The following is a 144179-nucleotide window of genomic DNA, read 5'->3' as shown; positions in this document are numbered from 1 at the left end:
ATTTCATTGATCTTTCTCAGATTCCATGCAATGGGAAAGCAGCTGATCGCATCCATCAAGATGGTATACATATCCTTGTAAATATGAATGGTTATACCAGGGGTGCTCGAAATGAACTCTTTGCTCTCAGGCCAGCTCCTATTCAGGCAATGTGGCTGGGCTACCCTGGGACCAGTGGCGTGTTTTTCATGGATTATATCATCACTGATCAGGAAACTTCACCTGCTGAAGTTGCTGAGCAGTATTCTGAGAAACTGGCTTATATGCCCCATACTTTCTTTATTGGCGATCATGCTAATATGTTCCCTCACCTGAAGAAGAAGGCAGTCATCGATTTTCAGTCCAATGGGCACATTTATGACAATCGGATTGTGCTGAACGGCATCGACCTCAAAGCATTTCTTGATAGTCTCCCAGATGTGCAGATTGTCAAGATGAAATGTCCTGATGGAGGAGACAACGCAGACAGCAGTAATACGGCTCTTAATATGCCTGTCATTCCTATGAATACTATTGCAGAGGCAGTTATTGAAATGATTAACAGAGGACAAATTCAGATAACAATTAATGGATTCAGTCTTAGCAATGGACTGGCAACTACCCAGATCAACATTAAGGCTGCCACTGGAGAGGAGGTTCCCCGTACCATTATTGTAACCACACGTTCTCAGTACGGGTTACCGGAAGATGCCATTGTGTACTGTAACTTCAATCAGTTATATAAAATTGACCCATCTACTTTGCAGATGTGGGCAAATATTCTGAAGCGTGTTCCCAATAGTGTACTGTGGCTGTTGCGTTTTCCAGCAGTAGGAGAACCTAATATTCAACAGTATGCACAAAATATGGGCCTTCCCCAGAACCGTATCATTTTTTCACCTGTTGCTCCTAAAGAGGAACATGTTCGGAGAGGCCAGCTGGCTGATGTCTGCTTGGACACTCCACTCTGTAATGGACACACCACAGGGATGGATGTCCTTTGGTCAGGGACACCCGTGGTGACTATGCCAGGAGAGACTCTTGCTTCCCGAGTTGCAGCTTCCCAGCTCACTTGTTTAGGCTGTCTTGAGCTTATTGCTCAAAATAGACAAGAATATGAAGACATAGCTGTGAAACTGGGAACTGATCTAGAATACCTGAAGAAAATTCGTGGCAAAGTCTGGAAGCAGAGAACATCTAGCCCTCTGTTCAACACCAAGCAATACACAATGGACCTAGAGCGGCTCTATCTACAGATGTGGGAGCATTACGCAGCTGGCAACAAACCTGATCACATGATTAAGCCTGTTGAAGTCACTGAGTCGGCCTAAATAATGACTGTGTGCACAGGAGAATTACCCTGTACCTGAGCCTCAACCTTCTGGGGGAAAGGGAACTACTTTTTCCTTATCTGTACAATACCATGCTGCAGATGGGTGACAGACAATGATAAGAAATAGCACAGCCAGACTTGCTTCCTGCATGATCATGATCATGATAGGGAGAGACACAAGAGATGGGAAACTGCTGTTCCACAAGGAGTCTCCATAGAATTTTGCAGCAGCCAGGTGTCTGGAAGGTCTGGAAGGTAAGTCTGGAAGGTCTGATCTCCCTTGGTCTTCCATGGGATGGATGGTTAGTGTGGAAGGGAGATAGAGATTGCCCAGCCGTTTTGTGATTATCATGGATTGATTGAGTCTTCTGAATTAATATTTTTCTTTATATTTTGGGTATTGGAGCTTTTAAAAATGTTTGGTTTCAGGTATTTTTATTCATGTGAAGTGTGTATGATTCTCTTGAGATAAGCTTTTAAGCTAAAATATTCCTTGTTTTAGTTTCTGAACTCTACAGATAAATGGGGACTTTGCTGGTGTAGTCTTTTTATAGGTTTTGTAAACCACTTGAGCTTATATCAGTCATTTTAGTGTCTGACATAATGTTCGGAACTATCAGTGCTTTGTTGGTTTATAGATGATGGCTTAAATTCTTTTCCTGGTCCGTTTCCTTCTTCCCTTCCCCCCACTTTAAAAATTCTCCTGTAACTTGGCTAACAAAAAAACAAGTCTGATTCAAAACCTCCCAGAGTGTTTCTCTTAACCGCATCATCTGGTGCCAAATGAAGATTCTTAGGAGTGATTATTAATTCTGAAGGGCACAGTTGTGGTACTGTCACTGATGATAATAATAATGGATTTTTGGCCTAGAGTGTTGACCTATTTCACCAGTGTTTTACCGTTGACTGCCCCTCTATGCTGCTTCCAAAAGTGATAGTGTGTGTTAAGATTTTTACTTTCATTTCTAATGTTTGTTTGTTTGTTTTAGTGAGTCCTGTTCTTCCTTTTTCTTTCAGCAGAAATGAAATCCCAGGTAAGTATAAGTATTCAAATATTTGATCAGTAAGTCACAGTTATCTCCAGTACATTAAATAACTTTCATCAAAAAACATGTTATAGGTAAAAAGCTCTGAAGGACCAGCTATGTATATGATAATTATGTTTCAGACCTTCTAGGGTATTATATATAATAACTTGTCTTCTGGACGTGGTCTTGAAGTCTTTATGGATTCAGTCTCAGTAGTAGCGAACTGCACTGCTACTTGGTTTGGAGTACAAATTAGACTTTAGCCCTCCTGGAGGTTGAGTTTTTGGTATTGAAAACCATAGGAATGAAATTATTGTATTTCAACAAAGGATCGAGGGCTTGAGGCTTAAACAAGGCAACATACGTGTGGGAAGCAGTCAGCCTTGAGGGCAGGTAAGGACATGCCAGGCATGCGGCCGCTGCTCGAAGGGACTGTCCCTACTTGTTCCCCTCCTTGTTCCATTCCATGGGAGATAAATCACCAGGGCCCAGAGATCAGAAAGAATGTAAAATGAGACAAGCAAGCTGTCTCCCCCCTGCACATGCAGGTTATTTTTGATGCTTCTGGGTTTATGGGTTTCCTCCCAGGGAAGTTTATCTTGAGCCGAGACAGTCTGTAGATAATGTAAACCACCATCTGGCAACCTTCCGATTTCTAGTCTAGATAATCTGCAACTGTAGCATAATACAATTTGCCTTGCAACCATCAGTTGTCTTGATCCTTCTGATCCCACCCGTCGGTGCTACTTCAGTTCCTTACCCCTTCCCTTCTGACCCTGGGCGGTGAGATCCTCTTTCTCCGGCTGGTCCGCGGCAAGTGGCACTCGAACAGGGACCTGAAGCGTGAAGGCAATTAAAAGAAAAAGAAAGTGCAGGTAAGAGAACGCTTATGCAAAATATGTGTGGCCACCAGTAAAAGTGAAACGAATAGCGGCATAAGGCAATAGTCAGAAGTAAAATAAGATGGGGCAAAAGGGCTCAAAGATGTATGAATTATTTGCTCAGGTTTTACTTTTGATGCTTAAAGCTCGGGGTAATAAAGTTTCTGAACTTTATTGTTGACTGAATTTTTACAGCATATCCATGGTGCATCTCCCTGGTTTCCTGATGGTGGCTCTGGTGACATAGAAATCTGGCAGAAAGTTGGAGAAGATTTAAAAAATTATTACGAGTCTCGAGGGCCTACTCATACTCCTGTTGTTACATATAGTTTGTGGAGTCTGATAAAAATATGTTTAGATTCTTCTCATGATAGTGTTGATTTGAATGTAAAGTCAGAAAAACATAAGCCTCTGACAGAAGGAGAGACTGTATTAACTACTGTGTCGCCACTTCCTAAACCGAAAGAGCTAATTAATTTCAATAGTTTAGATGAAGAGGAACATTTTGACTTAACAGATGAGGCTTGTAAACATAAAAGAGAGAACTGTCCTGAGGATGGTTTTCTAATGGCTGTGATAGATAAGTCAGTGAAAAAGCTGCAGGTTAATAAGGACTGTCTTCCTCAAAAATCTACATCTGTAAAAATGCTGAGTCCCTTGCAGCGCGCTGTACAAGGAGCAATAAAACGAGGAGAAGATCCTATTTTCTGTTGTCCCGTCATAGAAAGACCTGGTCCTAATAATCCTCAACAAGCTACTAGGGAGCATCAGGCTCTCCCTTTGAAAGTTTTGAAAGATTGAAAATCTGCCTGTGCTCAATATGGGCCCACTGCTCCTTTTACTGCTGCTATGGTTGACAGGAGAAGCTCTTCCCCCCGCTGATTGGAAGTCTATTGCACGAGCTTGTTTAAATGGTGGAGATTATTTAATATGGAAGTTTGATTTTTATGAACGGGCTGCTGAACAAGCAGAAAAGAATGCTGCCCATAATATTCCAGTTGATTATCATATGCTGATTGGGGAAGGACAATATCTTTCTTTACAAGATCAATTAACTTATCCCTTTGTTGCTTATCCTCAAATAAATCATTTGGCATTACAAGCCTGGAGGAAATGTCCTTCTACACACAAAACTGAAGATCTTTCAAAACTTAGACAGGGACCTGATGAACCATACGCTGATTTTGTAGATAGGTTGTCACAGGCGGTGGGGAGACTCATTGTGGACGGACTCACTGGTACAATTGTAGTTAAGCAACTTGCTTTTGAAAATGCTAATAATGAGTGTCAGGCTGCGATTCGACCTTGGAGAAAACGGGGAACATTGGAGGATTATATTCGCCTTTGTGCAGACATTGGGCCTACTTATATACAGGGTGCTGCTGTGGCTGCAGCATTAACTAACGTGGGGTTTAAAAACAATCAAAAGAAAACAAAGACTTGTTTTAAATGCGGAAAGGGCAGGTCCTTTTGCTAGAGAATGTAGATCTTTTAATTCTAACCCTAGTCCTTCCTTCCCTACTCAGAAACCTCCAGATGGTCAGAAAATCCCTGGTTTATGCCCTACATGCAATAGGGGAAAACATTGGGCACAAGATTGTTGCTCAGTGGCCCACAAGGATGGGCCACCACTGTCGGGGAACTCCTCCCGGGGCCTTCCCCGGCCCCAACAAATAATAAGGGCAATGTCTGTGTATCCTCCTCAAATTATCAATCAGACATTAACCAAAAACAAAAACATACAATATCCTCGCTCTCCAGAGCAACACCAGGAAGCGCAGGACTGGAGCTCAGTACCTCCGCCCGATATGTATTAACTCCTGAAATGGGTCCTCAGGCCCTCTCTACGGGCATCTGTGGACCTTTACCCAAGGGTTTGATGGGACTATTATTGGGAAGAAGTAGCGTCGCCATGAAAGGTTTAACTGTTATGCCAGGAGTCATAGATTCTGACTACGAAGGAGAAATAAAAGTCATGGCACAAACTATTAAAAATATAATAACTATTTCTCCTGGTGATAAAATTGCACAATTGCTACTTTTGCCCTTTGTACCTCATGGACAAATTTTACAACATCAAAAGAGAGAAACAAAGGCTTTTGGATCGTCTAAAGCTGCCTACTGGATTCAGAAGATAGGGAAAGAACGTCCAGAAATGAAATGAACCATTAATGGAAAGGTTTTTTCAGGTTTGTTAGACACTGGAGCTGATGTCTCTGTTATGACGCAGGTACACTGGCCTAAACGTTGGCGCATTAGTCCTACTATTACAGAACTTCACGGAATAGGACAAAGTTCTTCTCCTATGCAAAGTAGTCAGTTTTTTTTTATGGCAAGATAGTGAGGGCCATTCAGGATATTTCCAGCCTCATGTTTTGCCTGGGCTGCCTTTAAACCTCTGGGGCCGAGATATATTAAAAGAAATGGGAGTATTACTTTATAGTCCAAACTCTCAAGTCTCTAATATGATGTTGGATCAAGGATTTCTTCCCACAAAAGGGCTGGGAACAAATCAACAAGGAACTGTCAGTCCTATTGATGTGAAAATAAAAAATGATAGACAAGGTTTGGGTTTTTCTTAGGCGCCTTGGATTCTCCACTCACTGCTGATCCAATTACTTGGCTGACTGATGACCCTGTATGGGTGGACCAATGGCCCCTCACAAAGGAGAAATGAGAAGCTGCAGAACAATTAGTACTGGAACAATTAGGGCATTTAGAAATTTCCAGTAGTCCTTGGAATACTCCTATTTTTATTATCAAGAAAAAATCTGGAAAATGTAGGTTATTACAGGATCTAAGAGCTGTTAATAAAACTATGCTAATAATGGGAGCTCTTCAACCAGGCCTACCCTCTCCAACAGCCATACCACACAATTATCATCTTTTAGTTATAGATTTAAAAGATTGTTTTTTCACTATTCCTTTGTTTCCTGAAGATAGAAAACATTTTGCTTTTAGCTTGCCTTCCTTAAATTTTAAGGAAGCCATGAGGAGATTTCAATGGAAAGTATTGCCTCAGGGCATGGCAAATAGTCCTACATTATGCCAAAAATATGTGGCTCAGGCCTTGACTCCTGTGAGAAAAAGGTTTCCATCGTTATATCTCATACATTATATGGATGATATGCTTTTAGCCACTGATAATATTTCTTTATTAGAGACTGCTTTTCCATTTTTACAACAGTCCTTACAATCATTTGGCTTGGTCACTGCCTCAAAAAAATTCAAAGACAATCTCCATTTTTATATTTGGGAAAATATATTGATAACACTACTATTAGGCCTCAAAAACTGCAAATTCGAGTTGATAATTTAAAAACATGAAATGCTTTTCAAAAATTACTTGGAGATATTAATTGGCTAAGGCCTTCCTTAAACCTTACTACTGCTCAATTACAGCCTTTGTTTGATATTCTTAAAGGTGACTCAGATCCTTCTTCTTCACGCTCTATGACTCCAGAAGGATTTCAAGCTTTACAAATAGTCAGTAGATCTATCAGTTCTACACAATTAACTAGAATTCATACTCACCTTCCAATTTTCTTAATAATTTGTCCAACTCCTCACGTGACTACTGCCGTCTTATGGCAAACTGTTGGAATTATTGAATAGATTCATATGAAAACTACACCCTCTAAAGTTATTAACCCTTATTATGAACTTATTAGTAATTTAATAATGCAAGGTAGAACTAGATGCTTACAACCTATAAGTATAGAACCTTCTCAAATTATTATCCCTTATTCAGTTAGTCAACAAAATTGGCTTTTTCAACATAGTAATGAATGGGGTCTTGCTCTTGCAGGATTTTCAGGTACCTTGGAACGCCATTACCCTGCTGATAAATTGATCCAATTCAGCAAACTTAACTCGTATCTTTCCTTCTATAATTAGGCAACAGCCTGTTCCTCATGTACCTTTGGTTTTTACGGACGGTTCTTCTTCAGGAGTGGCTACTGTAATCATTGACCACAGAACAAACCTCGTTAAAGAAACTTCCTTGACTTCAGCTCAACGTGTTGAACTGTATGCTGTCATTATGTCTTTTAAACATTTGCCTTCTATATCTTTTAATTTGTTTTCTGATAGTAAATATCTTATTAGCTTGTGATTTCTTCTGGAGACTGCGAGCATAGGACATACTAATGACCCTGAATTATCATCCTCTTTTTGTTTGCTTCAACAGCTTATTCGTTCCCATGATGGTCCTGTTGCAGGTCTGTATATCCGTGCTCATTCTAACTTGCCTGGTCCATTGACTAAACTTAATGCGACTGCAGATGTTTTAACTCGATCTAAACGTGATCTTTATCCTGTACATTTTCCTCCCAAGAATAGAGTTGAAGTTACTCCTCCTCCTCAATCTCTTTTCCCTAAAGCAGGACAGGTCCCAATTTACCGTACTCCTCCTTTCCGTTCATCATGCTGTCAAGAATGGCTAATGTACTGCATTCATTATCTTCATACTCTTGATACTCATGGTCCATGTCCTGGACACCCTCATATTATGGTAAGTTATGATCAAACTGCTTCACAAGCAGCACAGCCGTTGCACGCTTTACACCGTCAGTCGGCGGCTACATTGCACGCACAATTTTCCCTTACTGGTGAAGCCGCCCCACAAATTGTTAAGCAATGCCCACAATGCTTACCTCACCTTCCTGTTCCACATTATGTTGTTAATCCTCGTGGATTATTACCTAGACATTTATGGCAAATGGATGTTACTCGTATTCCGTCTTTTGGGAAATTACAGTTTGTTCATGTCACTATCGATACTTATTCTGGTTTCCTCTGTGCTACAGCACAGACCGGAGAAGCTACTAAACACGTTATCACTCATTTATTACACTGTTTTGCTTTCATGAACCTTCCCAAAATTATTAAAACAGATAATGGGCCCGCTGCTTTTGCAACATTTTGTAATTCATTACAAAATTACCCATATTACAGGCATTCCATATAACCCTCAAGGACAACGTATTATAGAACGTGCAAATAGATCTTTAAAGCTAACTATTGAAAAAATAAAAAGGGGGGAATTGTATAGAACAACGCCACATAACCTTATAAATCATGCTCTGTTTATTTTAAATGTTCTCACTGTTGACAAATTTGGCTGCTCTGCAGGGGGAAGGTTGGTGGCTGAGCCAAGATTGGCCTCTCAATCTCCGGAGGTCCTCTGGAAAGATCCGTTAACCAGCACTTGGCGTGGTCCTGATCCTGTGTTGATTTGGGGACGTGGTCACGTGTGTATCCTTCCCAGATCAGTGCCTGGACCTTGCTGGCTTCCTGAGCGCTTAGTCAAGCAAATAGATGGCTCGCCACAGCTCACCTAGTTCAGAAGATGAAGAAGCTCTGCACCTCTCCTGAAAATTTGACAGTGTTGATTCAGAAAAAGAAGAAGAAGAGGAGAGCACTTGCCAGGACGACTCAAAGGAGTGATGTTCCAACTTGGGGACAAATTAAACAACTGGTTTCATGAGCTCAAGAGTCAGTGAAACAACAGAATAATCCTGTTACACCTGTAACTTTATTTTTGGTTATGTTGGCAACCATTTCATGTGTTCCCTTTGTTAATGCAGCAACTTACTGGGCCTATGTACCTGATCCTCCACTATTACAACCCATATCTTGGTCTGAAGCAGAGTTTCCTGTATTTTACAATGATAAGTGTTTATGGGCCTCTTATTGGGAATATAAAACAAATCAATATGTCTGTAAATTATACTAACTGGTTTAGTACCCATCCTGTCTGTCTTAGCCCATTGAATCTGGAAACTGGATGTGTAAAGGCTATTAGTTATGAGCATACAGATGTTTATGAGGGAACGGATCAATCAATTAGTTTGTCAGGCTCTCCAGGCATCCTTCGTTTTACAGGAACCAACATTACTCTTACATGCCCGGCTACCAGCCGACGAGAGGATCTTAAGGATACCATCATTTGGTATAAAATGGGCAACCTATTAATATTAGAGGTCGAATCTCATACGCCTCACCACTTAGGGATTCCGCTATTACTATAGCCAAGGTTACAGGTGAAGATTCAGGAAATTATTTCTGTATGAAGCGTTTACTTGGAGGACAAGGGATACTTATAGCTGGACGTAAGGTTACTATGCTTAACAGAAAATCAAAAAATCAATTGCCTCCCCTTACGACCGTTAACTTTCCTGGATCCAATTTTGAACATTGCAATGCATCTTGGAATAATAACCAAATATGGTGTACTATAGATTATACCAAGGTGTCAATTCTTATCTCTTCTTTTCCCATCATAGATAGGTTTATCACATTTCAAAAGAACTGGGATATATGGAAACTAGCTCTAACTTATTCCAATACACCTGTTAGAACTTGTGTTGCTTCTCCATATACACGTTTGTGTGGTTCTATTAACATTGGTAATTCTTCCAAAGGAGGATATAATATTAGCTGTGTTAATTGTATTTTTAGCAGTTGTATGTTCCCTTCTGCAGGAACGCAATCTGTGCTTATACTAAAGCAACCCATGTATGTTATGGTGCCTGTACATCTGAGAGAACCTTGGTATGAAGATACTGGAGTACAGGCATGGGTGGAAGTCTCTAAAGCCTTGCAGAGGAGACGCTTTCTTGGGTGGCTAATAGTAAGTTTACTTGCGTCGGCTGCTCTGTCTGCTACTGTGGCTACTGCCGGTCTTGCTCTTTCACAGAGTATTAATCATGCTCACTTTGCTAATCAGTTATCTCAACATACCAGTCTTGCTTTATCTTTACAAAGTCACATATATTTACGGATTAATAACAAGTTAGATGAATTTAAAAACGCAATTTTGGGGATTGGAGATCAGATGGCAGCATTAAAATTGAGGATGCGTTTAGCTTGTCATGCAAAGTATACATGGATGTGTGTTACTCCTTAAAAGTACAGTGACTGTATTTGGGAATGGGAAAAAGTAAAAATGCATCTGCTGAGTGTTTGGTCAGATAATAATATTAGTCTTGATCTTAAGAAATTAAATGCTGAAATTCAGGATATACAAAATACACATCTTGATGATGTTTCGCCAGAAGATGTAATTCAAACTTTACTGGATCATTTAAAGTGGTTAAACCCTCAGTCTTGGATTACTGGAAGGTTGTCAGGATTTATTACCCTGGCCATAATTTGCCTATTATTGATAATAATCTCATGTCTGTTTCGTATCCTCATGCAACAGTACACTACTCTCGGCACTAAACTTCATGGAATTATTTTGCAGCAAAAGTTAAAAAATAAAAAAGACCTGTGGGAAGCAGTCAGCCTTGAGAGCAGGTAAGGACATGCCAGGCATGCCGCCGCTGCTCGAAGGGACTGTCCCTACTTGTTCCCCTCCTTGTTCCATTCCATGGGAGATAAATCACCAGGGCCCAGAGATCAGAAAGAATGTAAAATGAGACAAGCAAAGCTGTCTCCCCCCTGCACATGCAGGTTATTTTTGATGCTTCTGGGTTTATGGGTTTCCTCCCAGGGAAGTTAACCTTGAGCCGAGACAGTCTGTAGGTAATGTAAACCACCATCTGGCAACCTTCCTTTTTCTAGTCTAGATAATCTGCAACTGTAGCGCAATAAAATTTGCCTTGCAACCATCAGTTGTCTTGGTCCTTCTGACCCCATTCGTCGGTGCTACTTCAGTTCCTTACCCCTTCCCTTCTGACCCTGGGCGGTGAAATCCTCTTTCTCCGGCTGGTCCGCGGCACACATGAATATATGTCTTTGTCTTGCTGTACTGCACCTGTGCTGTCTAGTAACAGATATTTTGTCTGCTAGTAGTGTTCTAGATTATGTCTTTCCAAAGCGCTGAGGCAGTGCACCTATTCTGTAGTTGCAGCTGATGCCTGAATGTAGCCTAGCTGACAAATTATTGATTAATAAGAACTTGAATTTCTCAAAGATTTGTACTGTTAACCAAAATCTGAGCAAGGAGTCTCAAATGTAATTCTTAGCCAGAATTACATGTTAATGAACCATTTAACAGTGTGAATCAAGGAACATCAGTGTAAGGATTTCTTTTAATTTATTTTTTACCTGCTTGAAATATCAGTTAAAGTTTGCCAGCTTGGTTGCAGATGAACGGACGTTGGAAGTTCACCAAACTACTTAATGTGGGATAGGATAATAGACTTCCAGCGCCCTCAAGGCTGTGACCTTGCAGCCATTTTACATAGCACATCCTCCTCCTATAGGGATGAACCTTTCCCTGGCCCGAAAAGTAGCAGCTCTGTTGAAGCTTTGCTTATTGTAACAGGATTTTGTTTCCAGGTTACATGTCTGTGGAAGACTTAATTCTGAATAGAGATATAGATATTACTGGAAACGAATTGTTTTTTCTATTATACTCTGATTTATCAAAAAAGTAAAACATTTAAACTGCGCTACAGAAATTCAGAAGTTGTCTTGCAATCTTTAAACAATAAATGAATGAGTTGCCCTTAAAAAAAAAAAAAAAGGATTAAGCAGTTAAGCTGTTGGTCCCACATCAGACAAATTTTCCTATACCTTCTGTCAATATTGTTAACAGAGACTGTTATTTTATTAATCCTTATGATCCCGTGATTCTTTCTTTCATGTTTCAGGGCACAGCAGGTGAGAGAGTGGATTTGTTAAGCTGGGTGGGTTTATCCTTCTTTTATGCGTTCATTCAATTTTATGTTCATTTACTTATTGTACACACATGGCAATAGAAGCTGCTAAAGCAATCATTGCTATTCTGCAAAACAACAAGGCACAGAAGCAGATGTCTTATTTCTGAGATTTCTCCCCCCAGGATTATTATGATTAAAGATCCTTTCCCCCCACTCCCTGGAGAGGACAAGGGGCTGCTCGCTGGAGGTTTTTTAATGACTTGGGGAAAGGCTCAAATATCCCCCCGTTATGGTAATCCACCCCAGGGGCAAACCTCACAAGAATATTATGAATTTATTTTATTGTTCTATCCTTGCAAAGGTAATACTCAGCTCATTAGAATATGAAAACTATACTGTCAAATTTCAGAATTACATGGATGAAGAAAATCACCAGTGGCATCATATCACGTGTGTTATAGTTGTATTTACTATATTGACTCTATTAACTATGTTGTGTTAACAATATATTGTATAACTATATATTGAAAAGGCAAAATGCTGTAACTTATTTCAGAAAAAATAATTATGTTGGCAAACCCCAAATTGTACACTGTAGACAGGTCCTAGGAAAAGAAGATTTAATTCATAGTGGACAAGAGGTTACCTTCTGTTTTCAGCCATGTGCTATTTCAAGAATTAAACGTCATGAATAATACAGGATATAAGAGGAATAGTCTAAAGACGGAAAAGCACATTTTGATTAGGAAAGAGAATTTAAGGCTTAAGTCTTTTTTTTTTAAGGAAAACTGCCTTATTACTATGAGATAAGAAAATTGTTTCCTTCTTTTCTTCCTTGCTTTCTTCTTTTTCTTTTTTTTAACCTTTTTAATTTTGGATATTTGACCTCTAAGCTGAGATGACTGAAAATGCCTCCTCTGGGCATCAACATTTTTGAAAGACTTTTTCCCCCTCCCTAAGGGCTATTTGTCTCTTGGAGGCATTGCCTACATTACTCACCAAGAGGCAAGCATTTGTCCTTGCACTAAATGCTGACATCTCCTGATAAGAGGGAAGCTGCAAAGTAGAAGAATTGAAGGTCAATATGTTGATAGTGGTCTCAAGAGCATTGACGTACATTTGTGTATTGGGGAAGGGGAGAGAAGCTTGAGAGTGGGCCAGTGGGGAGGGGTAAATATTTTGTGATGCTGTCTACCTATGGGCTTATAAAGTTTACAGCTGCATTAGGAGGACAAGCATTACCATTAGCATGAAAAGTAGGGCAGACCTCAGTTGCAAAAGCTTCTAGCCATACACATAGGGCAATACGTAAATGATACACCTTATTGCATTCACCCATTCACCCTCCCCTGTTCATGCTAATTGGAAATTTCAGTCCATTTCAGAGAAGTAACACAACTATCGATCATTTCCCCTGGCACGAATCTTCCTAGAGCTCACGCACTAGCCCATGTGTCTTAGATTTAATATCTGATCACTAGCTGGATTGAAGCCAAGAGGTGGTTCCCAAAGTTGCTGCACATTAGAATCACCTGGGGAACTCTGAGACCTCCCTGTGCCCAGGCTCCTCCCTAGACCTACTGAATCAAAATCTCTGGGGCTGGGACCCAGACACCAATGTTTTTCTTAAAAGCTCTTTAGGTAATTCAAATGAGCAGCAAAGCTTGAGAAGCAGCCCAATAACGGGAACAAACTTATTTCACACAGATAAAGTGGGGCAATTCATGTGTTAAAAGAACATGAATATATGTCCATGCCTCTCTCACGCTTTGTCACAGTTTACCCTTCCCCCTCCCCATATCCTCAAGTCCGTTCTCTAGTAAGTCTGTGTCTTTATTCCTGTTTTATCCCTAGGTTCTTCATGACATTTTTTTTTCTTAAATCCATATATATGTGTTAGCATACGGTATTTGTCTCTCTCTTTCTGACTTACTTCTACACTGTTGGTGGGGATGTAAATTGGTGCAACCACTATGGAAAACACTATGACAGTTCCTCAAAAAGCTAAAAATAGAGCTACCATATGATCCAGCAATCTTACTCCTGGGCAAATATCTGGACAAAACTATAATTCGAAAACATACATGCACCCCTATGTTCACAGCAGCACTATTTATAATAGCCAAGACATGCAAACAACCTAAATGTCCACTCACAGATGAATGGATAAAGAAGATGTGATATATATAAAATGGAATACTACTCAGCTATAAAAAAGAATGAAATAATGCCATTTGCAGCAACATGGCTGGACCTAGAGACTATTATACTAAATGAAGTAAGTGAGAAGGAGAAAGACAAATACCATAAGGTACCACTTATATGTGGAATCTAGAATATGATACAAATGAACTTATCCATGAAACAGAAACAGACTCACAGACATAGCACACAAACTTGTGGTTCCCGAGGGGAAGGGGGAGGTGGGGGAGTGATGGATTGGGAGTTTGGGATTAGCAGAGGTAACCTATTATATATATGGTGGATAAACAACAAGGTCCTACTGTATAGTACAGGGAACTATAGTCAATGTCCTGTAATTAACCATAATGGAAAAGAATATGAAAAATTATATATATGTATAACTGAATCACTTTGTTGTACAGCATAAACTAACACAACATTGTATATCAACTATACTTCAGTAAAATAAATTTTTTAAAAAAGAAAAAAAACATGAATATATATATATATATACTTATAGATATATATATATATATATATATATTTCTTTTTTTCCTCTTTATTCTGTTTGTGTTTCAAATAGGCTTTTTTTTTCCTTCTGCAAAAAGCGTTATTGTTTCCATTTGGTCCAAGGCTTGGGAGAGGGCTCCAGGGCGGTTACAAAGCTGCCTAGTAGCTGCAGAGCAGGGCTTCAGGCAGAAGCTCTGATGCCAGAGGGGCTCCTCAGAGGCGGCTGGACTTCAGAGACTCCTGTTTGTGCTCGAGGGTGAGCCTTTCAAAGAGATACTCGCCCAGCACAGCCTGCGGACCAGCCAGCCTGCGGAGGTTGGTCAGGTGGTCGCCCATCTTCTTGATGAGTTTCACCTGCTCCTCCAGGAAGCGGCTCTCCAGGAAGTCACAGAGGTGGGAGTCTGCGCGGGCGGAAGCCAGGGCGCGCAGATGTGATAGTGCCTGGTGCAGGCTCTTCTCCCTAAGAATGGCGGCTTCCACAGCGTCCTGGGTTTTACCCCACTCATCTTGAGAAGGCTTCCGCGCATCCTGGAAGAGGGCGCGGCCACAGCACTGGTTTTGCATTTTCAAGAGACGCTGGGCGCCCTCACACTTCTCCTCAGCCAGTTGGCGAAAAATGTGGCCCACACTGTCCAGAGTCCCATTGTTGCTGTCGAAATAGAAGCTCAGAGAGAGGTAAGTGTCCCCAGATGCATGTTGAACAGGCGGTGGACGGCGGCCTCCACCTCGATGGAATAATTCTGACGAACCTGGGAACTCGTGGTTGATCAGTGATAAGGAGCTAAGCTCAAAAAACGGTGTTGGCCTGTCCTGGAGGCTGAGGATAGCTGAGTGGCTGATTCCAAAGGTTGCGACAGGAAGAAAGGTTGGAGGGTGGTCGGGGGCTGGAGCAAGGAGCGTCCCTGGGTCTGTTCATTCCAAACACTGTTGAAGCAAAAGACAGAACTGCAGGACTGCCGAGCGCACTGCCTCAAATAGGCTTTGATATAAATGAACAAGAAGTCCAAGCAAGGACAAAACTTACCCTTCCCCCCACCAAAATAGCTGGCGATACTAGAATCTAGACCTGGGAAGGGATTCTTCCATTACTTTCTGAACATTCCAAGCCACTAGAGCAGTGGTTCTCAAAGTATGGTCACCTTGTAACCAAGCAGTACCCTATGGGGCCTTCCTAGGACAGACCCATCCCCCATATCCTCTGCTGTAGTTCCTCTCTGAAGTACTCAGATAATAGTATCTCAGGCATATTTCTTGAGTTTTCAGATGCTAAAAACCACCACCCAATGGAAGAAATTAACTCCTTGATGATCATGAGCACGTAGCCCCCAGACCTTCTGGCACCTAAGGATGGATAATGTTACCTGCCCTGTGGCCTCAACATCAACCAATCAGAGGATTGTGCACGAGCTGATCACATTCCCTGGGACGTCCCTCCCTCACCTGGCCTTTAAAAATGCTTTGCTGAAATCCTTTGGAGATTTCAGGGTGTTTTGGAACTCGGGCCACCCCTCTCCTTGCTCGATCCTGCAATAAACCTTTCTCTGCTCCAGACTCCAGCCTTTAGGTTTGTTTGGCCTCACTGTGCTTCAGACAGACGAACCTGCATTCGGTAACAACCTGACCAGTTTTACCAGCGTCCCCTGATAATGTGTCAGATATTCAAGTTTTAGGGCCCTGTCCCAGCCCTATGGGATCAGCAACTCTGGTGGGGCTCAGTGATCTCTGTTACAACAGGCCCTCCAGATGATTTTTATTCACCTTAAAGTTTGAAAATATCTGCATTGTCAGCTGGCCAAAGCGTCCACCAGCAGGTGAAGGGGATTGGTGCCTGGAAAAGATAGGGACCAGCCAAGGCAAGTACAGCAGCATTTGCCGTGGTAGTAATGGAGAATGCCTTTTCTCCACTGGTTGGCACAGACTAGGATCTGGGAGCAGTGGCAGGGTTATTTAGGATGCTTTACATTTCAATGTAGAGGGACCGCTGTCCTGGTTTGCCAGGGACTTCCCCTGTGTGAGCACTTAAAATCTCATCCTGGCAAACCCCTTAGCCCTGGGTTTGAAAAACGTAGGGAATAACATGAAATTTAGGGGAAACATGATCTAGGTTTTGGGCAAGTCACAAGTGCTAATTAAAGCTAAGCAAGTATGGACAACACTAGCGTTCTTTAGCCCTTTGCGGGGAGGTAAATCTGATTGGGTGAAAGGACTTATTGTTAAGAGATCTTTGTAGAAACATCCCCTTCTGCTTAGTCCGCTGGTTCTCAGTTCTGGCTAGACATTGGCATCGTCTGAGGAGATTTAAAATGATTTTATTGGTCTACGATGACCAACCGTCAGTGTGAGGGTTTTTAAAAAGTGCTTCAGATGATTCTAATGCACAACCAAATTTAGGTGCCACTGCTTAAGCTTTTGAACCGCTGCTGCATATTTGCACCTCATCTTCCTATGAGAATATCCAACTGTAGTTGAGGTTTGTTTTTTTTTCTTTTTCTAACTGTCTTATTATAAGATTTACTGGCTTAAATAAGGTTGAATGTACAGAAAATCTTGCTAGTCCATCTGGTATAGCTGGATACTTAGAATAATATAGTTAAGATATATACCATTTAAGTATTGTGACTGGCCTTTTTTTGAAATTAACATATGCATTGAATTAGTATGTTCTCTTTTGAAGTTGTTATGTTGGGGAGCTATACCTCTAATCTGCCATTACTAAATATCTGGACACCTCTTATTAGGAATTGCTTTTAGAAATCTTTAGGGATTAAAACCAAGATTGCTGTATTATTTGTGCTGGAACCACAAAAACCTCACAGAGTTCCCCCGCTGTACCTTCTACCCCCATCTCTAACCCTTGGCAACTTCTAATCTGTTCTCCATCTCCACGGTTTTGTTATTTTAAGAATAATATGTAAACATAATCATGAATTACTTAATCTTCGGAGATCGGCTTTTCAAAATTTTTCCCTCGGCATCATTCCCTTGAAGTTCATTTCAATTTTTGCATATATTAATAATTTGTTCCAGAAACTTCCGGGAAGATGGCAGAAGAGTAAGACGCGGAGATCACCTTCCTCCCCACAGATACACCAGAAATACATCTACGCGTGGAACAACTCCTACGGAGCACCTACTGAACGCTGGCAGAAGACCTCAGACCTCCCAAAAGGCAAGGAACCCCGCACGTACCTGGTTAGGGCAAAAGAAAAAACTAAACAGAGACAAAAGGATAGGGACGGGTCCTGCACCAGCGGGAGAGAGCTGTGAAGGAGGAAAAGTGTCCACACCCTAGGAGCCCCTTCGCGGGCGGAGACTTCGGGTGGCGGAGTGGGGGAGCTTGGGAGCCACGGAGGAGAGCACAGCAACAGGGGTGCGGAGGGCAAAGCGGAGAGATTCCAGCGCAGAGGATCGGGCCGAACGGCACTCACCAGCCGAGAGGCTTGTCTGCTCACCCGCCGGGGCGGGCGGGGCTGGGAGCTGAGGCTCCGGCTTCTGTCGGAGCGCCGGGAGAGGACTGGGGTTGGTGGCGTGAGCACAGCCTGCAGGGCGTTGGTGCGGCCGCGGCTAGCCGGGAGGGAGTCCGAGGAGGGGTCTGGACCTGCCGAATAGGCAAGAGACTTTTTCTTCCCTCTTTGTTTCCTGGTGCGCGAGGAGAGGGGATTAAGAACGCTGCTTGGGAGAGCTCCAGGGACGGGCGCGAGCCGCGGCTAAAAGTGCGGAGCCCAGAGACGGACATGGGACGCTAAGGCCGCTGCTGCCGCCGCCAGGAGGCCTGTGTGCGAACACAGGTCACTAGCCACACGCCCTTCCGGGGAGCCTGTGCAGCCTGCCACTGCCAGGGTCCCGGGATCCAGGGACGGCTCCCCCGGGAGAACGCACGGCGCGCCTCAGGCTGCAACGTCACGCCGGCCTCTGCCGCTGCAGGCCCGCCCTGCACTCCGTGACCCTCCCTACCCCCCCCCCCCCCAGCCTGGGTGAGCCAGAGCCTCCGAATCAGCGGCTCCTTTAGCCCCGTCCTGTCTGAGCAAAGAACAGACGCCCTCCAGCGACCTACAGGCACAGGCGGGGCCAAATCCAAAGCTGAGCCCCTGGGAACTGTGAGAACAAAGAAGAGAAAGGGAAATCTCTCCCAGCAGCCTCAGAAGCAGCGGATTAAAGCTCCACAATCAACTTGATATACCCTGCATCTGTGGAATACATGAATAGACAACGAATCATCCCAAATTAAGGAGCCCTGTGGATGAAAGGCTCTTGGTGCTGCAGCCAGGAGTCAGTGCTGTGCCTCTGAGGTGGGAGAGCCAACTTCAGGACACTGGTCCACAAGAGGCCTCCCAGCTGCACATAATATCAAACAGCGAAAATCTCCCAGAGATCTCCATCTCAACGCCAGCACCCAGCTTCACTCAACGACCAGCAAGCTACAGTGCTGGACATCCTATGCCAAACAACTAGCAAGACAGGAACACAACCCCACCCATTAGCAGAGAGGCTGCCCAAAATCATAATAAGTCTACAGACACCCCAAAACACACCACCAGACGTGGACCTGCCCACCAGAAAGACAAGATCCAGCCTCATCCACCAGAACACAGGCACTAGTACCATCCACCAGGAAGCCTACACAACCCACTGAACCAAACTTAGCCACCGGGGACAGACACAAAAAACAACAGGAACTACGAACCTTCAGCCTGCAAAAAAGGAGACCCCAAACACAGTAAGATAAGCAAAATGAAAAGACAGAAAAACACACAGCAGATGAAGGAGCAAGATAAAAACCCACCAGACCTAACAAATGAAGAGGAAATAGGCAGTCTACCTGAAAAAGAATTCAGAATAATGATAGTAAGGTTGATCCGAAATCTTGGAGATAGAATGGACAATAGAATGGACAAATTGCAAGAATCAGTTAACAAGGACCTAGAAGAACTAAAGATGAAACAAGCAACGATGAACAACACAATAAATGAAATTAAAAGTACTCTAGATGGGATCAATAGCAGAATAACTGAGGCAGAAGAACGGATAAGTGACCTGGAAGATAAAATAGTGGAAATAACTACTGCAGAGCAGAATAAAGAAAAAAGAATGAAAAGAACTGAGGACAGTCTCAGAGACCTCTGGGACAACATTAAACGCACCAACATTCGAATTATAGGGGTTCCAGAAGAAGAAGAGAAAAAGAAAGGGACTGAGAAAATATTTGAAGAGATTATAGTTGAAAACTTCCCTAATATGGGAAAGGAAATAGTTAATCAAGTCCAGGAAGCACAGAGAGTCCCATACAGGATAAATCCAAGGAGAAATACGCCAAGACACATATTAATCAAACTGTCAAAAATTAAATACAAAGAAAACATATTAAAAGCAGCAAGGGAAAAACAACAAATAACACACAAGGGAATCCCCATAAGGTTAACAGCTGATCTTTCAGCAGAAACTCTGCAAGCCAGAAGGGAGTGGCAGGACATATTGAAAGTGTTGAAGGAGAAAAACCTGCAACCAAGATTACTCTACCCAGCAAGGATCTCATTCAGATTTGTTGGAGAAATTAAAACCTTTACAGACAAGCAAAAGCTGAGAGAGTTCAGCACCACCAAACCAGCTCTACAACAACTGCTACAGGAACTTCTCTAGGCAAGAAACACAAAAGAAGGAAGGGACCTACAATAACGAACCCAAAACAATTAAGAAAATGGGAATGGGAACACACATATCGGTAATTACCTTAAATGTAAATGGACTAAATGCTCCCACCAAAAGACACAGATTGGCTGAATGGATACAAAAACAAGACGCATATATTTGCTGTCTACAAGAGACCCACTTCAGACCTAGAGACACATACAGACTGAAAGTAAGGGGATGGAAAAAGGTATTTCATGCAAATAGAAACCAAAAGAAAGCTGGAGTAGCAATTCTCATATCAGACAAAATAGACTTTAAAACAAAGACTATTAGAAGAGACAAAGAAGGACACTACATAACGATCAAGGTATCGATCCAAGAAGAAGATATAACAATTGTAAATATTTATGCACCCAACATAGGAGCACCTCAATACATAAGGCAAATACTGACAGCCATAAAAGGGGAAATCGACAGTAACACATTCATAGTAGGGGACTTTAACACCCCACTTTCACCCATGGACAGATCATCCAAAATGAAAATAAATAAGGAAACACAAGCTTTAAATGATACATTAAACGAGATGGACTTAATTGATATTTATAGGGCATTCCATCCAAAAACAACAGAATACACATTTTTCTCAAGTGCTCGTGGAACATTCTCCAGGATAGATCATATCTTGGGTCACAAATCAAGCCTTGGTAAATTTAAGAAAATTGAAATTGTATCAAGTATCTTTTCCGACCACAATGCTATGAGACTCGATATCAATTACAGGAAACGATCTGTAAAAAAATACAAACACATGGAGGCTAAACAATACACTACTTAATAACGAAGTGATCACTGAAGAAATCAAAGAGGAAATCAAAAAATACCTAGAAACAAATGACAATGGAGACACGATGACTCCAAATCTATGGGATGCAGCAAAAGCAGTTCTAAGAGGGAAGTTTACAGCAATACAATCCTACCTTAAGAAACAGGAAACATCTCGAATAAACAACCTAACCTTGCACCTAAAGCAATTAGAGAAAGAAGAACAAAAAACCCCCAAAGTTAGCAGAAGGAAAGAAATCATAAAAATCAGATCAGAAATAAATGAAAAAGAAATGAAGGAAACGATAGCAAAGATCAATAAAACTAAAAGCCGGTTCTTTGAAAGGATAAACAAAATTGATAAGCCATTAGCCAGACTCACCAAGAAAAAAAGGGAGAAGACTCAAATCAATAGAATTAGAAATGAAAAAGGAGAAGTAACAACTGACACTGCAGAAATACAAAAGATCATGAGAGATTACTACAAGCAACTCTATGCCAATAAAATGGACAACCTGGAAGAAATGGACAAATTCTTAGAAAGGCACAACCTGCCAAGACTGAATCAGGAAGAAATAGAAAATATGAACAGACCAATCACAAGCACTGAAATTGAAACTGTGATTAAAAATCTTCCAACAAGCAAAAGCCCAGGACCAGATGGCTTCACAGGCGAATTCTATCAAACATTTAGAGAAGAGCTAACACCTATCCTTCTCAGACTCTTCCAAAATATAGCAGAGGGAGGAACACTCCCCAACTCATTCTACGAGGCCACCATCACCCTGATACCAAAACCAGACAAGGGTGTCACAAAGAAAGAAAACTACAGGCCAATATCACTGATGAACATAGATGCAAAGATCCTCAACAAAATACTAGCAGACAGAATCCAACAGCACATTAAACGAATCATACACCATGATCAAGTGGGGTTTATTCCAGGTATGCAAGGATTCTTCAATATATGCAAATCAATCAACGTGATACACCATATTAACAAATTGAAGGAGAAAAACCATATGATCATCTCAATAGATGTAGAGAAAGCTTTTGACAAAATTCAACACCCATTTATGATAAAAACCCTGCAGAAAGTAGGCATAGAGGGAACTTTCCTCAACATAATAAAGGCCATATATGACAAACCCACAGCCAACATCGTCCTCAATGGTGAAAAACTGAAAGCATTTCCACTAAGATCAGGAACAAGACAAGGTTGCCCACTCTCACCACTCTTATTCAACATAGTTTTGGAAGTTTTAGCCACAGCAATCAGAGAGAAAAGGAAATAAAAGGAATCCAAATTGGAAAAGAAGAAGTAAAGCTGTCACTGTTTACAGATGACATGATCCTATACATAGAGAACCCTAAAGATGCTACCAGAAAACTACTAGAGCTAATCAATGAATTTGGTAAAGTGACAGGATACAAAATTAATGCACAGAAATCTCTGGTATTCCTATATACTAATGATGAAAAATCTGAAAGTGAAATCAAGAAAACACTCCCATTTAGCATTGCAACAAAAAGAATAAAATATCTAGGAATAAACCTACCTAAGGAGACAAAAGACCTGTATGCAGAAAATTATAAGACACTGATGAAAGAAATTAAAGATGATACAAATAGATGGAGAGATATACCATGTTCTTGGATTGGAAGAATCAACATTGTGAAAATGACTCTACTACCCAAAGCAATCTATAGATTCAATGCAATCCCTATCAAACTACCACTGGCATTTTTCACAGAACTAGAACAAAAAATTTTGCAATTTGTATGGAAACACAAAAGACCCCGAATAGCCAAAGCAATCTTGAGAACGAAAGAAGGAACTGGAGGAATCAGGCTCCCTGACTTCAGACTATACTACAAAGCTACAGTTATCAAGACGGTATGGTACTGGCACAAAACCAGAAAGATAGATCAATGGAACAGGATAGAAAGCCCAGAGAGAAACCCATGCACATATGGACACCTTATCTTTGATAAAGGTGGCAGTAATGTACAGTGGAGAAAGGACAGCCTCTTCAATAAGTGGTGCTGGGAAAACTGAACAGGTACATGTAAAGTATGAGATTAGATCACTCCCTAACACCATACACAAAAATAAGCTCAAAATGGATTAAAGACCTAAATGTAAGGCCAGAAACTATCAAACTCTTAGAGGAAAACATAGGCAGGACAGTCTATGACATAAATCACAGCAAGGTCCTTTTTGACCCACCTCCTAGAGTAATGGAAATAAAAACAAAAGTAAACAAATGGGACCTAATGAAACTTCAAAGCTGTTGCGCAGCAAAGGAAACCATAAAGAAGACCAAAAGACAACCCTCAGAATGGGAGAAAATATTTGCAAATGAAGCAACTGACAAAGGATTAATCTCCAAAATTTATAAGCAGCTCATGCAGCTTAATAACAAGAAAACAAACAACCCAATCCAAAAATGGGCAGAAGACCTAAATAGACATTTCTCCAAAGAAGATACACAGACTGCCAACAAACACATGAAAGAATGCTCAACATCACTAATCATTAGAGAAATGCAAATCAAAACTACAATGAGATATCATCTCACACCAGTCAGAATGGCCATCATCAAAAAATCTACAAACAATAAATGCTGGAGAGGGTGTGGAGAAAAGGGAACCCTCTTACACTGTTGGTGGGAATGTAAATTGATACAGCCACTGTGGAGAACAGTATGGAGGTTCCTTAAAAAGCTACAAATAGAACTACCATATGACCCAGCAATCCCACTACTGGGCATATACCCTGAGAAAACCATAATTCAAAAAGAGTCATGTACCAAAATGTTCATTGCAGCTCTATTTACAATAGCCCGGAGATGGAAACAACCTAAGTGCCCACCATCGGATGAATGGATAAAGAAGATGTGGCACATATATACAATGGAATATTACTCAGCCATAAAAAGAAACGAAATTGAGCTATTTGTAATGAGGTGGATAGACCTAGAGTTTGTCATACAGAGTGAAGTAAGTCAGAAAGAGAGAGACAAATACCGTATGCTAACACATATATATGGAATTTAAGAAAAAAAAATGTCATGAAAAACCTAGGGGTGAAACAGGAATAAAGACACAGACTTACTAGAGAATGGACTTGAGGCTATGGGGAGGGGGAAGGGTAAACGGTGACAAAGCGAGAAAGAGGCATGGACATATATACACTACCAAACGCAAGGTAGATAGCTAGTGGGAAGCAGCCACATAGCACAGGGAGATCAGCTCGGTGCTTTGTGACCGCCTGGAGGGGTGGGATAGGGAGGGTGGGAGGGAGGGAGACGCAAGCGGGAAGAGATATGGGAACATATGTGTATATATAACTGATTCATTTTGTTGTGAAGCTGAAACTAACATACCATTGTAAAGCAATTATACTCCAATAAAGATGTTAAAAAAATAATTTGTTCCTTTTTGTTGCTCGGTAGTATTCTATCATCAGATTTTATCACAATTTGTTTCAACATTCATCCACTGAAAGACATTTGAGTAGTTGCCAGTTTTTGGCTATTATAAATAAAACTGCTATGAACATTTATGTGTAAGTTTCTGTGGGAACTTAATTAAGTTTTTGTTTCTTTTGGATAAATGCTCAAGAGTACAATTACTGCGTTGTAGGGTGAATCTACTTTTAGGATTAAAAGAGACTGTCAAGCTGTTGATCAGAGTGGCTAAACCATTTTATTTTCCCACCAGTGTTGTGATATAATTTTTCTATGTACTCGCCAGCATTTGATGTTGTCACTATACTTTAATTTTAGTTACTCTCTGACATCTCATTATGGTCTTAATTTGCATTTCCCTAATGGCTAATGATGCTGAGCATCTTTTCATGTGCTCCTTTGCCGTGTGTATATTCTCTTCCATGAAATGTCTGTTCCTGTCTTCTGCCTATTTTCTAGTTGGATTTTTTTAAGTTGTTTGGAGAGTTTTTTGTATATTATAGATACAAGTCATTTGTCTCATATGGGATTTTCAAATATGTTTTCCTACTGTGTAATTTGAGTTTTCATCCACTTAAAAGGATCTTCTATGAAGCATTTTTAACTCATTTTGATGAGATCCAATTTATCAGTTTTTGCCTTTATTGATCATACTTTTGGTGTCAAGTCTAAGAATTATTCCCCTTGTTCTAGATGCCAAACATTTTCTCCTATTTTTTTTCTAAAAATGCCCTGCTTTTACATTTAAGATTATGATCCACTTTGATTTAATTTTTGCGTAAGGTGTGGAGGTTAAGGTTCATTTTTTGTTTGTTTTTGTCGAGGGATGTCCAACTGTTTCAGTACCATTTTTTGAAAAGTCTATTCTTCCTTGATAGCTTTTGCACTGCTGTCAAAAACAAGTTATGTGTATTTATGTCAGTCTATTTCTGGGTTCTCTATTCCATTCCATTGATCTATGTATCTACCCTCCATCATTACTGCAAAATCTTGAAATTGGGTAGATTAATTCCTCCCATTTTCATCTTCCTTTACAAGTTGTTTTAGCTATTCTTCAGCCTCTTCTTACCATATAAATCTTAGAATAAGCTTGTCTATATCCACAGAAACCTTGAGGGCATTTTAAGAGTAATTGTGTTAAGCCTCTTAACTTGGGGAGAATTGACATCTTTACCATGTTGTGTTTTCTAATCCATGAACAAGGTATGTCTCCCTATTTGTTTGGGACTTAAAAATTTTTCTTCATCAGCATTTTGTAATTTTCAGTCTAGAGGTCCTATAAATGTCTTATTGGGCTTATATTTAGGTATTTATTTAGGTCAGTTGTAGATGGCATCACATATTTTTATTTAAGCTTCTACACATTTGTTATTAATATATAATTTGATAAAATTGTGGTGATCTTGTACTCTAAATCATTTACAAACTAATATTATTTCTCAAGCTTTTTGTGGATTCCTTGGTATTTTCTCCATTTAGATTATCATCTCATCTTCAGATACAGACAGTTTTACTTTTCCTTATTCAGTATAATAGGATATATTACTATTCAACATTCAGTAGGATATGTTCCTTCCTATGCAACGTAGTAGGAATAGTCCTTTTATCTTTTAAATAAACTTTTTAAAAATTTAACTTTTAAATTTATGTATTTATTTATTTTTGCTTTATTTTCTTACTAGACCCTCCAGTGATATATTTAATAAAAGTGGTGAGAGCAGATATCGGTGCCTTGTTTCTGATCTTACAGAGAAAGCATCCAGTCTTCCACAGTTAAATATCATGTCGGTATAGGTTGTTTGTAGATCATCTTTATGAGTTTCAGTATGCTCCTTTTCTATTCCTAGTTTGCTTGGAGTTTTTTTCTTCTTTTTTTAAAATCATGAATGGGATTGGATTTTGTCAAATGCTTTCTCTGCATTAATGGATAGGATCACATGACTTTTCCCCCTTAATCTATTGGATATGGTGGATTACACTGTTTAATTTTCAAATATTTAACCAACTTTGCATAACTGGAATAAATCCCACTTGGTCATGGTATATTATTCTTTTCATATATTTCTGGATTTAATTTGCTAATATTTGCCTGAGGGTTTTTCAGCCAATTTCATAAAAAATATTGGTCTGTAGGTTTCTTCTTTCTATACTATCCCTGTCTGGTTTTGGTATCAAGGTAATACTGCCTTCATAAAATTAATTAGAAACTGTTCCCTCTACTTCTATTTCTTATCAAATCATGTAAAATTGGTGTTAATTCTTTAAGTCTTGGGTAAAAGTGAAACATCTAAGCCTGAACATTTCTTTTGGGAGTTTTTAAATGAAAAACCAGTGTTTCTAATGGTTACAGGAAAATTGAGATTATCTATTTCATCTTGGCTGAGTTTTGGTAGTTTTGGGTGTAGAAACATTGGCCCATTTCATCTACATTTTTGAATTTGTAGTGTAGACTTGTTCATAGTAACTTGTCCCTCATTAACCTGCAGGATATGTCATGGTATCCCTGGTTGCATTTCTGATATCTGTGATTTGTGCCATCTCTCTGTTTATCTTTATCAGTCTTGCTAGATCTTTATTGGTTAGATTGCTTATTTCAAAGAACCAGCCTTTTGTTTCATTGATTTCCCCCCCTATTTTCCTGTTTTCAGTTTCATGGATTTCTGTTTCATCTTTATTATTTCCTTCTTTCTGCTTGTTTAGTGTTTTTTCCTCTTCCTTTTTTACTATTTTAATATAGAAAATTAGATTATTGCTTTGAAATATTTTCTTTCCCAATTTAGTGCTATAAACTTCCCTTTCAGCATTGCTTTCGCTTCATTCCGCAAACTTTGATCTGTTATATCTCCATTTTCTTTTATTCTATGCATTTAAAAATTTTTTTCTTGATGCTCTCTTTTTTACCCATGAGTTATTTGGAAGTGTGATGTTTAGTTTTCATGTGATTGAAGGTTTTCCTGTTGTCTTTCTCTTATTGATTTCTAGTCTGATTCCATTATGGCTAGAGAACATACTCTCTATGATTTTAATTCTTTTAAATCTGCTAATGTTTTTTTATCGCCCAGTATATGGTATATGAGTGAATGTTCCATGGACACTTGAATATGTATTCTGCTCTTACTGAGTGTGTTCTTTAAATGTCAGTTATATCCTGTTGATTGATGATGTTTTCAGTTCTTCCATATCCTTGCTGATTTTTCTCTCTGGTAGTTGTATAAATTGCTGTGTTGAAGTCTCAAATAATAATTGTGGATTTAAAACTTTCTCCTTTTACCTTTTTCAGTGTTTGCTTCATGCATTTTGAAGTTCTGTTGTTTGGTGCACACACATTTAGTATCACTAGGTCATCTAGGTGGATTATTCCTGTTATCTTTATGTAATGACCCTCTTTGCCCCTAATAATTTCCTTTGCTCTGAAGTCTACTTTGTCTGATATTAATATAGCCATTCCTGCTTTTTCTGATTAATGTTCACATGATATATCATTTTCATCCTTTTACTTTGAACTACCTATATCATGATGTTTAAAGTAAGCTTCTTATAGACAGTATATAGTTGGATCATGCTTGCGATTTTTTAATCTACTCTTCCAATCTCTGTCTTTGACTTGGTTATTTAGATCATTTACTGTTAATGTAATTATTGCCATGTCAAAGATTTGGTCTACCATGTTATTTTTTGTTTTGTCTTTTACCTTAGTTTCTCAATCCTGTGTTTCCCTTATTTTTCCTTCTTGTGGGTTACTTAAACATTTTTTAATAAGTCCATTTTAATTTAATTCATTTATAATCATTTGTGTATACTGTTTGTATAGTTTTCTTAGTGGTTGCTTTTGGCATTACAGTATACATATGTAACTTATCATAGCCTACTGGAATCAGCGTTTCATTACTTCAAGTGAAGTTTCAAAATTTTACTTCCATTTAGGTCTCTTAATATTCCCCAGTTTTAAAGTATGATTTTCTGTAGTATTTCCTTTCTCTACATTGAGAACCCCATCAGATGGTGTCATCATTTTTGCTTTGACCATCATATAGAATTTAAGAAACTCATGAGGCTAATGATAGTCTCTTATATTTACCCCATTTGTTTTCACCCATTCCATTGTTCCCCTTTTCTTTCTGAAGTTCCCAGTCTTCTGTTATTGTTTATGTTTTCATAACAGTAGGTGATATCTTGGATTTCCAGTGCAACTGGATATGAGTTTCAGGAAACACTGAGCCTGGCTCACTTAATGCTACTGAGTTGGAGGGTTTGTATACGTTGGGCCTGTTGGCACAGCAGATGCTAGCAGATTAGACTAATGTTGATGGGACTAGTGCCACAGGAGGATGGGTTCCCATTCAGGCTATGCTGCTGCTACAGTAGATCAAGTCCCCCTCTACCCCAAGTGTGGGGCAGTGACCTGCTGCTGTCACTGCTTTGTATTAGGCTCCTTTTGCCTCAGGTGTGTGGTGGGATCCCTTGGAAGCTGCTGCTGCTGCTGCTGTCAATCACAAGGTTAAATTCATTTCAGAAATACTTAAGTATAAATATATAGCCTGGCTCTTGTAGGACCTCTGTTTTTTTTTTTTATTGCTTTCATACAAATTATCCCAAATTTAGTGACTCAAAACAACGTAAATTTATTACCTTACAAGTCTGACATTGGTCTCAATTAAGTAAAAGTGTTGGCAGGATCAACAGATGAATGGATAAAGATGTGGCACATATATACAATGGAATATTACTGAGCCATAAAAAGAAATGAAATTGACTTATTTGTAGTGAGGTGGATTGACCTAGAGACTGTCATACAGAGTGAAGTAAGTCAGAAAGAGAAAAACAAATACCATATGCTAACACATATATATGGAATCTAAAAAAACAAGAAAAAATGGTTATGAAGAACCTAGGGGCAGGGCAGGAATAAAGACGCAGCCATAGAGAGTGGACTTGAGGACACAGGGACGGGGAAGGGTAATCTGGGATGAAGTGAGAGAGTGGCATGGACATATATACACTACCAAATGTAAAATAGCTAGCTAGTGGGAAGCAGCCACAAAGCACAGGGAGATCAGCTCTGTGCTTTGTGTCCACCTAGATGTGTGGGATAGGGAAGGGAGGGTGGGAGGGAGATGCAAGAGGGAGGAGATATGGGGATATATGTATATGTATAGCTGATTCACTTTGTTATGAAGCAGAAACTAACACGCCATTGTAAAGCAATTATACGCCAATAAAGATGGTTAAAAAAGAAAAAAAAGTGTTGGCAGAGCTACATTCTTTTCTGGAGGCTCTTAGGGGTGTTTCTGTTCCCTGGACTTTATCCGCTTCCAGCGGTCACTTGTAGTCCTTGACTCAGAGTCCCCTTTCTCCACCTACAAACCCCAAAATGTTGCATCTCTCTGATTCTGCTTCTATTAGGACATCTCTCTCTTTCTCTTTCTACAGTTGGGAATGGTTTTCTGCTTTTAAGGACTCATGCAATTAGATTTGTTCCATGAGGTAGTCCAGGATAATCTTTCTATCTCAAGGCCTATAACTTCAGTCATATCTGCAAAGTCCTCTTTACCATGTAAAGTAACATATTATTGGGTTCTAGGGATTAGGGTGAGGGCATTTTTAGGAGCCATTATGCTGCCTACCACACCCTTAACAAGTGACCTTGAGAAAATTACTGAGACTTTAAAGCCTTACTTTCCTCAAACATAAAATGGAAAGAAAGATAACTAGTTAATATCATGAAAGTGAAACAGTATATATGAAATCAACTAATTCAAAAAATAAGATTTCTTCTTTTTCTTTATGATTGGCATGATTCTCAGAGTTCAGTTACTTGAAGAGTTACTTTTTTTTAAACAGAACTAAGGAATTTCAGGGTTCAGGTGCTGTAAGATTGTCTGAATTATCTGAGTAACAATTAGCTAAGCACAGGTGTAAAGCATTTGATTTACTCCCTGGTGTCCTTTATCTTCTCATCCCACTAAATCCATATCCCTTGTCTAGCTCCAGCCAGTAGAGTCAGAGTTTGTTTTACTGTTTAACTAAAGTTCAATTTAAATTTGCTCTACCTCTCCAGATTCTCAGCCCTGGTTGCATATTATATTCACCTGGGGAGATTTCAAGACCTACTTGATGCCAAAGTTTTACCTATCGTGGATATTTGAGGAGGGACCTGGAATGAAATGCTCTAGCTTATGGTTTGGGGAGCCAAATCATAGTCTACACTGAGCCAAATCATTTGCGAGATCAGCTCTAAAAAGCAATTTATCTGTGGTGACTGATGCTCTTCCTTTGTCAGTATGCTTGTCCCTCTTTGGGGGAAAAGAAGAAGGGGAAAAAAACCCCAGCGGTTGGGCTCCCTGAATTATAACCTGATGCTGTGGAATTAGTGTTGGCTCAGAGCGCACATCTTCGGATACCCATTCTCTCTCCTGCTTCCTTGCATGAGCTTATATCTTTGGGCAGTTTTTCATCCACCACCCTCTTTTGCTTCTAATCTTAGCAAGTAAAGTCTCTCCTTAATGAAACAGCATTTCATGAGACTTACTGGGAGCATAGGTCTGTTCCAGACCTATCCTATGTTAGCTAAAGCAGATATAAGTGATGTATTTTTGGCATTCATCCTTGTGGGTTGGAGAGAGAAGACAGAATTTTATCCTTTAGGTGTCATATGACTGGGCAAATGGGCTCATTCCCTCTACTGCCTACCATGTAAAATACTGAGGGTATTACCTCTAGAAGGTATCTTCTAGGTATCAAAATAGCTCAGATAAGTCATATTTCTCAGTAAAAGGTGACAAAACTATGGCTTAGGTGGTGAATTTTCCATGTCAATTTGTCTGGGCCACCATGCCCAGTTATTTGGTCAAATATTATTCTGGATATTTCTGTGATGGTGTTTTTGTGTTTTTAAAAATTTTTATGTTTTATTTATTTATATTTTTGGCTGCATTGGGTCTTCGTTGCTGCACATGGGCTTTCTCTATTTGCAGCAAGCGAGGGCTACTCTTTGTTGTGGTGTGCGGGCTTCTCATTGCGGTGGCTTCTCTTGTTGCAGAGCATGGGCGCTAGGTGCACGGGCTCAGTAGCTGTGGTGCATGGGCTTAGTTGCTCTATGGCATGTGAGATCTTCCCAGACCAGGGCTCAAACCCGTGTCCCCTGCATTGGCAGGCGGATTCTTAACCACTATGCCACCAGGGTGTTTTTGGATGAAATTCATAATTAAATTTGTGGTGGACTTTGAGTAAAGCAGATTATCCTCCATAATATGCATGGGCCTCATCCAATCAGGTGAAGCTCTTAATAAAGACTGACCTCCCTGTCACAAAAAGGAATTCTGCCAGAAGACTTACAGAAATTGAACTGCAACTCTTCCGAGTCTCTAGACAGCCTAACCTGCAGATTTTGAATTTACCAAGCCTCTATTATTGTGTGAACCAATTGTTTAAAATCTCTCTCTCTTTCTCTATCTTTATATAGATATGGATATAGATCTAGGTATCAATATCGATATCTAGATCTATATCTGTCAGTATATATGGGCACATTGTATACACATGCTGTTGGTTCTGTTTTTCTGGAGAACCTTGACTAATACAGTGGCCCATATAAATAAAAGGATGAACCCAAGTTCACCCAGGTAGAAAGTAGTACAATGAGAACTGGAACTTAAGGCCTCATGACTCATTCAGCTGTGAACACTGACCCAGAACTGGCGTCCGCACACTCTGGCCCACTGATCAGATCTCGCTTGACTCCTGGTTTTGTACATAACGTTTTGCTTGAACCCAGCCGCACTCATTCATTAACGTATCGTGCATGGCTGTTTCTGTGCTACAGCAGCAGATGGGCAGTTGCAATGGAGACGTATGGTACAGAAAATCCAAAATATTTACTATCTGACCCTTTACAAAGAAGATCTGCTGACCCCTGCTCTAGGATGCCATCTGATTTCTGATAGCACCGAGGAGAATAATTCATGCACATTGGGATAGATTGTTAATCTCATGTCCTCCTTAGGTCAAAGATCTCTTAAATGCTCACCCTTGCAATAGCCAGCTTGGGGAGCATTGTCTGAGGATGCAGAAATTTTTCTTGCCAGGTCTTTCCAATCCACACTGCTCCCTGACTATGGTTCTTAAAACCTTTTTTTTTTTAAAATTTTTATTGGAGTATAGTTGATTTACAGTGTTGTGTTAGTTTCAGGTGTACAGCAAAGTTAATCAGTTATACATGTACATATATCCACTTTTTTTTTTTTCTTTTTTCAGTACGCGGGCCTCTCACTGTTGTGGCCTTTCCCGTTGTGGAGCACAGGCTCCAGACGCGCAGGCTCAGCAGCCATGGCTCACGGGCCCAGCCGCTCCGCGGCATGTGGGATCTTCGCGGACCGGGGCACGAACCCGTGTCCCCTGCATCGGCAGGCGGACTCTCAACCACTGTGCCACCAGGGAAGCCCCACTTTTATTTTTTTTTTGGAGTCTTTTCCAAATAGCCCATTACAGAGTACTGAATGGAGTTCCCTGGGCTAATAAGAAGAGCAGGTTCTTACTAGTTATCTATTTTATGTATAGTAGTGTGTATATTTCAGTCCCAATCTCCCAATTTAGCCTCCCCGCCACAATCCCCTGGTAACCCTAAGTTTGTTTTCTACATCCGTGCCTCTACTTCTAAAACCTGTCTATTTTAACCAACTACCACTCATTGCTTACTGTCTCTGGCTTCATGTACTTGATAATAAATCTACTTCTTGTTCTATCCTGGATGACATGTTCCAAGGACTGAGATAATATCTTATTCTACATAATTTGTCCTTGATATTGTCTATCTTGGGGTCTTCATCTATGTCCCAAAGAAGACAGTCACTCTGTCTTCTAGTACTACTATTAATACCACATTTTATGGCATGAATTTGACCCAATGCACTGAACTATCCCTTTAGAAGCTGTATGCAACCTGTCACTGGGTTTTAGCACAGGGGTAGAACTCAGATTAGTGATCATATATAAACAAATCTACTTGACCAGAAACTTTTTGTCTCACCATTTATTACACAAGTAACTTCTGTCTTTGCATCTATGATGTAAATATTTTTAATCTCCTAAATTATCTGAAAAATTATTTAGAGCTTCCATTTCAGTAGGCATTGGAATTGCTGTGTTATGACTATTTCATTAGTTTATTTCCAAGTGTTAAATTAGGCTTCAAGCTTTGGCCAAGAGTAGACAGGAAAGGGTTTCAAAGAAATGAAGAGTGGGAAAAACTTCTGATGCAAGGGAGACTTAATAAAGATTTGATTTTGAATCAATAATTTATAATAAAAGTTTGAGTTTGAATCAATAATTTATGTCATTGCAAAATAGCTCCCTGGTAAAATTCCATTCTTTGGTAATCATTAAGTACAGAAATTAACAATCAAAATATGCAGTGACCGTCTTCATTTTCTAAAAACAAACCTATATCTAGATGAGAGGAGAATTCATCTCGTAACTCAGGCTCTGGACTTACGACTCCAAGTTCTGTCTTCTTTCAACCATACCTGCTAAGTTTGTCTAACTTCTTGAGCATGAGGTAATGGTGTCAGCTTTCATCCCCTTCCTCAGTATATAGCTTGGTGAGTATGAGTAAGGGATCTAAAACTTGAGAACCTGGGTTCAAATCTTGACTCTAAAATTTACTTGTTGAGTACTCTTGAGCATGTTATCTGTTTTTGCCTCAGTTTTCTCATCTATAAAATAGAGATACCATTACTTCTCTCAGGGAGTTGCTATGAGGGTGAAAGAGAAAATTCATACAATGCAAGAATTTATCAGTTCTTGGAACACAATAAATACCGAAAAATAATGTTAGCCATTATCAAGGCCCCCTCATTTTATGGATAATATAGATTAGTTTATATAGGTCTAATATTTACATATGCATAAACATTTTGTACCTATGTGTGTGTATACGTTCTTCTTAGAAAGTGAGCAGTCAACATTCACATCTAAAAATCTGTGCTCTGTGAAATGTAGATCTCCTGTGTACAGACACAGTGCTATAGTTATCTATTGCTACATAATAAAGAAGTCCAAACTTAGTGGTGAAATAAACAAAAATTTTAATATGTGCCCAGATTCTGTGGGTCAGCAATTCAAACAGTACACAGAGGAGATGGCTTGTCTCTACGCCATGACTGATATCTGAAACCTCAGCTCATGAGGATTCGGATGGCTGGAGCTGGAATCATCTAGATAATTTTAATTCACATGTCTGGCCCTTGAAGACTGGGCCCAACAAGGACTGTTGACTGGAGTGCCTATAGATGGCTGCCCAGGTGGCTTGGACTTCTCATAACGTGGTAGTTAGGATTCAAGATAGAGTATCCCAAGAGAATGAGTGTCCAGGGTTGAAGCATTCCACGAGAATCATGCAAAAGCTGCATGACCTTTTATGACCTAGTCTTAGATGTTACATAGCATCACTTTCATTATATACTATTGCAGGCGTTGGAGACCTTTTTCCATAAAGTGTCAGACAGTCAATATTTTAGGCTTTACAAGCCATACAGTCTCTTTTGCAACTACTTAGCTCTGCTGCTGTGATGTGAAAACAGACACAAACAATACATATACTAAGGAACATGGCTGTGTTCCAATAAAGCTTCATTTATAAAAGCTGGTAGAGGCCTAGACTTGGCCCACCAGCCATAATTTACTGACCCCTGCTCTATTGTTTGAAGCCATGGAAAGCCTGCCCAAATTCAAGGGAAAACGCCCACAATCTGGATGCGAAGAATGGCAGTGAATCTGAGACCCTGTATTAAAACCACGACATATGGGATATTTATAAGAGGATCTGTCTGCATACCTTGTTTCTCCCATGTATGGTGGGTATGAGGTATTGGGACATCTTACATCTCTGTAAGCCTGGGTCAGGGTCAAAGTTGGAATCTGAACTCAATGACCTTGATTTCTGGAATAATCGGTAACTCTAATTATGATTTGCTTACACTCCTTACCCCAATAAATATACCACAAAAGATAGATTTCAAGTAAACAATTGCTTTATGGCAAATTTTTATCAAGTCTCCATTGACTGAATTATTCCATTTTGGTTGGAAAGCATGAGCTTTTTTCTTTCCTAAAGAGATCTGCAACTTTTCAGATGTGGCATTTCATTCTACTGAGAGGATGATGTAGGTTTTTATAAACGGAAAAAGCAGGGCAGGCTGAGTTCACTCAGATCGTACTAGTGCTTAAAGGAATAACCGAAACTGGAACACAGGCTTCCAGGTTTTCCTGTCCTGTGCTCTTTCCGGTAGGTGCCATTGTCTGCTGGGTCTGGCGGTAATAATTTCTGACCTTTACCTCTCTACGCTCTTGTGAAGTGGTTTGGGGCTTTGTTAGCTTTCTTATGAGTTTGTACTAAATTGTGTCCATAAAGTAGGCTGAATTCCTCAGGGAAGGATGATAGCTGTTACTGTGTTATTACTGCAAATGTTGTGTTGGTTACCTTTTTTTCTTTTCTTTTGTCCAGTTGTATCCTGAACTTAAAAGTTATATTATCCGAAATGAAAGATGTGCATCTGGTAGAAAAGACTAATTTAAGGGATGAAAATTCCTGATGATTGCTTCAGTCAACCCTTAATACACACTGAGCTTCATTAGTAAATAGACAACTCTCAGACCATTCCCTTGGAAGAGGTCGCATAATCAGGCTTTGTGTTGATTTCGCATTCTGTTGGGTAGAGACAGAACAAATTAGAATAATTAGCTGGTACAGGAAAGCACAATGAACTTTCTTCTGTTTTTGTGATGCATCCCATAATAAGGGTTGAAAATGAGACTGGAGGTAAGAACGTGAAACTCAGAAGAGCAAAGGAGAGAGGATATTGTTTCTTTGAAAATATTCTTTCAGTGTTGGCCCAGAAGAAATATGAAGCTGAGGAAATTTTTTTTTAATGATGATTTTTGTGTTGATGATGTGAGTGTGGAATTAGTAAGAATCAGGAAGCAAGCATCCTTTTCCACCAAGGACTTGGGAGCAAATGAAGCCATAAATACTCCCTGCTCTTGGAAACCCTTTTGGAGCAGTAATCAGAGAAGGGTAAAGGCAAAGCCTCAGGGCAGAGGTGTTCAGAGCAAAGGGATAGGAGGAGAACAAAAGGAGAGTGGATATGTTTAGAGCTGTCATTTTGAAATTTACCTGCTTCTGATTCAGTGCTGCTTTGCTGCTCTGTTGGTCCAGTGGAAATCCTCAAAGCAGGAGCAGCCAGCCGTATTTTAAAATAATAAGGTTAGAACAAATGACTTTAATCCAGGTCTCTTTAGCTCAAAAGCACACAGGAGAGTGTGAGGAAAGAGTGAGGCCATGAGGAATTGTTCACTGGGTACCTTTTCCCCAAACCTCACTAACTGGGAGAAACTGACCACTGGGTTATGTGCCTTGAAGGAAAGCAAATATGTTGAAAGCAAACAGTGTGGAGCTTGTTTAGAAAGCAAGCTGTATCATTTGGTCACCTGCTGATGATAATAGCATTGGCTGAGACCTGACCATTTACAATGAAGGCACTTCTGTAGGTAATAAGTTCCAGGAGGACCCGAACTGAGTGTCTGTTTCAGCATTTAGCATGGTTTAGCATCTGAGAGGCCGGTACATTATTGGCATATAGTAGACTTAAAAATGAATATTTGTGGATTGTCTGAATGAGTAGATGTGTGTGATTCACCTCCTATTTGCAGGTCCTATGCCCTGCAATGGATTTTCAGTGTCAGGTTGTGAAAGTATTTATGACGGGGATTGGCATTGTTCCCTATCTAATGGATAAAGATTACACATGAAAGGACTTTACACTGACATCCCAACAGCCTCATAGGAATTACTTAACAAAAAAATAAAATTGGATTCTGTATAATTTCTAATTTGTAAGCTGGCCAGAACACTGGTATTTCAGCCAGTCCTCTGGTAGTTCCGATGACGTCCCCATGATCACCCAGGCATAATCAGAATGGCTTTAGGATTTGGGAGCCAAAATGTTCCTCAGTATTTACGGCTTTGCTAGTCCATTTAAGAAAATGGAGTATTGAAAAAATAGCTTCAGACACAATATGGCATTTTATGATTTAGCATGAAATCTGAGAAATATAGAGGTTATCGGAAGCCTGCAATGGTAAAGTTCCCTCTGCTATTGAAGTTATTGTCTTTAAACAAAGATTCTACATCAGTAATGCTATATATATATATATTTTTTATGATATTCAGGTTAATTTCCTATTCTCTCTAAGGAAGTAATTGGTTGGTTGGTATGGGAGATGGTGTGGCTTCCAAAGGTGAAAAGTATTATTTTGTTGTAATTTCCAGCTACCTAAGGATGGGAGAGGCCCAGGACACTGCAGTCAGTATATTATGTGGAGCAGGTTATATTGTGGTTTATTTATGAACTTTTACATGTTTATTTTCTATGCAAGTTTGTGTGCTCCTTTTTGAGTTTTGGTAGATAAGTGTTTTGTAACTTTGGAATACTTGGAGTTTATATATATATATATATATATATATATATATATAAAACATATATATATATACATACATACATATATATATATATAAATGTAGTAGTTAAAGCCGTGGAGAGTGTACTAGTCTACCTAGGTTCAAATTCTGGCTTTACCCTATGACTTCCCTGTGGATTCCTCTGCTCACCTATTAAAAAGGAGGATAATAAGACTGCTGTGGTGAGTTACATACTAAGTGCTATTTAAGCATTTGCTATAATGATCGTGTATACTCGAAGGCAAGGAACTTGCCCCTTGATCGTCTCTGTATTCCTAGTGCTTAAGAATTCCTAGTGCTTTCCTAGTGCATTGTCTTAGGCTAGAGATAGCTCAGTACAGTTCTTCTCACTATAAAGTACTGTTACATTGAAAGTCTTTGCTTGTGTACTAATAATCTATGACATATCTGCTGAGGACAAAGAAAGGAATAGTTTTAAAACTGCAATGGATAACAAAAGATTGTATGATGTAATGCCTTTATTATGTAATTATAAAACTAACAAATGATCATGGTAGAAAATATGAAAAACTCCTAGACAAAAGAGAGGTCAACAACATTTGGAGTAACTTTCAGAGTGTAGAGCTGTCCATGAATATTAGTGCTTTCATATTTTCCAGGACTTTCAGTAGACTCTGCTTCTTAAGAGTCTATTCATGATATTTTACTTTAATGATGTTTTCATCATGGGGACACACACACACACAGAAATCTGTTAAAAAAAAAAGACAGACATGTAAATCACTGATGTTTCAGATAGCCACATGAAATAAAGTGAGAAAGGTCAACAAGCTGAAAGAATGTGGAGTAGCATCTCCTTAATTGCTTACATAACTCTGATAATTACCTCTTTGTGGATAAAGTAATTAATGGGGAATCTAATTTAAGAAAAAGATATGAACTGCTTGGCTTCTCGAAGCCAAGTATTTCTTTCCACAAAAGGTTACTTTCCACGGCCATTCTTCCTTATTACCCGACAGGGAAAGAGTATTGTATGGCAAAGGATCTTCCTGAAGGAGGGTGCTTCCCACACTGATTGTCATAAGTGACTTCGCGATTACTGTTGCTGTATTACCAAAATCTTAAACTAGGATATTTTTGACAAATTTGGCCCTTAGTTAATTTTTAGAGCTACAAACTGTCAGATGGCTCTGAAATAACAATTGTCTGGCTATTCTTCAGGGTGATCACAATATGGAAATGACCTTGAGGTATCACTAAAAAGCAGGAAGGTGTGAGTCTTCCTTTGGTTCCAGAGTGAAATGGGAGTTGGAGTTGGAGTTGGAAAAGAGGCCCACAACCAAGTGATAGAGAAGGAAATGTGAGGTCATTGGTGAAAAACCAGGTTGAAGTTAAGGTGAAGAGGCATGAGGAAATGGGCAACTGTTCCAGTATTACAAAGATCATCAAGAAGCATATCCATGAATGTGGTTTGTATTGCAATCTGCTGAAAAAGAGACAAATATCCTGGCCTGGCCTTCATGGAGATTATATTTTATTGATTCTGATAATAGATTATTGTTGAAAAGGGCCTCCTATAAATTATAACCATGCAAAGGCAGCAAGATAATTTTTTTTCTTTATGTATGTGTTTCTCATTCCTACTCACTTCTATCTTAGGGGAAGAGAAAATCACAAAAAGCAAAAATGTCAATTCTCAGCTATTCATTTTCAATATAATTTTTTTTCCAAATTCCAGTGGAGGCAATAGGTTAACTGTTAAGATTTGTAAGCCTCAAAAAGCTAGATTTTTACAAAGTGTAGCCAAATTTTATTCTATAAATAATAGCTTTGCAAATAATATATGGTGATGCAAAGTTGGAAAAAGCTGGTTTTTCTTCCGTGAATGGCTTCACTGTGCTGGGAGAAGAGGCACAGAAGAAATCAACGTAATTAAACATGGGGTGAGTTTTCCTGATAGGGGACTCTAGTGCTTTAAAATAGACTAGATAATCCTAAGGATAATCTGAGGGTAGAACAGACCAATGCCTCATTTCCAATCTGGTACCCTGGAAGAAAACAGTGTATTTTCTTTAAGGTCTTGAGAGGTTTTTCTTCTGCTTTGTTTTGGTTTTGGTTCATTTTGTAATCAACCTTATTAAGGTATCATTTACATACAATAAAATGCAGACATTTTTAGTCAACGGCTCAGTGACTTTTAATTAATATATACATTTGTATAACTAGCACCCCCATAAAGATAGATAACAATTCTAAAACCCTAGAAAGTTTCCTCCTAGGCTTTTGCAAAAGTATCCCCATCTCCCACCCCAAGGCCACCACGGATCTGTTTTTTATCTTTAGAGATGACTTTTGCCCAGTTTACAATTTCATGTAAGTTGAATAATACAGTAGGTGCCCTTCTGATCTGGCTTCACTTGCTCAGCATATGGCTTTTGAGATTCATTCATGTTGGGATGTTTTAAACCAGGACTTTAGCCTGGGTGGCTGATGTTGTCTGAAGGCACCTATAGGTACATCTGAGTCTCTGGCATTGTCACTGTCTGTTCTTGGCTCAGTATTTTCAACTTTATAAGAAGCACAAGGTTGAAGTAAGGAAGATCATTGTCAGTATAATGGAGGTGAAGTGGGTTCTGTTATATAATATTCTCAGCAAAAATTGACCTGCTTGGAATCATTGTGTTGATAATGGACAAGGATACTCCTCCTCCAAAACCCTTGATAGTATAAAACTTCTAAAGGACGCTGTCCTAGGACTCTTTTAATTTTCATATTTTGGGAAACATTTCTGGAGAATTCAAATGCTCGCAACCTGAAAGAAACAATTATTCACCTGAAAGCTGACTCTGCTAAAGTTGAGTTGTCTGACCTTTACATGCTGATAGAACCCAAACAGTCTTGCAAAACAATGCTCTCTTGTTGGATATAAGCATATAGATTGTTTAAGATGGACGTGTATATGCAGTAAAGTGAAAAAGCAAAGAATCTTTGAGTTTCCCTTGCTGGATTTTTTTATTTTTTCATTTAAGTTTCTATAGCATATGCTAATAATTCAGGGAAACCTCAGGTTAGTTTTACATATAATATCCTGACAGGTATGTAGAACTCGTATCAATTGCCCTAAAGAGCTTACCTAGCGTAGATGCATATGAATGCATTTAATAATTGCTTTATTGGCAGCAGTGCCAACCTACACAGTCTGTTTGGTTTTATATCATTCTCATTACCTGCTGTTTACCACTGTATACATTGCTAATGGCGTGGTTTCTATGGCTTGTGAATTTCACGGCCAAATAATATGTAATTTATTGCACACTTCAGTGTAGAAGATGGAGACTCCATAACTTTTCGTGTGCTCTTTGCCCCTTTAGAATGTATTACACTGAGATCAGGCAAAGTAATAAATGTATTTCAAATGTGCGTGATAGGTAGACATCAATTAGGACTGCTGGGCAATATTTCTGCTTCCAGCAACGTAACAGTTTTTAAAGACTAAGCCATTGAACGTGGAGTCACTGAACATGGGACTCAGTTCACTGGGATCCTTCTTAGAAAACTAAAGGAAAACTTGGATTGGATTTGTGTGGTTTATTCAAGTAGTAACTAATCACCTACATCTTGTTGAACTTAATTTGTCACAATTGTTTGGTATTTTATTAACTCTCTTCCCCTTCTTCCCCGACTCTCACGAGAACGGATCATGAGTATCTTAAAACATACTAAGTCGTCTTCCATCCCTGTTAATCTAACTACAAAAGCACACTTTCCTTATCCAATGTAACTTACTGTCTTTTAGAGTGGCTGGGGTTTTAATTCTCTACAAAATTAAAACCAGCAAAGAGAAACATTTTCAAGGAGCCACCACATTGTAGCGCTTTAGAAAGAAGACTTTAGAATTAAGGGCAACTATATCATTTTATAGCTAAAGCACCTGAGGCCTAAAGTAGGAAGGTAACCATCGAGGTCAGGGAAAGGGGTTGAAGATCAGGTTTCCAGAAAGAGTCTAGAGGGACTCAATCTGAGCAGGTCAAAAACTGAAAGGAGGCCACGAATGTTCTGGGAAGGCTGGCATCTGGCCTCCAGTGTGGGATTCAGATGGGGAGTGGGTCCTGGGGGAACTGAGCTTCTGCAGTAGGCAGAGAAGTCCACCTCCTCTCCGGAAAGTACCACTGACATCAGGGAGTTGAGAGGAAAGAGCAGAATTCCAGTCCACCTGAGAAAGCAGGCCAGTCTGATTAACTCTGAATTTAGGCTTATTTCAGATACTTCTTGAGAAAGAACATGGACAAGAGCAAGTCCCACGCAGCCTCTTTTAAATCCATGCCCAGTATTTTCTGGTGGAGCTGCTTGAACCCTCCAAGTGACTCCAGTATTTTAATTTCACTCTGTATTTAATTCCGACAGTTCTATGATTGATTATTTAATGGGCAAATAAGTAGGGTCACAAAAGAGTGTGAATGTATTTTACAGGATGAGGATGGGCGGAGTGGAGCAGTCTGGAACAGGACACCAATAAAAAGGGATCTTGGTAAAGAAGAACGTCTATTAGAAATGGAGAGGAATTCGCAAGGAAATTAGTGCCTGACACCACGCCCTTCTCTCTGCATGTTTAGAAGCTAGTTTCTAATTTTATTTTCGTAGGAGCTGTCCCTGTGATGAATTCTCTTTTACCTCCACACCATTTACCACATGGACATATTGTGAAGTTTGTGTGAGAGAAAGCAAGTATTAGAATTTGTCTTGCAAGGAGCTATAAACACTTCCTGGAACAATCTAGGGTAGAAGGAAAAGGAAAGGAAGGTGGAAACAAAGGAGAAAGACAGCTAATGATGCTGGAGTCTCTCGCTGGGATTTGTGGTATCTCTTTTTGAAACTAAGTACAGAAAGTCAGAACTTGACTGATTGTTTCCTGATCACGGTTTGTTTTCAGTTTTGCTTTTTTCTTGCTCTCTCATCAGTTATTCCAGCCATTGCTATGTCATTTTCAGTTTCAGTAAGCATGCCTGTCTTGTTTCCATTTGCATTATTCATGCAAACGTTGATTGAACTGATGACCCCGAGTTATCAAGGAAACATTAGATACACCAGTAGATACATTTCTTAATTTTAGAAAAACATTACCGAGTGAAGGTTAAAATAACTCCTCTTCAATTTGTCATTTTAAAAAAACTTCTCCTAACATACAATACCTCATTGCCTAACAATGCCAGATAAATGAAGAATTCCTATGTATTCATGAATGCAGGCTAGTCTGTATATTTTTTGGCAGGTATGACCGTTACCGAGGGTAACGGCCTGGTTTGCCGGCCATGTCCTGTCTCCTAGATAGTTGTAGTTTCTGTTTTCTTTCAGTTGGTCCATTGGATATCAGAGGTGAATTTATAAAACTATACTTCCCTTTACACTTAGTTTTTTGTTTTGTTTTGTTTTACTTGAAGTATAGTTGATTGACAATGTTGTGTTTCAGGTGTACAGCCAAGTGATTCCGATATATGTATTTCTTCTTCAGATCCTTTTCCATTATAGGTTATTACAAGGTATTGAATATAGTTGCCTGTGCTATACAGCAGGACCTCGTAGTTATCTACTTTATACATAGTATACACTTACTTTGTGTGATCCACGCTGGTCAGACCACATGATTATTTTCACTTCTGATATAATTTTTTCAGGTCCAACCTCAGATCTTTGATAAGAAGATATTTTTTAGCATGTGTGTGCTCTAAATCCAACAGTAGTTATTAGAGATATGGTTTTGCATTAGGTATTCTTCACTTTTTTGTTCTCGGCCAACCAACTGAAAACTAGCATTTATTTTCTGGTTGGTTTGCTAGATGTTTATGACTATAATAAAAGTCTTACATTTTGTCTCATATCTTAAAACACAATCTGAATTAGCAGTGGATATTGTGCTATACATAGGGCCTGTGATATAAATATTGTATCTAATTTCAAAAACATATAGCCTAGAAGGGAACACGGACACCTAAGCAGCAATTATGGCAACTGCATTTGTTTACTAAGTGAAATAGCACTGAGATGGATAAAGTGCTAGCAAGCCTTGAAGAGGCAAATCAGCTTCAAAAATAGATGCGCAGTTCTTTAAAAATCTTTTTAACATTTTTCATCTACATGTAGACTATAACTTAGCATAAAAACGGTACGGGTTTTATTTTAAGTAATGTAGCATTTTGACATCCTCATAATGAAATTAAATCCAGAAGGAGGTTTCTCTCCATGATCTCTTGAAATGGTCCTTGATCATCCACAATATTTCCCATCAACACAAAGGTGTTACCAAGGGCAGGAAACTCCAGCATTATTAAAGTTTCATAAAGCAAAGTCAATTTTAAGAATATAATGTCCCCAAACTGATAAAGGTCTTGACAGAAAATTTCAAGGGAAGCATAAATTATTTTTTGTTTGTCAGAGGGCAAAAATATTTAGGTTGAGTTAATGAATGGTAGAGTTTTTGAGTGGAGAGTGTCCTTAAAATATTATGTAGATCTGTACTGTCAACAGATGCTAGCCACATGGCATTATTTATATTTAAACAAATTTAAAAATAAGATTAAAAATTCAGTTCCTCAGTTGCATTTGCCATATTTCAAAGATGTTTATTAGCTCCATGTAGCTATTGAATACTGCATTGCATGGTACAGATATAGAATATTTTCATTATCACCAAAAATTCTATTGAGCAATACTAAAATTATACCCAGATATGCACAGAGAAGGCAACCAAGTCTCAAGGAAATAATATAACTTCCCCAAGATCACACAGCTGTGTTTTTAAAGAAAAAGAAAACGACACAAAGGAAATAGTAACAGAGGCATTAACGAAACCCAGTAAGTTTCTGGAGCAGTCAAAGTAGGGTTTAAAAGTGCATACTTAGCTGTTAGCAGGGTTGAAGCTCTTGATGGTTGGTAAGAGCTACCTGCCTGAATTTGGACATTAGCATTTTATGCAATGAATTAAAAGCAAAAAATCCTTTCAGCGAATGGCTGCCAGCTCCATAGTTTTAGCCACTGCCGTGCTTCCAGGTTATGTTTATCATTTTCATGTACAGGGCACCACTGTGAAATGTGACAGTTTATCTGACCCCAGAGAAATCAAGAAATCTTGTGGGGGTTATGGCTATATTTGAAAAGGTTGATTTTTAAATGCATCATGCAGACTGGCCCTGTTGTAAAAGCGATTCCTGCCATCAAATAATCAAAATGTAAACTCTCTTCTTACCTTGCAAAAGTCAAAGATAGTCCCTGCATCTTTATTATTTCGTTGAAATCCAAATATTGTTTTTCCATTCTCTAACTTGTTTTCCTCACAGTGTTATCAACTATTGCCAAGGAAGGAAAGGTTAGATTTATCAGTCAAAGTTTGCTAAAGGCCCCCTAGGTAACTGAACCCTCAGGAGAAACAATCATCATGTATTCTTTTTCTGTTGTTTCAGTATCTTCGTAAAGAGTCATTTCAATATGTTTGGTTCTGTAGCAGAGGTTCTGTGAAGTGCTTATCTTCCTCTGAGGTCCAGAAAGCCTGCGAGTCTGTGGGTAAAGATGGGTAAGGAGAGAGAGGGAAGGAGGCTAGATAGAGGCTCAGTGCTGAGATAAGGACAGTGTTCTAAAGCCTCCTGGGGGTGAGGCTGGGGTGCACAAACACCCACGACTAATCTAGACAGAAACTGAATAATCAAGGGGACGACCAGTGTGAAGTCATGTGGTCACCTCTCCCTCTAGAAATAAACATTGCCCTCAGTAAGTCTCCTCCCGCCCCAGAAGAGCATTAGGAAGGTCTGGAGAGGGGGATTATTGGCAGAAATGGGAAAAGCAGGTTGAAGGGATTAGCCTGGAGCAGAGAGCCCAAGAAACCCAAGCCAGTAGATGGAAGGCAGACTTTTCCTGGAAGTCTCCAAGCCCACGTCAAGTTCTGGGACCACCAAGTACAAGTCAAAGAGTGCTCATTAAACCCCTTTGGGCCCCCACGGGAGTGGAGGAAGACTGGACAGAGAGGGAGAAGGGGCCATTGAAGGTACAGTATTTACTATGGGATTTAACTCCTCAAAGGCCTCCCAGTAGCTTCAGATCTGCTCAAGAATCCTTCATGTCCTGCTGGTTTGCAGCGAGTGGCTCACAGCTTCAAGGCCTCCTCTGCCAGATGGAGAACTATTTCAAACATCCTGCCTCTATTTTGTACTCTAGCAATGCAGACCGGAAACCTGACCCCATTTTCAGGTTCTAAAGAGAAATTCTAAGTACCTGAAAGACTGAGGAACATGGTGGCTTTTATTTAAGATGTGGAGAGACAGAGCACATACCTGGACTTGGGCATGCAGCAGCACCGAATTGCACCAAGAGTTCCCTTTATTTTCTCTCGCATCTCTGTTCCTCCTTTTTTCTCTGCTGGATTAGCCATGGGGACTCCAAGTTCTTCATTGTGTGGTCCTGGTACCAAGATTCTCCTGGGAATTATAAAGCTATTCACCTGCTACATCGAGCACTTCTTATTTTTTCCCCAGCAACGTAAGTCATCCTTAAGAAGGGTCAGGGTGCTAGCTCTTAAATATATTTTAGTCATCCCTTTGTACATTAAATTCTCTTTCTTGGAGACTGCTCCTGACATGGTGTTCACCGTGCTCTCAGCTGGCCTCCTGAAGTTCTGCCCTGCCTTCCCCACCAGGTACAGTTCAGGAGCTGCCTACCTCAGGGTGATAGGTTATCTTCTAGTTGCTTTATTCCTTTCCCTTTTACATTTAGAGAGTATAATTGGAATACATAAACTTCTCTATGACCACAGCTTTATTTGCAACCCACAGGTTTTGTTATGGCATGTTTTCATTATCATTCAATTAATAAAATTCTAATTCCCATTGCAACTTTATCTTTGACCTACATAATGATCAGACGTATGTCTTTAATATCCAACTATTTGCTAAAATATTGGTTATATAGTTTTAAATTTCTTGCTTATTCAGAGTCTTGTTTTATAACCAGAATATAGTCAATTTTATAAATGTGCCATGTGCACCTAAAAATTTCTGCGGGATATATATATTCCATCATGGTTGGTGCAGTGTTTTATATAAATTTAGGCCAAAGTTTTAATGATGGTATTCAGATCTTGTATAATCTGCTGATTTATTGTTGTGGTTCTATGTTACTGATCTAGGTAATTCAGATTTTTCTATTTCTACTTAGATTTTTGGAATTTCCCTTCATATATTGCATTGAAGTTTAGATTTATAATATATTGCTTGTAAAGTAACAGTGGGTTTTATTATCCTGCATTATCGCCAGTGATACTTTTTGCTTTCAAATCTATGTTAACATTAAAAAATCTTCTTCAATTTTACTTATTGTTGTTATGACATAATTGTTGAATCCTTTCATTTTCAATCTGACTCTTGTCTCTTGTAGGTGGCATAGAATTAGGTTTTTTGTTTGTTTCAATAATTCTTGTCATTTGAGTATTTACAGTTAATGTATTTTCTTACAGATCGTTTACTCCTTGTTTACTATTTGTCCCACCTTGTTATGTTCCTTTTGCTCTTCTTTCTTCCTTTGAGATTTCTTCAAATTCCGTTTTGCCTTGTATTAGCTTGTTATTTTTATATAAGTAGCAGTTACACATGTACCATGACTTATTAGCTGTTTTACTGCTTCTCAGGCAATGCTGAAATCTTACATTTCTTTTACTATATTTTCCTCTTCCATTTGTTTTAATGCATTCTAATTTTTGATATATTTTATTATTACCCTTTTGTGTTGTTAGATTTTATTTAGGTTTATCCACTTATTTATCCTTTCTGTTATACATAATTCTTTATAAAGTCCTTATTTTCATCTGTGATAATCTTCCTTCTGCCTGCAGGTCTCCCTTTATAATTTAATTCAGTCAGTTCTGATGAGAAAATATTTTCTAAATTTTGTTTGTCTGCAAATTTCCTTATTGCATCTCTCCTTCCAAACAACAATTTCTCTGCCTCTAGAATTCCCAATGGGCAGCTCTTTTCTTTAGCACTTAAAAATGTTATTCCATTATTTTCTAGTATCCATTCAGTTTCGCTGAGAAGTAAACTGTAATCTTAATCCTATTGTTCCTTTGAAAGTAATCTCTCTCTTTTTCGTTGGGCTGCTTTTAAGATGTCATGTTTTTCTTTGCTGTTCATGAATTGTACTGTGGTGATCTTAGGTGTGGTTTTCTTTGTATTTGTTCTTGTTGCTTTTTTTTTAGTGCTTGTTGAATTTAAGGCTCCATATATTCCTTTTAGTTTTAGAGAACTCTCAGCTGTTAATATTTCTGAAATATTGTTTTCATCCCAATCTCTCTCTCCTTTTTTCTTTGGACTCCAGTTTACACATATGATAAAAATGTTTACTGTGGCCCATATGTCTCAAATGCGCTTATGTGTACTTTTTATTCTTTTCGTTTCCCGTGCTTTAGTCTTTATATTGTTACTACTCTATCTTCCAGTTCACTTACCTCTCTTTACCTGTGTCCAATCCACTACCGAGTTTTAAATTTCGTATAATTTTTAACTCTATCAGTTCAACTTCAATCAGTTTCTAGTTTCTAGTTGTCAAGTTAAATTCTTCACCTTGTCATCTATTTTCTTGACCTTGATAATATTTACCAAAATATGTATGAAATTTAATGTTTAGGTCATCTATGATTCTGATTCTGTTTTGTTTTTTATTCTAATTCTCCTTTTCTTGGTAGTCTTGGTGGTTCTTCAGTGAATACCAGACTTGGGATATGACAAGTTGTAGAGAATCTGAATGACATTACAGTTGCCCTTTGGACAACCTGGGTTTGAACTGCACAGATCCACTTATACATGGATTTTTTTTTCAATAAGTAATACAGTACTACATGAGCTGTGGTTGGTTGAATCCTCAGATTCAGAACCACAGATAAGAAGGGCCGACCATAAAGTTGTATGTGGATATTTGACTGCACAGGGAATCAGCGGCTCTAAATACTACATTGTTCCAGGGTCAACTGTATTTTCTTGAGGAGAGAATTTCCTATTCTTAGGTAGGGGAAGATCACCTCAGTCACCTGGACCAACTTCATACTCATTTTCCTTCTTTATAAGGTTCAATGTAGATGTTGCATCAACCTTCCTAACACACAGACACACACACACACACACACACACACACACACACACACACACACACACACACACATGTAGAGACTTCCAGTGTCCTAATTCGTATCATTAGTTTTCCATTGGGCCACAAATCTTTCATAGGTTCTGAACCCCAATTTTGTCTCTTCAGCATTATGAGCCAACTAAGTCTTTGCTTTGACTTCAGTTAGCTTTTGTTTGACTTCTTAGCATCTTGTCTTGTCTACCTTTTATACATGGAAAATACTGCAAGGGAACACTGTTGCTGAATGCAGCTCCGTTCTCTGAATCTTTACTCTCTCTGTGATTTTGGTCCTTAAAATTCTAGCTGCCTTGTTATTTCTCAATTCCAACTCTGGTTTCCTTAGTCCTATGACATTGTCCTACGTTCTACTGGCTTTTCTACCTCTTAGGAGCCACGTTTGCTTTCTCAGACTTTTGCTCTTCATCAGTAGTTTCTAAATGACTGGGCTAGAAACGCATGTGCAGAATATTGTTCTCACTTCAGTGAGTTTCTTTCTCTATTTTACTTTTCTAGGTCATGGCTACCTCAGTAGCTTTCTAACGCTCACAGTCAAATGTTGCTTATGATTTATCTGGCCTTTCTAGTGTGTTTTCCTAAGGTAAACTGATATAGTTGGAAACAGAAGTTCGTACCCACCATTTAAAAAATTCTGTTTTGTCTTTCTATGAATTCTCTTTGTCCCATCTTCTGTCACTTTTTCCTACCCAAAATTCCCATTCTCACAGATTATTTTAAGATTAAAAATTATTAAGCTAATACGTTAATTTTGAAAGGAATTAATTTTGCTTTGAACAAGAACACAGATTGGTGAATGGAATATGGAAGATTCCTTAAGACCTTTTTCATCTCTAAGAGTAGTATCCAACCATCGGTACCATCATAAGTTTGTCAACTATGGAAGAAAGCAGTCTTTATAAAATCAGCATTTTTTTTCTTTTTTTATTTTTTTGGGTGTCACCAGGACTTGCCTTAGACCACAACTCCTGGCAACACCAAATATAAATGAACCCTGTTACCCATGGGCGTTTACTTGGCTCTGCCACCCTAAGATTGGCCTCCTGGCTCCTTAACCCCAGGGGACTCTAAGCCCTGGGCCACATTCTTGAACCCAAGCCCTGCTCCTCTGTCAGTGGGCAGAATAGTCCTGATACCCCCTGGGACCAGGGACTGGGCACATGGCCCACATCTGCCACCACACGGGTCAGGGCGAGAGGGAAGAGGGACCTTGACATTCTCTTCTGGTTTCCCTCTGGGGCTTGGAGTCAGATCCAGGCAAAGACCCCACCCTTCCGTGTGGAGCTCCTGGCCCCTCATTTGCAGCGCCCAAAACCTGCCTCTGGGGAACCCCTCATTTTGCTCCTTTCTTTGGCTGAGGGTGCTCAGGAAGGAAGCACTGCTGAGACCCAGAATCCCAGGCCAGAAGATGCCCAACAAAGTAGGCTAGGCCAGCCCCAGGACATGATACCGCAACTCCCTCCTAAACAAGACTGAACTCATCACACAGATGGGGAAACTGAGGTCGAAGAGGGCAACGGCTTACTGGCGGAGCCTGGAGCAGAGTCTCTAATGGATACATTCCATGTTACCACCAAAACATGGGATTTCTAGAGTGCAGCTCAGCCCGTGCTGACCCCCCCTCTTAGCCTGGCCACCAAGGTCTCGCCTCCATAATCCCATCCCACGACACCCCCTTCCTGTGTCCCGCACAACAGCCGGATTAGACCCCTTGCCCTCAGGCTGTCGTTCACAGGGCTCCTTCTCCCCGAAGCTCCTTCTCCCACCTCTGCCTGCCCAAGTTCAACCAGCCTCTTTAGGGTCCGGCTCAATGCCAGCTCCTTCGTGAGCCACCCAGAGCCCTCATGCTCCTCTAACCTTCCGAGGTGCTTTGCCTCCACCCGCACACCCCGCACTCTGTTGTCCATGTGAGCTGTGGTTACGGTGTGTGAGCTTCCTGAAGCCGCAGACCACCTCCCCTCTGGGCCCCAGCACCTGGCGCAGTACCCAGCACTCAGTAGGTGCTCAGTAAAATCTCCTCCTCATCTGATGCCCTGCCATGTCCTACCAATAACTGACAATAATGGCTATTGTTTATCGAGCATATACCATAAGCCCGGCTCTGGTACTGTCTCCCATCCTCATGTGATGGACCCAGGTCACAGAGGTTGTGTGACTTTCCTGAGGTCACAGCTCTGGAACTGGAACCCCACTGGTTCTTGTGCCTAAATGAGTCTCCTTTCCTTCCCACTCACCTCTTCTAGGTCAGACCACCATCATTTCCTCACCCTGTCCTGTCACTAAAGACTTCTCATGACTCCTTGTGGCCCATTAGACAAAATCTAAACCCCTGAGCATGGCATCTAAACTCTGTGACATCTGGCTTCTTCCCTCTTTGCAGCTTCTCCTCTAGTCTCTGAGCATCACCTCAGTTTCCAGCCTACTGTACCTTGATTTACTTGTAGGCTCTGCACATGCTTTGCCCTCTGCCTAGAACACCCTTCCCCTACTTTTCCTCCTGTGAACTCCTACACAACTCTCAACATCCAAGATCAAGGGTTACCTTCCATTCTAGTCAGATGAGACAAGCAGCAAACGAACTGGACACAAAATTGAGAGCTCTACGAGGGAAGGACCTGTGTCATCATAGTATCCCCAATGCTTAACACATAATCAGTGCTCAGTCAACATTTGTTGAATGAATAAATGAATACTCTCTATATTCTTGTTGACTAAACAGAGAAATGGCAAAAGAATACAAGGCCACAGTATGCAGGGCTGGAGGTGGAAGGGAAGAGACTGAGGCCAGGAAGGCCAAGGACGTGGTGGAGTACAGTGACAAGTACTTCAGGGGCTGCTCTGCAGCAGAGCCACGCTCTTGGCAGAGGGAGTGTTTGTGAGAGACAGAGGAAGGAAAGTGATGGTGTGAGGGAGGCTCTGAAAGTGTGTGTGTGCACGCACACGTGCATGTGAGAAGGCGGTGGGGATGTATGCGGGGGAGTGTGCGTGTGTGAGTGTGCTGCATTTGTGAATCAGTCTGTGAGAGCGGTGCTGAGGAAGTATGTGAAGGAGCGCGTGTACGTGGCTTGTGGGTCTGTGGCGGAGAGCCCGTGCGTTCTATTTGTGCATGGGGGTCTGCGTGAGAAGGCGAGGGTGTGGGCCACGAAGGCTGTGCTGGAGGTTGTGCATGTCTGCGGGGCGAGGGGGTGGGGACAGTGATTGAGAAAGACAACGAGGGGACACCTGAGGGGGGTGTGAGGGAGAAACCATAAGTGTGCGGGCGTGGAGGGTGTCGTGAGCACGTGCAGGAGGAGACGGTGTGACCGTGAGTGTGCACGACACGGAGGGTAAGGTAGGATGTCAGGGCGCTGCTGAGGGTGTGGCTGCATGGCCTCGGCCACGGGCCGGGAGCCAGAGGTGGGGGCTGGCCCTGGGCCCAGGGTGGGGGGCTCTGACCAAGCAGAAGGTTCCTCAGAGTTCTCCCTGGAGCCACGGGCGCCAGATCACCACGTCCCCAGGTAGAGAGGTCGAGCAGGAGGCCCAGATGTGTGTGTGCGCCTCACATTTTGTCCACAGCAAAACCTCTGGGCATTTATTTGTCTTTGTCTGTGTCCGGGTGTGCACGCCTGTGCTTGTGTGCGTGCTGCCGGCTGTGTGTCTGTGCCTGTCTGTCTCTGTATGTATCTGGGCCTTTGTCTCAGTGTGTGTGGCGGTTGGTCTAGGCTTGCCCACAAGACTGTGTCTGGGGTTGTGTGTGTCTATGTGTATCTGTGCCTGTGGGGCACCGGGCGTCCTTGATCTGTGCATGTCTAGGTAGGGCTGCGAGCAGCCCCCTGGACCGCCTGTTTGTATCTCTGTCTGTGTGGCCTTAGTGTGAGTGGGAGAACGTTGTGCTTTGGAGACTGTGGATCTAGATCTCGGTGTATCTTTACACACTGTATCTCGGTGTGTGCTTGTGCATCTGCATGTGAGAGTCTGCCATGCGTTGTAGCATGGAAATGCTTATGTGTGTCTGTGGAAGGTGCCTTTGTGAGACCAAGGATCTCCGTGTGTCTCTGCCTGTGTGTATGTGTGTGTTGGGTGTGAGGGGTTTGGCACAGACTGGTGAGCAAGTTAATCTCAGACTCCGTGACACGTGGAATAAAATCACGCTCCCATAATGGAAGAGAACCAACTCTTCACCCTCTGCCCTGGGGGAGCCAGTGGGGGCCAGGGCCAGGCTTAGGCCCCTATGCAGGGCCCCCTGTGGCCTCAGCACCCTACCCCCGCCTCTCCTCTGGCACACCAGGCTCATTCTGCCTCCAGAGTGCCCCGGTGCCCACTGCTGGCTGGGCTAGGCTCCAGGACATGTGACGGAGCCTTAGAGGCCTGTCCTGGGCCCCCCAGCCCCACCCACTGCTGAGGAGGGCCCTGCCCCAGATGGGAGGGTGGGTGCAGGAAGGAATCTTTGGGCCCCTCCTCCTCCCGGAGGGGAGAGATGAGCTGCAGGCCCGACCTGGATCTTCCATCTCTCAGCAGCAAGATTCCCGGTGAGCAGGCTGCGAGGCTTGGCAGGGCGCCTGCCGGAGACCCGCCCTCACCCGCCAGGACGCCTGGGTCCCCAGGGCCGGGCAGCAGCGGGTTCCCTGGGGAGCTAGGAGGGCCCCAGAACTTCAGGCTACAGCTGCCCGGGACTATGGGAAAGCCAGACCCTTCCAGGCTCCCACCCCCAACCACAGACGGCTCCTCAGGCCCCCAGGCAAACCTCCACCCTTCTTCTGGCCTCTCCCCAGCCTCGGCCTTTGCTTCAGAAAACAGACCAGCCACCCAGCAACACCCACTCCCTACCTGAGCCTCAGCGCACACCCAGCCTGAGTTCAAGACCTCACCTCTGGGTTTGAGGGCTCTCAAGGCCAGGACTGTGCTGCTTATCTCAGAATGGGGCTTCTGAGGACAGGGCCATGTGTCCCGCAGCTGTGAAATCCCTCTTGGTCTTAGCACTCCTTCCTGACTGAGCAGTCAGGCACCAGGAGAGGATTTCAAACCCAAGGCTGGGGACACTGAGGCAGTGAAGCTCTCTGCCCTGCCTACCGTTATGAATCAGAGGCCAAATCCAGTAGTCTAGACACACAAGTTCTTAATTCTGTCCAGCGGCAGTGGCTGCAACTTGTTCTTCCCCATAGGGGGTGCAATTTCGGGGGGGGGGGGAGGCATCAGTTGGAGGGAGAGGGGAATGGGCAGGTGGACCCCCCTCAACCCTCAGACTTGGATGAGCAGCCGGAGAGCAGGTTTGGTAAGAGATTAAGGTCGAGGAGAAGAGAACCCAGACGCTCCAAGATTTATGACCCTAATTCTTCTCCCTTAAATTCCCCTCCAAGCCCCCCAGCCCTAGCCTGGTCCCTCCAGGGTCATGCTGTGGCCCCAGGCCAATGTCAAGGCCTTAACCCATCCATCAGCTGTTGCCAGGGAGTTTCCACCCCAATGGGTCCCAAAGGGAGGAGATCAAGTGACACTACGGGCCCAGACTGACGGGGAAGGGGCATGGCCCTAAAGAGGTGGCCAACAGCCCCCTGCCCCCTCCCAGGATGTAGGGGCTCACAACCTCCAGGGCAGAAGCTAGGCTGGTGGGTGGGGTCCAGGAGGAGGTGACCTCCCAGCTCTGGCACCACTCCCAGCCCTGCCCTTCCAACAGGCCAGGAGACCTGGGATCCCACGGGGCCCTACAGCTTACAGGGTGTGTGGCCTTGGGCCCTTGCTGCTCCTCTCCAGGCCTCAGCCTCCCCACCACACAATGCAGGAAGTGGTCTGGATACCCCAGGCATCCCCCCTTCAGCTCCGCTCCCTCAGTGCTAAGCCCTGCCCTCTCTCCAGTCCAGGGGTGTCACCTAGAATCTGGGCCAGATGGGGTGAGGCTTTGGCAGTTAACTGGAGGAGCCCCTGAAGCCACCCAAGTCAGAGCTGAAGAACGTATGGTGCTCACTCCTCCACCGCACATCCATTTTCCAGAAGAGTGAAACTGAGGCCCTGAGAGAAGGTCGGGGTCTGCGCCAAGACCTGAGTGTTACTGGTGGGATGGTTAAGAGCACGGGCTCTGGGGACAGAAAGACTTAAGATTAAAATGTCAGCTGCAACAGAAACTTGTTACGTGAAGTCCCTTGCCTTCTCAGCCTCAGATTCCTCATCCATAAAATGGGCAATAGTGCCTCCCTCCTACGACTGCTGAGTTGAAATAAGAAAACGCATGTAAAGGGCTCGGCCAGTGTAGCAAACGCTTGGACAATGGTAACTATCATGACTGTGGGTAGTATTAACACAAAGCCAAGTGGCCGGGGGGAAGGGTAGGTGGGGCCCCGACCTGGCTCATCCTCCAGACCAGGAGGGCCAGCCAAATTCCTCAAAGCCCCCCAGCTGTCTCCCCTCTTCGTTAAAGGCCTCTCATTAGTGAGCCTGGGCACCTGCCCCCCCCACACGTAATAAGCCTCATTAGTATCTTAGCCCCAAGCTCTGAGCCCAGAGTCTGTGCATGTGCACACGCGTGAGGGTGGGGGGCTGCGACAGGCCACCAGCCAGGAGACAGCATCCCCGCCAACCACACCCCCTGCCTGTCATCAGCAGGGCCCGTCACCACCCAGCTTGTCACCTGCCTGCCTCGCACCCGCACCACCTGTCACCCACCCAGCTTGTCACCCACCCAGCCCATCACCTGCACCACCTGTCACCCACCCAGCTCGTCACCCACCCAGCCCATCACCTGCACCACCTGTCACCCACCCAGCCTGTCACCGGAGCTGCCTGACAGGCCTCTGGGTGAGGGACAGGAGATGGGGAGGAGAAGACCACAGGGGTGTGGAGCTGGGGGCCCCAGAGACCCTGTAAGACCCCCACTTCAGCTCGGCATCCTGCAACATCGCCATGGCAACGTCTCAGCCGCAACCACTTTCCCAAACATCCCCCCCGCCCCCCAGGCCCTGCTCTTAGCTGAGCTGAGGCTGAGAAGAGCCTTGACTGACAGCAGAATGGGACAGGAAGGAGCTGCTCATCAGCTGGCTGGCCTTGGCCATCCCTGCCCTCTCTGGACTTGGTTACTCCATCTGCAAAATGGAGGGGCTGGAACTGGGGAGGCCCCTGTACAGCGGGTCATCCCTTCCCAGCCTGGATTTGCTGAGCCAGTGGCCAGTTAACCTATGAAGGCTGGTGGGGGCGGGGTACAAAAGGACAGGGGGTTCTGGGTTCTTCCACACTCCTTTGCTCTGGCCCAGCTCACACAGGCTGGGCCTCTGGCCCAAACTCACATAGCAAAAGAGGAGGAGCAGGCTGGAAGGCAGAGGGGCTCTGCCACAGGACTGCCAGCTGGAGATGATGCCACAGTGGGTGACCCAAGGCTGAGTGGGCCCCCACCTCCAAGCTGCATTATTTATAAAACCCAGAGCTCCTAGCCGAGCAACAGCTGCGGTGCCGCCCCTCCAGGGGGCACAGGCAGCGGTGGAAGGGTGGTGCCTCCCCGGGGGAGCCCCCTGGGGTCCCGGGCTCCCTCCACAGCTGGCTGGGGCAGGGGCTGAGGTGGGAAAGGGGCGGCTGCGCCATCCTTCCCCTCCCAGCCCCCTCTCCTCTCCTCTCCTCCAGGCAGGCAGCCATAGGATTACTTCTGCATGACTGCCCGCTCCACAAGGTTCCAGAGACCCTCCTGCCTGCAGCAATCTTTAAAATTCCTGTAGCCGGCCTCTCTCCCTTTCTCCCCACAGTGAATGCTCCAGCTTCTACCGCAGCGTGCCCGCGGCCGCCACCACCACCAGCGAGCTGGCCGGGGCCCCAGGTCCCCGGAGCCACAGGCAAAGGTAGACCCATCCTCGGGGTGTCCCTCGGAACCCTCTGAGGCCCAGGCCCTGGCCCATCCCCTCCGGCCCCTGGTGCCCGTCCAGCCCCACAGGGCAAGGCTCAAGCTGGGGTCGGGCCTGCCAGCTGCGCCAAGGAGGACCGGCACATACGTGCAAACACACCTGGTGGGTCCTGGCGTGCCTGGCCACATCCTCTGCTGCCAAAACCTGGATGTCCCCACCTCTGCTCTAACCGCCCCCTCCCTAACCTCACTAATCCTTGCTACCCCTGGGGTGGGCAGACACCTGGGCCAGGCCAGCGCCTGTGGCTCCCCAGGGCACAAGAAGCAGGCAAGAGATCGATCCACTGAATTTTTTAAGGCTCTAATGGAGCCTGCCTCCCCAGACTTGGGGCCTGGGACACAGGCGATCTCTCAGGGACCCCTCCCTCAGCATTGCAGTTGCTTCCTCTTTCAGCTCTAGGGGGTCGGGGCACCTTTCTAGGAGCCTTTCCCCCAACAAGAGAAGAGGCACGAGGGGCCCCTGGGAAAGAGATGGGATTGGGGGGCTGTGAGCAATACCCAGAGGCCCCCCCCAGTCTCCCCAGCCCTAATGCAGGCAGAAGCAGCTCAGCCTCTAAATCACTCCCCTCATGCTGCCCTCTGAGGCGGATTCTGTGCATCTGTAATTAGGGGGTGGAACAGATGGTGCAGATTCCATTTAAAATCATGCATCTAGTAAAGTAACCTTCACTGTTGGAACTGACTCCCAGGGAGACCAAGCCCCAAGCCCGGGTCTGGGGGTGGGGTGGGGTGGGAGGGGAAGCATGTCAAGCCAGCACCTTCTCCATCTTTTTTTCCTGAAGCTCCAGACCCAATGTCCCCCTCAGGTGAGCCCAAGAAGAGGGGGATTTGGCAAGCACCTGAGAAACTGCAGGCTGGGGGTAAATCCCTCTGCCCAGACCCCCGCACCCCCACCCATACACGACAGAGTCAGGGCATGGCTGGGTACTCAGAGTTCTTGGCTGACACACCAGGATGACCAGGTGCCAAGAGCCCCCAAAGAGGCCCCAAACCCCCAAAGCCCAGGCCAGGGTGCCCAGAGCACAGGGTCTTGGGTGGGGCAGCTTTGAACCAGATGTACAGCCTCACTGTCCAGGAATGAAAGGCCTGGGGCAATGAGGGGGGGTGGAGATGCCTCCCCAGGCAGAGGAGGCTCTGGGAAGTGGGGGAGGACCAGGCAGCCGAGAATGAGAGAGAGCACGGAAGAGTGGGCCAGTGTGTCTGCAAGGCTGAGGCTATCTGGGGGGAGTTTGGGGGAGGGAGGCTGGGGAGGACAAGGTGGGGTGGGGGAGCGGTGATGGAGAGCACTGAGGAGGGAGGCTGTGCTGGAACGTGTGATGGTGGGAGTGTGGCTGCAGGGTGAGGTGTGGGCGCAGGGCGGAGCTGCTCTGAGGGGTGACTGGGCTGGGGCCCTGTGTGTCTGTGTATGAGTGCGGGACTGGTGTTTGGAGAGGGGTGGGGGCTGTCCCTGGGCCCTTGGATGGCTGAGGAAAGTACTGGAGCTGCAGCTTGCTGGGGAACACACAGAGGACTGCTTGTTTGCGGAGGTGCTGGGATCTGGGGGGGGTGTGTGCGTGTGCGGGATGCACATGCACGTGCACGGCCTGGAAGGTACGAGAAGCTGAGGGGACATTACTGTTCAAAGATGCACCGTGTCAGTGTGTTTGAGGTAAATGGTGTGGCTACAGGGGTGTCCTCCTCTGCGTGGGTGTCGAGGCGGTGTGTGTACGTGTATGTCGCAGGGAGAGTTTGGAAAGGTGTAGGGGGCTGTATCGGTGTGTCTGGGGACGTGATGAGCTGCAGCGGAGGGAAACGCTGGGGCCGTCGGGAGAGTCTGTGGGTGTCTGGTTAGGTGCTGGGACTCTGAGAACCTGGGTGTGTGGAAGGTATTAGGGCTACAGTAGGGTCCTGGGTGTATCTGGGGAGGTGCTGGGATTGGAGGAAGAGTTGATCTGTTTCAGGATGTGGTAGAAGCCTTGTGTGTGTGTTGGGGTGTCTGGGGGTATATTGGGGGTCATAAACATCTGGGTTTTGGTTAAGTACTAGGGCTGTAATATGTGTTTGGGTGGGTAGGCATGTGGTGGTTGTGTGTTTGGGGGCGTGCTGGGGCTGTGTGTTTAGGGGTGCTGGAGCTGTGAGTGGGGAAGTGGTTGTGTAGTTAGGAGGTACAAGGGGCTGGAGTTGGGCCCCTGTGCCCAGACAGGTGATGGGGCTGCGGGGTGAGGGCGGGTGCCCCTCTGAGGAGGTGAAGGGCAGAGTCCTGGCCTTTGCTCGGGCCCACCTGGGGGCTGCCCGCTAGAGCCCCTCTGCCGGTGGTGCCCGCCCACCCCCAGACCCCACGTCCGGGTGTCGAGACAGGCAGTCCATCTGTCTCTTCCTGTGCCCAGGCCGAAGGAGCAGTGCCGCCTCCTCGCTCCCTGGGGGGGCGGCAGCAGATCCCAGCCCACCCATCTGCCTTCAGATGGTCGAGGCAGGAGCCTCCACAAAGCTGCCTGGGGGGCATCCCTGTGTTTGAAGAGGCACGGGCTGGGGGGTGGGGGGAACTGCACAGCAAACAGTCCTCGTGGAGGCTCCTTTGAAAACCACTGACGCCAGGAGAGACCAAGAGGGAGGACAGGGGCGGGTTTGTCTGTCCTCGTACGTCGTGTGGGTCAGCGCCCAACTGTGTGCCTTGGAGCCCCTTCGCATGTGTTCATGCCGGTGGCCTCTGTTCACGCAGCATCCTTGCCTTGGAAAACAGCCCTCCAACCCAGGCTACGAGCTCACAGCCTCACACAGCTACCCCCTCATCCATGCACCCTGCCTACACTACACTCACACGCAAACATCTCCCACACCTTCACATCTGCAGAACACTGCACCCTGGTACACATGCCCCTCAGCCCCAGAGTCCCAGTCCTTCACATGTGTACGCCCATGACACACACCCGCACACTGCAAAGCCAGGTACAGCCACATGCACCTGTCACATATGCATGCCTCCACACAGACATACCCGACAAGTAGCTGTCACACCCACACCCACACACTCCACACACCTTGGGGAGTGGATCTTCCTGTCACACCCATATCCCACCTCATATGCACTCAGTCTCTCTCATACACATTGTAACAGACACTCACCATCCCTTATACCTGTACATACGCGCACATGTTTGTACACGTGCATACACACTCTCACCAGCTCTCAGCTCTTTCACACCAGCCAGTTTCTCTGTGTCCAGGCCAGGCCCTGCAGGAAGGCTGCCACCCGCTGAAAGTGTCTCCTGCCTCCCTGCCCTGCCAGCTAGGTCAGAGTCGGGGGCATAACCCCCCACCATGGCTCCCTGGGAACCCTGATCTTCCCCTCCAGAGAGAAAGAGTCCTCTCTCTGCTCTGGGGTGTCTGCCACTGTTGTGTGAGAGTGTGACTGTGTATGTGTGTGTATCAACATGTTCTGAGAAGCCACGATGAGGCCTGTGTGTCACTGCCTGTATGGGTAAGAAAGCATAGGGACAGGTTCACCGGTTATGTTTGTGAGATTCAAGATGAGTGTGAGAGCAGAGACATGTATGCCACAAAATGTGTATTTGTGAGTGTGTGTGAGGCCAGGCCCCTGTGGACAGGCGTGAGTATGGGGGGTGCACTTACACAAGGAGACACACAGTGAGTGTGAGTGGGAAGTATTCTGGGATATTTTCTGAGACAAGGGGTATGTACATTTGTGAGTAGGGGTCAGGGCTAGGAGAGGCACCCTCCGCAACTCCCTCCCCCTACAAAGAGATCAGGGGAAAGGGGTCTCTGGGATCTGGGGGGAGTGTGTGTGTGTGTGTGTGTGTGTGTGTGTGTGTGTGTGTGTGTCTTCCTCTCTCTTTCTCCCTGACCTCTTTAGCAGCTGGAAACTGAGCCAGGGGTGGAAGGAATGGAGACTTGGCTGGCCTGGGGGTTTGGGGAGGGAAGCAGGAGAAAACACCTTCCAGATTCTCATCAAATCCTTGTTTGTGGTTTGTAGCCTTCAGTCTCTCCTCTCTCTTTCTCTCAGTCTGGGTTTCCCCCTTTCTTTGTCTCTTCCTGCCCCTCCCTCTCTCCCCTGTATCTCTCCTTCTCCCATCTCAGTCACCTTGTCTCCCCCCCTTGGATCTCCCTGTCTCCAAGTCTCTGTCTCTGCCTGTCTGTTACTCTCTCCCCAGGCCCTTCCATTTTTCTGACTCCTGTCTCTGCCAGCACCTCTGTATGTCCGTCTCTCCCAGTCCTGGTCCATCTGTCTGTCTCTCTCCGTCTGCCTGTGCGTGGGTGTCTCTGTCCATCTGCTCCGCCACCCATCTGTCTGGTTGTCTGTGCTAGTCCTTCTAAGGGTGCCCACTCGCTCACCAAGACACCCTCCCCCAGGTCAGCAAAGGCCTCTCCTGGCTCAGGGGGCGGGGAGGGGGTGCAGAGCTGCAGCTTCTGGAAGCTTCAGTAGCAGCTGGCTGAGCTGGGAGTTCGGGGCCAGCCAGCTGCAGAAGCGGCCCCTCCCCTGGGCTCCCAAGCCAAGGACCCCAGAGCAGAGAGAGGAGAAAGCAGGGCCTCACTGCAGCTGAGTCTGTGTGTGCGCACGTAGGGGGAGGCAGGGGGCCTCACTATGCCTTCACTTCACCGTTCCCCCCAAAGCCAGGCCCTGTAGGAGAGGAAGCTTCAGTGCCCACCTCCCTCATCCCCTCACCAATGGAAGAGATGCTGGGGATCCAGGAGGGAAGGACTGGGGGATGCCAGGCCTTGGACGAAGCCATAGCTTCCTGTCAGATGGGTGGGAGGGGGGCTCCTTCCCTCCTCCCTCCCAGGCAGTCCCTGGGGATCCCTCCAGTGCTGGTCCCAGCTCCGGACATGAGGGGCCCCATAGGCAGTTCTCACCAGCTCCCACAGGGACCATTCCTACCTCCCAGCTGCCCCAGAGCCTCTGACCCACAGGGATAAGGCGGAGGGGGGTGGATCACAAGGGTGTCTCCTCCCTCCCCAAATGGAGGTTGGCTCTGGACATCTGGAGTTCGTGGCCCTGTCTACGCCCTGGCCATCCTGAGAGGCCCCAGGCAGTCCACCTACCATTGCCAGCCCGGCACCACACACGCACACACACACACACTGCACCCCAGCACTCGTGGCCCACCACCGCCACTCCCTGGCCCAGCAACTCTGAGGGCTCGAGAGGAGCCCTACCGCGGAGACCTGCACCCTACACTGACTGGTGGCAGCCTCCAGCAGGGCCCCCGGCACAAAGCCAGCAGCTGGAGAAAGTACCCCCCAACACTTCCCAGGAGGCTCTGTTCCTCCCTAAGAAGAGCTCACAGTCCAAATCCCACAATAGATGGGGAAACTGAGGAAGGGATGGGATGACACAGTCAGTCATTCTTCCTGAGACCCTGGGGTGGGATCATAAATGAGGAATAGGGAATGAAAAGGACGCCGCAGGGGCAGAATCTGGCTCCTTCCTGACCTGCCACGGGCAAAGTCCATGTTGGCTGCACAGCCCTGCACAGCCCTACCGCTGGGCCAGGGCCAGGGGCTGGCTCCCTCCCTCTAGAGCTCTCCTTGCCCCTGGCTGGGCCCCCTCCCTCTCCTCACTTCTGAGCAGCCCTCCCTGCCCTCTCCCTCCCAGCTCTGGCTCTCTCATCCTCAGCTCTTGGAAGCCTGACTCACTGTTTCCCCTCCTCTCTCCCCTCCCTCCCTCTCTCCTGGCAGCGGCGCCTCCCCCTCCCCTGGGGGGGCTCTGGCCACAAGGGTGCCCGCCTGCTCCTCTCCTCAGGCTCTGGCCCCCTCTGCACCCAGGAGGCCCCCTGCAGCTGTTCCAGCTCTCTAACTACAGAGAGGTGGACGGAAAGAGCCTAGGTCCCAGGCAAGCAAGGGGAGGGGGCCCCTCTAGACTGGATTTCCTCCTGTCAAACAAGGTGGGGGGCATCCAACCGGATGACACCCCTGGTGTCTCTAACAGTCCTAATGTTCCCCGCTTTTAAAAGCCCAGTGCCTCCTGACAGAGCGCCCACAACCTGTGGGGTGCTGTACCTGCCTCAGGCTCCGCCCCCAGGTCCAAAGAAGAGGTCGGCTCTGTTCCCAGACATTTGGGGAGTGGGGAGACGCTGCCCTGGGGCAGGAGCATTAGTCAAGTGACCCCTGGAATCCCCCTGTCTCCCCGTTCTCCCTCCTCCTGTGGGAGAGCTTCCTTCTCTCTCTCTCCCACCTGTCCTCCTCCCTTTTCCCAGAGACGTTTGCTTGTCTCTCCTTCAGATACTATCCTAGCAGCAATTGATCTTGGGTGAGAGGCTCTCAGTGCCCGCTCATTTTGGGCTGTGGGGTGGGGAGTGGCACATGCCTAGGCCTTCTTGGTCCCCTGGATGCCATCTCCAGGGGCTGTGATCCTGGCTCTTCTCCTTGACCGTTTTCTCTCTCACCCCCTCATCACTGGCTTCTGTCACCATCTTTTCCTCTTTCCACCTCAAGTTGGGCTCTCTGGGTCTCTTTCCTCCCCACCTCCCCCTGCTCTCTCCCTGGGGGGCCCATCTGCTGACATTAGCAACAATGTTACTGTTGCTCCCCCCCTTCAGTTCCCAGCTCCACCCATCCTGGCTTCCCCCTCCCCGGCTCTGTCCCAAGAGACCCAGGGGACCCAGAGGCAGAGCTGGGCTCCATCCCATAATGGTGAGTCTGCTTGACCTCACTAATCACACCAGAAGTGCCTGGGCATCTGGTATGAAGGCATGGCACCCTGTGGTCTTGGGTGGCTGGCCTGAGGCACAGAGCTCTGTATTCCACAAACCAAAAAAAAAGAAGTTGACTTGGGGTGGGGCAGAGCAGAGAAGAGGGGAAGTAAGGGGGATCAGGTTTGCCTGGAGGAAGCCCCTGTCCAATGGGGAACAGAGGCAAGAGGAGGTAGTGGCTCGAGCCAGCGCTCCAGGCTGATTGAGAACAAGCAATGTCCCTCTGGGGCTCTGCCGGTCCAGATCAGCCCCCCCTAAAAAAAAGGTCTTCTGCCAGGGACAGTTTGCCCTCCAAGCCTCCAGCACAGCCACACCAAGCAGGTAAAGATCCCGCGTCTCTGTCTCTTAATCTCCTTTAGAATCCAAATCCATCCTCCCTACAGTACACCTCCACTTAGCTCAGCAGGGGGTTCCATAAGCCTCCCTGCCCCAATCTAACCAGGTGGAATGGGAGGGGACAAAGCCCCCCAGCTCCCAAGCCCCCTCACCAAAGGCCCCATCAAGGGCTGGGGAGCAATGCAAAACAATCCTGGAACCCACGCACCTTCAAACCGAGAAGCAACCCTGTCCATCCACAGCACCTGGGGGTGCTGGGGCTCCCTGCCCCCACGACCCTGTTCCAGACCCCCCAGCCCAGCAACCATAATAAACAGCAAGCTCTTTTTCTTTATGACACCAAATTCCTCCAAGCCGAACAGCTCCTTCCATCACTACCTCAGCCATAGATCACATTAAAAACTCACAGAGGGCAACTTAAACACATCACATTTGTTTCTCTCTATATTATTTCAATAGTAACGGCATTAAAAATGGATTTTACTGCAGAAAATAAATATCAACACGTGGGCCGGGAGCCCAGGCAGGGGGAGAGAGCCCACCAGGAGAAGGTCCCTGAGGGCTTGGGCACAGCTTAGGCACTGACCAAGGAGGTGGCTCAGAGGACAGACTACACCTGGGGTGGGGTGGGGTGTGGGGGGAATGCCTGGGCAGGGGGCAATGCCCGCCCACCTGGGCACCTGCCCCAATGCCAGACCAAGAGGGACAAGAGTCACTGGTTTGAACTGGTCCCCCAAAGCTCATGCCCTCACTGATCTTTGCAACCTCTGGAGGGTAGGAGCTCTGGGGCAAGAAGTTCACTAGTCTCTAGAGGTTATTCCAACTATTGACACAGCAGAAGAAAAAAATGAATTCAACTTACTATCCAGTTTGATTTTCCATTACTATAAAAATATACATCTGCTCAAAGGAGGGAGATGGCAAGCTGCAGGCACATGCCACCTGGGGGGTCCCCCTGCAGCTCACCACCACAACCCAGCCTGCCCCTCCAGGCGGCAGGGGTGGGGGCTGTGTGTGGGTGGGGGACGGACCAACTGGTAATCTGTCACCTACAGCCCCAGCTCACACAGCTACACACACCGGACCACACGGAACAGGAACAAGCCAACAATAGAAACACCCCAAATGCTCCTGGCAGGACTCTGCCCAGGCCCGGGCGCATGCCCCCGCCCCGCCGGCGGCAGCAGCGGACGAAATGTGGCCACCCTGACCCGGAGGCAAACTTGTCCTCACACCCTGAGCTCTGCCCAGGGAACTGGGGCCAAGTCCCGCCTGACACCAACTGGTCCGGCGGGAAACGCCTGCCCAGCCAGACAGGCACAGGCCCCCCAAGGGTCCCTCCTTGTGCTCAGGGGCCAGGCTGGTGCAGCCTGGCCCTACCTCCCAGGGTGACGCCTGGGCCCAAATTCAGCTGGCCCTGCCAGTCAGGCACTGGAGCAGAACGGAGGGCACCAGGCTCAGCCCCGCCCAGCCCCAGGGCCCCCAAGCTAGGAGGGAGGGGGGACTCCCCACCCCTCCACATCTGGCCCTGGCCCCCAGGGTCTGCGGTAGAGAATTCCCGCCCCCGCTTCTCTCTCTCTCCCTCCTCCCTCTCAGTGCCCGCTGCCCGTCTCAGGGACGGCCCCAGCTCCCGCCTCCGGCCAGCAAGGCCCACATCCTTCCTCCCTCAGCTGGCCCCTTCGCCTGGCAGGAGGCTGGGGGGTCAGGCTGCTGGGGAACCCCTCCAGCTCCCATCAGTCTTCATCCCCAGCCCCCAAACTCTGGGTTGCTGTCCCTTTTCCTGTAGAACAGGAAACAAGGTTATTTCCTAGACTCAGAGCCAGCCCTCTGCCCCTCTGGCTCTGCCTGGGGACCAGGACCCAGCAGGGGAATGCGCCCTTAGCCAGAAAGCAGAGGGATTCTGCAATTCACCCCCAGCTACCGGCCCAGGGGGCTGACAGCTGTCACTCAGCACCCCACCCCCTGGGGAAGAGGGGGCCGATTCAATCAGAGCCTCAGAGGAAACGCATTGATAGGCGATTATTTATTTATGCAAAAGTGAGCCGACTTTGTTCACCAGGTAACCGGGCACGCGGCCCAACCCCTACGGCCCTGGCCGCCCCCAAATCCCTCCTCCGCCCCACACCCGCTCCGGGTCATTAGGTCCCCGCCTCTCAACTCCCAGAGCACCAGCAGAACCTTGGGATTTGGGGGTTGAAGGGGAAGGGCTCCTCCCTCCGCAGTCTCCCCCTTTCCCAGGGCCGTTCCTAAAATCCAGCCTTGTTCTCCGGTCCCACGGTCCCCCCCTTCACCCACCCCCGCCACACACTCAGCAAGCTGGAGAGCAAATTGCAGTTTTAAATCCAAAGACGGAAGGAGGGGGAAGGAGGAGGGGGCGCGCGGCAGCGCTGGGCGCGCACCTCGTCCCCGAGCCGGGGGAGCCGCGGGGCGGCCAGGAAACCCGGGAACCCCCCCCTCCCCGCGCCCCCTTCTCGTCCACCTCCCCCTCCCCCTTCCCAGCGCTGCCTGCCAGGCTTCGAGCCGAGCCCAGCCGAGCCTCGGGCCCCGGTGGAAACAAAGACCGATCGCACCGCGGGCACCGCAGCCACGGGGTCCGGCGGACCGGACCCGGGCGCGCGGAGGGGGCGCAGAGCACCCCCGGTGCGCTGCACAAAAGAGCCCGGCCGGCCGGTCCCCAGCGGGGGTCTAGGGCTGGGGAGGAGGCGCCACTCACCGGAGTGCTGGGCTGCCGGCTCCGTTGGTCCGAGCCAGGCAAGGGGCTTTGCGGGGCGTCTGTCTTCCGACCGCGGCAGCGACGCGGGCGCTCGGCAGCTTCGCCGCTCACCCTAAAATCGAGATCATATTTCCCTTTGAGTCCTAACACTATGATAATATCATCTCAGTTATGGTATAAAGCAGGTAACTGATTTGAGAAGGGTACTGAGTTTGAGGACATATTGACTGATTCATTCTACAAACACTTTACTAAGCGACTATGCTAAGGGCCTGGGATCCCATGAAACAAAATGCCAGCAGAAGTGAATCTCTTTAATGAAACAAAGTATGTGGAAGACAAATCATTAAATGCTTACTTACAGTAAAGCATGCAATGTATCCTGAAATAGGATATATAAATGACTATACGTCCAGGGCTTGCCCCAAGAGCAAGTCTTCTCTAAATGGATTCTTTTCTTTTCTCTTTCTTTACCTTGTCTTCCCCACTTATACCTCTACTCTCTGCTTCAGTGAAAGATATTTCTCCTTTCCACTTCTAGCTGAAAAAAAAAAACAAGTCTCAGGTGTCAATTTACTATGTAACTGTGGGTCCCTCTCTGTATTACAAAACAAGACTCAGGGGCCAGTGAGTCCTGATATCATGATCTCCAAAAGGGTCACAAGGGATCTCTGAAAATTTCAATAGTTTTAGTGTCTTTTCTACATCTTTTCCAATGATTCAGGTATGGAGGTTTCTATATCTTGGGCCTAGAATTCCTTCTACTGAGTGGTGAGTCAATGTGGTTTTAGTGCTTATATCCTATAAGTTCTTTTAATTAGTGTCTTATAGCCTCCCAAAGTGTTTATATATATATATATGACTGGCCACCATTTAAAATGAAAAAAATAATTTACATTGCTACTTATCCTCATTGAGTTGCCCATTTAAGAAGCAGAACTGCACTGTCAGAGTATCCACTTTAGTAATACCTTAGCCATAGTATTTTAACATATATAGTAGTTCTCAATATTTACAGTGTATTGGAAGCACCATAGCAGTCAGGGTACTCCAGAGAAACAGAACCAATAGGAGATACATAATAAATATAATGTAATGTATGTAATTGCTTTAACATATGTAATAGGTATTAAACATACTAAATATTAAATACATTGTATATTAAATATAAGCTGGAAACTAGGAAATCCAGGGGTGTAGTTTTCAGAACTGACGTAAGCCACAGTCAGAGGGCAGGGGATCAGATCAAACACTCAGGCAGAGAGAGCAAATTCTCCTTTCCTCTGACTTTTTATTCTTTTGGGGCCCTCAAGAGATTGGATGAGGCCCACCTACACTGGGGAGGGAAATCTGCTTTACTCCATCTACCAATTCAAATGCTAATCTCATCTGGGAACAGACCCACCCAGAAATAATGTTTAGCAAAATATCTGTGTATCTCAGCATATAGTTGAATTGACACTTAAATATTAACCATTACATTCTGCAAACCTTAAAATATACCAATGCCTCAGTCCAACCCCCAGAAATTCATATTTAATTGGTATAAATTACAGGCTGGGCTTTAAGATTATCAAAAGCTCCCCAGGAGATTTTAATGAATCACCAAAAGTTAAGAACCATTAACATCATAGAACATTTCTTTCTTGATGAGAAATCAAAATGCTTCTCACTTTTAGCGTTGATGCCCTGGGAGAGATATTATCTACCTCTGTAAGGTGCCTTCAGAGTATCCCACTGTACCCCATGTAGTCAGGATTTACAAACAGGCCACTGCAAACATGTGCCTCCAAGTCTGGTCAAAGTCAATCCAAATATTTTTCCCCAATATGGTAGTAGATGGGTAGAATTTCTTTTATGATCACCACGTTGTATGGTAGGCATAATTATTCCCATGTAGAGGGTGAACTGAGATTCATAGAAAAATAGGGGTGCATATTGCCACAAAGCTAGCAAATGTAAAAAATTAGGAAAAGGTCAAGTTTTCTGATCCGAGTTAAATAAGTAGTAGGTATCCTTATTTTATTTATTCCACAGATACTACTGTCAGGGGTGAGTAGAAAAAAAGCAAATGAATAAAAATGTAGTCAGCCTATGAACGGGAAGATTAGCTAGCATCCTTCACACAAAAGACCTGATATGTATCGGCCACTAGAGAGGTTTAGTCAGCTGTATTTACAGTCCCATAAATGGAAAGAAGCATCATGACAAAAGGAAATTCTATGAATCCAGGAAAAAACACATCAAATTAAATAAATAATTCACAGGCAGAACAAAGATTACAGAGTTGGCTCTGATAACAAAGTATCTAAAATAAGTGGTGATGTGTTTTCCAACCACACAGGCTGCCAGTCCAGGTGCAAAGGAAAATAAATAAAACTATTATAGATCTAGTAAGAGTTAAACAGACGATAAAAACCAACAATGGCGATGAATTTTAAGTTGGTGATTCTTTGAACAATCTTCAAAAGATTTCATTTGCTCTGTTAACGCAATGTCAAGTCCATTTTAGAAATAAAAGAACATTTTTCTGCTTGCTAGAGTTTAGACATAAATCCTCAAACTGTATTAAATCAAGATGCCTCTAGAATCATAGCGCTAAAGATCATCAAGGATTATTAAAGAACTATAGTCACTCCCTCATTTTACAGGTGAGAAAACCAAGGTAGTAAATGACTGTGTGATGGCCTTAAAGTCCACATGATTCCCATCAGTGGCCAAAACAAGATTAGAATGCAGGTCTCCCATTTCCTCTTCACTTAATTATTCATCATTCTTTAGTCATTTTGAGCACAACTAGTGCACTGCTGTTTGAAACCTGACCTTTCCAATGGCAGTCAAAATGCCATACTTTAATAGTGCTTCCATTGTCTTTGACCAGAATATTAAATAACTGGCAATCATGTTCTGAGCTTCTTTCCAGATGAATTATACGTTAAGCTCTGTTTCAATATTGATTTGTAATATACTTTAAAGAATGTTGATCTTCCTCTGGTCTCTTCTTACAGTTCTGAGCTACATGAACGCTAGAGTTCCTAAAATTTGTGATTTTCTGAATGGCCATCTCTACTATGTCCACCAACCCAACAACAGTCACTGCTTGTTGCTAGACAGAAAAAAAAAAGTTAATAAATTTACAAGTGAAATCCTGTGTTCGTTTTTTTTAATGAAAAACAGAAACCTATTCGATTTAGAATCTAAACCCTAGAAGCATACACAGGGCTTAAAGAAATGTATGATTCTTCTATGGAATACTGGAGAATTCTTGTTTAATCAATGGAAGCACATCGTTAGTTTACTCAGGTCCCTAAAAAGGCGGAGGACCTCACTTAAAAGAAACAAGTGACTATCTTAGTTAATGTAAATAGAAATGCATTTCCAGCTTATTTATGGTTGTTCATTTCTATACCATACAGTGGTCTGTTTCTCAGGACATCAGTATAAAAGGCAAATTGATAGGTGAGAAGGGTAAGTGGTATAATAAAAAAGTTAAAAGCATGGGCTACATGACATGGACAAGTTACTCAGCCTTTCTAATCTTCCATATGCACATCTATAAAACAGGGAATAAAACATATTACAAAGAGATATGCTTCTCCTCCCACCATGCTTTGGCCTTCACATGTTTGGGACGCATAGGAGATCCAGTGCCTTTCCCCTCCATCCTATTCTTGGAAGAGGAATTGTTAATGTTATTGGTCAGTAACCAGAACATCTATGGAGCAATGGGTAGAATTATTACATTTGAAAGGGACAAACGTGTCACATGGTTCTGTCCCAGTAGCTCAGCTTATGATTCACAGAATAAGGCATGTTAGCTTAAGCTTGTCCCATGACCTAGTCAGCTGTGATTTGGGGGCAAGAGAGAGAGAGAAGGAAAGCCTCAATTAGAATTCCAAAATGAAGTAACAGCGGCTAGCTCACTAGTAATAAGTAATACTTTGGTCTTTTCTGATTATCGTTTCTTGTGTATGGATCCCTTGGCAGGAAACTTAACCACCCACTTCAGAGGTCTGTTATGAAGTCCGATATGGTATAAAAAGTGCACAGTGCAGTGCCTCATATGCAATAAGCTGTCAAAGAATATTATCTAGATGACCTTGGATTTGCACTTAAATGTTTGTTATTAAATCAGTTTGCATGGGACTAGTATCCAGAGCCTCAGGATAAAGTAGATTCATGTGAGTTAATAAATGAAAAGCTCTCTGAAATTCTAGATGGCAGGTCTTGCTAACTCAGGTAAGTGGAAGCTGGTGGCTGGGCGTTCCCTCAGGACACGTGTTTTGATGGAATGAGGACTCAGGGTGTAGAAACCAGCTTGGCAGTGGATGGTAAACCATTGCCCAGCACATGCTGCCTCCTGTTAAGCAGAAGGCTCTCATGCAAATTGCTTTCCGAATCGTTAGCTGTCAGCAACCCTCATCTCTCCTCCTGCAGCTGTTCTTTCTGATTTTGCCTGCAAACTTTTCATATTGGGCAGGCTCCCAAGCCAAACAAGTTGCCCCTCTGCAGGCTTTGTTCCTGGGGGCGAGAGGTGAACCTCACAGATAAGTCAAAGTAAGGATGCACCATGGACTAATACACACTGAAGGAACAGACTCCTGTAAGCTAAGGTGATGAATGCCTTTGAAAGTAATTTTCATGCGGCTTCCTATGAGAATGTCAGCCAGGCTCCAGAAGTTATATGCTGCAATTTTAAAATTATCTGCCTCTGTAGACTTCTAAAGCTTCTATCAGCTAAGAAGTATCTTTTTTAAAAAAGAAAATATTTTTATACAATTTTAAAGACTACTTTCCATTTATTACAAAATATTGGCTATATTCTCCCTGTTGTATAATAACATCCTGGAACCTACTTTACACCCAATAGTTTGTACTTCCCACTTCCCAATTCCAACTCTTAAATTGCCTTTCCCCCCTCCCCCACTGGCAATTACTAGTTTGTTCTCTATATCTGTGAGTCTGCTTCTTTTATGTTATATTCACCAGTTTGTTTTATTTCTTAGATTCCACATATAAGCGATATCATACAGTATTTATCTTTCTCTGTCTGACTTGTTTCTCTTAGAATAATGCCCTCCAAGTCCATCCATGTTGCTGCAAATGGCAAAATTAATTTCATTCTTTTTTATGGCTGAGTAGTATTTATATATATATATATGTATGCAAATATATAAATTTAAATTATATATATATATATATATAAAATCTTCTTTATCCACTGATCTGTTGATGGACACTCAGGTTGTTTCCACGTCTTGGCAATCGTAAATAACGCCTCTATGATGCTGCGAACATTGGGGTGCATGTATCTTTTTGAATTATAGTTTTGTCTGGATATATGCCCAGGAGTGGGATTGCTGGATCATATGGTAATTCTATTTTTAGCTTTTGAGGGACCTCCGTACTGTTTGCCACAGTGGCTGTACCAATTTATTACATTCCCACCAGAGGAATGTGTGGGAAATCTCTGTACCTTGTGCTCAATTTTACTGTGAACCTAAAACTTAATTAATTCCCAGCAGCATTAGCAAATAAGACCATGCATTTTTTTAAAAATCTCTTTTTAAGGCAGAGTAAATATTTGCTGAATAAAATGAGAAACTCTATCTCGATTGGGTGGATTAAATCAGCAGAAACTAAGCTTCACCTGTGATTTTAGCAGCTGAACCGGTTGAGAAATTCAGAGCAGAACAGGCACAAGTCCTCTCTGAACAAGGTAAGGTACAAGAAAAGGAAGGATGGATGTTGTAGGCAAATCATAACACTCTATCATGGCTAAATATAATATCAGGAATTAAATAACTTGAAATCATATAAAAGTTTCCTTTATTCGTATGCCCCCTCCCGCATAAACTGGAAGGTGAGCACAAATGTAAATCAAGCAGGCAGAGGCTCCCACTATCTTATATATGAAATCAAAATTTTAAAGTGTTTTCTTCAGAATCCCTTTTGCCTGGGTGCAGAAGAAAAAGTAGCTGATCAGTGCACCCAAAGGTAAAATGAAAAATAGTAAAAGAAAGTTTTTCTACATTTTTGAATTTAAAATCTGAAATACATTTCTTTAACACTCTTCTTATTTATACCCATGTACCTGAAAAACCAAAATTAAAATTAAATTGTATTAGAGCAGAGGAGCAAAAATTTCCAGCCAATCCAAAGGTTAAGTGGTGCCTGATACACTGTTTGAATAAAGTTACGAATCCATATCCAGACTCAGCTAGAAAATTAAAGCGTGCTGTGATCACTCGGTACGAAGAGGGGTCATGGCAATTGATTTTATTTATACACACTTTCATACATAATAATTTATCAAATTTGTCCTATGCCACTTTCCATGCTTAATTAATCCTCATTTAATCTCTACCAAATGAATACTGTGAAACATGTTTAATCATTATTCCCACTTCCAAGATGTGGGAACTGAGGCAGGAAGTATGGTACATCAAAATTCAGAAATTTTGTCACTCCAAATATATCCAGGTCTAGCTCTTTAACCTGTATAATAGTCTTTTTCTCTTTTCCTTGCCGTGTGAACCTTTCATCTTCTCCCACTGTCAAATTCAAGTGTTAACTCTAACCTCTCTTGATCTCCGCTATCCACTGAAGGAGGCCTTCTGGCTTCCTAGAAAAGCTTCACCATTCTTAGCAGAGTACTTGAGATCTAGCAGGTGCTTTGTTAAGTGAATGAGTTAATAAACATATAAGAGAACATTAAAATTACCATTTAAGGGATGGAGAAACAGGCTCTGAAAGATTAAGTAATTTCCTTCATGTAAGGGGTCAAGCTGGAATTCAGATTCTGAAGCCCAAGTGATCACCCTCAGAATAATCTAAGTTATATTCATTGGGATAGAATATGCTCAGTCTATATCCCTCACTAGACTCTAAGGAACAAGAAGGCAGTACTAGGCACCTAATGCACTTCATTTTGGGTAAATTTTTCATTTATGCAAAAATACTTGTGTAAAGATAGACTAAAGCCTTAAGCTTTCCCTGCTGGATTCCCTGCTCAACTGTGAGTACTCCTGTGATGAAAACTCGCCTAACGCACTGAATGACCTTGACCAAGCAGCTTTCCTTTACAGCCTCCATTTTCTTTTCTGTAAAATACTGTTGACAGGACACGTTCCACCTGCCTCATAGAAATGCGTTTATAAAGCACTTTGGAAAGCATGAAGCTTTCTTTTTTTTTTTTTTTTTTTTCGGTACGTGGGCCTCTCACTGCTGTGGCCTCTCCTGTTGCAGAGCACAGGCTCCGGATGCGCAGGCTCAGCAGCCATGGCTCACGGGCCCAGCCGCTCCACGGCATGTGGGATCTTCCCGGACCTGGGCACGACCCTGTGTCCCCTGCATCGGCAGGCGGACTCTCAACCACTGCACCACCAGGGAAGCCCAAGCATGAAGCTTTCTTCAAAAGCAAGCAAGTACTTTAAATGTCATTATTATAGGACTCCTTAAAAGGAGCCTTTTTATGGTGAAAAGAAACCTTAGCTTATCAATTGTGCAACTCAACCACAGAAAATTTAAGGCGGAACATGCATGACACAATAATAATTCCAAATAAATCCTTCTAATAGTTAAGTAAAGAGAAGTCAAAATTCTTCTCTGGACTATTTTGATTTCATACAAAGGGCATCCCTTTAGAAGTTATGGAAGTTCAGATACAGAGCCTCAAACTCTAGATTGCAATGCGACATTTGTTTCTGAACTTCTGCTGCCAGTCTTGCTAACAGTTCACTTGCCATGTAATATATTACTGCATTTCATTTCTAGACAAGAATATTATTTACTCACAGGAGAAATACTTTCCTGAGGAAAGACTGTCTTTGGAAACTTTCAAGGACATTTGAGAAATGCTTCAGCCCAAGCCACAAAATTATGAGCATGCTTTTGTGCCTCTCTGTTCCCAGGGCACCATTTTTAAAAATCTTTCATTTAAGTTTATTGCAAGCATCCATCTTCCCTTTCCAGAAAAAATAGCAATTAACACAACTTCATTGATTTCCAGTTTTCCTCGGTGTCATTTCATAATGCATCCATTGTAAGCAGTTCACATCATCATTTTCATCGCTTTCAACATTTTCCATGTTGTCTCCCTACCTGAATTGTGACTTTTTGTATGGAAAGTTTTATTTATCACTTGCATCTTACTTTGAATAAATCTGAAATCAACATTCAGGATTATTTATTTTTATTTTCTTCAGTATGTTTCTAACTTAGCAAACTATGGGTAAAAATGCCATGTAACAACAGTATGTAATATTTACATAGAGCCCATGTAGTGAACATAGTCCTAAACTCTTACCAAATCCTCACCAGACCCTATAAAGTAGGTACTATTAACCTTGTCATTTGATAGATGAGAAAACTGATGCATAAACTGGTTAAGTAACCTGTCTGAGGTCAGATAGCTAGTGATTACTTTCCCCATCACCGCCATTGTTTAGTTAATGCGTCCTTCCCATCTCAGTTCAAATGGCACTGACACAAAAAACCCTTTCTTTGACCTCCTGAAAATACTGGGTCTCGTTGCTTTTACAGCATCATATGTTTATTATTCATTTCACATATTTGTGTGATTATCTAATTATATTTGAACGTATTTTTCCTAAGGGTAACTCTAGTCCAGCTGTGCTTTCCAAATTATGAAATCCGGGACTACGTGGGCTATGTCTGTTTTGCTTATTACTGTACTTTCAGTATTTGGTGCATGGTAAGTATTCAGGAAATGTGATGGATGGATGAATACAGGACTTTGTAAGAACAAATAAATAAATGACTGGATCAATAAATTTGGTTGATCATAACATAAACAACAGTGCCATGTTAAAAGTTTTCTCTCGGTCTATACACAAACTCTTCTCAGACAGGGTTCCTGTTTGCTGTCTACACCACCAGTTGGAAGAGAAAAAAGCCAATCAAGGTCTGACTGTCATTATGTGTACAGGCTGAAGCTGATGCATTAGGCTGAGAGACAGGGTGATTTAGGAATAATTTTACTTCTGGCTGAACTATATATAGAACCAAGTCTTACGTAATAAAAAAAAAACCTACTTTTAATATGATTGTGTGAAGAATGAAATAGGAGCATCAAGCCCATTAATTGCGATATTTAATTATATTGTCCCATTTCCACATTCATTTCCATGAATTTGGATGCCATTAGGTCAAGCTAACCCAAGCATTTACACCACCATGATAAATAGTGAAATATCAATGGATACACAGAAAGAAAATTTCCCAAATTTAGCAGAGAACACATTAGCATGAACTTGTAAATTTGACATTCAAGTTCATTGGTGCGCAGAGAACCAAGTGACTTTTGTTAAAGTAGGAAACTTTATGACTATGTGAGGACATGAACATTGAGAAAGTGCTCCCTATTTTAAAACCAGGACATTAGAAATATTTTAATGAATTTATTTTTTGCATATCTGCCATCTAGGTGACAGTAAAACTCAATATTTATACATCAGATTTTTAAAACATTGTGCATATATACTGTATACTGCTACAGAATATAAGTTGCCCCCAAATCTCCAAGATACAATATAGGATCAAACAAACAAACAGAATGACAAGAAAAACCAACTGTAATATTTTGACACCTCTTAATTATTAAATAATTATGTTTAGAGAAACAAAAGTTAAAAAATTTGCTCTGAAGAGTATTTAAAATATGAATGAACCTTCAAGATGGCAGAGGAGTAAGACGTGGAGATCACCTTCCTCTCCACAGATACATCAGAAATACATCTACATGTGGAACAACTACAGAACACCTACTAAACACTGGCAGAAGACCTCAGACTTCCCAAAAGGCAAGAAACTCCCCACGTGCCTGGGTAGGGCAAAAGAAAAAAGAAAAAACAGAGACAAAAGAATAGGGATGGAACCTGCACCTCTGGGAGGGAGCTGTGAAGGAGGAAAAGTTTCCACACACTATGAAGCCCCTTCACTGGTAGAGACAGGGAGCAGTGGGTGGGGGGAAGCTTTGGAGACACGGAGGAGAGCATGGCAACAGGGGTGCGAAGGGCAAAGCGGAGAGCATCCCGCACAGATCGGTGCTGACCAGCACTCACCAGCCTCAGAGGCTTCTCTGCTCACCTGCCAGGGCAGGTGGGGGCTGGGAGCTGAGGCTCGGGCTTCAGAGGTGAGATCCCAGGGAGAGGACTGGGGTTGGCTGCGTGAACACAGCCTGAAGGGGGCTAGTGTGCCACAGCTAGCTGGGAGGGGGTCCAGGAAAATGTCTGGATCTGCCTAAGAGGCAAGACACCACTGTTTCGGGGTGCACAAGAAGAGGGGATTAATAAAGCACTGCCGAAACGAGCTCCAGAGACGGGCGCGAGCCGCGGCTATCAGCGCGGATCCCAGAGACAGGCATAAGATGCTAAGGCTGCTGCTGCAGCCACCAACAATCCTGTGTGAAAGCACAAGCCACTGTCCACACTTCCCCTCCCGGGAGCCTTTGCAGCCCGCCATTGCCAGGGTCCCGAATTCCAGGGACAACTTCCGCGGGAGAACGCACAGCGTGCCTCAGGCTGGTGCAACATCACGCTGGCCTCTGCTGCGGCAGGCTCACCCTGCACTCCGTACCCCACCCTCCGCCCGGCCTGAGTGAGCCAGAGCCCCCGAAGCAGCTGCTCCTTTAACCCTGTACTGTCTGGGTGAAGAAAAGACGCCCTCAGGTGACCTACACGCAGAGGCAGGGCCAAATCCAAAGCTGAGCCCCAGGAGCTGTGCAAACAAAGAAGAAAAAGGGAAATCTATCCCAGCAGTGGAATACCTGAATAGACAATGAATCATCCCAAAATTGAGGCGGTGGACTTCCTGTGATTTTGTCTGTATAGCTTTGCTTATACCATTTGTCCTATGGTTCTGTCTGTACGTCTTTTGTTTCTTTGCTTTTTAGTATAGTTTATAGGGCTTGTTATCATTGGTGGATTTCTTTTTTGGTTTGGTTGCTCTCTTCTTTCTTTCTTTTTTTAAATTACTTTTTAATTTTTAAAAAATTTTAATATTTTTTTATTTTAATAACTTTATTTTATTTTTTACTTTCTTTTTTCTCCCTTTTGTTCTGAGCCGTGTGGCTGACAGGGTCTTGGTGCTCTGAAGGGTGTCAGGCCTGTGCCTCTGAGGCAGGAGAGCCAAGTTCAGGACATTGGTCCACAAGAGACCCCCCCCCAGCACCACGTAATATCAAAAGGCGAAAGCTCTCCCAGAGATCTCCATCTAAACGCTAACACCCAGCTCCACTCAACGACCAGCAAGCTACAGTGCTGGAAACCCTATGCCAAACAACTAGCAAGAGAGGAACATAACCCCACCCATTAGCACACAGGCTGCCTAAAATCATAATAAGGTCACAGACACCCCAAAACACACCACAGGATGCGGTCCTGCCCACCTGAAAGACAAGATGCAGCCTCATCCACCAGAACACAGGCACCACTCCCATCCACCAGGAAGCCTACACAACCCACTGAACCTACCTTAGCCACTGGGGGCAGACACCAAAAACAGCAGGAACTACGAACCTGCAGCCTGCAAAAAGGAGACCCCAAACACAGTAAGTTAAGCAAAATGAGAAGACAGAGAAATACACAGCAGATGAAGGAACAAGGAAAAAACCCACAAGACCAAACAAATGAGGAGGAAATAGGCAGTCCACCTGAAAAAGAACTCAGAGTAATCATAGTAAAGATGAGCCAAAAGCTTGGAAATAGAATGGAGAAAATACAATAAACGTTTAACAAGGACCTAGAAGAACTAAAGAGCAAACAAACAATGATGAAGAACACAATAAATGAAATTTAAAATTCTCTGTAAGGAATCAATAGCAGAATAACTGAGGCAGAAGAACAGAAAAGTGACCTGGAAGATAAAATAGTAGAAATAACTACTGCAGAGCAGAATAAAGAAAAAAGAATAAAAAGAATTGAGGACAGTCTCAGAGACCTCTGGGACAATATTAATGTGATAAACCATATTAACACACAGAAGGAGAAAAACCATATGATCATCTCAATAGATGCAGGAAAAGCTTTCCACAAAATTCAACACCCATTTACGATATAAACCCTCCAGAAAGTAGGCATAGAGGGAACTTGCCTCAACATAATAAAGGCCATATATGAACCAACATTCGAATTATAGGGGTCGCAGAAGAAGAAGAGAAAAAGAAAGGGACTGAGAAAATATTTGAGGAGAATACAGTTGGAAACTTCCCTTATATGGGAAAGGAAATAGGCAATCAAGTCCAGGAAGCGCAGACAGTGCCATACAGGAAATATCCAAGGAGAAACATGCCAAGACACATATTAATCAAACTATCAAAAATTAAATACAAAGAAAAAATATTAAAAGCAGCAAGGGAAAACAACAAATAACATACAAGGGAATCCCCATAAGGTTAACAACTGACCTTTCAGCAGAAACTCTGCACGCCAGAAGGGAGTGGCAAGACATATTCAAAGTGATGAAAGGGAAAAACCTACAACCAAGATAATTCTACCCAGCAAGGATCTCATTCAGATTCGACGGAGAAATTAAAACCTTTACAGACAAGCCAAGGCTAAGAGAATTCAGCACCACAAAACCAGCTTTATTACAAATGCTAAAGGAAATTCTCTAGATAGGAAACACAAGAGAAGGAAAAAACCTCCAATAACAACCCCAAAAGAATTAAGAAAATGGGAATAGGAACATACATATCAATAACTACCTTAAATGTAAATGAATTAAATGCTCCAACCAAAGGACATAGACTGGCTGAATGGACACAAAAACAAGACCCCTATATATGCTGTCTACAAAGGAACCACTTCAGACACATACTAGGGACACATACAGACTGAAAGTGAGGGGATGGAAAAAGATATTCCATGCAAATGGATATCAAAAGAAAGGTGGAATAGCAATTCTCATATCAGACAAAATAGACTTTAAAATAAAGACTATTACAAGAGACAAAGAAGGACACTACATAATGATCAAGGGATCAATCCAAGAAGAAGATATAACAATTGTAAATATTTATGCACCTAAAATAGGAGCACCTCAATACATAAGGCAAATGCTAACAGCCATAGAAGGGGAAATCAACAGTAACACAATCATAGGAGGGGACTTTAAACACCCCACTTTCACCAAAGGACAGATCATCCAAAATGAAAATAAATAAGGAAACACAAGCTTTAAATGACACATTAAACAAGATGGACTTAATTGATATTTATAGAACATTCCATCATAAAGAACAGAATACACTTTCTTCTCAAGTGCTCATGGAACATTCTCCAGGATAGATCATATATTGACTTGTCACAAGTCAAGCCCTGGTAAATGTAAGAAAATTAAAATCGTACCAAGTACCTATTCTGACCATAATGCTACAAGACTAGATATCAATTACAGGAAAAAAAACTGTAAAAAATACAAAAACATGGAGGTTAAGCAATATGTTACTAAATTACCAAGAGATCACTGAAGAAATCAAAAAATACCTAGAAATGAATGACAATGAAAACACGATGACGCAAAACCTACGGGATGCTGCAAAAGCAGTTGTAAGAGGGCAGTTTATAGCAATACAAGCCTACCTCAAGAAGGAAGAAACAACTCAAATAAACAATCTAACCTTACACTTAAAGCAAATAGGGAAAGAAGAACAAAAAACCCCCCAAAGTTAGCAGAAGGAAAGAAATCATAAAAATCAGATCAGAAATAAATGAAAAACAAATGAAGGAAATGAAAGCAAAAATCAATAAACTAAAAGCTGGTTCTTTGAGAAGATAAACAAAATTGATAAACCATTAGCCAGACTCATCAAGAAAAAAAGGAAGAAGACTCAAATCAATAGAATTAGAAATAAAAAAGGAGAAGTAACAACAGACACTGCAGAAATACAATGGATCATGAGAGATCACTACAAGCAACTCTATACCAATAAAATGGACAACCTGGAAGAAATACACAAATTCTTAGAAATGCACAACCTTCTGAGACTGAACTAGGAAGAAATAGAAAATATAAAGACACCAATCAGAAGCACTGAAATAGAGACCATGATTAAAAATCTTGCAACAAACAAAAGCCCAGGACCAGATGGTTTCACAGGCGAGTTCTAGCAAACATTTAGAGAAGAGCTAACACCTATCCTTCTCAAACTCTTCCAAAATATAGCAGAGGGAGAAACATTCCCAAACTCATTCTACGAGGCCACCATCACCCTGATACCAAAACCAGACAAAGATGTCACAAAGAAAGAAAACTACAGGCCAATATCACTGATGAACATAGATGCAAAAATCCTCAACAAAATACTAGCAAACAGAATCCAACAGCACATTAGAAGGATCCTACACCATGATCAAGTGGGGTTTATCCCAGGAATGAAAGCATTCTTCAACATATGCAAATCAATCAATGTGATAAACCATATTAACACACAGAAGGAGAAAAACCATATGATCATCTCAATAGATGCAGGAAAAGCTTTCCACAAAATTCAACACCCATTTATGATATAAACCCTCCAGAAAGTAGGCATAGAGGGAACTTGCCTCAACATAATAAAGGCCATATATGACAAACCCACAGCCAACACCATTTTCAATGGTGAAAAACTGAAACCATTTCCTCTAAGATGAGGAACAAGACACGGTTGTTCACTCTCACCACTATTATTCAACATAGTTTTGGAAGTTCTAGCCACAGAAATCAGAGAAGAAAAAGAAATAAAAGGAATCCGAATTGGAAAAGAAGAAGTAAAGCTGTCACTGTTTGCAGATGACATGATACTATATATAGAGAATCCTAAAGATGCTACCAGAACACTACTAGAGCTAATCAATGAATTTGGTTATATAGCAGGATACAAAATAAATGAACAGAAATCTCTTGCATTCCTATACACTAATAATGAAAAATCTGAAACACAAATTAAGGAAACACTCCCATTTACCACTGCAACAAAAAGAATAAAATACCTAGGAATAAACCTACCTAAGGAGACAAAAGACCTTTATGCAGAAAACGGTAAGACACTGAGGAAAGAAATTAAACATGATACAAACAGATGGAGAGATATACCATGTTCTTGGATTGGAAGAATCAACATTGTGAAAATGACAATACTACCCACGGCAATCTACAGATTCAATGCAATACGTATCCAACTACCAACAGCATTTTCCACAGAATTAGAACAAAAAATTTCACAATTTGTATGGAAACACAAAAGACCCTGAATACCAAAAGCAATCTTGAGAAAGAAAAACAGAGCTAGAGGAATTACGCTCCCAGGCCTCAGACTATATTACAAAGGTACAGTAACCAAGACAGTATGGTACTGGCACAAAGACAGAAATATACATCAATGGATCAGGATAGAAAGCCCAGAGAGAAACCCACGCACATATGGTCACCTTATTTTTCATAAAGGAGGCAAGAATATACAATGGAGAAAAGACAGCCTCTTCAATAATGGTGCTGAGAAAACTGGACAGCTACATTTAAAAGAATGAAATTAGAACACTCCCTAACACCATACACAAAAATAAACTCAAAATGGATTAAAGGAGAAGGCGGAAGATGGCGGAAGAGTAAGACGCGGAGATCACCTTCCTCCCCACAGATACACCAGAAATACATCTACACGTGGAACAGCTCCTACAGAACACCTACTGAAGGCTGGCAGAAGACCTCAGACCTCCCAAAAGGCAAGAAACTCCCCACATACCTGGGTAGGGCAAAAGAAAAAAAGAAAAAACAGAGACAAAAGAATAGGGACGGCACCTGCACCAGTGGGAGGGAGCTGTGAAGGAGGAAAAGTTTCCACACACTAGGAAGCCCCTTCGCGGGCAGAGACTGTGGGAGGCGGAGGGAGGAGCTTCGAAGCCGCGGAGGAGTGCACAGCAGCGGGTGCGGAGGGCAAAGCGGGGAGATTCCCGCACAGAGGATCGGTGCCGACCGGCACTCACCAGCCCGAGAGGCTTGTCTGCTCACCCGCCGGGGCGGGCGGGGCTGCGAGCTGAGGCTCTGAGGCTCGGGTTTCGGTTTCGGACGGAACGCAGGGAGAGGACTGGGGTGGCAGCTTGAACATAGCCTGAAGGGGTTAGTGCACCACAGCTAGCCGGGAGGGAGTCCGGGGAAAAGCCTGCACCTGCCGAAGAGGCAGGAGACTTTTCCTTCCCTCTTTGTTTCCTGGGGCGTGAGGAGAGGGGTTTAAGAGCGCTGCTTAAAGGAACTCCAGAAACGGGCGCGAGCTGCGGCTAAAAGCGCGAACCCCAGAGACGGGCGCGAGCCGCGGCTGAAAGCGCGGACCCCAGAGACGGGCGCAAGCCGCGGCTGAAAGCGCGGAATCCAGAGACGGGCGCGAGCCGCGGCTGAAAGCGCGGAATCCAGAGACGGTCGCAAACCGCGGCTAAAAGCGCGGACCCCAGAGGCGGGCGGGAGACGTTAAGGCTGCTGCTGCCGCCACCAAGGGGCCTGTGTGCGAGCACAGGTCACTCTCCACACCCCTCTTCCGCGGAGCCTGTGCAGCCCGCCACTGCCAGGTTCCCGGGATCCAGAGACAACTTCCCCGGGAGAACGCACAGCGCGCCTCAGGCTGGTGCAAAGTCACGCCGGCCTTTGCCACCGCAGGCCTGCCCCGCACTCCGTGCCCCTCCCTCCCCGCTGGCCTGAGTGCGCCAGAGCCCCCGAATCAGCGGCTCTTTTAACCCCATCCTGTCTGAGCAAAAAACAGACGCCCTCCAGCGACCTACACGCAGTGGCAGGGCCAAATCCAAAGCTGAGCCCTGGGAGCTGTGAGAACAAAGAAGAGAAAGGGAAATCTCTCCCAGCAGCCTCAGAAGCAGCGGATTAAAGCTCCACAATCAACTTGATATACCCTGCACCTGTGGAATACCTGAATAGACAACCAATCATCCCAAATAAAGGAAGTGGACTTTAGGAGCAAGATCTATGATTTTTTCCCTTTTCCTCTTTTTGTGAATGTGTATGTGTATGCTTCTGTGTGAGATCTTGTCTGTATAGTCTTGCTTCCACCATTTGTCCTAGAGTTCTATCCGTCCATTTTTTTAAAAAATTTTTTTCTTAATAATTAATTTTAATAACGTTATTATACTTTACCTTCGTTCTTCCTTTTTCTTTCTTTCTTTCCTTCCTTCCTTCCCTCCTTTAGACAACGAATCATCCCAAATTGAGGAGGTGGTCTCTGACAGCAAGATTTATGATTTTTCCCCATTTACCTCTTTTAGTGAGGGTGTATGTGTATGCTTCTGTGTAAGATTTTGTCAGTATAGCTTTGCTTCCAACATTTGTCCTAAGATTCTATCCGTCCCTTTTTTTTTTCCTAAATAAGAATTTTTTAATTCAATAACTTTATTATACTTTATTTTATTTTTACTGTATCTTCTTTCTTTCTGTCTTTTTTCCTTCTTTCCCTCCTTCCTTCCTTCCTCCCTCCCTCCCTCCCTTTCTTTCCTTCTTGCCTTCTTTGCTTCTTTCTTTCTTGCTTCCTTCCTTCCTACCCTCCTTTCCTTCTTTCTTTCCTCATACTTCTACTAATTCCCTCTACTTTTTCTCCCTTTTATCCTGAGCCGTGTGGATGAAAAGCTCTTGGTGCTCCAGCCAGGAGGCAGGGCTCTGCCTCTGAGGTAGGAGAGCCAACTTCAGGACACTGGTTAACAAGAGACCTCCCAGCTCCACATAATATCAAACAGCGAAATCTCCGAGAGACCTCCATCTTAACACCAGCACCCAGCTTCACTCAACGACCAGCAAGCCACAGTGCTGGAAAACCTATGCCAAACAACTAGCAAAACAGGAACACAACCCCACCCATTAGCAGAGAGGCTGCCCAAAATCATAATAAGGCCACAGACACCCCAAAACACACCACCAGACGTGAACCTGCCCACTAGAGAGACAAGATCCAGCCTCATCCACCACAACACAGGCACTAGTCCCCTCTACCAGGAAGCCTACACAACCCACTGAACCAACCTTAGCCACTGGAGACAGACATCAAAAACAGGAGGAACTACGAACCTGCAGCCTGCAAAAAGGAGACCCCAAACACAGTAAGATAAGCAAAATGAAAAGACAGAAAAACACACAGCAGATGAATGAGCAAGATAAAAACCCACCAGACCTAACAAATGAAGAGGAAATAGGCAGTCTACCTGAAAAAGAATTCAGAATAATGATAGTAAGGTTGATCCGAAATCTTGGAGATAGAATGGACAATAGAATGGACAAAATGCAAGAATCAGTTAACAAGGACCTAGAAGAACTAAAGATGAAACAAGCAACAATGAACAACACAATAAATGAAATTAAAAGTACTCTAGATGGGATCAATAGCAGAATAACTGAGGCCGAAGAACAGATAAGAGAACTGGAAGATAAAATAGTGGAAATAACTACTGCAGAGCAGAATAAAGAAAAAAGAATGAAAAGAACCGAGGACAGTCTCAGAGACCTCTGGGACAACATTAAACGCACCAACATTCGAATTATAGGGGTTCCAGAAGAAGAAGAGAAAAAGAAAGGGACTGAGAAAATATTTGAAGAGATTATAGTTGAAAACTTCCCTAATAAGGGAAAGGAAATAGTTAATCAAGTCCAGGAAGCACAGAGAGTCCCATACAGGATAAATCCAAGGAGAAATACGCCAAGACACATATTAATCAAACTGTCAAAAATTAAATACAAAGAAAGCATATTAAAAGCAGCAAGGGAAAAACAACAAATAACACATAAGGGAATCCCCATAAGGTTAACAGCTGATCTCTCAGCAGAAACCCTACAAGCCAGAAGGGAGTGGCAGGACATACTGAAAGTGATGAAGGAGAAAAACCTGCAGCCAAGACTACTCTACCCAGCAAGGATCTCATTCAGATTTGATGGAGAAATTAAAACCTTTACAGACAAGCAAAAGCTGAGAGAGTTCAGCACCACCAAACCAGCTTTACAACAAATGCTAAAGGATCTTCTCTAGGCAAGAAACACAAGAGAAGGAAAAGACCTATAATAACGAGCCCAAAACAATTTAGAAAATGGGAATAGGAACATACATATCGATAATTACCTTAAATGTAAATGGACTAAATGCTCCCACCAAAAGACACAGATTAGCTGAATGGATACAAAAACAAGACCCTTATATATGCTGTCTACAAGAGACCCACTTCAGACCTAGAGACACATACAGACTGAAAGTAAGGGGATGGAAAAAGATATTCCATGCAAATGGAAACCAATGGAAAGCTGGAGTAGCAATTCTCATATCAGACAAAATAGACTTTAAAATAAGGACTATTAAAAGAGACAAAGAAGGACACTACATAATGATCAAGGGATCGATCCAAGAAGAAGATATAACAATTGTAAATATTTATGCACCCAACATAGGAGCACCTCAATACATAAGGCAAATACTAACAGCCATAAAAGGGGAAATCGACAGTAACACATTCATAGTAGGGGACTTTAACACCCCACTTTCACCCATGGACAGATCATCCAAAATGAAAATAAATAAGGAAACACAAGCTTTAAATGATACATTAAACGAGATGGACTTAATTGATATTTATAGGACACTCCATCCAAAAACAACAGAATACACATTTTTCTCAAGTGCTCGTGGAACATTCTCCAGGATAGATCATATCTTCGGTCACAAATCAAGCCTTGGTAAATTTAAGAAAATTGAAATTGTATCAAGTATCTTTTCCGACCACAACGCTATGAGACTCGATATCAATTACAGGAAACGATCTGTAAAAAAATACAAACACATGGAGGCTAAACAATACACTACTTAATAACGAAGTGATCACTGAAGAAATCAAAGAGGAAATCAAAAAATACCTAGAAACAAATGACAATGGAGACACGATGACTCAAAATCTATGGGATGCAGCAAAAGCAGTTCTAAGAGGGAAGTTTATAGCAATACAATCCTACCTTAAGAAACAGGAAACATCTCGAATAAACAACCTAACCTTGCACCTAAAGCAATTAGAGAAAGAAGAACAAAAAACCCCCAAAGTTAGCAGAAGGAAAGAAATCATAAAAATCAGATCAGAAATAAATGAAAAAGAAATGAAGGAAACGATAGCAAAGATCAATAAAACTAAAAGCCGGTTCTTTGAAAGGATAAACAAAATTGATAAGCCATTAGCCAGACTCACCAAGAAAAAAAGGGAGAAGACTCAAATCAATAGAATTAGAAATGAAAAAGGAGAAGTAACAACTGACATTGCAGAAATACAAAAGATCATGAGAGATTACTACAAGCAACTCTATGCCAATAAAATGGACAACCTGGAAGAAATGGACAAATTCTTAGAAAGGCACAACCTGCCAAGACTGAATCAGGAAGAAATAGAAAATATGAACAGACCAATCACAAGCACTGAAATTGAAACTGTGATTAAAAATCTTCCAACAAGCAAAAGCCCAGGACCAGATGGCTTCACAGGCGAATTCTATCAAACATTTAGAGAAGGGCTATCACCTATCCTTCTCAGACTCTTCCAAAATATAGCAGAGGGAGGAACACTCCCCAACTCATTCTACGAGGCCACCATCACCCTGATACCAAAACCAGACAAGGATGTCACAAAGAAAGAAAACTACAGGCCAATATCACTGATGAACATAGATGCAAAAATCCTCAACAAAATACTAGCAAACAGAATCCAACAGCACATTAAAAGGATCATACACCATGATCAAGTGGGGTTTATCCCAGGAATGCAAGGATTCTTCAATATACGCAAATCTATCAATGTGATAAACCATATTAACAAATTGAAGGAGAAAAACCATATGATCATCTCAATAGATGCAGAGAAAGCTTTTGACAAAATTCAACACCTATTTATGATAAAAACCCTGCAGAAAGTAGGCATAGAGGGAACTTTCCTCAACATAATAAAGGCCATATATGACAAGCCCACAGCAAACATCATCCTCAATGGTGAAAAACTGAAAGCATTTCCACTAAGATCAGGAACAAGACAAGGTTGCCCACTCTCACCACTCTTATTCAACATAGTTTTGGAAGTTTTAGCCACAGCAATCAGAGAAGGAAAGGAAATAAAAGGAATCCAAATTGGAAAAGAAGAAGTAAAGCTGTCACTGTTTGCAGATGACATGATCCTATACATAGAGAACCCTAAAGATGCTACCAGAAAACTACTAGAGCTAATCAATGAATTTGGTAAAGTGGCAGGATACAAAATTAATGCACAGAAATCTCTGGCATTCCTATATACTAATGATGAAAAATCTGAAAGTGAAATCAAGAAAACACTCCCATTTACCATTGCAACAAAAAGAATAAAATATCTAGGAATAAACCTACCTAAGGAGACAAAAGACCTGTATGCAGAAAATTATAAGACACTGATGAAAGAAATTAAAGATGATACAAATAGATGGAGAGATATACCATGTTCTTGGATTGGAAGAATCAACATTGTGAAAATGACTCTACTACCCAAAGCAATCTATAGATTCAATGCAATCCCTGTCAAACTACCACTGGCATTTTTCACAGAACTAGAACAAAAAATTTTGCAATTTGTATGGAAACACAAAAGACCCCGAATAGCCAAAGCAATCTTGAGAACGAAAGAAGGAACTGGAGGAATCAGGCTCCCTGACTTCAGACTATACTACAAAGCTACAGTTATCAAGACGGTATGGTACTGGCACAAAAACAGAAAGATAGATCAATGGAACAGGGTAGAAAGCCCAGAGATAAACCCATGCACATATGGACACCTTATCTTTGATAAAGGTGGCAGTAATGTACAGTGGAGAAAGGACAGCCTCTTCAATGAGTGGTGCTGGGAAAACTGGACAGGTACATGTAAAAGAATGAAATTAGAACACTCCCTAACACCACACACAAAAATAAGCTCAAAATGGATTAAAGACCTAAATATAAGGTCAGAAACTATCAAACTATTAGAGGAAAACATAGGCAGAACACTCTATGACATAAATCACACCAAGATTCTTTCTGACCCACCCCCTAGAGTAATGGAAATAAAAACAAAAATAAACAAATGGGACCTAATGAAACTTCAAAGCTTTTGCACAGCAAAGGAAACCATAAACAAGACCAAAAGACAACCCTCAGAATGGGAGAAAATATTTGCAAATGAAGCAACTGACAAAGGATTAATCTCCAAAATTTACAAGCAGCTCATGCAGCTCAACAACAAAAAAACAAACAACCCAATCCAAAAATGGGCAGAAGACCTAAATAGACATTTCTCCAAAGAAGATATACAGACTGCCAACAAACACATGAAAGAATGCTCAACATCATTAATCATTAGAGAAATGCAAATCAAAACTACAATGAGATATCATCTCACACCAGTCAGAATGGCCATCATCAATAAATCTAGAAACAATAAATGCTGGAGAGGGTGTGGAGAAAAGGGAACCCTCTTGCACTGCTGGTGGGAATGTGAATTGGTTCAGCCACTATGGAGAACAGTATGGAGGTTCCTTAAAAAACTACAAATAGAACTACCATATGACCCAGCAATCCCACTACTGGGCATATACCCTGAGAAAACCGAAATTCAAAAAGAGTCATGTACCAAAATGTTCATCGCAGCTCTATTTACAATAGCCCGGAGATGGAAACAACCTAAGTGCCCATCATCGGATGAATGGATAAAGAAGATGTGGCACATATATACAATGGAATATTACTCAGCCATAAAAAGAAACGAAATCGAGCTATTTGTAATGAGGTGGATAGACCTAGAGTCTGTCATACACAGTGAAGTAAGTCAGAAAGAAAAAGACAAATACAGTATGCTAACACATATATATGGAATTTAAGAAAAAAAAAATGTCATGAAGAACCTAGGGGTAAGGCAGGAATAAAGACGCAGACCTCCTAGAGAACGGACTTGAGGTTATGGGGAGGGGGAAGGGTGAGCTGTGACGGGGCGAGAGAGAGTCATGGACATATACACACTAACAAACGTAGTAAGGTAGATAGCTAGTGGGAAGCAGCCGCATGGCACAGGGATATTGGCTCGGTGCTCTGTGACAGCCTGGAGGGGTGGGATAGGGAGGGTGGGAGGGAGGGAGACGCAAGAGGGAAGAGATATGGGAACATATGTATATGTATAACTGATTCACTTTGTTATAAAGCAGAAACTAACACACCATTGTAAAGTAATTATACCCCAATAAAGATGTTAAAAAAAGAAAAAAAAAAAAAAAAGAAGATGTGGCACATATATACAATGGAATATTACTCAGCCATAAAAAGAAACAAAATTGAGCTATTTGTAATGAGGTGGATAGACCTAGAGTCTGTCATACACAGTGAAGTAAGTCAGAAAGAAAAAGACAAATACCGTATGCTAACACATATATATGGAATTTAAGAAAAAAAAATGTCATGAAGAACCTAGGGGTAAGGCAGGAATAAAGACGCAGACCTCCTAGAGAACAGACTTGAGGTTATGGGGAGGGGGAAGGGTGAGCTGTGACAGGGCGAGAGAGAGTCATGGACATATACACACTAACAAACGTAGTAAGGTAGATAGCTAGTGGGAAGCAGCCGCATGGCACAGGGATATTGGCTCGGTGCTTTGTGACAGCCTGGAGGGGTGGGATAGGGAGGGTGGGAGGGAGGGAGACGCAAGAGGGAAGAGATATGGGAACATATGTATATGTATAACTGATTCACTTTGTTATAAAGCAGAAACTAACACACCATTGTAAAGTAATTATACCCCAATAAAGATGTTTAAAAAAAAATAAATAAATAAATAAAAAATTTAAAAAAGAAAACAAAAATAAACAAATGGGACCTAATGAAACTTCAAAGCTTTTGCACAGCAAAGGAAACCATAAACAAGACCAAAAGATAATCCTCAGAATGGGAGAAAATATTTGCAAATGAAGCAACCGACAAAGGATTAATCTCCAAAATTTACAAGCAGCTCATGCAGCTCAATAACAAGAAAACAAACAACCCAATCCAAAAATCGGCAGAAGACCTAAATAGACATTTCTCCAAAGAAGATATACAGACTGCCAACAAACACATGAAAGAATGCTCAACATCATTAATCATTAGAGAAATGCAAATCAAAACTACAATGAGATATCATCTCACACCAGTCAGAATGGCCATCATCAAAAAATCTAGAAACAATAAATGCTGGAGAGGGTGTGGAGAAAAGGGAACCCTCTTGCACTGCTGGTGGGAATGTGAATTGGTTCAGCCACTATGGAGAACAGTATGGAGGTTCCTTAAAAAACTACAAATAGAACTACCATATGACCCAGCAATCCCACTACTGGGCATATACCCTGAGAAAACCGAAATTCAAAAAGAGTCATGTACCAAAATGTTCATCGCAGCTCTATTTACAATAGCCCGGAGATGGAAACAACCTAAGTGCCCATCATCGGATGAATGGATAAAGAAGATGTGGCACATATATACAATGGAATATTACTCAGCCATAAAAAGAAACGAAATTGAGCTATTTGTAATGAGGTGGATAGACCTAGAGTCTGTCATACACAGTGAAGTAAGTCAGAAAGAAAAAGACAAATACCGTATGCTAACACATATATATGGAATTTAAGAAAAAAAAATGTCATGAAGAACCTAGGGGTAAGGCAGGAATAAAGACGCAGACCTCCTAGAGAACAGACTTGAGGTTATGGGGAGGGGGAAGGGTGAGCTGTGACAGGGCGAGAGAGAGTCATGGACATATACACACTAACAAACGTAGTAAGGTAGATAGCTAGTGGGAAGCAGCCGCATGGCACAGGGATATTGGCTCGGTGCTTTGTGACAGCCTGGAGGGGTGGGATAGGGAGGGTGGGAGGGAGGGAGACGCAAGAGGGAAGAGATATGGGAACATATGTATATGTATAACTGATTCACTTTGTTATAAAGCAGAAACTAACACACCATTGTAAAGTAATTATACCCCAATAAAGATGTTAAAAATAAATAAATAAATAAATAAATAAATAATTTAAAAAAAAAACAAAAATAAACAAATGGGACCTAATGAAACTTCAAAGCTTTTGCACAGCAAAGGAAACCATAAACAAGACCAAAAGACACCCCTCAGAATGGGAGAAAATATTTGCAAATGAAGCAACTGACAAAGGATTAATCTCCAAAATTTACAAGCAGCTCATGCAGCTCAACAACAAAAAAACAAACAACCCAATCCAAAAATGGGCAGAAGACCTAAATAGACATTTCTCCAAAGAAGATATACAGACTGCCAACAAACACATGAAAGAATGCTCAACATCATTAATCATTAGAGAAATGCAAATCAAAACTACAATGAGATATCATCTCACACCAGTCAGAATGGCCATCATCAAAAAATCTAGAAACAATAAATGCTGGAGAGGGTGTGGAGAAAAGGGAACCCTCTTGCACTGCTGGTGGGAATGTGAATTGGTTCAGCCACTATGGAGAACAGTATGGAGGTTCCTTAAAAAACTACAAATAGAACTACCATATGACCCAGCAATCCCACTACTGGGCATATACCCTGAGAAAACCGAAATTCAAAAAGAGTCATGTACCAAAATGTTCATCGCAGCTCTATTTACAATAGCCCGGAGATGGAAACAACCTAGGTGCCCATCATCGGATGAATGGATAAAGAAGATGTGGCACATATATACAATGGAATATTACTCAGCCATAAAAAGAAACAAAATTGAGCTATTTGTAATGAGGTGGATAGACCTAGAGTCTGTCATACACAGTGAAGTAAGTCAGAAAGAAAAAGACAAATACCGTATGCTAACACATATATATGGAATTTAAGAAAAAAAAATGTCATGAAGAACCTAGGGGTAAGGCAGGAATAAAGACGCAGACCTCCTAGAGAACAGACTTGAGGTTATGGGGAGGGGGAAGGGTGAGCTGTGACAGGGCGAGAGAGAGTCATGGACATATACACACTAACAAACGTAGTAAGGTAGATAGCTAGTGGGAAGCAGCCGCATGGCACAGGGATATTGGCTCGGTGCTTTGTGACAGCCTGGAGGGGTGGGATAGGGAGGGTGGGAGGGAGGGAGACGCAAGAGGGAAGAGATATGGGATAATATGTATGTGTATAACTGATTCACTTTGTTATAAAGCAGAAACTAACACACCATTGTAAAGCAATTGTACCCCAATGAAGATGTTAAAAAAAAAATGGATTAAAGACCTAAATGTAAGACCAAACGCTATAAAACTCTTAGAATAAAACATAGGCAGAATACTCTATGACATAAATCACAGCAAGATCCTTTTTGACCCACCTCCTAGAGAAATGGAAATAAAAACAAAAATAAACAAATGGGACCTAATGAAACTTCAAAGCTTTTGCACAGCAAAGGAAACCATAAACAAGATGAAAAGACAATCCTGAGAATGGGAGAAAATATTTGCAAATGAAGAAACTGACAAAGGATTAATCTCAAAATATACAAGCAGCTCATGCAGCTCAACATCAAAAAAACAAACAAGCCAATCCCAAAATGGGCAGAAGCCCTAAACAGACATTTCTCCAAAGAAAATATACAGATTGACAACAAACCCATGAAAGGATGTTCAACATCACTAATCATTAGAGAAATGCAAATCAAAAGTGCAATGAGGTATCACCTCACACTGGTCAGAATGGCCATCATCAAAAAAATCTACAAACAATAAATGCTGGAGAGGGTGTGGAGAAAAGGGAACACTCTTGTACTGTTGCTGGGAATGTAAATTGATACAGTCACTATGGAGAACCGTATGTCGGGTCCTTAAAAAACTAAAAATAGGACTACCATATGACCCAGCAATCCCACTGCTGGGCATATACCCTGAAAAATCATCATTCAAAAAGAGACATGTACCAGAATGTTCTTTGAAGCTCTATTTACAATAGCCAGGACATGGAAGCATCCTAAGTGTCCAGCGACAGATGAATGGATAATGAAGGTGTGGCACATATACACAATGGAATATTACTCAGCTGTAAAAAGAAACGAAATTGAGTTATTCATAGTGAGGTGGATTGACCTAGAGTCTGTAATACAAAGTGAAGTAAGTCAGAAAGAGAAAAACAAATCCCATATGCTAACACATATATATGGAATCTGAAAAAGAAAGAAAGAAAGAAAGAAAAAATGGTTCTGAAGAACCTAGGGGCAGGACAGGAATAAATACGCAGACATAGAGGATGGACTTGAGGACATAGGAAGGGGGAAGGGTAAGCTGGGACAAAGAGAGAGTGGCATGGACATATATACACTACCAAATGTAAAATAGACAGCTAGTGGGAAGTAGCCACATAGCACAGGGAGATCAGCTCAGTGCTTTGTGACCACGTAGAGGGGTGGGATAGGGAGGGTGGGAGGGAGATGCAAGAGGGAGGAGATGTGGGGATATATGTATATGTATAGCTGATTCACTTTGTTATAAAATAGAAACTAACACACCATTGTAAAGCAATTATACTCCAATAAAGATATTTTAAAATAATAATAAATAAATAAATAAAATGTGAATGACTGTTTTACATGTGGTTCATCACGAAATCATAAAAGTGCAATTCTCCATTGTATATGTTTAAGAATATATTCATGATGCTGACTAAGGTCCTCATATGACTGTGGCTTTGGTCTTGAAACATGTAGAAATTTTTTCTTGAATTTCTATCAAACACAACTACCCAGCTGCCATTAACAAGTGATGTGCAAAGTCAGACAGGGTCAACGCTTGTAGGATTTGGGAAAATTTTCTCCATTCTGTGAAGTGTTGAAGTCATTTATTGAACACCCACTAAGTGTAAAACAGGGCAGGATACTAAAATACTGAAAAAATGGACAACATATACTTTAAGTCTTCAAAGAGGTGATACTGACATTAAAATACGTGAAAATAACCAACAAAACGAAGAGTGCTATACTATCATTTTAGATAACAAATATGTGAGTTAAAATACATCTCTATGTGATCAAATATAAGCTGTCAATTATTAAGGATTGACAACTATATTTGTATTGAGGAGAACTGTATTGAAGTAGCCTATGAACTTATTAATGGTTTATTGATTGATTGACTTATAGATCTTGGAAAGCAAAAATTTTCTTAAGGTCAAGTTGTAAAGGTAGGAAAGTAACGACCATGTAGGATTTAAGATTGTGAAGAAGTTGAAAGACTTCCTAGGCAGATGAAATAGGGATATATTGGAATATAATGAAAAGAACTTGTACTCCAGATGAGTGAATGCAGTTGGGTGAATGGATATTTGCTGTATGAAAGAAGTGGGGAGAACTACTGGAACTGGATTTTGGTGGATTAGAGTATGAGTATCTTGAATGCCAAGCTAGGGGATTGAGATTCCATCTGGCAGGCTGTTTTTGAAGGATGGCATGCTCAGGAAGCCAGGGCTGAGTAGTTCATTGCTAGTCATAGTCAGGGACTCAATCATTCAGCCTGGTTGTCTAATTTTTCTACTGCAGGAAATTCATCTGAAGAAAGGTTGGGTGGAAGACTGTGACGGGCTGAAGACCACTTATCCTTACCCTTACTACTAAAATTACTAAAATGCTAAACCTTTAATGGAACAGCCTTCTGGCTTGACTAGGAACACTACTTCACAAAGAAAGGATGAAACCAAAAGGTTTATCCAACTCAGACCTAGAAGTGGGGAGAATGGTGGGAAGGCTGCAAATAGTCAATCATTTAATACTGAATGGAGAATTAAGGACTCTAGAACTAACCTTTGGAGAAAAGTAAGAACAGAAAAGATAAGATTTGGAACACTCATTATTATTCCTGTTTTCATATAACAGGGTTTCTTGTCATCCAACTATTTGTTATCTACATCTTAATGTTAAGGTGTCTATAGATTCCAGCCCTTCTAAGTCAGCAAACTGCTCATCCTCTTTCAGAAAATTACTCACTGATGGATTCATAACATAAACATAATACCGTATAATAGAAATAAAATTCAAATCAACTTTTAAGTGAGATTCTGAATTTTAAAGATATAATATCATGAAGCCATTGTAAATAATACCAGAGATCTGCTGGGTTAAACATACAAAGCCATTGATAAATGAGGATGTGCAGTTAACAATTTAAAGAAGAGATACAATAGAAGTAAAAGAAAAAACAATTGAGTATCAAATAATTAAGAGAAGGCCTTGGAAAACTGTTGAATTTTACCAGAATTAGCCTGTTTGAGCTGCTAACATTGAACATGCAGTGAAGGACAGTTTACTGTCCCATAAACCAGTTTTGCTGAAATAATCACTCGAAACAGAATGTAATTCTTTTTTTTAATTGTAGCACTTGTGCTTAATTAAAATTTAACCTAAATTTTACTGGCTATAAGAGAAAATATACTGGATTCGTTTATATAATAACATATTTTGACATAAATTTCAAATGAAAATTATTTTCAAATGTATTTTCAATTACTCTTCAGTCACTATTTACAGATGATTTGAAGTGTATGGATTTTTTTTTTCATGTACAAATCATCCTTGAAAAATAAGGATTGTTTTACTTGAGTAGGACTTATCTTAATCCAGAGATCAGATCTAGGTCCAATAGACAAAATTTTAAAACTTAAAATTTTCTAAGAGTAAAAGGCACTTAAAAAGTTAAAACCTCCTAACAGACCAGCATTCCGACTATAGAATCAGCTGATTTATGGGTAGTGAGCATTTTGTTATCAAAATACTCATCCACAGCTGAGTGAGCCTATAGCATGGATACATGGTAGATTTCTGTACCAGAAATTGGATGAGCTTGTGTGTGGATCTCCTTCCAAATGCTAAGATTTCAAGGGCTTAACTGAGACCAGAACAGCATTTTCCAAAGTTGCTAGAAACAAAGAGTCCTTTAAAATGTTCCACTGACAAAGGGTTGTAGAGCTAAATAAAGTTTAAAAACACTTCAGACCAAACTCTACTTAACAGTGAAAATCACAGAGCACATTATAGCTCATTCCACATCTCAAAAGTCCTCCAGTCACGAAACATGTTTAAATTTCCTGAACCCAGGATTGCTCAAGTTTATTTTACTACAAAATCCTTTCTCTTACTTTTTTTCTTTTTTGTTGACTTCACATTCACTAATGTCCCATGGGAGCATAGGTGCTATTCAAAATATTTAACAAACTTCAAGTGAAGGCACTAAACAATCAGAAGGCTGTCTGACTAATTAGAATGACCGTAAAACTAGTGTTCTTTGGATCACTATTTAGAGGAAAAATCTGGTTTAAAACTGAGATCTTAATTGATAATCTAATGCCATCAATCTGCAAAGTTGCCTTAATTAGTAGGGTTTTTTTCTTCTTTTTTTTGGTTACAGTTGCTGGACTTAAAATGTAGCTGATATAATGTAAATCATTTCAAAAAGGTCAAATGTATGATGTCACATGTTCTCTAGCATCAAATCCATTTCACTAAGTCTAAAATAATCTCTTTCAAGAGACGCAATATTTTTTTAACCCTGGAAGGTTCGGTTCTAACCTTAAAGTAACTTAAAGACAGTTTTCAAAACTAAACTAAAAATTGAAAAAATAAATAATAAGTAGAAAAGGGCAAGAGCTAAAGTAAGAGACATTTTCACTGGCCATTCAAAAAATTCTCTTCTTAAATCTGATTTTTAAAAGTTAATAGAAAAGACTGGCAATTAACTTATTTTCCCTGGTGACTACTGCCTGTTTGGGGTGATACAAACATTTACCTAGATAACTGTGCTTTAGGAGTAATAAGAATTATATGTTTGGTCTCTGTCCCAGTTTCTGCCAGAGTTTTTAAAACCCTTGGGATTTCCTAAGTGATGAGATGATAATGATGTCTTTTGTTATGTTAACAAGGTGATCTTTGGAAAGCACCTAAGGATGGGAGCAGGCAGCCTGTGGAGCCAACCTTGTGATTAGACGTTGGAACTTTCAGTCCCACCCCCTTGCCCTCAGGGCAGGGAAGAGCCACTCAAGATTGAGCTCAATCCCCCACGGCCAAAGAGTTATTCAGTCACGCCTGTGTACTGAAGCCTCCATAAACCCCCAAGGACAAGGTTCAGGGATCTTCCCAGTTGGTGAGCACATGGAGATTTGGGGAGAGTGGGCTCCATGCTTTCTCTCCATACCTCGTCCTATACATGTTTTCTATCTGGCTGTTGCTGAGTTTTATCATTTTATAATACACCGGTTAATCTAGTTAATAGAATATTTCTGTGAGTTCTATGAGTCACTTGGGCAAATTAATTGAAGCTAAGAAGGGGGTCGTTGGAACCTCTGACCTGTGGTACAAGGGTCAGAAGCACAGGTGACAACATATACTTGGTGACTGGCACCTGAAGTGTGTGTGTGCATTCCTGCTGGACTGAGCCCTTAACATGTGAGATCTGATGCTATCTACAGGTAGATAGTGCCAGAATTGAGTTGAATTATAGGACACCCAGCCGTTTGAGCACTGCTACGCTCTCTCATTGGAAATGGGGTGCTCAGGACCACTTAATGCTTTCCAGGCTCTGGCTTCTGTGAATTCATGACAACAGTAACCTCTGAAACATACACATGTACCTTTGCCACAAAAAACTTCTGATAGACACATAAGAAATTAATAAAAGTTGCTAAGAAAGGGGGTAAGGGACCTAACGTTGGTTGGATGAGGGGCAAAAATATTCCAGAAGGAATTACTACTACTATTTATCTTTTGATAGTATGTGATTTTTAAATATGTGATCTCATTAGATTTTCCAAATACAAATAAACAAGATAATTATCATTTTTTTAAAAAAAAGGCTGAAGAAAATGTAGTTTTATATACTTCAGAAAAAAGAAAATTGAGGGAGGATTTGATTATAGCGTTCAGTAGGCCAAGAAATGTGAAGAAAGAAAGAATTACTATAAAGGGGCCAGAAAAATGATTTAGGAGACAAGACTTTAGGAGACACTTTCTGATAAGCAGAGCAGTATCTCTTGCCCATTTCCTTTGTTTTTGGCCACGAATGGTTAAAGGCTCCTGTGAGACGGCTACAAGGGGACTAGTGTCCACATCAAGTGGATAGCTTAGATCCTGATACCAACTACTGGAAATTATCCAGGGCCCAGGAAAGAAGTACTGGTAAGCTGCAGTTGCCAGCACGGTGCTTGGTAGATGTAAATATTTGTGGGTCTGCTAAATTAACGGTAAGACTATAATTCATAATATCTTGCACACAAACTAGATTGGTAAGTTTTCAGTGGATGACTTTATTACCATTCAGAACTCAGTTAGATGGAACAGTACTCCTCAATGATTGAGAAATCAATCTTCCTCAATCTTCATGTATCACCATCTGCAAACATTGCTCTCTGCCACAGATTACGTGCCTTCAGCTATGGATGAGATAGTGAGATGCATTTCATTCTCCTCTTCCTGGACACACAGAACAATGACCTTTCCTAACCTCCCTCGGAGCCAGGCAGAGGTCAAGTTTTTGCATTCTTGTTGAAAGGGTATGGGTCTACCACTTTCAGGCCTGGCCAGGAGATATTATGCATGATTGCCCATGTTCCCTTCTGCTGTAGTTTAGGTAGTCACGCATTTAAGACAACACCTCAAGGTGGAGGGGGCATGGGTTCCTGATTCACTACTTGAAAATAATCTGCTAAGAATGAACCACCTAATTCACACTGGTCTCTGACAAGAGAAATAAACATTTATTAAGTTAAGACACTTGGCTTTCAGGAGTGTTTGTTAGACTACCTAGCATCAATTACCTTGAGTAATTCATTGCTAAACTGGTACACTGGTAATAACCACGGACTAGTGATGAGTCTACTTAATTCCAATCCTCTCCATTTCTCATTGCTGATTTACTCTATACTCACCAGAAATTATTTTTCATAGGACTTCCTGATGACCATGTCAGTCTAGAATTTTCCATAGTACCTCTATGTCTATCTCTTCCTCCAATTCAACTTCTCAGTAGGGGACCTGGCATTACCCCTCTGTGTAGATACAACCATGGAGGATCAGGTCCTAACGAGATCGTATCTAGAAGGGCCCTGTTCTGCAAGGTTTATGGTTTATTTTGCTATACCTTGGATTCATATGTTGGTTTAAAATTAAAAGTGACATGATTTTTGAAGGTTGAAGCTGAGTGGCTGAACCAAATTTCTATAATCAAGGTAACATATATTTTCCCCAAGTCTGTACTAGGTCATTTCTTAAAAATTATTTTTTCTATCCTATGAATCTATATGTTTACATAAGCATTAGCTATTATTCCCAACGTCTATGTTATGGACGGAAAATAGGATTCTTCTCGTGTCCCAACTCAAATCAAACAGTAAAGCACTGTTTACATTATACAAGGTTTACATTGCACAGGACTGTTTATATTCTACAAGGATCCTGAGGTCACGTCTAGACCCAATGGGAAAAAATGTCATAATAGATTAGTAAGGACTGTAATGAAGATGGAAGGGGAAAGTGGTGGCATATGTGCTAGGCATTTATTTCCCCAACTGAGGTCATTTCCTTGTCATGTATCACAATGCTACTGTAGTTGCTCATGTGCTGCAATCCACTGCCCACCCATCCACCCATCTAACATTTTTGAGGACTTAACCTGTGCCAAGGACTCTACTCTCTGCCTGAAATGCTAGTGAAAAATACAACCCAGGTGTTTCCTGAAAGAGCACATAAAGGAAGACTGATCTCTGAATAGTAAGTGACACAAGATAATGGCTGAATGGGTGGTTTCTTTTATCGTGCACTTGCAGGATAGAAAGCAGAGAGAAAAATAGCTCCAAAGACTTGGACAGTTATATTATCATTGATTTTCGAGTGACCACCAATTAAAGGGCATGCTTCGCAGCTAGAAATGAGGACCTCATTAGATGACTACAAGAGCCAGACACTTTCAAAACTTTCCCCTAAACTCGCAGTTCCATTTTCATTTCATGAAGAGACAGCTTGGGAAGTCAGAGGTCACGCTCTTGTGTGTCCACAACAGGGATGATTTAAGGCACCGGTAAGCTCCTGCTGAGCTGCCACCTAAGGTCATACGACTGTGAATCATGGCGGGATATAATGACTTGGGCAACATTCTTTCCTGCAAATACATACAAGATGGATGGTGAATAGTATTGAAGTATAATATATGGTGCCGATTATGAATTTAAATTCCCTCAGAAATGGAGGAGAAACAATTGGCAAAGGGCATTCTTGACTTTGTTGAGCAGCAATGCCTCTCTGACTCCTGAGACACTCATTTTCAGCAGTCAGGCCACAAGATGTGTCTTCAATTTCTGCAAAATCTAGTTCTAGCTAGATTTGGGAACTCATGGGAATACGATCTTAATGGATGTCTCATGTTTCTCATGCAGTGTGGCTGTGGAAGTTTATGGGATGGAGTCAACAAAAAAGACAGGTCCTTTTTTACAGCATTCTTTATATCTGTTCAATCTTGTCACTACCATCGTGTCCTACTAAAAGGACGTTTCAGGGATTGTGTGAGGCCTGGTACAGTGTGTTTTTATAGTCAGAGTGGGTCAGCGCATGGAGAATCACATGAGAGAAAACAAGAGGATGAGGTGCTATTCCTGGCTCCGGCTCCACCTCAGAGAATGACCTTGGCAGAAGCACTTAACCTCACTTTGAATCTTTGAACCTCAGTTTTCTCATCTGTGAAATAAGGAAAGAACATCTGCCCCTTTGCTCCCTCTCAGGATTCTTGGAGGATTAAACAGATCAGGGCTATAACCTGAAGTACGGTGAATCCATGAGGAAAAATGTTAGACATCACTTAACTATATAATATTCTTTTTAATCATTACTCATTTCCAAAGGTGAAGAAAACCTTGTTAAAAAAAATATGTAAGCTGATTGTTTTTCTGGAAACAAAATAAAGGCTCAACTAGCAACCCTGCATTAAAAAAGAGAACCTGAAATGCACATTCCAAATCTACTTCGAGACAGAAAGACCCCCAAATTCCTTCCAGTTTCCTAAGATTTTTCCACTATAATTTTTTTCGTTATTGTCTTCTTCATAAAACGTTAGTTATATTTTGGGGGTTTGCTATTGCACAGTTTAGCGTATATAAGGAAATCGTCTTTCCAATTCACTAATAAAAAAGGGAGTACAGGAGAGAAGAAGGAAGAGAGGGAAGGAGGAAGGAATAAACAGAGAACAAACCCACGTGGCTAAAAGAAACTGACCTGAGAAGACAAAACAATTCATAATTTAAAATACTATATAATACAAATGAAGTTAAAGATGTGTTTGCCCAGAAGAGGACTGACTTGAAGTAAACTGATATGATTTTCTGGATAACACCCTGTATTTCCCTGCTTTAGAGAAACAGTCAGTCATAGAAGAGTTCTATCTACAGGGAAATTATGAAAGAAATAATCTTCATTTCTCCATGATTCTTTAAAACCAAATTGGACTTTATTCCTTCTTATTTCTCTCTCAAACTCCACTCCTCAACATAGAAAATAGCATTCTGGAATGACTTAGAATTAGAGATCAGTCAATATTTCATGATTTTAAGGTTCTTCATTAGGAACAATGTGAATTTGGGCCCAATAATCCTAATCCTAGCTTTTTCTTTAGTTCTATAGTTCTATTAGGCCATGTTGTTAGAACACTGTTTACACTTATTGCCAATTGTCTCTGGATTGGAGGTCAAACTGTTACTTACCTTCTTCAGCATACCCTTCAATGATTAAATGCCCCCAAGGACTTTGAAGAATCATTTTCATCTTGTAAATATTTTTTGTTTTTTTGTTTGTTTTTTTTTTTGCGGTACGCGGGCCTCTCACTGCCTGGCCTCGGCTCTGGACGCGCAGGCTTAGCAGCCATGGCCCACGCGCCCAGCTGCTCCGCAGCACGTGGGATCCTCCCGGACCGGGGCACGAACCCGCGTCCCGTGCATCGGCAGGCGGACTCCCAACCACTGCGCCACCAGGGAAGCCCCATCTTGTAAATATTTTTTAATTGACATCTTAACTTGATAGTTGCTTCCCCTGTGAGGGAAAGAGACTAGGGTGATGGAGGCTTTTTGCTTCTTACTTTGTATTTTTTCAAGTATTTATTACTTTTTAAATTAAAATCAAGGAACCAGCACAAGAATGCTAGTAAGGTATAAGTGAGATGTAATGCTTGGTGTGCATAAGGGTTCAATAGTCCACTGTGAGAGTGCAGCCTGTTGAACAACCTCAGTGATAAGTGGGAACCACTTGTCCAAGACTATTTTATTTAAGATGCAATACTCATTTCTATCCCCTTCAATACATTTTAAGTACCCCAAGCTAGAATAATGGGGCTAGAGGTGCAAGAAGAATATTATACAAAACAGGGGCAATATAAAAAAACATTACAATCAAATTTTCCTTATTAAAAATATAAGTCAAAAACCTAAATACACTATTATTCCACAGAGTTTTAAGGTATATTAAAAACATTGTGATAGGATGTTTCAAAAATTATGGTACAACCCCCTTTGACACCCTCATTCCTGAGTCACCACTTCAGCAGGACTGGGCTTTGGCATACTCAACCCACATGATGAGACAATAGCAAAAGAGCTTGATGGCTCAGTTGCCGAGGACTAGCCCACTAGGTTCTGAAGACAAGTGGACCAGGTGCTCCCACTGTCCAAGCCAACCACCGAACCTGTGAGTGAGGCTATCCCAGACCAGCTCTCACTCAGCTGATCCATCAGTTAACTAAAACTGCATGAAAGAGCCCAGATAAAACCAAAAGTAAAACACTACCCAGATGAATCCAGTCCCAAATTGCCAAGTAATTGCTATTTTAAGCCACTAAGTTTTTTGTTGTTGTTTTGTTTTTTATATCTTTATGGGAGTATAATTTCTTTACAATGGTTTGTTAGTTTCTGCTTTATAATAAAGTGAATCAGTTATACATATACATATGTTCCCATATCTCTTCCCTCTTGTGTCTCCCTCCCTCCCACCCTCCCTATCCCACCCCTCTAGGTGGTCACAAAGCACCAAGCTGATCTCCCTAAGCCACTAAGCTTTGAGGTGGTTTGTAATACAGCAAAAGCTAATCTATACTATAATACGATTTGGTCAAGTGGGTTTATCCTTGAGAATGCAAGGTTGGTTCACTATCAGCCAGTCAAATCATGTGATTCACTATATTAGTTAAATAAAAGGAGAAAATCATATCATCATTCTTTTTAGATAGAAGAGATAAAAAACATCCCATGAGGTTCAAAATCTATTGGGTAGGGTAAATTTTATAAAACTAGATCCAAATAATAACTATCTTTCCTTGATAAAGACTATATACCAAAAATACATGGCACATGTATACACTAACAAAAATTATTATACTAGTAATTTTTTTAAAAAATTAGCATTTCCTTTAAGGAGAGAATTGAGATAAAGATTTCTAATATTACTGGTCTATTGGAACTGACCTTTTTGGAGCTGTGTATTGAGAGAAATAGAAAGAGAGAGAAGGTTTAGAAGAATACAGATAAAAATGTCATATTTATAGATTGTTTTGATTATGTATTTCATTGGAAACACAGGAAAATCAATAAGCTATTAAATCTAAGAAAAGAGCTCAACATAGGGGCTGGAAAAAAATTAATACACCAAAATCAATTGTGTTCCTCCATAGCATCAATATCTAGATACAATACAAGATGAATTTACCACAGTAACAAAACCTATAGAGAGTATGGGGTTTCACCTAATAAATTACGCAGAAAATCTTCATAATGAAAACTTTATTAGAGGACACATGAGTAAAAGAAATATATATCACAGGTATGGATGAGATGACTTACTATAATAATATAAATGTCCTTATATTAATCTATAAAATTAAATGCAACTGTAATAAAAGGCCAAGCTCTTTTTTTTTGAGGGACAGCATAAAAAAGTGATTCTAAAATGTATCTGGGGGACTTCCCTGGTGGTGCAGTGGTTGAGAATCCGCCTGCCAATGGAGGGAACATGGGTTCAATCCCTGGTCCAGGAAGATCCCACATACCACAGAGCAACTAAGCTGGTGCACCACAACTACTGAGCCTGCGCTCTAGAGCCTGGGAGCCACAACTACTGAGCCCGCGCGCCTAGAGCCTGTGCTCCGCAACAAGAGAAGCCACTGCAATGAGAAGCCTGAGCACCGCAACGAAGAGTAGACCCCGCTCGCTGCAACTAGAGAGAGCCTGAGTGTAGCAACGAAGACCCAATGCAGCCAAAAATGAATAAATTAATTAATTTTTAAAAATGCAGATTAACAGCATGTGGTGACAAAGGATATGGCGAGAGAAATTCCAAGTATTGCTGGTGAGGGGAAAATGGTACAGCTATTCTGGGGAGGAATCTGTGAAATAAGGCATATATATGACTTCTACCTCAGCTATTCCACGGCTGCACTGTTACTCTGCACTGTTACTCAAGGGGACATGTGGAAAGAGTGTATTAATGCTTTATGGTGGACATAAAGTGTTGAAAATAGCCTAAGTATGTATCACCAGGGTAATGGATAAGCAAAACATGGTATCAACATATGGTGGAATATTAGACAGTGGCCAGAAGCAATAATTTCTATGGAGCAACACAGACAAATTTTAAAACAATAATTTTGTGTAGAAAAAATAAAAGAATAGGATGTGATTCTTAGTCGATACTACTTTTGCAAAAATGAGAAAATACAAAACAATTCGGTATTTCAAATATATACATATGTTTAAAATAACTATGAAAGGTGAGTTGGGAAATTACATATTAAATGGCCCAAATGGTGCTATATAGGGGAAAATAAAGGAAATAAATCTGGCAGAGGAACGTCGGGGCCAAAACCAATCTTAAAAGTATTAGAAAATAGAGTGACCATACACACTGATGATAGAGTGACATGAACTGAGGCATATGGTCCCTTTTGAGTAAATGCCTTAAATACAAACTAAAAAAATAATGTCATAAGATTTACAAGCACTATAAAAATATTTAGCAGTATTGCAGTAGATAGTAGAAATATATAACCTTTCAACTTAAATAAAAACAAGACTGATGAAATATCATCTTTGTTCCCATGTCGTCCATGCTAAGGAAGAAATAATAAATCAGCTTTTAAGATAGAATTTTTTACAATGAGAGATAAAAAACAAACAAAAAGAAACCCTAACTGTTTATCCCATGAAGGGAGAAAAAAACAATTTGAAAAGTCAGAGTAGAACTCTCTAAGGACAATATTTAACATCAATTTTTGTAAAACAGAATTTTAAGAAGCTGGTTTTGAATTGTTTGTAGAGTTTCTAATTAGCATGCTGAGGAAATACAGGGTCCATCTTAATCCAGAAGCAAATAAAAAGTTCTGACTCTTAAAATTCTAGGCTCTAGAGTAGGTGCGTGCTGGTGTGCTGGTGTGTATGTGTGTGTGTGTGCACATTTGCTGTGTGTTTTCAATAAACTCAAGAGTACATAAGGGTGTATGTTATTACATTGTAACAATTCTTGAGCAAGTCTAACTGAAGGTCAGTAGCAAACAAGTAGATGCCGCTTGGGTGGCCCCCCAAACTCTCAGGTAATGAGCAGATCTGGCTTGGCAATCATGTTCTGCTTTTAGACATAATGCATTTTTATGTTCTTGTTAGCATTGAAAGACTAACTTGAATATTCTGCAACTGATGAAATGGACAACAGAGCAGTAACCTAGAGTTTACATGTATTTGGGGCAGTAAAACTTTAGTTCTAGATTTAACTTGGATATTAGTCCTAATTTAACTTGGATTTTCTACAACGCATTTTTTTCCTATAAACTGGAGGTATATACCACCATAATCCTAAAAAACCTGTGACTTTGGGCTTCAGGGGTCTAAGCCTTCTCTCTAAGTGACTGAAAGGTACAACTGGATATTAGACCTGTCTAAAAATTGTCCTTTTCTGTCCTCACATACAAGGGTTCAGCTTGATTTTTGGATAGCTGTCAGTAAAAAAAAAAAAAAAAAAAAGTGCAAAGAGCTAATGCCTTTTGCTACAAGACAAAACAACTTCTCCTGGACATGCAGTAATAGGAGGCAATGCCATGTGTTGGAAGCATGCACATATTTTATGATAGATATTAATCTGGAGGTTAACAGCTAGGTGCTCTGGCTGAAGTAGTTTATTTCAAACATACATATAATGTTAACCCACTTTGTAACAAAGCCTTCAACATTTCATATGCAAATTCGTTTTTCTTTCTAGTTTAAGCCCAAGGAAATCCCTATAAATCTTGTCTCCAAAGAGAAAATATAAAGAATTCATAAGATTAAAGACTTCTTATCAATTGTATAAAAATCTAGAAATGTACGAACTAGACAAAAATGTAGACGTCTAAGAAAACATCCAACAAATAGAAAAGTAGAGGACTGCACTGAGATTGCAATCCTGAGAAAAATACATTATTTCTAAATGAAAAAGTAAATGGAGATAGTATAAATTAAAGCCAGAAGAAAAATTTTAAACCTACAAAAATACGAGTCAATACAAAGTTAAAAACCCATGAATTTTACTATATACCCAAAGGCTTCACAAAAGATCTCATGAATATCACAAATTAAAATAAAACAAACAAAAGCCAGAAATATTGTTTTCCCCAAATTGTACTACTACCTGCTTATTGCTTTAGTGGTAAGAAGAAAAATTATCTTCAAATAGTTAAATTATATACCTACTTATATTTTAACTCTTAGGTGGATCTTGTTATATAATATATATGATCTTTAAAGAAAACTTGTTGGTTGTTTATTTTGGCATCTCTTAGGAAATTCCTATTTAATTAGATAAATCTCCTTAGATAACTCTTAAATAAAAATAGATGCAAATATAGTATGTTTCATATCATTCATTTTAGACCTCTAAGAGTTGGAAAAGCTCAACCTGGAGAAGAAACTAGTTTTATTGAGGGAAGAAACTACTTTCCAGTTTAGAAGAGGAGGGATTATCCCATTTCTGTACAGGAAGCAATCAGGAAGATACAAAAAGAATGATCCTTGCCTAGTGCTAAGGCCAGAACTACTGTGAATATTGTACCAGGTCTTGTAAAAACAGCCACTGTGCTGGCACTCACAGGCCTGGGTCATGGTGTGTTCAACAATAAAACTTTGTTCCAAAGGATGGAACTCCTTCGGGCCAAAAAGCTTTCACCTGCATTATTCCATTAACCTCACTGTTTTGTTATGGGAAATGTGTTTATTTTTTGAAATGACATTGAAATATATCCTTAAAAGAACACTTTAGGTCTCAACAAGATTCTCTTCTCTTTCAGCCAACACATTACCTTTTAGAAATCAACAGTCTACTTCTTTCTTTAAATCATCACATTTCAAAGCTGTAGCAGCTAATCAATGTTAATATAATTTTTCCAAAACTGCAATCTCCCTAAATTTCTATACTGTCTTCTTTATCCTGTCTTTTCAGGTAAAGGTATCTTTCCAGTTTTCTTAGCATTATCAGGATTACGGATTTTGTTCATTGTTAAAGTTCGTTATTTATGGACATAAGTTAATGTAAATGCAAAAATATCTCGTATTATTCACAAGCTGGCTGACTTAAATCACTCGCTCTTAAAGCAACTTTACTGCTCTCCAATCTGTTCAAATGCACGGAAATATAAATTCAGGATGATGCGGCTTTTCTGCAATGCTTTCTTTTCAGGCTGCAGTCTACATGACAGCGTTATAACTTATCCTTGCTGCTGTTGTTGTTCAATCTATAAAATCTCTCTTGAAGACCCCCAAAACAGCTTGTAATTTAAACTTTTACTTTTGGTGACTCACTGTTTTCAAACTGCCATCTCTGACCATATCCCCCTTCCAGGGGAATTTATGCAGACTCTTAACCCATAATTGCTTTACTCTTTACCTCTATTTCTGGGTTCTTAAATTAACTGTTACATCAGTGTTCTTCATTACTCAAATTATTTTTTCCTAAGAACTTTTCCTGGAAGTAAGTTCATGCTACTTTTGACAAGCAAACATTTGACCTCTGAAGGAATTCTTATGGAAATGGGTTTATATCCCAAATGCACCACCAAAAATCTTTGTGACCTTGCATAAACGTCCCTCACCATTTCAGGTGCTATCTTTGCTTGACTCCAAACTGAACTGATTAAAACTATGAGCATCTAGCTGTTATGCACTTTTGTCTCAGTTTGGTCAATGAAACTCTCAAAAATCCATCAGATTTTCATTATTTTTATCATTAGCCTGTTTGTGTAAAATAAGTTACCATTTATGGAGCCAGTGTTCTCCTTTATTCCGGCATCCAATCATTGTAAATATTTCTCATGGACACATTCTTAGAAGGCCTATGAATAACCTGGCCTCTTACTGATTCTCCCTTTTGGAGTCTTACTAGCCAGACTTCCCCAATAACTTTCAGAGAGAGTTTTGCCCCTTTCCGGGTCTTCTTTTTGACTTCTATACGCCATAGAACTTTCAAAAGTCATCACACCAATACTAATATTACCACATACCCTCCAAAAAGCTCCAAGCTGTTTATGCCTATTCATTAAGTTAATACTTTATCAAAACTTGTCCAATTGAGTAGTTTTAGCACAGATATTTTACACATTTTAGCACAGACATGCTCTGTTTAAGGCTGACAGATCCATTAGGAATTAACTTTCTGGTACATTTTCCCTCTGACATTTTCCTCACAACTGCGTTTCCTCATAACTGAGCCATCAGTTATCTCTTGCCTATAGAAAGGCAGATAAGAGAAAAGAAAGCTAAGTGAGAAAAGATATGTAAATAGGCTAGCACAATATTGGACACATAGTAAGTATTCAATAAATGATAGCAAGTATTCTTACCCTTATCCTCACATTAGTTTATATGTATTAAAAACTGATTACTGGACTCAACTCTTACTTCCATTGCTCATTAGATCCTCACAGAAACCTTGGAGGAAGCGAGGTTTTATCCCCATTTTACAGGTTGGGAGACTGCAGCCTAGAGGGCTTAAGTACCTTAACTGAAGTCATATAGTCAAGAAATAAGCCTATATTTGTCACAATCACTTGCCCATGCTTTGACGTGACACCACCACCCATCATTTACCCAGCTTCACCAAGGTACTACTAAATTTTTTACTCTTATTCTCCTCTCTTTGCTTCATACTGCCATTGTCACCAGCCCAGTCAAATTCACTTTTAATTTTCCAATGTTAATGAAGGGAGTAGAAGGTGGAAATTGAGGTTAAAGGAGGAAACTTTAATGTTATTCAAGGATGACTTCATCTTAACTTCCAGCCTTCGTCTACCCATTCTCTGCTCCAGTCACACACAGAGTATTTGCTATCTCTTCCATAAGTCTTGACTTTTCTTGTCTTTATGCCACTTTTCTTTTCTCCATTTGCAATGAATCTCCCTTTCCCTTGGTTCTTCACCATTTCTTACTCCATACTCTCCATTAAAATTGAAACCTACCTTTAAAGCCCAACTCATATACCAGTTGTGTCCTGCAGTCGCCTGGATCTGCCAAGTCAGAACTAACCACTTGCTCCTCCGTGCTCCTGCAATGGCAATGATGTTAGAAGGGCGAGTGATTTTACAGCTCACTCACCACCTGCGGGAAATATGTCCTCTTTGCCCTTCCACATCCTTTCTCCACCCAACTCTATATGGATGGCTTGCATGGCCTATCTTAGTAAGTGTCCTTGCTCTAGCTACTGTTTGGTTCACCAATGAAGAGTACCAATAGAAGACTGTAGGGAATGAAGGAGGGGAGTGAAGTTAGGGTATTAATTCTTGCCAAATTGCATCCCCCAACTAACGTATAGTGCTTCTCCGTGGGGCATCACAGCATCTTTGGGGAGGACTCTCTCTCCAGCAAGGCTTCCTTTCTCTTTCATCTCCTATAAAGGTAGCCACACTTTTACTGAACCCAGGGCACTACACTATCTCTTGATTCTCTACATTGGGCTCAATTTATCCTTATTGACGTACCCCTGATTTCCTGCTGAGACCCTGTCTGATGAAATTCGTAACATGCTCTTCTAAGCTGTTAATTTTACAAACCACATTATTACACTTATTAGAAGAATGTCTTCAGGATGTGTCAGTAAGCTCTGATTGATGATAATGGTAAACAGCTAGAATTTATGGAACATAAAGTATGCTTTGGTTACTCTCTTGAGTACACCATGTGCATTATTCTAATTAATTAAAATCACTATTAGCTAAGCAAGGCACACAGATGCTAAGAGGTTCCCAGAAGTAACTTGCTCATGGTCACCCCAGTGTCTCAGTAGTGTTTAGGACTCAGATCTGTCCAAAGCCTAAACCTTAAGTTCTAGGTCTAAGCAGTGGCTCTCAAACTTGAGTATGCATCAGCATCACCAAGAGAGCTTGCTGAAACAGGCAGTGGGCCCCACCCCCAGAGTGTCCGAGTCTGTAGGTCTGGACCAGGGCCCAAGACTTTCACTTCTAAAAATTCCTACGTGCAGCTGATGTGCTGGTCTGGGTACCAAACTTTGAGAACCACTAGTCCAGGCATTTTAGGTCCAGAATTTCAGGTGTTAGAATAATTTTCTGGTGATAAATTGTTGAAAAAAAAAAAAGCACTGCATTTTCCTGTTTGTAAGGAGGTAATACATTCAATCTTAAAGAGTCAATAATGGGGCTAAGTATCTAAGAAAGAAGAGTTATTCTCCAGGAAGATGGGAGGAGATGGACATTCTAAGGACAGGAATGCCCTTTCAGGAAACTTGCAAAGGGAACAGTAAAATAACATAGTAAGATTCTGCTATCCAGTGTTCACAGAACATGAGTGGGATACCCTTGACTGTAAAATGGGAAGCCAACTTTTGCTCACCATATACATACCGTATTCAGTACAAATGTTTATTAAGAATCTCCAAAAGCTAGACACTAGGCATCAGGGCTACACTGATAGAGCAGATAGAGTGCCTGGCCTCAGGGAGCTTGTGCTTCAGATGATGTACCTCAGCTAGATAGACTGAATGATGGATACTATATTGGGTTCACACTTTGTCTCAAGAAAAACATATATCCATAGACGTGATCCAGGAGTCAAATGGCAAAAGACCTAGCCTCAAAGTGAGTGTTAATTTCATTAAATGGTAGGTAAAAATTATTTTATATGCCGAGATAGGCTCTGCTTAAAAGACATTATTCCTCCAAACGTATTATTCAAGCCAGCTTATAAACCTGTGACTTTTTCTAGGAGAAATGTTGCCTTCTTTTCCAAGAAGGGAGCAGTAGGGGTCGGGGTGGAAATAGTTTCATCATCAGAGGCACAGTCTCACTACTACTGCTCAGCTCCAATTCGCAACCTTCTGAATGGTTTCCAGACTAAGTAATTTAGCAAAGTGATGAAGAAAAAATGGCCCATTAATCTTATGATGCGTGTTATAACTTCACTCTGGGTTTAGCATAGGAAAAATATTATTTGCATTGATTAGAAATATGCTTTATGGCTGCATATATTATTCACTCTGAACATTCTAAAATTATTAGCTGGGTTGACATGATGAACTGCACAGGAGTACTTCTAGATGGCATCTCAATGTCATCTGTTACTCACATCATATAGGTCTAGGAATCAATATGTATTTTACTCAATATGAGATCTTATTCCAAACACCAAAATATGCCTGTTTTTATTCGATGGTTATCATCATGAAACTACCAGCTAAATATCATTTAGAAAATTCAAAGCAAGTAAATTACTGTATTAACTGTCCAACTATGATTATGACTTTCCTCCACTTATAGCTGAACCTAATATAATGATCTGGTCAGTCTGACTAGGAGGATTTATTCATTAATTTACTCAAATGTTCTGAGGTATATTTTGAAGGACTTAAATTATGGTCTGGTTTGTAGGCTCCAACAGTAAGGGTGCAGGTTTATCTCCTACAAGCTCTGTGACCTTGCCCAAGTGACTTCGCATCTCTGAGCCTCACTTTCCTAATCTGCAAAATGGAAACAATAATAGAACCCAAGTTGTAAAGCTGCAAGAAAAAAAGTAATATGGTAATATATTTTGGCACAAAAGAGCAGTTACGCTGATGGTCATTATTTGTGAATACTGTTGCTAAGATTATTGAAAACCTGTTGTGTGTTAGGTGCTGTTCAAGGACTAGAATTTTAAGACTGTTCTTCACCTTTATCCCAGTTTTACCTGCAAAGTTCTGCCATGCACTGGAAGAACATACTGGTATTTCTAGGGAAGGGGACCACTCAGGTGACATTTTTTTTCACCAGGTATATAAAGTATACAAAGGTTATAGTGTATCTTTTGAGTCCTTTGGACGTCTAGTTACCTTTCACTAGAATGATTCTAGTAGATCCTGATAGATACCTGAGACAAGGTCAGGTCAGTGACGTTGGTACCTTTTCTGGCTTAAGAGCATAGGGCAGAAACACAGGAAGAGAGGTCTTCCTTTTCCACTCCTGTTACTAAGAACCCTCTCGAATAATGACAATCTGAAACAGATCACTACATTGTTGCATGCTGTAGAATCAAAGCAGTGCACAAAGCAAAGAGCACTGGCCTCCATTATACGTGCATTTCACTTGAGATTCACTTTTCTAGACCGTGGAGAAAGCAGATGTTCCAACACTTTCCAGGTACTGGAATATTACAATCTGGCCATCTCCACCACTGCATGTTTGATCACACTGTTCCCTGCAAATGGAATGCTGTTCCAGCAAGGTCAGATTGACCAGTGCAAATACCTGATTTTATCGTACGGTCAGAACCAAATTAACTTACTGAAATTCTGCCCAGCTCAGGGTCTACCTTCTCTGTGAAACCTCCTGTGAGATCCCAAGTTACAAACAACTCTATCTTCTTCAGAAGACATTGTATACTATATAAATAGTAATTTACATATAAATATATGTATATGTGTCTGTATTTCTTTGTTACATTAAGTTACAGCTTCTGTGGTTTCTCTTCTTCACTAAACTGGACGCCCTTATCATCACAGTGGCCATGTACATCATTGTATCCTCCAAAACATCCAGATAATAATATCATGGATTCAGTATATAGTTGTTTAATAGAAAACAATTAACTAACCACTGCAGAATACTAGTGTCTCTCAAGGTGTGTTCAGTGCATCATAAATCCTATGAGACAGTCCATGAAGGAAAAGATTTCAAATAAATTTGGGATCTGTTGTCCACTACATCTCCTTATCAGAGACTCATAATTCACAAGACTCGTAAAAAGCTCTGTAGCAAAGAAACTGTTGACTTAGTTTGACCCAGTATTTCTCTTACAAGAGTATCAGTTCTGGAGGTCAAGGACATTTTCCACCTCTAATACAACATCTCTACTGCCTAGTAGAGTGCTTGGCACTTAGTGGACACCTAATAAATATTTCAATAAGTTTCAACATACATTCCCCTTTTAAGCTATAGAAGAAAAACACAGTATACAGTAGATTTTGATTTACTTGGGGAGAATAATAATATGAATAGATAAATGTACACAAATCATTTTTAAGTATATATATTTGACAATACTTTTTTCCACAAGTCTACACAATTGCACATTTAGTGGTGATAGTAAACAAACTACATTTGCTTCTGAAAACTTGCTAAGAAGGATGGCTACTAAAAACTACAACTTGAACCCAAAACAATTGATTTAGTTCATTGGTCCCCACTCCTTATCAGTTTTAATATAGAAGAAAATAGACGCATATATTTCTTTTCTGCCATACTATGACATCATATAAGGAATGCTATGTTATTAGCTAGAAATAAGATTTGCTTTTGTTATTTTAGTACATTTGATCACATAAGAATAATTCTAGATTTTTTCCCCTCCTGTGACTCTCATAGCATCCGCATCTAAAACAGACTTTGGAGATTTAGATCAAATGTCATATCAATTGTCCTAGACTGCTTACTATGTGCTTTCACTATAGATTTTAATGTCAATAGAGAAAGGAGAAGGAAAAGTCAGAGGGAAATGAAACAGGTGTATGCAACACCCCTCTCTACTACCGACATTTCTCAGAATTCTGGGGGAAGTTGCATCTATAAGCGGAAAGTTTTTCACCATGGAACTCACGGTGGTAGAACTTCTCATGACGAATTTTTTTTCACTACTGAAGAAAAATATGTTTGATTTTACCATAACTGAAAAGTTCTCCTGTTTCTACTTCTGAGGTTTGCCCTCAAGACTACTGTTTACCTAATGGAAGGGACTCCTATGCATGGAGGAAAAAGTGCACCATTTGAAGGAAAAGCTAAAGGAGTGATATTCAGGTAGCTCCTCATTCCACCAATGAAAACATACACATAGATTTTCCACTTTACACCTCATTTTCCACCTTATTTTCATGATTTTGAAATGAATATGTAGGGTCTGATGAGTTTGTCAATACTCTATAATTATTAGTGTTATTAAAATAGAATACAAATGATAAGCCATATGTAAAAATGCTGTGTGAATAAACTGCTATACCCCAAATAATACAAATGAGTGAATGGCAGTAAATGCTAAGAGGGATTAACAACATAAAGGATATTAAAAAAATGATCACCATATTTCATACTTATGTGTCTTTTTCTCTCTCACTTTTTTTTTTTATTGCGGTACGCGGGCCTCTCACTGTTGTGGCCTCCCCCGTTGCGGAGCACAGGCTCCGGACGCGCAAGCTCAGTGACCATGGCTCACGGGCCAGCCGCTCCGCAGCATGTGGGATCTTCCCGGACCGGGGCACGAACCCGCATCCCCTGCATCGGCAGGCGGACTCTCAACCACTGCGCCACCAGGGAAGCCCTTCTCTCTCACTCTTACTCAACTCCTAAATAACTAAGAGAATATGCTCACAAATGGTAAGCATGTCTTGGATGTTCGATGTGTGTTTGTGGGAAAGAACAAAAAAAAAACTGCCTCAATTAGGTCAAATATCATACAAGAGATGAATGAGATTAGAGATGGGATTGGGATTTGTGTTACTCAATAGCTAACCAATCACAGATATGACAGTGTAGTGCAATATGCAAATATACTTTTTAACAGCTTCTCTTAAGTTATCTACTGTCTGTAAAGACAATCACATTCAACTGCTCTGCACTTAACCCCAGAGCTTCTGAGTTAGAATCTGTCAGAAATAGGTACATGTTTCATTGCTTTGGCAACATTTACATGGCTCTGCATCAGGCAATACAACGGCTAAGATCACACTCTGGGAATTCAGGAAAGGCTAGTGTCCAGTTCTGGTCGTTCTACCACCCAACTGTGATCTAGGGTAAATTCCTGATAAAAAAAAAAGAAAGAAAGAAAAACCCTGAAGATGCTGAAACAGTATTTCCTACTTCACAGGGTCGTCATGGGGATAAAAGGTCATTAGGATAAAGTGCCTCTCACCCAGGAAACACTGATAAATGCTACTGATGCTACCATCATCATCATCATGACTGATCAAGAACATATTGCCACATGGAAATTCAACATTCCCTGGGCCATTCACAACTCTCCTTTAAAGGACTCATATTCTATGTGGGGTCTTAACACCTTCAAATAACAGAAAATACAAGTCTTTACGCCTTTTTTTCTGTAGCTAATTTTGGCATCTTTCACCTCTGTCCACTTAAGTGTTCGTTTAGCATATTCTTGTCACACAAAGAAGCTACTTCCCAAAGAGAGGAACAATGTGTCAAGTGACAAAGACATTGAGTGAAGTCTTTCATATCCTAGATTGCCCATGGTACAGCTCAGCTGGTCTCTGGGTTGGAAGGCCTGGGTCTACTTTGCTCGTCTGTTACAGGGGAAGGGACATGGTCCTTAGCATGTGCTCTGTGAAACAGAGGCAGCTGCGGGTAGAATTATAACACAAGCAGAACTGGCTTCAATTCTTCCTTCTTAGGTCTTTTTCTTCTTGTTCAGCTGTTCAAGGAACTTGCCTGCCCCCTGTCCCTACCAGGACGATGTTACATCTGCCTGGATAAGTAGGTCACCATTGTATATCAGGAAAGGTCTTATTTGTAATCATCAGGAACCGGATACGGCTAATTTGAGCAGAAAAGGAAACTTTTGGAAGTTTATGGTTAGGTCTCAGTAACTAAACAACCGAAAGCCAAGGCTATGCTATTGCAATTACAGGATCAGGCCAAAGTGATGTTATAAGTCCTAGCTGGCCTTGCTACCAAGCAGGAACAGGAAACAGGAGGTTGACCCAGCACTGCGGGCCTTGCTTCTTTACACCATTTATTTGTCATTCAAAATCCAAGAGAGGGGTGCAGTTGGCCAACCCAAGGTTGCCCGACTGTTTTCCATCTGTAAGGGAGACTGAGCATGTGAGTAAACAGTGTATCTGACGTGTTCAGCTTGTATAACGAGAGGAAGGCTCTGTTTCTCACCAAGACCCACAAAGTGAAAAATTCCCCAGAGAAAGGAATTTCAGATCAGATGCTTGGAAAGTTAAAAACAACAACAACAAACAAATGCAGATGTGGAATTAAAGACATGGAGTCATTAAGAACCTATATGTGGAGTGATTCAGACCTGAGTTCACATCTGGAGCAAGCTACTCAATCTTGCTGAGCTTCAATTTTCTTTAAAGGAAACAACGTGGAAGATGATATCCACATGTAACTTGTGGTACACATGAAGGAGGGTAGTACAGTATATGATGCCTGGCACATCCTATGCATTTGCTAAAACTACTAGTAGTACTATTATTATTGTTACTTATTATACACTTTATTGTAGAAATTAACAGGGAGAGTATTAATAAATGTTAATACAGTGCTAAGTGTCACATTTATGATCTCAACTAATTATTTGTTGATTCAACAAACATTCCACATATCAGAAAATAACCTGTTAGTGTGTATATATATATATATATATTTTTTTTTACAGAAGAAAAGAAACCCTGAGGCTTAGAAAGTGTAAACAATGTACCAAAAGTCACTCATTTAAGAGGTAATGGAATATTATTCAGCCTTAAAAACATGAAGGAGATCCTTTCATTTGTGACAATATAGATGAAACAGGAGTGCATTATGCTGATGAAATAAGCCAGACAGGATAAATACGAATTCTATCATTTATATATGGAATCTAAAAAGAAAAAAAGCCACACTCATAGAAACAGAGTAGAAAACTGGTTGCCAGGAGCTGGGGTGTGGGTGGGGAAAAGAGGGGAAGACTGGTAAAAGGGTACAAACTTTCAGCTGCAGGATGAATAAGGTCTGAGGATCTACTGTATAACATAGTTACTACAGTCAATAATACTGTATTGTATAACTAACATTTTCTGAGAGAATAGAACTTAAGTGTTCTCACCAAAAAAAGAAAAAAAGGAAAAACGTGTCATGAGCTGTTAAGATGTATTAATTAACGTGATGGGAAGGATCCTTTAACAACGCATATGTATATCAAATCATCATGATATACTCTTTTGACTATCTTACAATTTTGTCAAATATACCTCAATAAAACAGAAAAAAAAAGAGGTAATAAACAAGAGACTCCAATCCAGGATTATCCAGCTCAAAAAATTACACTCTTAACCATTACAATATAGTATCCATCCATATGTTGTAACTGCAAAATGCTTAACACAAAGGAAACATTAAATAAATGGTATTTATTCTAACTCTAATGCTTACTACATATTAGTTATGTGGTATGCTTTACTTCTAACTACAAGGGTATAAGGTGCAAATTCTTGCTACAGAACATAAAAGCCCCTGTGGTACCCTGTAGGATCTCTCATCTCTCAACCCAGAGTCTCCTCAAGTTGGAGGTCTTTACCCCCTTTATAATGTGGGAATAATGCCTTTCCCACATTTGCACTGGGCATGAAAATCCATACTTCCAGGTGTATACTGAACCTCCACTTAGCTCCTCGTCACCTTGGAATCACCAGACCAAAGATCATTTATTCCATTAATATAAATGATCTAGGGATAGAAGTACAGAATATACAGAGAGTGTTGGAGGAATCCAAACAACAAGTCCTCCACTCTCAAAACAAATTTTAGAGTTCCAAAAGTAAAGAGCAATGTTTGGAAATAAAACTAAAAATGAAACTAACATCTACAATTAGCCAAGTATTTATTATGGGCCAGGCTACTTACCAGGCACTTGATAAACATTACAGCTCATCTTCCTGCAGTCCTTCATAGCATATAATATTGTTTCTATTTCATAGAGAAGAAAATTGTATCTAAGCAGGTTAGTGATTAGCCCAAGACCACAGGGCTAGGCTGTAAGAAAAGAAGGCCAAGTTTCAGTGGTCAAAATGGCGATGGATGTTATAATTAGAAGATTATGGCTAATCAAATAAAAATATTCAAAACGGTCCTAATGTATTATTAGGATTTCTTTAGAATAACTTGGGTGCCTTAGTGAATACAGTAGTGGTAGGCACTACAGTCTCTTTAATTTGCTAATCATACAAATCTACTTTAATATTCTTGGTGACAAGGAGCTAACTACTGATAAGACAGCTTCTTCAGTTTGGGGGCTACTCCAGGGTGAAATGCCGGAACGTCTTACTGCCTGCCTGCAATGTTACCTAGTTCTACCAGGGGGAATAAAGCAGAACAAGTAGCCACTGTTCTTGACAAATGGATACAGTTTCAGTTTTTCAAAATGTCAGTGTCAGATTCATTCACTGTATCAGATAGATCTGTCAAATGGCTTTGCCCATTTACTAATGGATGGCACACTGCAGACACACGTTGGGTCAAAGGACTCAATGTCACCTCATTGATACTGTCATCAATATAATTTGTATTGGCATTTTGTCTCACCCTGACTTTAAGGACTATGTGAGGAGATCCAAGTCTCCAGACCATGGACTGATCACCTCTGCTTGACACAGTATTCTCTGCTCATTTCCAGAGGGGACCAAGGATGAGCTCTTGTACTTCTGAGTCTATTCACCCTACCTGGCAACACATACTAGCTGGGCTGATTGGATCAAGCAGGAGCCCCAGAGTTTAAATTTCCAGCTGCATTGGAGGAAACAGAGGCTATGCCCCAATCCCATAACCCCTCACTTCTTACTGCTAGCCTATCCTAGGCTGTTCTTGCTGATCGGAGTACTTCATGCTAAAAATTAATTTTGCTTACCTGATGGCAGTCACACAACCTCAAATGCCATTTTTATAAATAAGGCAACCACCAATGGAGTGTGATTTAGGGTTTTTTCTTCTGTAGACCCTGCCTACCCTATAAAATCTCCCATTACTGCATCATGGAGACTATAATCCCTTTCCGAGGGAACAGATTCTTTCCAACCATAAGATGAAATAAGAACCTACATTTCCATACTGCCCAAAAGGAAATACATTGATTACAAAATGCAGGAGAATGACTGATTTTCCACATTTGTTGTGTTCATTAAAGGGTTTTTGAATAGACTTGACAGTATTAAAGAAGTTCAACACACACAAAATAAAAATTAATAAATGAAGAGAAAAAAATTGCATTTACAACAAACAACAAAATAAACACATTGATATATAAAAGGTTGTTATACATCAATGAAAAATGGATGCCATAAAGTCACAAACTAAAAAGTATTAACAGCCAATAAAGATATGCAAATATGTTCAACCTTGCTATTATTAATCAAAAAAATACAAATAAAATAATTCAGGTGTCATATTTTACTGACTAGAATGACAAAGTTTTAAAAAACTTGATAATACTGGTATTGATATTGATAATACTGGTATTGATATTGATAATACTGGTACTGATGAGTGTGTGTAAGAAATCACATTGGATGTTAAATTCTTGGTAGAAATAAAAAGCACGGTAACCTTCCTGGAAGACAATATGTCAGTATGTACCAGAACTGACAACCAGCCATTCAAGTTCTAGAAGTCCATTCTAAGGAAATAAACAAATGCTCAAAGACATATGAACAAGGATGCTTGTCTCATTGTTTAGCAAAGCAAAACAGGAATAATCTAAATGTTGAACAGTAGGGACTGGTTAAATAAATAATAGAATGCTGTTCAACCATTAAAAATGCTGCTGCAGATTTTTATTAGGTGATGAGTAATCATACTTATATTACTAAATAAAAATGTTATAGAACTGTTTTGTAGTTTGATATAATAATTAAAGGTTTTTATACTTGCATTGTATTTATATGCACCCCGTCACAAAAAAGTTTCAAAAGATACCCTCAAAAATGTTACAGAGATGATTTATCAGAAATGGGATTTTGAGTTATTTTTCCTTTTTTCTTTAAATCCTTTCAATTTTGGAGTTTCTGCAATGAGCCTGTATTATTTTTACAATTAAAAATATTTAAATTTACAACAAAAGGATCTAAATTCCTCCAGTTTTCCATTTATTTTCCATCCTGGCTCAGGGTATTTGTGTAAAAAAAAAAAAAATCAGCTTATTTTCTCTTTTGTATCAATCTAAATTTACTTTTCGTAAGTTAACTATTTTAGTCTGGCAAAAGTTTCACACAGGAAAATTGTTAAGGTCTGAGTATTCTATTACCTTTAAAAGCACTGGGAACTTTGAAATTATTTCTTTCAGAATTTTCATATAATACTGACAGGCGGCAGTGGGGGAGGTAGCAAAATGAAGGGAAATAGATAGTAGTAGTCAACTTCAATTAAGAAAAAGCAACAAGAGGCAGTTTGTACTCTTTTGATACGGCAGAAGCCCCATGTGTCAACTCATGCTAAAAAATGGATATATACACACACATATATATGTTTGTGTGTATTATATGTATATGTGACACACACACATAATTAATCCACAGCCTTAGGCTAATCACTCATTGTGGCAGAAACAACGAGCTGTTCACTACACTTTAATTAGCTCCTCCAGCCTGTAGAGGCATCACTAGGACCAAGATAGGAACAACATTCTCCACCTCCGCTTGCATCTGGGTATGGTTCTATCCCAAAGGATGTGACCAGAGGTGACCTGAAGAGTTTATGTCTGAAGGATAACGAGTTGATAATTGTAGCTTGCAGCTTCCTCTCTCCTTTCCTTTTTAGGACAAACGTAGAGCCACTTGATGAAGGTGGTGGGTCCCTGAATAACTGAGCAGAAAACTGACCCTCAGACCACCAAAGTCCATACTACACTCCTGAGTGAGTGAGAAATGAACTGTCCATGTGTTGCTCCACTGAGGTTTAAGGTTTATTATTTAGTGTTTAACTAACGCATTTTTTCTTTAAACCTCAGTTGCCTTCTCTGTAAAATAAAGTCTTTGAAAAGGATACACTGTAAGTTTTTTCCATTGCTTATGTTTTTATCTTAGTTTTTAATTCTCAGAAACATTGCGCGCATTCTACCTTTTAAGTTAGTAAGTCTACTTTTTTTCCCACAAAGACGGGTTCTTCAAGTTATGGAGAAGTCATAGCAGACTGTTGCTTCAGTTTAAGATACGCATTCACATATGAGATGAGAAGGGTGAGGACCCAGAGAAACGCCTTTGACAGAGGGGAGTGAGAGCATACTGAAGAATGTTTAGTAATAAAGAATTCAGATGGGAGAAACGGATGGGTTACATCTAACAGATTTGCTCAAAGGAATTCTGGAAAGGCAAATATGTGAAAATGTATAGCAAAGACATGGAATGCCTTTTGGTCCCTAAATGGATTTCATTTCAAAGACGTGCATATTGCAAATACATGTACCATAACACTTCTCTGTCCACTTCTAGAATCTTCTAAAGCCTGACAGAACATCTGCAGAGAGAGGATGTCATTCCAAGATAATCGACTGCAAGTGACTAAATTAAGATAAAAATGTCCTTAACCTTGAACAGTTTTTAAAGAGATTTTAGAAGAAAGGAGCCCTCCAGGGGGTTGTATAACTATATAATTGTACCCTTTCTAAAAGGCTATTTACAGATACATAATGTTTCCCCTCCATTCTTTAAAAAAAATAAAAAAAAATAGTTTGGGGATAATATTTGTTTGGGACAGCAGGCACTGCTCATCAGTACCACTCTCTCCTTATTCCTTACTATCAGAGCCCTGGTTTAGGAGACCCCATTATCCTTAAGGCTAAGGTGGCCAGTTTAAAATCCGAGCTGATGAGATCTAAGTGCAAGTCTGCTGACCATCTGTGGTAAAAAAATTTGCTCTCTGAGTTAGACACTGCCTTTTTTTTCTTACTTAATTTCTTTTTTTTTTCCTTTTCTTTCTTCCTGCCCAAATTGTTGGAACACTATTGGAGATTCTGGGGTCACTTTGAAGCTATGTGGACGTGCTAGAGATGTGGAAGCTGGAAGAGCGAAGCAACCCAGTCCCCTGGTGATGCCCTTTAGCAGCTGGACTAACGCTAGAGGGACTATCTCCAAAGTTCCTGCTATCCGTGGAAAGTAAGGTAAATCACTCATTCACTTCTGTTACCTACTAACTGATCCAGAACTCTAACCTCAGGGTTCTAGAACCCTTCTCAGTATCCCATAGTCATACTCATGTTCCGGACTCCTGATCATCAGACTTGCTTACAGCAGATGTATGGGGAGGGCGGGCTCTTCTGGAAGCCCTCATACTTCCTCCCCTACCCCCACCACACACAAATAATGATCTTTATGTCCACTCATCCTTCTATCTACACTCAGAGGGCAGGGCCCCCAGGAAGGCTTCACTGACAACCCTTTACTCCTCTCTACATGCAGAAAGGGGAGAGGTGTGGGCTCTGGAATCAGACTTCCTAGACTTGAATTCTTAATCTGTTACTTACCAGTTTAGGACGTGGGCAAAGTAGTTACCTTCTCTGGACACCCCTGTAAAAGAGGAACACTAAGTAGCACCTACGTACCTTACTGAAAGGATTAAATGAGCAAATGTAGGTAAAGTTCTTATAATTTTTTCTTGGGTCAATCAATTCTAGCTGCTATTGTTACCTTTGGCTAATTTAGGGCAGAGTCCCTTTGCCCTCCTTTGGTTCTCTGGGCCCGTCTCATTCACAACACACACAACCGCATACTGCAGAGTTTTGAAAGGTGGTTCTCAAAATGTGGTCCCTGGGCCAGCAATATCAGCCACACCTGGGAACTGGTTAGAACTCTGGCACTGGAGCCCAGCAATCTGTGTTTTAACAATATTCTCAGGCAAATCTGATGCACACTAAAGGTTGACGACAACTGAGAACATCTGTCTCAGACTCTCCTGGAGGCAGTCACCAAAAATAGAGTTACAGGACCTTACACCTGACCAGCTGAAGAAGGGGTCTAGTAATTGCCCTGGTTATCATGCTTGTCATGATTTTTCAGCACATAAATGTTTGAGAATCACTGCCATTTTGAATGTGTGTTTCACTTGTCTGTGTTTCCAGTGGACTTTACTTCCTTGCAAGGAAGGTTTGTGAAGATTTGTTGCTGTTGTTTGCATTATTAGTTTTATTGTGCTAATTCTAGAATCTCTGGTGCATAGTGCAATCTCAGGCAGGAAGTAGTGGCTCATTAAAACAGGTATCCCAAAAGTCTTAGTAGAACTTCAAGATTAATTCCTTCAGGAAGAGGTAAAATTGTCATTAGATGCAGATGATATGATACTATATATAGAAAACCCTAAAGACTCTACATGAAAACTACTACAACTGATAAACGAATTCAGCAAGGTAGCAGAACACAAGATTAACATACAGAAATTGGTTGCATTTCTTTATACCAACAATGAAATATCAGAAAGGGAATGTAAAAAAACAATGCCTTTTAAAATCACAACCACAAAAATAAAATACTTAGGAATAAACCTCACCAAGAAGGCAAAAGACTTAAACGCTGAGAACTGTAAGACATTAATAAAGGAAAGTGAAGATGATTCAAAGAAATGGAAAGACATCTCATGTTCTTGGGTTGGAGGAATTAATATTGTTAAAATGCTCATACTACCCAAAGCAATCTACAGATTTCATGCGATCCCTATCAAATTACCCATGACATTTTTCACGCAATTAGAATAAATAATCCTAAAATTCATACAGAACCATAAAAGACCCAGAATTGCCAAAGCAATCCTGAAGAAAAAGAACAACGTTGGAGGCATAGCCACCCCAGACTCAGACAGTACTCCAAAGTCACAGTAATCAAAACAGTGTGGTATTGGCACAAAAACAGACATATGGATCAATGGAACAGAATACAGAGCCCAGAAATAAACCCACACACCTCAGTTAATCTTTGACAATTAATCTTTGACAAAGGAGGCAAGAATATATAACGGGAAAGAGACAGTCTCTTCCGCAAGTGGTGTTGGTAAAGTTGGACAGCCTTATATAAACCAGTGAAGTTAGAACACATCCTTTCACCATACACGAAAATAAACTCAAAATGTCTTAAAGACTTAAACATAAGACATGACACCATAAAACTTCTAGAAGAGAACACAGGCAAAATATTCTCTGACATAAATCATACCAATGTTTTCTTAGGTCAGTCTCCCAAGACAATAGAAATAAAAATGAAAATAAACAAAGGGGACCGAATCAAACTTACAAGCTTTTGCACAGCAAAGGAAACCATAAACAAAATGAAAAGACAACCTACAGAATGGGAGAAGATATTTGCAAATGATGCGACCAGCAAGGGCTTAATTTCCAAAATATACAAACAGCTCATACAACTTGATGACAATAAAAGCAAACAACCCAATCAAAAAAATAGGCAGAAGACTTAAAGAGACATTTCTCCAAAGAAGAAATACAGATGGCCAATAGGCACATGAAAAGATGCTCAACACTGCCAATTATTAAAGAAATGCAAATCAAAACTACCATGAGGTACCACCTCACACAAGTCAGAATGGCCATCATTAAAAAGTCTACAAATAACATATGCTGGAGAGGGTGTGGAGAAAAGGGAACCCTCCTACAACACTGTTGGTGGGAATGTAAGTTGGTGCCGCCACTGTGGAAAACAGTATGGAGGTTCCTCAGAAAACTAAAAATAGACCTACCATATGATCCAGCAATCCCACTCCTGGGCGTATATCCAGACCAAACTATAATTCAAAAAGACACATTCACCCTGATCTTCACAGCAGCAATATTCACAATAGCCAAGACATGGAAACAACCTAAATGTCCATCAACAGATGAATGGATAAAGACGATGGGGTACATACATACAATGAAATACTACTCAGCCATAAAAAACGAATGAAATAATGCCATTTGCAGCAGCAACATGGATGCAACTAGAGATTATCATACTAAGCAAAGTAAGTCAGAAAGAGAAAGACAGATACCATGATATCACTTATATGTGGGATCTAAAATATGACACAAATGAACCTATCTATGAAACAGAAACAGAATCAGAGACACAGAGAAGAGACTGGTGGCTGCCAAGGGGGAAGCAGGTGGGAAAGGGATGAACTGGGAGTTTGGGATTAGCAGATGCAAACTGGTATATATAGATTGGCTAAACAACAAGGTCCTACTATATAGCACAGGGAACTATATTCAATATCCTGTGATAAACCATAATGGAAAAGAATATGAAAAGGAATGTATACACATATGTATAACAGAGTCACTTTGCTGTACAGCAGTAATTAACACAACGCTGTAAACCAAGTATACTTCAACAAAAAATAAGTTAATTAAATTTTTAAAAAGATTAATTCCTTCAGAAGAACAAGTACTACACATTCACAAAAAAAGCACCCTTTGAAAGTTTAAATTTTTGAATTTCTTTGCCACTTCCTTAGTTTTGATCATCTTGGACAATATATTTTCAATACTGACTTTTAAAAAGAATTGTGTTTCAGTGTTTGCTATCCTTAGAGAGACAGAAACAGATAACTACAACTAAATACTTGTTTTTCAAAAGTCTCAAAAGTATAAGGGAAATGAAAGTAATTATATCTTCAAATGATTTTGGGGTATGATTCTAATTTCATACTTCTGATGCGACTCAAGATTAAAACTGTATTAAGACAGTTGAGACATGCCGCATTGGTATTAAATGAATTTAATTTTGTGTAAAGTGGCAGAAATATTTTCTTCAGCAAACATACCTGCAGATATAAAATCACAACCATAAATCTACAAAAAAGCAAGCTATTGAATGAAATCTGATTGGTTATTTCCCTGCAGTATGGATCTGCTAATAATTTAATTTACTACTTGCTAACAGAAGCCAAAATTTAAACATACATATATATATATGTGTGTGTATATATCTATCTCTTCACTTTTAAATCATTCATATATATGAACAAGTATACATACACATACATAACAATTGTTCATATATATAAACAATTTAAATTAAAGAAAGTACATCTGGTGGCCTATTTTTTTCCCCCCGATTTCTAAAGAACACCATATTCTATTCTAGGCAGTGGAATGTCAATCCACCTTAAGGGTTGTTCAATGAGCATATCTGAGAAACCACTGGTTTAGCCAATGATGTACTTATTGAGGGAGGCCCTAGTGCCACTGTCAAGAGCTTATCCACAGGAGAGATAAGAAGGTACTTCTTTGGTTTGTGAAAAGAAGGAGTAGTGAGGAATGGCAGGTAGCTGCAGGCTGATGACACGTGATGTCCGTATATATGTAGAACCAACACGCCCATAATTGCACCCGTTTTCCATACCCAAATCCAAAGCCTTTATATCATTAATCCCAGGCAAAAATGGTAAGATTCATGTGTGTTACTATCCCACGGCTTCAAGATGCCTCTAAACTCATATGAGTATGTCTTAGTTTTATCAGTGGAGGACAAACCAGGCTTCTATCACCAAGCCCCATTCCATAACAGGCAAACCAGTCCAAGACTTCTCTGAGTGCTGCAGGAGAGTCTATGGAAGGGGCGCTCACTCCACTGTGATGCCTAAAATGCCTTTGCACAGAGCAAACATTCAATACATGCTGAGTGAATGAATGAATGAACTGGTGTCATAAAACAGGCTTATTTCAGGGAAATTCCATTCAACAGGCTGGCATTCCTTCCTACCCATCCTAACTGTTAAGCTTGCCATCAGACAAAAATTTAATTATAAAACATTAGAGCTGAGGAAATTTTAGAAACTATCTACTCTCCAGAGGTATACAACTTTAATTTAGTGGTAAAAATCACTAGGAGTGATTTAGGAGTCTATCAGACCTCAGTCCAAATTCCACATCTACCATATTTTGGTGAGCAAATAACTACTTCTGAGGCTCTGTTCCATGTATGCATTATGGGATATCATAATAATACATACATTAATTGTATGACTATCAGGGGATGAAATGACACAACCCATTTGCCATGGTCGGCTAAGTAATTTGCACCAAGTAAGCACTCAAGACATTAGCCACTATTAATAGCGGAGAGATGAAAACAAAACTCTGGGACTGATGCCTACCTTAGTGGCCCCAGTGGTCATAATGACTGTCTTCCATTCAGCCTGCTCTCTTCTCACTAAGACTAAGGAAGAGAAGATGAACAAATTAGGAATAACAATTTGAAAATGGTTTTATACTCCCTGAATGAATGGAATTATAATAAAATGATTCATGAGTTCTGCAGAAATATGATGAGACTTTAGATCTTTCTGTTAGTTCTCTACAAAACCAATTGATGGCCCTAAGATGTACCTTCCCACCCAGCCCCATCCTTACCAGGATCAAACATCATTGTAAATGGAAAAGTCAACAACACATATCAACAAGCTAAGTTATAAGCCAGTGAAGTCTCAGAGCTTTGATAGAGAAAATTCAGATTTATCATTATATGTAAAAATAAGATGATATGAAGAACTCAATCTAAAAAATACTACCTGGAGATCTATAATCTCTACAATAGTGCTATAAAAAGTAAAGAGCTAGAAATCTATTTAGATGGTTTTCCTTATAAGAAATCACTTTCTGTATAACTTTTAATGTACTATTGATGAGAACAATTCAACAAAATTCAAATAAATATCTGCAGATGTCCTACAAGAAGAAAAGAACAGAGTTAGATGTGACAGGGGATAACCGGACTTCAGGATGAGTAAGACCCTATACTTGACCTCAATAAATTAACATGAAATACAGTGGATGAGTCATGTACAGAATGTCAGAATTCTAAAAGGCCAAGCTAAGTACCAAAAGGAACACGTGGGGACTCTTAAGAAGGAAATAAAATATTGGTTAGTTGATTACGAAAAGGCAGAAGGGAGTAGGTTCCCTTTGGCTGCTCTTTGAAGAGATCACTTCCTTTCCCACCTAGTCCTGAGGCAAGGGTGGCATGGGCAATACAGGAATGTGGGGACTGAGAATCATTTCTACTCTCACCAGAGTGGCTGGAAGCAGATTTTCTTACCAGGATGTACTAGTATGCTAATATTTAAGGGTTCTTGAGGTCAGAGAGAAGGGTTTGAATACTCCGGCTCCAACTCTTGCTGTGGGTCAAGTTTCTTACCTTTCCAACACCTCGGCGTCTTTATCGGAAAATTGGGGACGATGATGATGTCTCCCACCTGAGTGTGAGAACTACATGATATAGTGCATACGCAGGGCTAAATTTGGTGCCTGGCAAACAGAAAGTGCTCAGTACGGCAGGCGAGTGTAGTGACAATAAAGGCAAAGATGACGGGGGTAGTGCCGGTGTTCCTTCTGCCCCCAGAACAGGCTCTGACTGGGAGACAGTTAAAGCACCTTTGGGTTCATGGGGGTTTATATATAAGCAACGGTTGATCAATGTGAGCTCGTTGTCCAAATGATTATGTGCAATCTAAGAAAAAAATGGGCCTCGGATCTGCTCAGCTACTTAATAATATTAGCAGCGGTAGTAGTCAAAGAAGCTAAATTTTATTACGTGTTTATATGCCAAACAACGTGCTGAACGTTTTAAAAGGATTTACTCACTTATTACAACGAGGCTATATGCTAGGTCCTGATAATGTTATTCGTCTCTTTCAGATGTTGACTGAGCCTCAGACGGGTTACAAAAGCACCTAAGATCCCGTTGTCAGTACATGACGGAAATGAGTTCAAATCCAGCCTGTCTGACTTGTTCTTAATCACTAAGGTATGAAATTAAGCATGTTGCCCTTTGCCTGATTCTCCTTCTGAGGCCTGAATATTTCACTTAGCTGAGTGCTGAAGAGAGAAAATTCTCTCTCCTTGACCCAACTTGGCATCAATATCCAACTCCCCTTCTCAAAACGGGTTGCTTCAACGAGCAGCAATGAATGCCACGTCGTGGACCAGTCACCTTGATGACTAAGAGTCAGACACTAGGGAAAGAAAATGCTCTGTGACAAACCTACCCTTGTACAGAAACAAGACAGAAATGGGGGGACAGGGCAGAAGATAATGGAATAAGGCATAGGAAAAATAGCACCTGGCATCGTGACAGTAATAGTAATAATAGTATTAGTAGTAGTAATAGTAATAATAATAGACCTTACTATGCTCTAGGCATTGTATTAAGTGCTTGGTGTAAGTGACTTCATTTTAACATTGAAAACAAGTCTATGAGGATGAAATATTATTAACATCATTTTATAGGCAGGAGTATTGAGGTTCAGGTAATCAGGTAAATTGCCCAAGCTCATATGGTTAGCAAGTGGAAAGCAGAGATTTGAACCAGCACCTACACTCCTAACCATTATGCTATAACCATTATGCTGAAGACACAAGAATTCCAATGGTCTTTCCCCATAACCCACTCCTGCACTCCAGACTTAAATAGTCCAAGATCAAGAGACAGCAAGCTTGGAGTTGCCACTCTTCAGTGAGTGTCAATCATTTCAAAACAGTGTATTTGCTAACAAGATGCAGTTCCTGTGATAATCTTCTCAACCAGCTATCAAGAAACAGGAAGCAAAGATTCAAGTAACAGGATGTTCCTACTTACGAGGAAGGTGGGACAGCATAGTTGACACTGGGCTTAACTGTTCTGGAAAACGTGGTCCCAGTAGGCATACACGCTGGTACATTTTCCCCACCTACCAAATACAAAAGAAGTATTTCATTCCATGTTGCTCTTCAAAGTTCCACCTCATTCGTGCCTGTCATTCATCCTCTGGCCTCTTCCTGTCTCCATTTCGGTACAGAAAGGTGCTGAGTCTCTGCTCTCGGATACAAAAAGGGTGTGTTAGGAGAGGGAGCCATGGTACCTCGATGTCTTTTTCTTTCATCTTAATTCTATTATGCCAACTCCACTGAACTTAATTAGAGTGAATACAGAATTACACAATTACCCTCTGTTCTATTCTTCAGATGTTATATTTTGATAAAATTTACGACATACTGCTCTCCCCTTGAACACCAGATGAACACTAGAAATGGATGTGTGTTGACATAAAATCTGTTATAATTACAATTAAAGTATAGCTTACATAATGTTAGTGTTAACATAAAATTATAGATGTGTAGAGACAACGTGGTCATGCATTTTTTAGTGTAAGTACATGCTTAGACCAATATCTGTTAGCGGAATGAAGATGGAAGAGAATTTTGGTTAAGCCACAAAGGCTGTTTAAGGACTTGCAGATAGCTAAGGGGAACTCAAAGACCAGTAAGATAATATTTCCCCTGCCATGTTTGCAATTGCAAAGTGAAGGGAAGATGTGAAAGTAAGTACCCCTATGGAAATTACAAGACAAGTACATTTTTTTCCTTGAGTACCTGGGTAAATGCTTAAATTCTAATGTATATCAGTGATGCAAATTTTCAACTGAGTTTGATAAATCATAAAATAATAATTATACATATATGTATATAAAACTGCATGGAACTAGGCAGTTCAGAATTACTTCTAATTAAAGAGGTACCCTATGACAACTAACTTAAACCTTACAAAATATGGTTCCAAGTACCCTATCAGAGTGAAAAGCAGGAGACTGAAAGGTTTATTGTAAATGTTTGTAGTCATGGTGTCTTAACTAAAACTACTGTGTCACAAATACTATTAAAATAATTGTGACATTTTATTCACTTTTACTGCAAACAACAAAAGAAACTATAGGTATTTTTTCATTTCAGGTAATTATTTTAGCTAACAGTTATTAAATGTTTTGAGAAGACAGAGTGCTAATTGCATTACTTCATTTTATCTTTAAAATAGCGCTTCCATGTAATTATTCTTAATATCTCCATGGTATTAAAGTGTATCTCTAGTTTAGACCTTTCTTCAGAACTGCAGACTTGTGTATCCAACTGTGTACTCAGCACCTCTACTTGGATGTCACAAAAACATCTCAAATCTTATACCTCCAAAACTGGTCTTTAATCCCCCAAACATGCTCTACCCCAAACTTTTTCCATCTTAGGTGACAGTAACCACACCTTTCCAGTTCCCCAGGCCCTAAATCTCGAATTCACCCTTGACCCCCTCTTCCTTTCCATTCTTGCATTCAATCTACCACGAAATGCTGTCACAACCTTCCCAATGTGCCACTTCTGAGAATTACCAGCCACTAGCAGCCTGGTGCAGGCCACCAACATAGACCTCGAGGATCCTGTAGTCGCCTCCTGAGATTCTCCCTGACTCCACTCTCTCCCCACATCCTCAAGACCACAGATAGAGCTATGCTTTTCAAACAAGAGACAGTTCATGCCACACCTCGGCTAAAATCCTGTCCCTGGCTGCCTACGTTTAGAGTAAAAGACACAATGCATGTGATGGCCTCCCAGGACTTACCCAATCCATCCCGTCACATATCCGACCTCCAGCCCTCCTGCTGTCTCTTCCTCCCCACTGACTAAGTCAGCCAGGGTGGTCTCCTTGATATTCCTCCAAGCTGCCTGGCATATTTCTGCCTTAGAGTTTTGGGACTGGTTATTCTTGCTCCCAGGGAGTGGTCTCCCCATCATACATTCTGACAACTCCCTCACTTCAAGTCTTTGCTCAAATGTCAACTTATAAAATCCACCCTGACTACCCTATTTAAAATCAGAACCTACCTGTACACGCCTCCAGCACTCCCAACGCAAGCCTCTTCAGTGAGCTTCACATCCTTTTCCTTATCCCGTAGCGCCCATCAACCTGTGACAAAGCATAGAATTTATTTATAACATCCGTTTCCACACGAGAGTGTAAGGAGGGAGAAACCATGCAAGAAGGAGCACGCAGGCAAAGGCTCTTGTCTAATTTATTCATTGATACGTCCAAGCATAGAGAACAGGAAGATGCTTGATAAATAGTCCTGGAAAAGATACAGATGAGGAAACTAGTAGTAAAGCTCAGAAAGTTTAAGTAACTTCCTCAAGGTTTTAGAGCTAGAAGAGGGTCACAGTAGAATTCACACTTGGGGATGTCTAACTTCAAATCTCTTAGCCTCTCTGCTACCTTTTTTTTTTTTTTTTTTTCTTCGCGGTACGCGGGCCTCTCACTGTTGCAGCCTCTCCCGTTGCGGAGCACAGGCTCCGGAGGCGCAGGCTCAGCAGCCATGGCTCACGGGCCCAGCCGCTCTGCGGCATGTGGGATCTTCCCGGACCGGGGCACGAACCCGTGTCCCCTGCATCGGCAGGCGGACTCTCAACCACTGCGCCACCAGGGAAGCCCCTCTCTGCTATCTTAAGTCCATGCAATTCAGGATTTGTTTTAATCAGTGCCATGGAAATTCTCACTCCACTGAATAGGATCACTAAAGTGTTCTCTGTCTAGATCTATATATATATTTTCCATTTAAACAAAGGAAACAGAAGAGGGGAATTCATCATGGGTTACTGCGGTAATTTTACAGCAATTTTAGCAATAATGACATTTAAGTAATAGTGATATTTAGTGATAGCATAATAATAATAAAATAATAGCTCTTAAATGTATTGAAGACGAATCGCATGCTAAACTCGGTGCTAAAATATTTCCATGTACATTTTGTGCAAAATCCTTATGAATATTCTATCAGATGAGCTTGATGTGTAACTCCACCAGGCATACTTCTCTTATTCCGCTTTCAAAGATAAGGAAATTGATGAGAAGTGTGGTAACCGTTTGATCAAGATGAGACTGGTAATAAGTTGTGAGTATGAATTTAAATTCAGGTCTAACTCCAGAATTTGATTCTCAATCCATACATGAAAATTCTGATAATTCCTTTGATAAGAGTATGTTTTCTCCTGGAAAACATCCCCCATTATGTCTGCCTGTGCTCATACCTTCAGAACACAGTCAAGTTTAAAACATGATAAAAATGTTTAAATAGTGCGCTTTAATAAATGGAAATATCTTCATCTCAACAATAACACAAAAAGCCAGGCTGAGCCCTTTGAAGTGGCTCTCTTCCATCCAGAACAAGAGAAGGAATCAACAGCTGCAGAGTAAAGAAAGCATGAAACCCAGAGATGGAGGATTCTGTAAATGACCAATTACAAGACTATTAAGCCGCACTTTCATAGCAAGAGGCAAAATATTCCATTAAACTGAAAATTCTTCTACCCCTCACTCCAAGGCCCACACAAACATTAATGTTGCATTTATTAGGATGTATTTCCTGTGCTCTATCAACTTGACTTTCAACAACTGTATTAATACAGTCCTTTCGCTTTGCACATATATCTGAATGATGGATTCCATTACTGGAGTTTCGTAGAAAGAGTGGAGGGAATGAAGTAAAGTTTGGGAAGAGCCATCATAATCCATAATGATGGGCACTGAATCAGGACAAGAAGAAACCTCTCTTCTCACTTATTTGAATGAAAATTCTACTATATATTTATTGCCTCTGTACAGGGCCATGTGTTGAATAATGGAAAACAAGCATCTTTCATTTGGAGGTAGGATTTGTGTGCTCAAGTTTCGATGGGCCTGCAGAATTAATCTTGTTTTAGAAATGAAATAAAATGTAATTTCTTACTGTAAGTAGATGTGGTTAAGCAACTGGCAACTCTGATGTCTTTAAATCACTGCAGTTTCGGGGTAGGCAAATCTATAATTATTTCAAGCCCTTCTTTATTGGTGCAACAATTGAGCAGTGTACATAGTGGTCAACAACCTGGGCATTGTCAGACGACTCTAAGTTTGAATCTAGACTTTGCCACTCACCAGCTATGTGACTTTCAGCTATGAGAATCACTTTCTTCAGCTTTACAGTGTGGATTATTATATGCCCTTTGCAGAACTACTGTAAGAACTAAATGTATATGGGCACAGTGGCTCATAGTAAGGGCTCAAATTAGTATTGTGGTCACTACTAGTAGTATTGAAAAGAAATTAGAACTTCTATTCTCATAAAGTGGGATATGTGTCCCTTTATCATTGTAATTTCATATCATTTTACTTTTGACTTTATAATTTAATAGCTTGATCCAAGAAACATTTAGCAGTAAATATAATTGAAAAAAGGTTACTTGTCAAACATGAAATACTGTAGTATCAAGTGTGCTGGCACAATACTCTTCTCAGATAATTAACCTGTAAAAATATGTTATTGTCTTCTTTTTAATTAAGCACATCGAACATATATATTTACTGTGCCAATTGGCGAAAGGTCCATTAATTCATCAGTCTAACTATATGTTGCATAAATGTCTTCTAAACATAATCGTATATGTATTTTATTTGTTGGGAAAATGTGTTTGAGATTGTTCTTTTCTGCCTATTTAAAGTAAAAGAGGGTGAGAAGTAGAGTTAGGCTTAATGTACTTTGTACTCTATTATGCCATGAAAATGCTTCTGTGCCCTGGAGACAACAACAAACGATTTGCTTTAATGACAAGAATCAAGTATGTTCTAAAGCTTCCAGGTAGGAGGCATATAGGTTGCAGTTTATATCAGAAGTCTTTGCTCTCTCTCTCAACTGCGTCTAGATGGGAAAGATGTGGTCACAAATGCTTCAAGGTGATACAGTAAATGTTGCAAAGAGGGGGGTAGGAGGCAGAGTTTTGAATATCTCAAACCTGAGCTAGAAGGATTTTATTTAAAGAAAATAGCGGATATGATTTTTCACTTATGGAATGCCAGTCAGCAAACCTGACATTAATGTAGGAAATTAGCTCTTTTAGCTATGATGCTTTCAAATGCACATGGCTGAAAACAAATTCAAAATAGTCAAAGGAAATTTAAAAACAAAAACCAAACAACAACAACCACCTCAACAAACAAGTACTAGAAATTCAGGGATGCAGCCATATTCAGATACAGTTGGATCTGGACGTTCCAGAGTATCAGCAGGGTTCCAGCTCTCTCTCCATCCCTCAGCGCTGCTTACCTCTGCAAGACTTTATTTTACAGAAAGTCTCTCCTTGTGCTGGATGGTCACTGGGAGTCCCAGAGTCATATCTCCCCAGCTTAGAAATTCCAGAGAGAAAAGACAATTCTTCCATTTTGCTCTGAGAGAAAAGTCCTGGAGAGCAGTCTGATAGACTTAGCCGAGGTCAGACGCCTACCCATGAGCCAATCACCTGCTTTACTGGAGTTCAGTCCCTGGGCGACTCATCCCCGGGGCCCCTGAGGAGGCAGGATGGCATTATCTGGCAGTTCTCCAAGAAAAGCCTGCTGTTTTTTTGTAAGATGAAAGGGGAGAGGACATGGAAAATGAAACCTGTATCTGCTTCTGTAAAATCCACAGAATCTTACTCCCTGTCCTGTGTCGATGACCATGCAGTAAGCTGACCCAGGAGGTCATTTTTCCCACAACAGTCTTTATATATATGACTAAGGAACACACTGGTAAAAGAATATGGGAGAAAGTCTGAGTATGACAAGTCAGCTAGACTGATATTAACTAAAAAACCTGTGTGAAAATATCCTTAAAAAGTTGCCCCCAACTCACTCAAAGTCCAAAGTTGGAGCCTGAAATACAATGTCATGGAGTTTGGATAAGAACAGGTTTTCTCCAAGCTGAACTATGACACAGAGATTAGCGACTTCGAGAAACTATACTTTTCCAAAGAAAAAACATCACATGAGAAAAATGAGGCCTAGAAAAAATAAATGACTTAAGGTAACATAGCTAATTAATGGCAGGACTGAGACTAGAGTATATACTTTGTGTAACTGGCTATGGTTTTTTTGTTTGTTTGTTTGTTTTGTTATCACTTCAAAACGAGACAAACTTAAAGAAAGGAAACACAACCAAAACTCAGTGGTTGGAAAAGAGATGGATGTGAACGCCCACTTGTTTCTTACGTATAAAGTTACCCCTCGCAGTGTTTTGGAGGAGAAAACGCTGGCTCTTCCCAACGTTGGTTATATACACAAAGATTCCAAAGACAAGACAAGTGCTTTGCAAACAAAGTAACTAGAACCAGCTCAGGCTTCCCCGCGCCGGGTCCTACGTTCCACGGTCAGAACCACCAACTGTATCCCCCCGGGGAACAAGGTGATTCAGAAAAGCTGGCGTCTTCAGAGAAGGGAGAACACTTAGCCGGGAAGAGAGGAGAAAACTTGCTCAGCTTCTTGCTAGGGTCTGAAACGATCCCAACACAGTCCTTAAACCCCTCAGGTTTCCCCAATCAAGCACCCTCGCCTCCAACCTGGGCCACCCCAGATCTGACTATCAGACGACAGAAGTCTGCGGACGCACGAAGAGCTGACCACCCCACGAGAGGAACCTACGCGCGGCCGCGCCCACTCACCCGCCGCTCCCCGGGAGACGGGAGACGAGCCCGGGGTCCAAGTCCTGGGCGTGGCTGACTCACCCCTCTCCGGGCCCAGCTCCAGCTCACCTCGGCGCGGCCCGCCTGGGCGCCGCCATCTTGACCACGAAGGGGGCCTCGCGCCGGAGGCCCCTGAGAGGGCGCCCTGAGCGGAGCCGGAGCGCCGGGGAGCCCCAGGTCGGCGCCATACGTCCCCCGCACGCTCGCGCAGCGTCCACGCGCGACGAGAGTCCCTCACGCAGCCCCCGACCCAGGCTTCCGCGGACCCGGCGCCCCGCGCAGCCCGCACCGCGGCTCAGGCGGCGCCGAGGGCGGCCCGGGCGGAAGAGCGGGCGGGGGGCACGCGCTCGGTAACCTGGCAACGCGGAGCAACCCGGCGTCTCTGGCGAACCCCAGCCTTCCACCGCGAGGAAGCACGGACCCCTGCACCCGCCGTCCAGCCCTCGCCGCCGCTCGGTCGCTTCGCCCGCTGCTGCCCGCTGGCTATGGTCTTTTCAATCCATGATACAACGTCTATATGTAACGAATCTGTTAAACCCTAAATGTTTATGATATTCAAGTAATCCAGTATCTGAATTATTCTTGAAGATAAAACATCCAAAGACTTCTTAATTGTATGGGTATACATACATAAAATACACGTGGAGGTAACTTCAAATATAGTATGTGCCTGTCTCTATTCCTTCCCCCTCCGCTCTTTAAAAAATGCCCCTTTAAAAATTGCCCACTCACCATCTGTTAGGTAAATTTGCTGAAACACAGTAAATGTGGAGACAGAAATTGTTATAGAGACTATTCCAAATGGCACTGACACCTGTATTTATGAAATGTTTAAAAGGGTAAGTTAGAGTTGTTTTTTTAAAAAAAAAAAATCCCACTATAGTAACACCACATCATCCTAGGTGCCCAGTTCTATCCAATTACATAAGATGGAGAGAGAGAGAGAGAGAGAGGAGAAAGAGAAAGAAGAAAGGAAGAAAACCAAGTACTTATGTATAAAATGTTGCTGCCAAAGTTTGAGATTATACTCAAGCATCAATGAACAGAAGGAAAACACTCACAAATTTACGAATGTATTTCATTTATGGTATGAGGGACACAGGTTTAGATTTGCAACACGCTCCCACAAGGGTCAAATTGACCACTTTTTTCTATCTAGTTGCTCTTGAGAGAACAAAGCAATTGAAACAGATGCCATTCAGTTCCAAGTCTATAGCTTAGACCATGTCACTGCACATGAAATATTGTTCATTCAGAGTCAGCACACAGCAAGAGTAATTTATACTCTCAGAGTGTTTGCTCTCAAGTCAATAGCAGAGAAGCCTTGAATAAAAACGTTCCCATTACTTTCCATTGTAATAGATCTTACTTATAGCCCATGAAACAGTGGTCAGGGGAGATTTATTCTTTGGACACCATATTATATAATCTCTCCACTTTAAGCCATCCCCCACTCGGCGATTATTTTTTAAATATGTTACTCGTAGTCAATATTAATTTACATTTAATCTTTCTTAGCATTAGGAGAGTATTATTTTGTACAGGCTCCGAAACAAATCTCCCGAAATTCCTACCTGATGCTCCCTTCAGGCTGAAAATGCATTGCAGGGTGGCTGCAGTGACTTAATTCTAGTTGGCAGAGCCCTGGCCTCACACTAATTTCATTAGCCTCAAACTCCTGGATTTGAAAGATCCACTGAATATGATTCCTGTCCTCTGACATGTCACTTACTAAGCAGTTCAGTGTGCATACAGAGGAGAGAGAAAGGACTTGCTCAGCTCTGGCCCACCGGCAGGCAGATGAGAATTCCCAGTCAGAGACACTGTTTACATCTGAGTGGTCATTCTTGCCCGGGTCCTCATTTTCAGGAAGGAAGTTCAATCCAGGCTTTGCTGGCAGCTGCAGCATTTGTTACATCCATTGCTAGCTCCTTGTTCCTTCCTGCCCCCCAGTGCTTAGCATCCCCCATTTCAGTCACTAAGTCTTCCTTCCCCCAGCCTAGAAGCTTACCTCACCATAAATTTTTATCTCAAATGATAGGTTTGACACATTCCCCACAGCAACCCACAGGGACTGGGGAAAAGAAAACTCAAATCTCTGGAGAGCTAAGAATTCAACCATTTAGAGGAGTTTCTTTTATACAGGACAGTCTTCATTGAGCTGAACCCTGCAATCCCAGAGAAGATTCACCTACCCGTTCTTTTCCTCTTTCCCTAAAGTGACTGTGTCTTTGAACAAGGGGTCTGTGTTCCACTATTCTCTCTATTCATTTTGCAGGTTTACAGAGGCTGGGAAACTGGGGACTGGACTTACATGCCAGGAGCTTCTAAGATCACACGCAAAAATAAGGCTACTGGAAGAGACTGTTGGAATCTATCTCTGTATATTTGAACATGGGCAGTGGTTAACCAGGATGCTCACACCAAGCTTATATCCAGCTTGCAGCACAAGCCACAAGTTGGTGCATCCCTCCTACTACCAGCCTCTTCTCAATAAATGCAGGTGAAAACTGGGGGCTCTTTTCCCTCAGCTGTTCAATGCAACATGAATAGCTGCAATTTGCAAATTAGAGGAAAATGACAGTGTTTTCTCTGAATGGTTTTGGTCCCAACGCACACTGCTAATGCTGGCATTCCGTTCCTTTCCTTCCCAGCCCAGGGAACGGGGGAACTAAGCATAAGGCAAGCGTTCTCTTTTCTTGCAAGTGCCTCAGATCCACACACCAGAGAAGGAATCAGCTCCCCCTGGAATCTTTTTCAGCAAACACAATCCTTCACCTAGTCTGCAAGCTCTCTCTTGACTTTAAGATTTCACTCTTTTTTCGACAGGCAGGCCCATCTGCAAGCTCCCAAGCTCCAAGTGAAGGCACCAAAATAATTTTTAAAATGTCAAACAGCAAATGTGCCTTCAACCCCCAGAGCTCCAGTAAAAATACTGTGAGTTGCCCCTGTGGTTCTCAGGTGACCTCTGGCCTCATCCTCCCTGCAGCGCTGCCTCCTCAGGTTCTCTAGTTTAAGCTCAGAGGTAAAGGAAGTGCTTCTGGGTTTTGCTTCCAACAACCCAGGCTCTTCCTGACAGCATTACCTCAAAGTGAAGGCTGCCCAGAAGCACTTTTGGCCTTGCAAACATCTAGAGGTGGCATACTCAACAGGTGCTAGGGATGCTCAGAGGCTCAGAGGGGCCATACCAGGCTGCAGCTTTAGACAGGCACCCCTCCTTCTGGCACAAACACAAACTTCATACCCCTGGGTGCTGATGTAGTGACAGCTTGAATCTCACAAGGAGTCCCCTCCAGAAACCCAACATGCTTCAGGAAAGGCACTTGAGAGGGAGCCGACTTTTTAGCTACGGGGAGCATAAGGGTCAGCCAGAACATCTGGAGAAGGGACTAACTGAGCTTGGGTCCTACCAGGCAGGGAGAGAGCTGTGCATTAGGAAAGGATCACTTCAAGACAGAGATGAACAAAAAACTTGGAGATAGGGGTAGAGAAGGAAAAGAGAGGCAGAAATTGAAAGGGAGAACATAAAAACAGAGAGACAAAAAAAAAAAAAAAAAGCAGGGAGAAAGAGACACAAGGAGAGAGACACACAGGAAGACAGACAGAGAAACAAGAGAACCCATAGTCACGCAGACCCTGAAACTCAATTTCTTCATCCAGAAGCCATCCATCTATACCCAGGGCGGCACAGGAGCCTCGGGGCCGAGGCTGCGGGAGCAGGCGGTGAGAGAGCACTGCAGCACCGCCCACCGCTCAGCGGGCCCGATCCGCCGTCCTCGCATCTTCCGCCGTCCTCGCATTCTTCCGCCGTTGCCCGCCTGCACCCGGAGCTAGAGGACCGCCCGGCCTTGCTCAGCGCACCCTACTGCCTCCTTCCAGGCGCCTTCTTGTCTGGCTCTGAGAATCGTCCTCAAAACCCAGGACTGGGGTTGGGGGCTGCGTTAGAGAGGTCGTGGGAAAGGATGGGCACAGGGTGGGTGCAGACAAAGCGACTGTGTCTCGCAGTTAGCATGAGCTCACCTCCGGGCTCTGAGCTGGCAGGAGTAGAAAGCTGATCGCCCGGCTCCTGCCAGTGGCCGGATCGCAAAGGCAGTTTAGACGGTGCAAACAACTGCCCAGAGCAAATCACCTGGGGGCACGTCTGCGGGTGGCTTCTCCCCGCTTGAGGACAGTCCCCACGCCTTCCGCCCCATGCCCTCGCAGAGACAGGTTACAGGTCGGGAAATCCAACCCGAGCGAAATGGGCAATTCACGTCCAAATGTAGGTGAAGACCTAGCCTTCGGTTTAAGAACTGCCTCCCTAAGCTCTTCTCGAAATTTTCCAAGGGAGCTGCAGCTTGTCGGGCGGCTTGGGGCAGGGAAGCTGGGGAGTTGAGAAATGCCTAGTTTCTAGGCGTCTTCTCATCTTTCATATTCCTTGCGCCTAAGTGGCTCTCACAGGAGCCCGGCACTTTTACAAGCCTGTTTTGGAACCATATTTCACTCGAATGCAAACCCATTTAAATCATCGCCTTGTTTTTCGGAGACTGTTTCTTGTCAATGGGGCCATAAATCCAGAATGTCAAGCCGGATGGAGTGGAGCGCGGACAGGGGAGAGATGGAAGGGAAATGAATCAAGCAGGGAAAGTACCTCCTCGGGTGAGGTGGGAGGGATTCCGCAGGATCTCCAGGGTGGAAATGAGCGAAGGCTGACCAGACCCCGCACCCCTGGAGTCCAAGCCAGCCTTCAGGATAAAGAGCGCGGGGAGCTACGGCGCGCTCTGCCCCGGAGGGAGCGCCCCCCTACCTGGAAAAGCCTCAGGATGTTGGCTACCATGATGGAGACCGAACTCCCCGAAGCCCCAATCACTCCAACTCCTTTCTCGGGCTTGACGAAAACCGGAGGCTCGCCGTTGGTGCAGCGCACTTCGGAGGTGTCCTTCTGGATGAGCGCCTGGACGAAAGTGAGCGACTGTTCGAGCGCATAAGTGTCCCTGGAACAAGTGTCCAGGATCCGCGCTCCCAGCCTCACGTTGGGCAGCAGGTTGGGATCGCTGTTGATCTGGTCCAGGGCGTAGAGCATCGCTTCCAGCCTGTGGATCCCGTTCTCCCTCTTGATGTCGCCGCAGGGCACTCCGCTGGGACCCTTCGCGTGCACCGGGAACAGCCCCCCGAGGGTGACGTCCCCTTCGATCCGAATGGAGTGCGGGGCGTACATCTCCTGGCCGCGCGCCGCCGCCGCCAGCGCGCACAGAAGCACCTCCAGCACGCAGCAGGGAAACTTCATCAAAGTCAGGGCGCGGAGCAGCTTCCCCAGCTGGACAATGCTGCTCCCGCGGCTGCGGTGGTGGCGGCGGCACTCGAGGGGACGGTGGCGGGCTCGCCGGAGTCCTGGCCCCTTGGGGTGAGCTCCTCCGGGGAAGCCCAGGGTCTCCTGCGGGCGAGGAGGGTAGGGGCGCCCGGGGAAGGGCAGCCGGCGAGGGTGGGGGGGTCCCGCGGCGCCTGCCATCTTGGAGCGCCGTGCGCTCTTGGGTTCCCCGGCCAGCGCGCCGCGCTCGAGCTCGCGCTCGGTGGCTTGCAGCTCGAGCTCTCCAACAGCCCAGCACTGGGGAGAGAGCGAGCATGGCTATCGCTTTAAATGCGCGTTCGGCTCCCTCTCCTCCTCCGCCCACTCCCTCCCACCCTCGCTCGCTCTCAGGCTCTCCCCACCCTTCCCAGCGCCCACCCTCCCCACGGTTTTGCATCATCACGCAGGGAGGGGCTGCGTGCTGAGGTAAGGGGGGAGGGAATAGGTGGGCGGCTGTGGAGGGGGGGAGTACCTCCGATTGGGAGTTTCGAGGTCCCCAGGGAATCTGGGGATTGCAGGTCACAGGCGAAGGCTGAGCTCCTGCTTCGGTCTCACTGTAGAAGCCGCTCGCTCGCCCGCCTGCACCCACACGCACATTCTAGGCACAGGGTGGCATCAGCCCCGGACAGGGCGGTTCTAGCTGGGGCTGACTGCTTCCAACCCTGAGGTCCGGAGCCGGGACTGTCAGCGCCGGGAGAATGCGAGGTAGTCGAAGGTGATGCCGCCAAGCATGAAGGGTAGTAGGGAGACCCCAGTCTGTACTGCTAATTCGTCTGTGCCAGTTTTTCCTAAGAAAAACACACATACACACAGAAGCCTGATTTATGACCTAAAGAACCTTTACGCAGAGACTTCTCCGGGGCCAGGCACTGGGCTAGCCTGTAGGGAAAGACGCCAACAAGAAATGCTGGGAATGGAAATGCATCTTTGGTCTTCAGGGGTTACTGTGGCCGGAGCCGGATGAAGTAACCCTGGTCTCCAGTAAATCTGTGGCGGATTCGCTCCTTTTCTTCCTTTCATCGCAAGAGATGGAACAACTGAGAACTCTGCAGAGCGCACTTTCTTCTCTGGCGCTGACAGGTGTAAGGCTCCCTCCTACCCATTTCCAGAGATGCTTTTGGGCTGATGTCAGGTTTCCTCGGGCAGGAAATAGCAAGAAAGAGGTGGCAGTAGGAGGAGCAGACAGAAATCTCCCCATCGATCCAGTGATCCATTCTTTTTTTTTTTTCTGGCTGAAGATTTGGGGGGTTTGGGGAGTGGAACCAGGATGCCAGAGCAGGTTGTAGTGCAGTTAGGAAGCTGTTTTTCAAAGGTGTCCCCTCCTGCAGGTCCAGCCCAAACTTGGCCCATTAAAGCAACAAGTGGCCCTAGTTCCTACACAAGGAAGGGCAATGTATCTGCCCTTGGTGCCCACGTGTACTGCTTACGGTGGTCTCTACTCTTGCTGAGCCTTTCTGTTGGAGGGCAGCGAAACTGTCTTATACAGAATTGAGGGCGCAGAGAAAACCAAAACAAGACTATACTTTCTGTTGTAATGTTAGTGTACTAAAGAAAAATGTCCTTGCACATAAACAAAACAACACACACACACACCCCTAAAAAGTCAGAAGTTGGGAA

General features: G+C 42.0%; 2 protein-coding genes and 1 pseudogene across 17 annotated transcripts in view; 1 reads left to right on the top strand and 2 right to left on the bottom strand.

Moving 5' to 3' along the window:
- The window catches only part of LOC307183200 (UDP-N-acetylglucosamine--peptide N-acetylglucosaminyltransferase 110 kDa subunit-like), a 34529-nt gene extending 29204 nt beyond the window's left edge, over positions 1 to 5325 (top strand). Inside the window, exon 3 of the mRNA XM_079915369.1 lies at positions 1 to 5325. This exon is cut by the window's left edge and continues 1840 nt beyond it. Coding sequence (XP_079771495.1) covers positions 1 to 1310 — 1310 coding nt within the window. The 3' untranslated portion in view covers positions 1311 to 5325.
- LOC307184905 (ferritin light chain-like) lies at positions 5326 to 16133 on the bottom strand (annotated as a pseudogene). Its single transcript has 2 exons — positions 16108 to 16133; positions 5326 to 15283 (listed from the first exon to the last, which is right to left on the bottom strand). The product of its transcript is annotated as a ferritin light chain-like (transcript).
- Positions 16134 to 38220: 22087 nt separating this feature from the next.
- On the bottom strand, positions 38221 to 141244 carry LOC307183210 (uncharacterized protein). Of its 15 annotated transcripts, XM_079915417.1 has the most exons (9): positions 137216 to 138150; positions 132599 to 132680; positions 130548 to 130638; positions 128068 to 128129; positions 118846 to 118974; positions 110197 to 110282; positions 66693 to 66804; positions 46246 to 46389; positions 42815 to 45475 (listed from the first exon to the last, which is right to left on the bottom strand). In XM_079915417.1, the coding sequence occupies exons 5-8, from the start codon at positions 118889 to 118891 to the stop codon at positions 46292 to 46294; spliced, it is 342 nt and encodes a 113-aa protein (XP_079771543.1). In that variant the 5' UTR covers positions 118892 to 118974; positions 128068 to 128129; positions 130548 to 130638; positions 132599 to 132680; positions 137216 to 138150; the 3' UTR covers positions 42815 to 45475; positions 46246 to 46291. The 15 variants fall into 15 exon arrangements, 11 of the variants coding, with proteins under 11 accessions (XP_079771535.1, XP_079771534.1, XP_079771542.1 ...); XM_079915409.1 differs by lacking the exons at positions 42815 to 45475; positions 46246 to 46389 and adding an exon at positions 38221 to 38678 and having other exon boundaries at positions 137216 to 141244; XR_013827416.1 differs by lacking the exon at positions 118846 to 118974 and having other exon boundaries at positions 42816 to 45475.
- Positions 141245 to 144179: the final 2935 nt, after the last annotated feature.

This window comes from Stenella coeruleoalba (genome assembly GCF_951394435.1).
Source record: "Stenella coeruleoalba genome assembly, chromosome: 3".
NCBI lineage: Eukaryota > Metazoa > Chordata > Mammalia > Artiodactyla > Delphinidae > Stenella > Stenella coeruleoalba.
Note: the sequence above shows the minus strand (reverse complement) of the source record. Positions and strands in the feature narration are given on the sequence as shown.

Bases quoted from the DNA above. Each gene is read 5' to 3' on its own strand.
- LOC307183210 (XM_079915407.1), bottom strand. From the start codon at position 130,629: ATGTACCAGCGTGTATGCCTACTGGGACCACGTTTTCCAGAACAGTTA. The intron at 128,130-130,547 runs GTAAGTAGGAAC...TCTCTTCCTTAG, and splicing joins TATGCTGTCCCACCTTCCTC to TCTTAGTGAGAAGAGAGCAG. The intron at 66,805-128,067 runs GTAGGCATCAGT...TCTCGATTTTAG, and splicing joins TGACCACTGGGGCCACTAAG to GGTGAGCGGCGAAGCTGCCG.